Here is a 144,179-nt window from a genome sequence, read left to right on the forward strand (position 1 = left end):
CGGGGGGCGCTTTGCCTTTGAAAATTCTGCAAGATATTTCATTTACTTTACTATACTAAGTAAGATTTCGGGATAGGGTGGGGCTTAAGCTCGGAAGCCACCCTCTAAATACGCCACTGACAATTACTATAATAAGATGTCTTTATTAAAATAAAATGGCCATATCTCGAAATGTCTTAATGTTACAGACACGAAGTTTGGAATTTAAACTTTTTATTTAAATAATTCAATAATTGTTTCAGCACTTTTGGTATTTGTCCTAGCAGGGGCGGATACGAGAAGGACTTCTGAGGGGCTGTGGGTTAATACTGCTACTTAGAGCTACTTTTAAGAGCTCCAAACTCTGAGATGGGTTTTATTTATATATAAAATAAGAAATTTTCCCCTTCTGGGGGGAGATCGCCCCGATCACCCTCCTGGATCCGCCCTTGTGTCCTAGGAGTGAAGAAAAGATATGGGAAGAAAGGATGGTGATTGCATTATTATTATTATTATTATTATTATTATTATTATTATTATTATTATTATTGTAGGAAGATTGGTTTAGAAGTAAATGCAGACAAAACTAAATACATAGAATTTTCTTCGAAGTTAGCCGACAACACCTACAATTTTGTTCAAAATTCATAAATAAATAAATGCTTCACAAACAACTGCAGCATGTCTTGATTTAATTTAAGAAATTTAAAAGAGAAATTTTAGCGCATTGATCCGTATCATTTAATATTGTTGAAAATTATAGTGTCTCTACCACCAAATTCAAACTCTCGCTGTGTTTTTAATGTAATCCGAGATACATTCGAGAGAACCAGTTGTTTCTAACGTCACTCTACAACCTTTTTTACAAAAATGATTAAGTGTCTCCGTCAGATGATTTTCTACTTTGTTAGTTTTGAGATATGGCAACGTCAATATGTGGGAGAAGTGCCAGCTATGAAGTAATGATGTAGCATAAGAAAATTGAAAAAAAAAAACATCATATAGCTCCTTTTTGCACCAATGCATTCACTCCCCCCCCCCCCTTTTCACTTTCAAAGACGTGTGACTACAATAGTAACCTCCAACACATACTCAACACATATGAGAGTCGTCAGAAATTATTAAGTGTGAAGAAAAAGGGGTTGACTCGTTGCCAAAATATTTAGCGAGAAAAGCCTCCTTCTGCATGATTTCGTTTGATTGCAAATTTAATTGTGATTCGTTTCGAATAAATTCAGAAATTCAGGTTTTTTACTAAGCCCAATATTGACAGAAAAAAGATGTTTTACCTGAATATAAGCAATGTAGATGGTGTTTCTACAATCATTATACGGTTAACGTTAGTAGATTTTCTGTAGTACTATGAAGTACAACAGGAGCGTCATTTCGGAAGAGCAGGGGCAATTGCTCCCTGGGTTTGAGAAATCTATATTTTTAATTGATTGTATAGTAACATAGTACGGTAATACGTGAAATTCTTATATTGGTGCAGCACCTTGTCCGCTACCCCTGGCGAAATCTAAAATGACACTACTCAGTAGAAATTAATTGAAATGACATATTTCAGTTAAACGTTCCACGATTATGCCCGTTAGGCTAAGGGAGGCGATGATTAAGGCAAGGACGCCCATCAGGAAGGGGGGCAAGTTGGGGCGCTCGCCCCCTAGAGGAAATTGTACTTGGGAATATCGAAAACCCAATAGAATATTTACATTAGTTACAACAAAATTTGAAACTATATTTGAAACGTCGCTTATACTTGCCCCCCCTCGGAAACCACAACATGGGCGCCCATCGATTAAGGTAAGTGAATTATGATGGCACAATTGGTGGGATGAGAAAGAGGGAGTAAATGGGAGTACGCTGAGAAAACTCACTGATAAGATATTGTCTCACCATAAATTTACCTGAGCGAGAATCGAAACAGGGACCCCACGCAATAGAGATAAGCGTCCTACCACTGAGCCACCGTGCTTCCTGCTATTCAGAGAAGAAAACCAGAGAATCTTGAGGAGCAAAATGTCCCACTGGATAACATAAATTCTGGAAAAGTAAAGCTTGCTTCTCCCATATTTGGATAGTGTAATGCATGGTCGGCCGCTGGGTGGAACCAGAGGCCAATTCTCCACTCTTAGGTTTTTGAAGAGAGTTCAGTTCTTCGAAATACATGTCAAAATATATTAAATTTGCTTACTCACACATTATAGTATTTAACATAAATCCTATTTCAGATATTATAGAATAGTAAGTTTACTATAACTAGTTAAGATATGCAATGGGCATAAATCGGAGCGAAGTAGCTCAAATAATAGAGCGTTGGCTTCGCATTCGGGAGGTCATGGGTTCGATTCTCGCTGCCGATCATCCTGACTAAGCTTCTCTAGGGTTTTCCTCAGTCCTACCAGGAAAATGTCGGGATGGTACCATCTAAACAGGCCCTGGTCGATACCTTCCCAAATCTTTTTATTTATTTTAGATATCCAGTAGAAAATGGCCTCTGAGCTGTATCTGGTGATTGTTAAATAAATAAAAAATAAATAATTAATTGTTGTGTAACATTATGTAATATTTCTCCGCTTGCATAAACGGTATAAATATTAAGGGTATTCGGAACTTTGCTTTTGTGTCGGTCTTTCGATCCATTTCTGTCGAAAGAAAACGATGTAGTCCAAGGGCGGTGAGAAAATAAGAATTAACACTTGCATAACAGAAAGTGATGTTGTCCGCACCACGCACATCCCGTCATTATCATAACCAGAGGTACATTTAACAAGGACAGATAAATCCCTGAACCGCATTTGGACAGCAGTAGAACTTGATAGTCAATCCTGCTCTATCGGGATTCACACTCTGGTTCAAGCCTTTATTGACTAACCACAATGGCTCTTAATATCAAATCTAAACATAATAACACTATACAAAAGTGATGAAAATTAACTGGAAGTTTTCGAGATGTGAGTATGGAGAAGAATGGAGAGAATTAGTTGGGTCTAGTTGAATGAGATGTTAGAAATGGTGAGGAAGAAAATAACTCTTTTAGATACTATTGAGAGGGGGAGAAGAAACTGGTTGGGACATTGTCTAACAAAGAAGAAATTGTATCATGAAGAACATGCTAGAGGGTATGGTGGCAAGAAAGAGAGGGAAGGGACGAAGGAGACTACAATTAATGGACGATATAAAAGCAGAACGATCGTACGTGACAGACAAAGAGGTTAGCTGAAGACCGTGGAGCATGGAAGCTTCTCAGTTGCGGCAAGTGACCTACCAATAAAAGCAGAATACCTGTGATGATGATGATGATGATGATGAGATATTAAAACTAGCAGAATACCCGCTCTTCGCACAAAAGTATTTAGTAGATATAATTTGAACCACTTCCAATTAAAGGAAAAGATGGTTATTACCCTTAGAACAATGAATCGACTGTGAAAAAACCGCATCTCGTTATCTCTTCCCCCTTTAGTTCTATGGAAATGAGTATTAAAACCTGATGCTGTATTTTCCATCGTACATGCTTTACTTTTCATAGACTTTCGCTGAGCAACATAATACATTTATTGTAAAAGTCATTAATGTGTAACAGTTTCGCCAACTTGGCTTCAACGCCAGTTACGCCACTTTGGCTTCACCAGACACTAACTACTGATGCTGTATTTTCCATCGTACATGCTTTACTTTTCATAGACTTTCGCTGAGCAACATAATACATTTATTGTAAAAGTCATTAATGTGTAACAGTTTCGCCAACTTGGCTTCAACGCCAGTTACGCCACTTTGGCTTCACCAGACACTAACTTCATAAGATAGTGCCTGATGAAGCCAAAAGTGCATAGTTGGCGAAAATGTTACATGTGAATGACTTTTAAAACAAACATATTGTTTTGCCCAACGAGTAGTTTATATCAGACTTATGGATGTAGAAGTAAATTTGAACCACTTCCAATTTTGATACGATATGAAACTAATGAGAACTGCATATTGAAATACCGGGAAATCTACAAATGAAACAAAACCTGAATATTGAAATACAATTAAAATTGAAACCTAATGGGATACATAAGCATGGTGTAATTTCACTAGTGCAGCAATGCCCGGTTCAATCTTCGTGACACACATTATCAAAAATGAAATGAAAATGAAATGAAATATTTGAGTTTTACGTCCTACGTTTATACCGGCTAGGCTAAAGGAGACGGTGATGATGAGAAATGAATGAAATGGTGGAATGAAGAAAGTGGGAGGAAACGAGAGAACCCCGAGAAAACGCATGCACACGGTGTTTGTCCACCACAAAGTTCACTTAACGGGAGCACATTATCAAGTAATTTTGAACTGATAAACCATTTCTTGTCTTTGTTTTAATGCTTACCATGGAAGAAAAACCACTTTCACACATGCACGATGTAGCAAATGGAATTATTACTTCTAAAGCAGCAGGTATCAGACCAGGATAATTTTCTCTTCTCTTCAGCCAGAACTTATCCAAGTCTTCCTTACAGAAAACTAGTTGCAAGGATTTGTCGGTTTTAATCCATTCGCTTATAGGGAAGTAACTGTGTCCACTATATAGCCTTCAAGAAATCGATTCTACTATTATAGAAATAGATGGATATCGTGAGATCTCCGCAATAGCTATATATATTTAAAAAACTCACACAAGGTTATTACAAACAAGAAATTTTGAGGGGATCACTGGCAAAAAGATATGATAAAATTTGGGGTCGTGTCAGGAATTAGGTTGAGAATCACTACACTAACCAATAAAAAGAAAAACTAAAAAGTGTGTTAATTTTCTAAAACATTTTTTGAAGAAAAATACTTTTTAAAAATATTTATATAATAAATCCACTGCATATGAGACTGCTTTTTATACTTTTCTCTTTATATTTACGTATAAGCTAAATAAGCTTTAGCTTAGGGCTCCACTCGCTTGGAGACCAAAAGAAATTAAAGAAGAAAACTGATTGTAATATAATTTCCAAATAAGAAGAAAAAGCAAATAAGATGACACACACATACAAGAATGGTGTTTTGTATTGTTATGTACTAGGCTTCTATGAAGCAAGAAATAGGGCTTTATTTCTCAGCCCAGGTTCGAATCCAGGGAGGTCTATGGGACCGGGCCCCCCTGAATGTTTACTGGCCCCCTCTAAGATTTTCATAATAGGCTTGCAAATGAACTATAATATGGGATGAACTATAATATTTTTGGACCGGGCCCCCCTTTCATCGGATCCCCCTACATTTTCGAGCTGGCTACGGGCCTGTCTGAGCCCCAATTGTAAAGAGGCCCCTATTATCCAGCTTCGCTTATAATGGAGCCCCTGTTTCCCAGCCCTGCTTTGTTTCCACTTAGATTTCCGTTAGGTTCATAAATTAGCATATAGCATATATTCAAACCTTAAAAAAGGCGACATTTTTCGTTGAAAAAGAAAGCTTGACGCATAAATGGTCCCTAAAGCTTGACGTATAAAGAGCCCCTTTCAATCGCTCAGGGCCCCATCAAATCTAAATCCAACGCTGTCTTTTAGTTATGCATAAATTAATATTTAAAATAATTTTCTTTAAAAAATTATTGTTTTTAGTGTTCAGTACGATTTTCTGTATCATTTCTACGTTTCGGTAAGTTTATTGTATTTCTCTATGGAAGGCATGCATACATATAAAATTTTATTTTTGATTGTACACTAGAGTCCCATTTAACCGAATTTTATGGGAATCAAAATTCAGTTAAATCAATTTTAAAAAATGTTTTATATATATTTTTTCCAGCGTGAAAAGACGTCGTTGGCATCATACAATGCCTTCGAAACCGGCCATTAGAACCGAACATTGCTAAACTAAAGTTGTGGAACTAATTACTTTTTTAAAAAAAACTTTTACTTAAGATGACCTTACTAGCAACTCGTGATTTAAGTCTAAACAAAACCAATTAAACACGCAAGAGTTTGTCTTGTTGGCTTATATAAAGCATAATGTTTTTAATGTTCTAGTGGTTTATGTTAGAACTAAACAAATACTAATATTCATTCCCACGCGTGCAAGTACAAATTTTGGTTGGGAGGGTTTCAAAATTTTATCTGAGGGGGATCCAATACATCTGTGTAGTATTAAACCAGTCTTATTCTGCACCCATAAAACCGGTAAGTAATTTTATTTACTGCCACCTATATTCCTAGAAAAGCTGATAAAACAAGTTAATTTTTATAAGTAAACAAATAGTAAAGATAAGGTGTAAAAGCAAATCTTTAGTCTATATCAATCATTTTTCCGTTACCCCTTTTACGGTCCTCGCTTTTTAAGGTAAATATTAGACTTTCATTCAAACAGGTATTGATTCTTACTATTTATCATAGGATCATAGTTCATACCTCGTTTTTTTAAATAATAGAGCAATCTTTCCAACCTATCATACACCAGAAACTGGGAAATCGGATTAAACCGGGAAATTTTCCGAAAAAAAATCTCCTTCTTCAAATCTTTAAAGCCCGGGTAGACGTAGAGATCTAAAAAAAAATTGAAAAATAGTTAGAGGTGTACACAATGTGTAAACAAAATTTGAATATGATATCTTGAAAGCTAAGGACGGGGAAAAGTTTTGAAAATTTCCTCAAGAAAAAATGTGATGTCACGCCCTCCCGCCCCGACCGTCTCGACCGCCGGACACTTTTGGCGCCACCAAGTTGATCATCTGGTTCCAGAACTCATCTGTGGTGTTCTTTGGTCCATGTAAGACTTGACTAATAGAAAAAAAACATGCGTACATGTCTCTTATAGGATCTAAATAAGCGGTTAAAGAGAACACTGCATTATGGTACGAAAATGTAACATGCATCGTAAAAGGTAAAATCAATTTTTTAAGGTACATCAATCATTTCTCAAACAAGTATAGTTGTGTTAAAAAAATGTACAAATGTTAGTAGATTTATCAAGTTTTGAGTGGGGATCCGGACCCGGTGGACAAGCTCATGTGGGCCCCCTATTGTATTTATGAATATACAATATTTGGCATAATTTGAATGCAATTTGTCTTAAAATCTTCATATATATACCTTCCGCATCTGAATACCCCCCAATTTACAGAGAAATCGGCGCCCTTGTCGGTGGATCTCCCAACCCGTAGGTGCGTCTCTGCTAATTGTTAGTATTTTCGTTTAACGATTTGGATAATCCGAAAATTCGATTAATAGAGATACGGTTAAGAGATGTGTATATGAAAAAGACTAAATTCAGCACAACATCAATTTGACCTTAGGAAATTTAAATGATTGGTGTTTTCCAGTATTTTTTATTACTTGTTATAGCTGTTAAGTCTTTCAGCTGGCTGTTGACAAATCGCTGCAGCATTTAACAGCGCGGGGGAGGAGGCGAAAGAAGCAAACAGTAAACACGATCCCATTTCATAACAAGTCTTTTCGGAGCCAAAAACTACGACAAGCGTTAAAATCAAATCAGAGACACATACACACAGCGCCAGCTGTATTCACTGGGACCAAATATAAAGTGACAAGCTTAAAGACTAGAAACTAACGGATAATTTGTATTAAAAGTAATATATATAGACATGCCTGGAGGCACATTTAAATATATTTTCGTTTAGCTAAAGCAAAAGCAAAGATGGTTATCAACTAATTTTCTTTATTCGAGGTCGCTGTGAATAGCTCATATCATTTCTGACAGTAGTGGCCAGTGGCGTATTTACGATTTTGTTTCGGGAGGGGCTTCGCTAACTTTCGGGGGGGCTTTGCCTGGAAATGTGAAAATTCTGCAAGATATTTAATTTAATTTACCATACTAAGTAAGATTTCGGGGGGGGGCTTAAGCCCCGAAGCCACCCCCCTAAATACGCCACTGGTAGTGGCTGTACTTCGGACATTTATTCCAAAGTTGGTCGTCCGACTGGTTTTCTACAAAAATCATAATAAATGCTACGAAACATAAGAATCATCAATTTTTACTTTAACTTGACTGATTTTCTGTTTCGTTATGTTACATCGTCGGTCGGGGTATGGGGGAGAGGTTCCCCTCCACTTTTTCGACTTTTTCGAGTGTCCTCACCGAACCCGGCACCACTCGCACGTTAGCGTTAGGCGAGAGCTTTAACAACTACGCTACGTGGCGCCACGTCTTATAGAACGGCTATGCTCTCTGTCTGTTCGTCCATCTCTCCTGTCGACAACAATCAGAGAAAACCCGTTAAATTATATCGAGAAGCGGTTGTCTGTAATAAATTTAATATCTCAGAAATGAGTTCCATTTACACCCTTAACTCTCTATTCAAAGTGCAAGTGCTAAAAAATTTGAAGCGGTTGTCTGTAATAAATTTAATATCCCAGAAATGAGTTCCATTTACACCCTTAACTCTCTATTCAAAGTGCAAGTGCTAAAAAATTTGAAGCGGTTGTCTGTAATAAATTTAATATCCCAGAAATGAGTTCCATTTACACCCTTAACTCTCTATTCAAAGTGCAAGTGCTAAAAAAATTGAAGCGGTTGTCTGTAATAAATTTAATATCCCAGAAATGAGTTCCATTTACACCCTTAACTCTCTATTCAAAGTGCAAGTGCTAAAAAATTTGAAGCGGTTGTCTGTAATAAATTTAATATCCCAGAAATGAGTTCCATTTACACCCTTAACTCTCTATTCAAAGTGCAAGTGCTAAAAATTTGAAGCGGTTGTCTGTAATAAATTTAATATCCCAGAAATGAGTTCCATTTACACCCTTAACTCTTTATTCAAAGTGCAAGTGCTAAAAATTTGAAGCGGTTGTCTGTAATAAATTTAATATCCCAGAAATAAATTCCATTTACACCCTTAACTCTTTATTCAAAGTGCAAGTGCTAAAAATTTGAAGCGGTTGTCTGTAATAGATTTAATATCCCAGAAATGAGTTCCATTAATACCCTTAACTCTTTGTTCAAAGCGCAAGTGCTAAAAATTTATTATTACTTCGAGTTTCAATACTAATTTCCATAGAGTAAAAACAATGACAGATATCGAGTTGCCGCTTTCTGCAATCGATTCAATGCCCCAATAATATATTCAATCTCTAGCAGTTGTCCTATATTCGAACCGGAAATGACTCAAATTAACCATTCCATTATCATGGTTAATTTGAGTTTAATGAAACTGGTATTAGATAGCGACAATCGATTTCCGGTTCAGTGTTTCAAGAGAATTTCAACCCACAACAATCTACCAAAACCGGAAGTGGTTGATCTTTATTACTACATCCGGTTTCAATACTGATTTCCATAGAGCAAAGGAGTACAGTACCGTAAGGGGAGCGAACATGACCACGGACTCAGGCGCCGAAGTAAGGGGGCGCAAAATTCGGAGCAAAAGGGAAAAATAGAAGGAAAAAGCAATTAAAATTTGCTCAAAAAACAAGGAAAAGCAGGGTTTATTTTTTGAAAATTTTCTTACGTTTCACGCCAACCATGGTGGCGCTTCGCGGTTGTTTCTTGACCTCACATATGTACGAGGGGACCGCCGAGGTATAGTCTTGCCCCGGGCGATGATTTTCCACGGCACGACACTGGAGCAGACAGTAAGAGATATCGAGATGCGGATTTTTTTGCGATTGATTAAGCATCCCAAGAATAGCTTCCATCTAGTCCATTTTCGATTTATTCAAACTGAAAGTGAGGGGAAGCGGTGGCTCAGTGATAGAACGTTAACCTCTGGCGCTTGGGGTCTCTGGTTCGATCCCAGCTCTCGCCAAGGGAACTTTGTAGTGGACAAACGCCTTCCTCCCACTGTCTGTATTCCACCATTTCATTCATTTCTCATCACCACCGCCTCCTTTAGCTTAGCTGGTATAACCGTGGGTCGTAAAACTCAAAGATTTCATTTCATTTCATTTCAAGCTAAAAGTGATACAAATTTCAGTCTCAACATTTATCGGTATAGAACAAAAATGGTATTTGACACCAACAAGTTTTTTTTCTTTTCTTTTTTTTTTTTTGCAATCGATTCAGGGTGTCAAGAGAACATACAACCCGCAAAACTCCACCAAAGCCGGAAGTGGTTGGAACTTGTTACTACTTTCGGTTTCAATATTGATTTCATTAGAGCAAACACGATTAGATATATCGAGAAGCAGTCTTCTGGAATCTATCCAACGTTCCAAGAATAATTTCCTCCATTAACCCTCTATTCAAACCGGAAGTGGTAGAAATTAACAGTTTCTTTTCAACTTTGATCGCCGTAGAACAAAAATATAATGGATAAAGACAAGGCGGTTTTTTTGGAACCGATTTAGAGTCTGAAGGAAAAATACTATTTCCTCTTGCACGTCTACAAAAACTGGAAGTGGTAGAAATTGACTACTACTTCCGGTTTCAACATTGACCTACGTAGAGCTATAACACCAAGGCATTGAGGACAAAGGCCTTTACATTCGGATTTAGTACCTAAGGAAGGCTCTTCTTTGATCTTATACCTCTATTATAAATAGAAGTTAAAGATGTCCTTGTTCCAGTTTCAGTATGGTTTGGAAGTTATCGTGGTTTCATATTGTGAAAGTAAAATCACTTGGTGGTCTATGGCTATCAGTATTGAAACCAGGAATCAGATTTTTTCCTCTTTCGGTTTCAATAAGTCTAATCAGATTTTTCCTCTTCCGGTTTCAATAAGTGGAGTCAGATTTTTCCCCTTCCGGTTTCAATAAGTGGAATCAGATTTTTCTCCTTCCGGTTTCAATAAGTGGAATCAGATTTTTCTCCTTTTCGGTTTCAATAAGTGGAATCAGATTTTTTCCCCTTCCGGTTTCAATAAGTGGAATCAGATTTTTCCCCTTCCGGTTTCAATAAGTGGAATCAGATTTTTCTCCTTCCGGTTTCAATAAGTGGAATCAGATTTTTCTCCTTTTCGGTTTCAATAAGTGGAATCAGATTTTTTCCTCTTCCGGCTTCAATATGTGGATAACACTGGAGATACATCATATTCTTGGAACACAAAACCTGTGTCATGAAACATTATACGTTATCTATAGCTGTTTTCGCTCTATACTGAATCCTGAGACTGGAATTGCTAAACAATGGTCGATCATTTTCGCTTTGAACTAGAGATGAGCAAAACCGTTTTTTATAAAATCCGGAAACCGGTTTCTAGAAAACCGAAATCCGGAAAACCGACATTTCGGTTTTCTCTAAAACTGGTAGGGTTTTTCACCGAAACCGGTTTTGGTTTTCTCCAAAAACGAGTCCGTTTTTCGCCAAAACAGGTCTCGATTTTCTTCAAAAACCGGTTCGGTATTTCAACAAAACCGGTTTCGGTGAAAACTTGGAAAACACATACAACTATTTCTGTGCAAACGGAATTGGTTTCCGGAGAACAAAGAAACACGATTCTGGTCAGAAAAAGAACAAATTTTTGAAAAAAAAAACGGAACCGGCTTTGAAGAAAACCGAAATCGGATCCGGTGAAAAACCGAACCGATTTTGGAGATGAAAAATGAGTTTTTGAAAATTTTCAAAAACCAGTTTCAGTTTTCCTAAAAACCGAAAACCGAAAAACCGATTTTTGTGCCCACCACTAGTTTTGAACAGAGAATTACGGAAAGATAAGTAGATATTCGTGAAATGTTGAGTGCTTTTAAAAGAAGATCTCACTATCTCTTAATAAATTTTATTTTGATATCTGTCAACAGACGGACAGATACAAATAGATAAGACTTCCCACACCTACATCTATCACGAGGGTATAGTCAAATGGTGAAAAAAATAAGTGCTGGCCCCCCAAAACGTTTTTCTGCTCCGCCCAATAGTCATCTCAAAGTCTTCTTATTTACTTTTAGCATGTAAAAGGCTCAATCCCCTAGATAAACTCACGGTTCCGCCGAAGAACAACTTGGTGATTCAGAATATTTTGGGATTCTAGTAATTTAACCTCTTTTAAAGTTCAAATACAGGGTAGCCCAAAAGTAGGTATACAGTCCCGTACTGATCGCTGATTACATTTTATATCATCTACTTATTGTTATCCATATAGGTATTGACTTAGTTTCTTCCTGACTTAGTTTCTCTTAATTTATTTTCACTTATACCTTAAGCTCGGAACAAACCAAAGCAAATAAATTCATTATATTAATAAATGAAAATGTCATACTTGATCGACGCTGGTCTGTATTCCTACTTTTGGGCCACCCTGTATATAACCCCCGAAAACAATAGATTTGGCTGTGCATGTTGATTTTTTTTTTAAAGTACAAATTTGAGGTGAGCATCCTCTTGTACAAGCGATCAGGGATAACCCACCAGGGGGTCCACTGGGTCCGGATCTTCTCCCGAAACTTCCAAACTGAACATATGATTGTACAGCGGGGGACACTCCTAAATGGTACATCCATATGGAGATTTACGGCTAAGGTGTACCATTTAGAAGTGTCCCCCGCTGTACAAGATGCTTTCTCAACAAAACAATACTTGTTTAACAGGGAAATGATTGACGTAGCATGAAAATTTCAACTTACATTTCATCTGTACTCTTTTAAAAACAATTTTGTTCTATCATTTTTTTCTGAAAATACAAGTGGAAGTATTTTACAATTATTTATCGCATTTTTTCATGTAGAATAATACCTGTTCAATATTACGTAGACGTAGTGTCTTGTAATATTGGAAGTCCCCTTCACAAAGCTTTGACCTCTCCCAACAAAAATTTCTGGGTCTGCTCCTGTAGGAAGCTATACACGTTTGAGTAAAATGTATGTAAAAACTACCATAAAATGAGACCCAGACGATTTTTTCACTATGACATGAACAGATAACAATAATTGGTGTTTTTTTCACTTCCCATAAATGACCTCCGTTTATTGCTGTATTTCCTGCTACCATGATTACCTAACATTTAATCTGAAAAATGTTCATCGTTTTCCCCGAATATATATTCCACTCATGTACCCTGTCATTGGCGCCATTTTATAACGAATAGCATGCTATGAAAACACACCATATATGCTTATCCTACGCGAATCACTCGATATTATGGTTTCGTAAACAAGGACTCACCTCGAGTTATGGATGTTGTTCGGGATATTGAGCTCTATTTTTTTTTCTTTCCCCTAAAACTCTCTTGTTCCGGCCTGTTTTCACAGTCAATTAATAGATGGCACTGCCATACATGTCAACTTCAATGTCTATTGGAACTAAGCTTTGTTGTTAAATAAGTTATAATTATAGTACGTACTCTTATGTTTTTTCTTCTTCAAACATGTGTGACTTTGTACACACATTACTAATGTCACCCGTATTTGCATCTAATACATTTTATCCATTGCTCTGTTCTAAACTATATTGTGCTTCATTCACTTCTGGTTCTTATTTTCTCTGTCAGAGGGAGTACTATACGTTATTTGTGAATATGCAATCTTCCTGCTTGTTCTGCACTGTTACGTCTTAAAATGTTGAATGCATTATTCTTTCATGTTTTGGAGTGATGCTATAAGACATTGCTATAATAATTAATAATACGTCAGCAATCATTTTGTTCCAAGTACAAGATAATCAACAAATAATGCGCTTTTCTTTACAAGTTACTGTTCCAAATTAGTCTAGTGTAGAAATAGGGGAGGTCTTATCTAAGTTAAAGCTAAGTAACCGAAGGCAACTTAAACTCAGATGTGAGAACAGGATGGACTCCTGAGGGCAGGAGGTTGGCGGTGAAAGTCTCAGTTTTCTCTTTTACGAGCTTTTGCAGCACTGGTGCCTGTGTCGTTAGAGCGGGGAGGGGGGAGATCCTTCGCCAGCTGGATCAACTTATGCTTAAACTTTACTTACGTAAACTAGCGTAGCTAAAGCTAAAGCTAACGAAAATAAATATATATTATCATTACGGAAACCTAAACTAACATAACCAACGGAAATGTTAACTCAATATACGTAACAAAGCTAAGAGAACCTAAGATAAGCTGAACTAACCTGAGAAAACATAGTTAATACCAGTGTTTCTTTCAGGAAACATGTGCCGGAAAATCAAGCGGTCCCGGGTTCGATACCAGGTGAGAGCACTCGGTCGAAAAAGAGTAAAACGCTTTTTCAGGCCAGCTACCCTGAATGAGGTTTTCCTGGATTTTTCTTATTCACACCAGGCAAATGCTGGGGTGGTACCTAACTTATAGGTCCCAGGCCGTTTTCTTCCGTCCCAATCCTTTCTTCCTTCCCTTTTCCCGGATAGTGTGCTAGGCGAGGGATGTCATCTCTCCAACGTGACGGGCTAAACGGCCTTAGAAATCTCAATACTAAATCCTAAATGTGCCACAAGGCACTCTAAAACTACTTATTAACAAAGCCTATACAGATACTTGTCCTACATTTTCTGAAGTACGCACACAAGACGTTCAATTGTCACTTATCTGTTAATGGTTGACAGTTACAGATACAAGGTACCACCTAACCTCTAAATATGGAAAAGGAACAATAGTTTCAGCACGAGCTTTAGAACCCTTGTAAAGTAGCAATATTAAATTGTTTTTTATTTATTGTATTCTGAAACTATTTATCTCCCACTGTTGGTACTTTCTAGTATTTATTAATCTTATCACTTCCGAAGGTGTACTCTCAGACAGTGTGACCACCCAGCAAAAATATTTCGTACTAATCTATGCTGAAAAAAGTACTAGGTCTGGGAAAAAAGGTACTAAAATTTTATCTGCTCCCATTTCATCCTATTTGACATTTTGTGATATTAATATTTTATTAGAAGGTTTCTGGCAGCTCCCCTTCTCCTGTGGGCGGGGAAGGACCTCCCACATTCTTGAAATAACCCTCAACTTTAAATTTTTTTACAGTCAAAATTCGATAAAAATCGTGCAAACCATTTGCGCCCTCCCAATTTTGACTCTACACCCCCAAACTAAAAATCCTGGCGGAATCCGTGCTTAATTGTCGTATTAGAACTCAGTGTAAAACCACTTAAGTAACACAAGTATGACAAATATAGAAGATGTCGGGAGAAAACAAGATATATCATAAAATGGGCTTATTGAGAAAATCGAGTTTTAATTCCTTAATAGCCTAATGTTTAAATAAACGGATCATCAAATATGTAATATTGTTTACTGTGGTCATTTATTAGTTGAAGGAGGCAATAGGACAGCATCTATGTCCCATTTCCGCTCTTGTAAATACCACTGTTTAAAAAAAAAGCAGAAAAAAGTTACCAGGATCATTGAAATTTTCGTACATTGCCAAATTTTTATGAGATTCCCTTTTCTCTGGCAAATGTACAGAAGTATTTATGAGAAAAGAAGAGGAGGAGAAAGTACTAGATTTGTTGGTGAAGGTACTAGAATACTAAAATATTATAAATGGTACTAGATCTAGTACGAAAGTACTAGCGGTGGTCACACTGCTCTCAGAGCTCTGGAGGTATACTGGCTTCTCCAAACTATGCCTGACGGAAACACTGGCCCCAACATATGTTTAGGAAAAGCTAAATTAATTTAATTACCAGATAAAATACAATAATAACCACTAGGTGTATTGATTGAATTTATGCATTCTTTTAAAGTAAACCTGTGCGATATTACTTTAGTTAAGATACAGTTACAGTTTATCACTGAATTTGTTAGTTATTTAAAGTTTACTTACAAAATCTCGTTTTTCTTCTTTTTTACAGGTAAGTAAAACCAGTGTTATACCTACAACAACATAATGATTTCTATCTAGGCGTTTTCTCAGAGCAATATCTAGGAGACGAAATCTAGGTCAGTAGATGACCACAATTTCTTTGTAAGTTATGTGTCTAATATTTGGTAAGAAAACTGGATGCATTTTTTCATTTGTTCTATTTATTATATTAGAATAAATTACAGCCATTAGAAATAAATAAAATACGTTTATAAAGACTCACGATAATAAAATTTCAACATGTAAAACATTTCTAATCGTATTATAAGTCATTTCAGATGTTAATATTAACTAGAAACTAGAAAGGACTAGAAGTTATATTATGTCACAGCGGTTCATGAATTTTGAATTATGGGTAGGTTTTAACTTGATGGAAGCGTCTAAATTAAACGATTTAGGAGTAAAAAGTTTATATCTGGATCAAGAGGCGCATGTGTCGACTCCAGGCCATATCTATTTGTGATGGACATCAAACACGCGTCCAGCAAGAGTTCATTTTTTTTTTGTTCAGCAAGAAATCTTATTTATTTCCTTTACATATCTGTTTGGGTTCGAAACCATATGAGTCAGTAGTCAATTGAATCTTTAATTCGTCTCTTTAATTTTTACGTATATCAAACTGAAGTTTTCTCCTTTTATGTGCATTCTCTGAGAAAGAGGTTAGAATGTATCACTAGACATTCGCAATTAACAGGGATCCGAGAAATCCACGTACCCCTAGGTTGGAGTATCACAGTGAAGAATGTCACTGTAATTTTAGTCTATTCAGGATATGCTATAGTTTAAAATTTATATATACAAACAACATAGTTAATTGGTCTGTATGTACTCTATCGTAAGGCGGCAACACATGTTCCCTCACGCGTCTTCTCAAATCTACTATGCGACTTGTCTTTGATAGATACTGAAACAAACGGAGATTTCTTCGAATATAATAGGAGTGGTTTACTAGGTTTGTCCTTGCCAAACGCAGCCATTACATGTATGATGGTTTATCCTTTGTATCGCCGTTCGAGCACATACACACTCCCCAAATCTTTCTACAACTGTGTAATTGCAACCATTCTCCACAGCCATTACTTCGTACAGAAACGCTTCACGTGACCTTGAAAGCAAGATACCTAAGAGTGCTTGAAAGCAGGATTCCTAACAGTGTTTGGAAGCAGGATATCTAACAGTACTTGAAAGCAGGATAACTAACAGTATTTGAAAACAGGATATCTAACAGTGTTTGGAAGCAGGATACCTAACAATGCTTCAAAGCAGGATACCTAACAGTGCTTGAAAGCAGGATAACTAGCAGTACTTGAAAACAGGATATCTAACAGTGTTTGAAAGCAGGATACCTAGCAGTGCTTCAAAGAGGGTACGTAACAGGATACCTAGCAGTGCTTCAAAGCATGATAGGTAACAGAGCTTGAAAGCAGGATAACTAACACTATTTGAAAGCAGAATACCTAACAGTGTTTGAAAGCAGGATAACTAACAGTATTTGAAAGAAGGATATCTAACAGTACTTGCAAGCACAATACCTAACAGTGTTTGAAAGCAGGATACCTAGCAGTGCTTCAAAGAGGGTACGTAACAGGATACCTAGCAGTGCTTCAAAGCATGATAGGTAACAGAGCTTGAAAGCAGGATAACTAACACTATTTGAAAGCAGAATACCTAACAGTGTTTGAAAGCAGGATAACTAACAGTATTTGAAAGAAGGGTATCTAACAGTACTTGCAAGCACAATACCTAACAGTGTTTGAAAGCAGGATACCTAGCAGTGCTTCAAAGCAGGATACGTAACAGTGCTTGAAAGCAGGATAACTAACAGTACTTGAAAGCAGAATACCTAACAATGTTTGAAAGCAGGATACCTAACAGTGCTTGGAAGCAGGATTCCTAATAGGGTTTGAAAGCATGGCACCTAACAGTACTTGAAAGCAGGATACGTAGCAGTGCTTTAAAGCAGAATACGTAATAGTGCTTGAAAGCAGGATAACTAACAGTACTTGAAAGCACAATATCTAACAGTGTTTGGAAGCAGGATACCTAATAGTGCTCGAAAGGAGAATACCTCAGTGCTTGAAAGCAGGATAACTAACAGTACTTGATAGCAGAATACCTAAAAGTGCTTGAAAGCAAAATACCTAACAGTGCTTCAAAGCAAGGATACGAAACAGTGTTGCCTATGACTGAAAGCAGTGTTACCAATACCACAAATAAAATTGCACTGATATTATTTTCTGGGATACTCAAACCTATATGGAAGGGACTTCTCGGACATCCTGTATAAAGCTCAAAGAAAATAAAATATTTTTTGTTCTCAATATCTGAAATTTTAATAGTTAAAGTGTTACATGCTAACAAAATACTACATAAAACGGTATTTTGTTACACATCAATAGTAACAGATATAAATTGATAGGATAGAATAAATATGGAACCGATAATATTTTTTAATTCTTGAAACCATATTTTTATGCTCGATACATTGATGAATTTACTGATTAAAAATGTTAACCACTACATGGTGTTTATATGGTTACTGCGTGATTTGGTTAAAAGAGATATTTTTATTGCATCTCTAAATGATATGCATACAGTGTTCGTTCATAAAGTTCATACATTTGAGCAGACAGCGGAGATAAAAAAAAAATGAGAATTTTGAACTAGTATTAGTTCTTCCGTACAAATGAGAACTCCAAACACGCCAATTTTTCTCAATGACCCACAATTTATTAAATACAGTGAAAGAAAATAATAATGTTGAAGCAGCAATACCCAAAAATTATAAAAACAATCGAAATTAATCAATACCCAACGTTTTCAAATTTTTTAATGTATTTAATTTTCTTCTTGGGTCAGAGTTTTAGTGTTTTCGTCCTCATATAACACCCAGGGCATGAAAGATGCGAACCTATCTTTAATCTGGGTTCCGTATCACGACCTTGAATTTGGTGCAGTTTTCTTGTGCTCAAACCATCTGCAAGATCAGTCCTCATTGTATAGGTCTTTGTTACTAGACTGTTGGGGCTGCGGTGGCTCAGTGGTAGAGCGCTCACCTCTAGTGCATGGGGTCCCGGGTTCAAACCCTGCTCCCTCCAAGTAAACTTTGTGGTGGACAAACACCGTGTGAGTGGGTTTTCTCGGGGTTCTCCCACTTTCTTCATTCCACCATTTCATCCATTTCTCACCATCACCGTCTCCTTTAGCCTAACCGGCATAAGTGTGGGACGTAAAACTCAAAAATTTCATTTCATTTATATAAATCTAACTTCCAGAAGAAATGACTTACATGAACACGCTTTTGGCATTTGGTTCTCTTATTACAATTCAATGGCGTCAGAAGGGGATTCGGGGTTGTAGCCTCCCTTTGAGCAAGGTATTATTTAAAAATGAACGCAATTACCTGTAATTATATGAACTTGGGCCTTGAACCCTCCTTGACGAACTTCTGCGTTTGCAATTTCTTACACTGTAAAAAAAAATGAGGTGTTGAAACAACACAAAGTGACTACCACTTTAGCGTGTTATTTGTGTGTTAGTTCAGCACCAAGACATCGCCTTCCGAGCATATTAGAAATAACTAGTTACTTGAGAGAATTTGCATTGGTATTAATCGTTTAATATGAACAAAGTTTTGCGAAATAACTTTGGCATTTATGCCTTGTAACGAATAATGTTCTATGTTTTCTGTAATCGGTCACAATAATATTGTTGTAAACTTGTGAATCGTCCGACAACAGTTACATAGGCAACAGTTCTGCCATCTTATGTTTATACGAGGGAGGGCTGATAAGCTCTCGGCCCGACCCAGAAGGATTTGAGCTGTAGGCATGAAAGTGTGAGGCTATTCAACATAGTTCCCTCGAAGGTCAACACACTTGGCACTTCGATGCTGCAACTTCTCCAACCCCTCAAGGTCTGCAAAAAATTTTTCCGCAGCTGTTATCACCTCTTCATCACTGTGAAATTTCTGTCCTTTCAGTGCTGTTTTGAGTTTTGGAAACAGATAATAATCAGAAGGGACAAGATCTGGTGAGTAAGGTGGGTGGTCAATGCACTGAAACCCTAGGTCCCTCAGAAAATTCCTTTTTCTGCCAGCCTTGTGGACGGGAGCATTGTCCTGCAAGAACAAGACATCTCGTGTCAACTTTCCCCGGCGCTTCTCTTTAATAGCGTCCTTTACATTAGCCAGCAGACTGCAGTAACACTCTGCAGTTATGGTTTGGCTCTTTGGAAAGTAGTCTGAGAGCAAAACACCATCCTTATCCCAGAATATTGAAGCAAGCACATTCCCTGCGGACTTTTGTGCTTTGAATTTTTTGGGCCTTGGAGATCCTGAGTGGTGCCACTCGCATGACTGCTGTTTGGTTTCCGGATCAAAGTAATGCAACCACGTTTCATCCTGGGTAACAAACCGATTCAAAATATCGTTCTTGGAGTTCGCAAAATGCCGTAAGATCACCTGCGATGATCTCACACGTTCGCGTTTCTGATCCGCGTTCAAACATTTCGGAATCCATTTCGCAGAAAGCTTGCGCATGTCCAACTGATCATGGATTATTGACCCAACACATTCTTTGGATATGTACACTTTATCAGCTATCTCCTGAAGCGAAATCCGTCTGTTGTTCAAAATCAGGTCATGAATCTGGTCCATTATTTGCGAAGTTGACACTGACACTGGCCTGCCACAGCTGTCACCATCTTCTGTTGAAAATTCACCACGCTTGAAGTTCGCACACCATTTCTTCACAGTGGAGTATGAAGGGCACTGTCCACCCAATGTGTCTAGCATGCAACCATGGTTTTTCCTTGGGCGACTTCTGTTGCAGGAAGAAGAACTTCATTACACCTCGCAACTCCTCTTTGGTGAATTTGACACCTGGCTCCGCCATGTTTCATTCAATTACCTGTAAAATAAAAACCGTTCATGGTAGAATCGTGAAATTTGGTATTTAAACATATAAAAGATCAACATTTCACATGACATTAATTACATCAGAGTAGTACATTCGGAAGGGGGTCGGGCCGAGAACTTATCAGCCGACCCTCGTATATGCTAAGACACAAGAATAACATAAAGAAAACAGATGGGAGAACAGCTATCTGTGTAACTGTTATCAGATGATTCTTATTATGATTCTTATCAACTTATTACAACGAAATCGTTTCTAAAACATACCCCATGAACCCTTTTATTATAACGCTACCAAGAGAACAGAATACGCTACAGTTAATGATACATAAATATTAACATATATTTTTCATTAATTATTTAATTTTAAATATGTTTCAATTAAACCAAGTCGTCATATTTCTCTCAGTGTCCTGTGCCACTTCCGTTTTGCGTTATTTACGAGGGATGATCGGAAAGTAAGGTTACAGAGCATGGAATGAAACGTGTGTATATTATTTCATACAACCAATACAGCCAACAGATAGTACATACATTAGATGTCTCCATATCGGTTGAGACACTTGTCGCATCGTGGGATGAGTTTGAAGATTACCACCTGGTAAAAATCCTGTCCTTGAGTGTTCAGCCACGTTGTTACGAAGTGTTTCACCTCCTCGTCTGAAGTAAATAGCCGGACTCATAACTGCTCCTTCAAGTGTTGGAACAGGTGAGAGTCTCTTGGAGCGAGGTCCAAGCTGTAGGAAGGGTAGTCGATGATGTCCCAGCTGTGTTCAAATCTGTTGATGTCGTGCTGGGTCGCCTAGTGCGCTCCTAGTCAGTGACGTTTTCTCTACCAGCCGCAAACTTTCGAAATCATTCTGCGACATACTGACGAGACATTACATTCCCTCCGTAAACCTCTACCAACTGCCGGTCGATTTCGACCGCGGTTACATGTATCGTCTACAGAAATCGAATAGCAGAGCGGACTTTTTCACGAGACCAGTTTTTCAATTGAGTCGCCATTTGTATTTACCTACAACTAGCGCTGTAGGTGGCGGATGGCTGAAATTCTGCACAGTTGCCAACTACATGGATTAAAATTACCTAACACTTCTTTTTCCTCTCTAACAGACGAAACTGGAGAAAGATCGGTCTGGTAACCTTAGTTTCTGATCTTCCCTCGTACATCACATTTTACTCAGTATTTGACAATATTTTTGCAAACGGAGGAGAGAAAAATAATGTTGTATGACCCCCACATATCAACACGTTCCAGAACACACAATCACGCAATACAAACTAGCAAAAATTCGTGCGTAATCATCAAGAAAGCCAAAAGTGTTAATGTTTCTCAGAATTCCAAGTAAACCAAGCTTTGATATTCTCCATAACTGCAAGCATGTTGAGTTCTTGGGTAAAACAATATCACCACGGATGAATGTGACACGTGCATAGAAAATTACGTGAAATCATGTCTGGTACGATGTCGTGGTCATGTAATCAGTTTCCTTAGAGAGGAAAAATAGTACGGTGGGCAACGGTCGATACAGGTCCGTAGCCAACCCAAAAAATGTAATGGGACAGAAGAAGTTAGGGGGGTGATCCAACCGTATTAACTACTACCGGTATATTATAACTATATTATAGTTCATTTGCAAGTCTACTGTGAAAATTTTAGGGAGCACAATAAAAACTTAGGGGCCCCCATACCTCCCGTGGATACGGCCCTAGGCCTATAGTTTAAGGGTTGATGCAACTGCTATAGCAAACTATAAGAACTCAATCCACGTTATTAGCAAGCCATGTCTTTTATAAGAATGTAAGGCACAAAACTTCATCCAATCCAACTGAACACACACGTAATTAGATAAGAGATATATATATACATTATCCAAGTTAGTCCTGGCCAAAAGTATGAACTTTATGGACGCTCCGCCTTTAACTATAAAATTATTTTTTTTTTCTGAATGGGAGATAACCAAACAATTAATTTGAGCTTACCTGTTCAAAGAAAACACCAACTGAACTCACAGTACCACGCAAACACAGACAAACATAGACTCTCAAACTCTGGATATGTACGAAGGTATTTCCAAAAGTTCCTCTCCCGACACTAAAATAACGCGCCACTGGAAGTAAAGCTTTTATGGTATATAGTGCCATCTATGAAAGAAATAATGTTTCAGTTTTAACTGTCTAGCTACATCAGTTCGTTGGAGACAGTAATTTTATTCGTGCGTTGAGCTTGTATATTGCATAATGAGGTAGGCCGAACATGCCAAAGAAAAGAAAGAAAAAAAGAAAGAAAAGAAAAAGGAAAAATAAACAAAACAAGTTGTATTACCGCGGAAACGTTGCGAATTGGGAAGATTTAAAAGAGCTAAAAACAAATAAAACTGGTTTATATCTTCCGGTTTCACAGGTGCTCTTAAAACGTGCCGAAATTTGGAAAAATTCACATTCTTAAGATAGTTCTTATGTTTTTTTTAGTTAGCCTCTTCCCGAATGCAATAGCTCAAATTCTTATGTACTAGAATCATAGAAGGTAATGTTTAAATATTATTTAAATCCATAAATATCTTCCGGTTGTGGATTGCCTTCAAAGTTAATGAATTTTTTAAACAAAATTTAGAAGTAAAGGTAGATTGCAGTACAAGGCAAAAGAATACTAATGTCTTGCATGTTTTTTCTTTATTGAATATAAGTTTAAATGTTGAAAAAAACAATTATTTTAGATCATTAGTAATATTTATAAACATACTTTTTTTTATTGACAACACTAGGTTTTTGTGTTAACAGTCGTAAGTCCGAGAAACTCATGTTGAACAATTGAACATCTCTGCCTTAACTCATTCTTAGCTGAAAGTATTTCAAAATCTGATTTATGGGTGGGTGGAGCTTCGTGATCATTGACCAATGCAAGTTACAATGAAAGCTTGAATGTCTTAGCATTTACAGTTACTGCGCGAGCGAAATACTTTGACCGATTTGTACAATTCATTTTTCTAAGTCATTATCGGTTCCAGTAAGATTCGACTAGATCTATTTCATTCAAATATTGACAAGTTTTCCCAAATTTCGGCAAATTTTAGAAGACATGCGTGACCAGAAGATATAAACCAATTTTATTTCTATTTTATTATTTTTAGTCTCCATAATTTTCAATTTTTCCACGTATTATAACAAAAAAAATTTTCTCGGCCATCCTACTGCATAATAAAACTCCAGCTCACACCGCTGTTGTGGCCAGGATGCAGTGAAACACTGTGGCTTCGAGATTAGGCATTCATCATATAGCCCAGATTTAGCACTTGAGCCTTGGCAACAATAACTGTGTAGACTCATCATATAACCCAGATTCAGCACTTCAATCTTGGCAATAATAACTGTAGACTCATCATATAACCCAGATTTAGCACTTGAGCCTTGACAACAATAACTGTGTAGACTCATCATATAGTCCATATGCATCACTTCAGTCTTGGTAACAATAACTTTGTAGACTCATCATATAACCCACATTTAGCACTTGAGCCTTTGCAATAATAACTATGTATACTCATCATATAGTCCAGATTTAGCTCTTGTGCTTTGGAAACAATAATTGTAGACTCACCATATAGCACAGATTTAATACTCAGCCTTAGCTACAATAATTGTGTAGACTCATCATATAGTCCAGATTTAGCACAGTATCCTAGCTCAACGTACAGCACTAGGGCTTCATATGACTGCCTTCAATGAACTATCACAGCTAGACAGTATAAAGTGATATATAATTTGTTTCATAGATGGCGCTATAAGCCATGAACGACTTATTAGCCAGTGACGCATATTTCAGTGTGAAGCAAGAAAGATTTGAAAGTACTCTCGTATTTTTGGAATCTACAAATCGCAATTAACGGTCGTTTATTGTTGCAGAGGGCTCGTGAAAAGACTCGCTGAGATGAAAGTCGAGGAACAAAAGGACGACGAAAAGCGGTAATTAGACATCCCCCCCTTCGTGTGTGTGCATAGCATTGTTGTACGAGTTTGAATACTGCATTGTGGATGCAAATGCATGATGTTCAGTTTCTTGTCTTATGAGAGAAATTTGTGTGAAAGTTCTCTCAATGTATTCAAATCACGCACGGACCATATGAACACCCTGTATGATATTGTTCTTGTTAGAAATGTGATTAAAGTAGATACTTGTATTTTGGAACCATTTGTATTTTGTTTTGGTCTTGATAATAAAGAAAATGGATTGGTTTCATGAATATTGTCAGATGTTAACGTTAGAGTGGATTTTCAATATTGAATTTTAATGCGGTGTGTTTTAATACTGTTTCTATATTCATTCAACAGGATTTTTCGTTTTTTTTTTTTTTTTTTTTCATTTCATATCAATTATGTATCGCTATTCATTTGAATAAATCATCCATTTTATTTAACTAATGAAAGTATCTGTTAAATTAATGAAGCATCAGTAGATTAAAGCTGATTCCTCCGCAAGCGGGATAAACTGCAATGGGTATGAACGAAACAATTAGGGAACTATTACACAATTTGGGTAACTTTCCAGAGCTTTAAAGGAAAACATGTTAACCTCCTGAGACCGAGGAAAGTTCAACTATATGAATTATGCTTATTTTTATTATAAATGTATAATTTTAAAGCTCAGCGCCCTTTGATTCGTAAACTAAAATTGATTTGGTAAACTTTGTTGTACACATGCGCAGTAACACCCTGTAGACCCATCTTTACACTCGGAATCAACGACTAAAAGTTAGAGCAAATAAAGGCTTAAAAATATTATTTCTTGTTGTTACATTAACATGTGTTTACAAAAAAGAAATTCTAAATTGCGCTATTATTAGTTTTATCCCTTACAAATTTTCCTATACATAAATATCATGTCTGTTAATGCCATATCTGATAACTATACATATTTTTAAAACAATATTACACTACAAAATACTACGCTACAATATTACACTACAACATAGCACTCTTTATGGGAATGTTTCCTCATGTTCGTTTCTATTTTTATTCCATTGTTCCTAACCACATTTTTAGTATTTCTTTACTGTTTTTTTTTTTTTGTGAAAGGTGAGAAAGCAGTTTCGATTGGCATGTACACTCATGTCCAAAATTATTGTTGCTTGTCTATAAATATGCTGTTGTAGGAATATAATTTGATAACGAATTCGCCCGGTATTTCTTATAATGTTAGTATGTGTATAATCGACAAAGACATATATGTGGAAAAATTCATCTCAAAAGAGCAGTAAATAAGAACGATAAAACGAAAATAAAACTTTTTTGTCCATTTAGCAACAATTTGTTTTACTCACTCTAATTTTCGTATTTATAATTCTTTTCCTTTGAAATTTACCACAAATATACATTTTCCGATTATACACATAGCATCAGTATTAAGACTGCCCTGCAAAATCATTATCAAATTATATTCTTACAAGAAGACAGTTATAGATATGCGACAATCATTTTGGACATGAGTGTACATAGAAGAATACTTGACATTTTATGCATCGTACTCTCGAAAATTGTTTGCAGCCTGAATTTCTGCAACCCGCATAATTCTTGAGATCAACCACATCTGGGAGATGTGCTGCGTCTACATATCTGGATGAAGAGCATGGTATTGAAATAGGTGTTTTCTTTGACTTCTATGAAGAAGGTTCTGCTTCATCTGAATCATCATCTTGGTTTCCGTCATTGCCTGAGTAGATGAATGTTTCAGCCAGACAATCTTGTCGCACAACCTTCAATTAGTGTTCTCACTTTCCCAAATACAGCATTCTCTTTTTCTTTCTCAGGAATTTCACCATCGAACACTACTTTCAGTTTAGTTCGGAGGATCATATAGCGATCACGTCATATTACTTGCAATAAGGGGAACTTTTGCGTCATTGACCAGTACATTCTCATATTTGGATACTGAAAAGAAACTAAATACATGATTACAGTTTTGTTTTAAATTAATGCAATCACAATCTTCGCACTGAGGCTTGCTGGATCTCATATATGAAAAAGTGCGACATAATACTGACAATTGAGAAGGAAAAGTTTTGGCTATTTTTAAAAGATTTGGTAATGCTACTGATAGCAACTAGTGTATTTATTTCACAGATGGCTATTATTTTTCACACAGTTTAGAATCGAAATGCAAGCGGAGTCCAAGAAGCCACACTCTGAAGAGTGAACTAGGCTATCACAGTTATAAATATTCATGATTAGACATGATAAGACATTGAAAAAGATTTGCACTTCTGGCAAGCGGGTGCGTACGCTATGAAAATAAACCGCTGAGAATTCTCCCTTCTCAATTGTCACATGCTCACATGTAGCCACAATTCCACTTATCTAATAGTTCTTAAGCGCGTTTTAGGTAAATATTATATATTTGTTTTTGTTTTTCGGACCTTTGTGTATTTTAGTCGTCATATTATTTTGTTAAATTTAGTTTTTTATCTTTAAAAAGAATACTACCATCACATAAAATATTTAAAATTGTTTTTACAAAGTACTTAGAAAAGAGTTTCACCCCTTTTATTTAAAAAAAAAATGTTCTGAAATTAACAGGGGGCAATTATCTCCACCCTCCCCAAATGAAGCTCCTATCTAAAAACTGCCCATAATCTATTTAATTTTAATTTTGTAAAATACTGAACATAAATTGGTATCTTTTCTTATTAAAAAGCATAGTTTTTACATATATTTATTTCCATTTAATTAAAAATGCATGTATATTAGTAGGTCTGGTCCTCATAAGCACTTACGTGATTAGGCAAAACAAATGATTAGATCAAATTAAATCTTGTAGTTCTATTAGAAGCCATCTATTTCTTATCAGGTATTCATAGCCATTGAATTACTTGTAACAAAGGGCACGGTAGCCCAGTGGTAGAGCGCTTACCTCTGGTGCACGGGATCTTTGGTTCGATCCCCCGAGAAGCAAGTTTGTGGTGGTCAACACCATGTCCGTGGGGTTTCTCGGAGTACTCCCGTTTCCTCTTACACTCTCATTCCACGATTCTTCAACATCATTCACCTGGTTTAATTCTCCGTCTCTCAGTCTAAAGCATGGCGCAAAATTTCCGGTCGCCAGCTCGCCATTGGCGACTAGAAATTTAGAGCTGGCGACCACTATTTAGTAGGGATGATTTCTGCTTAAATTCGTAGGGCTGCGCAGTTTGTTTCGCACGAAAGTAATTGTCATTGAGTGAGAGAAAACACGAAATGTGAAAGCCTTCACAACATTGTAATTAGCCCCTGCTTTCCCACCCTCAATCGAAAGATATGATATATATTTTTTTAAAACATGTATATGAATTGTTCAAATCAATATTGATTGTCCTGTATCTAATTGTCTAATTTTGAAATTTTATGCCCTGATGTAATTTCTTTCTTTGTAAAGCCAGAGGCCTTGGGGGGTTCTCTCATAGTTTGTACGTTGAGAGATACTGGCGAACATCATTTTTGGATTGGCGAGTTCGTCTGACTTTAAAATTTTGCGCCTTGGTCTAAAGGGTAATTGTGGGACGCTAAACTAAAAGATTTCATTTCTTTCTTTTTTCTTGTAATCAAGAAAAAGAAACATTTTTAAGGTGATTTCCTAAACATGCAATAAATGTTAAGAATTGAGATTTCGAGGAGCTACTATGAAATATCGTGACCCTGGCAAAGAAGCGAAGCTCATACAGTACCAAGGGCGAAGGGGGAAGAAGCATTGATTATTATTTCGCGTAGCGTACAACGAAAAAAAAAATGGTACTTAAATGTACTGCGTGTATTTCGTGAGGAATATTGCTTGCACGTCATCATCTCGGCCCGCTCTGTGTATCAACCAATAAAAGAACAAGACAAGCGGTCAAGTTCCCTGGACATCGGTGTAATCCAGTACGGCTCGATTCACTGCAGAAAGTGGACCGGCCCCCTTTAACCAGCTGATCAACGCTGTGCGCGCCATGAGGCGGGGATACAGGTAAACACAGCAATATTGTGTAGCACGATGGACTACAGTTCTTCAATTGATTTTGTTTGGTTTATACATACCGTGCGCTTTTTTATATACACACAACATAAAGAAAACACGTTTTTCTCTTTTTAATATTTTATATAGAGCACTATATTTAAATTTTAATGACTCACTGGTTTTTAAATTATCTGGAAATGTTTTTTATATATCTATTTTGCACCTTCACGAATGTTTATATTTTCTTCCTAATGCACGCGTTAACGTGAATATTAATTTGCAATGATCTCGGCAGATGGTACACGTCCGTTGCCAAATACTAAACACCATGATTTCTTTCTTGGAATTGCCAAAACTAATTGTTTGAATGCAAATGTAACAATTTAAATGCTTTTCGTAGTAAAACAACATTGTTTACTTGTATCTAAGGCTCTATATTCATGAAAAACAATGAAATGGCTGACTCACGGTCGGTGCCGTTTTTACGCATAAGCTAAACAAGCTATATCGTAGGGTCCCGCTCTCTTGGGGGCACCCAAAAGTTAAAGAAAAACTGGATATACATTTCCAAAGTATAAGAAAATTAAAAAATAAAATAAAATTTATATATATGTAGCAACAGTGCTTCCTGCTGTGTAGGCTACCTTGATGCAATTAATGGGGGCTTCTTCTGCTAGTCTGTTTCCTAAATTATCTCTAGTTTCTTCATTTCTGTATGTTGGGTGCCTCTGGACACATAAAGGGCCCCTTTACCTTCAACAGCTTGGGGCCCCACTAAACCTACATCCAACTCTCCTCACGGTAATTAGGCCTATGTTGAGCATATACTTGAAATTCAATCTTGTTGTCATGCGAGCCAAATCTTAATACTACACGATTAGTGTACAGCTTCATTCGTGCTGTTATTTTCGACTTGGTGAATAACTACATTCTAGTAATTTCTACTTGGTGAATAACTTAACTCTAGTAATTTCGCAAATTCAACGTATATTGCCTTTTAAACGCCCGGTGATGCAACAGCTGTGCCCAGCCTTTAGACCTCAAATCCTAATTAAGCTCTCAGTCCCTCTCAGCCCCTAATTAAGCTAGAAAGATAATTATAGTATCAATGTGTTCCTGAAGAAAGAAGCTTTCCGTCAATATGCATTTTATGTATATGGGGGTTACCACGACGGAGGGGAGAGGGTAAAGTTCGAGTTTTTTGGATCAGGTTTTTACAGGGGCCATTGCCACTTGGGGGTACATTCATAAAAATTTGTATGTGAAGCTAAAAAATAGGCCACTATATAGGAATACCCTGTATGTGTACTTGGGAGGGAGGAGGAGGTGAGGCAAAGTTGGCCAATTTTTGTAGCTCAGTTTTTAGACGTAAATTATATTTATTTTCAGGACAATTCTTTGAGGTTTCTTCCTCTACGAATAGGGCGGGAATTGCACAAATGTTACCTCGTCGGTATTTGTGTGCCATAAGCTTTCCAACAATGTATCAGTTATGACTCTGTGATACTTACGGTTGTCATCAGGACCACCAACGTGAGAGTCTACTATTTAGTTCAAATCCCTGGTGGGCAAAGAAAGGTTACCAAAAAACATGAATATCTCCAATTGAAGATAATTCCGTGTAACTTGTTTAAAATATGCCATAACAACACTTTACATACGCACAATAGAGTTTCATGCTTTATACACTCGTTTTCTTGAAGAAAATGGAAAATAAATTAAAAATAGTACGGTACTTAAAAATATATTATAAATAAGTATAAAACAAAGAAGTTACTTACATAATTAGAAACAGTAATCTTTATTTATGCATTGCCGAGTCGATGACGTGCTCTTCAAATACTGCTCTCTTGAAGGCAGTGTTGCCAGATTGAGCGACTTTTAGCCGCTCTCACTACCAAAATTTCATATTTGGCGACACTTTAAATTATCTGAGGGTTATCACTCTTAAAAATGCACTACTTTTTTTTATTTTCATATCTATGTAAAACATTATTAATATTACATAACACACGTTTGTTCGTTAAATACTCTATTCGCTATGAAAAATAGTTTTACTAAAGCTAGTATGTTCAATATTAATTTATTAAAGAAATTAGGAATAACAGTGAAAAAGCGTACTGTAGACTTTGTAAAGAATATCCCAGAGCCTACAAAAACTGACTTAAGCACACGTGTATTTCCTTGGAAATCAGATAGATCGATCTTTTTATACTATCGCGATCTGCTCAGCTTATTGCATACTGTCGTTCTACTGTCCGTCATGTAAGACGGAGTTTGCCCTAATACAGAGCCGCCAATAGCCTGGAGTGGCTGTCACTACCAGACCATTGCCAACCCAGACATCTAACGTTTTTCAAACTTCAGGTGTTTCCATTAAATCGATAAGGATATATATATAGGGTGTCCAATATACAACGCAACCCGGAGTTTGGGATAGTAGAACTTTTGAACCTGAAGTGATACACAAATACACAAATAATGGTTATACGAAAATTAAGCCTTGTTCATGCATATATATTTAAACTAGGAAGCGACGATTGAAGTGCACTAGGAACCACATAGTGTTGCCAGATGTAACCGAAGGTGTAAATCTCTCTTTTTTTTTTTTTTTTTTTTTTTTTTTTTTTTTTTTGCAAAACATGTAAATCGCTCATAACTCACACACATGGATGTTCTGTCGTTAATTTTCAGTTTGTTCAGTTAGAGTTGCTTGGAAACTATGGAGAAGAAAAAATAATTTTTCATTTCCACCGATAACTAATCGGATGAGGCCTCTGTAAGAGAGAAGTAGGAAAATCGTAGTTTTCATAAATTAACACTCTGAATTGGCAACCCTGCTGACGTTTCAGTGCATCAAAAGTTGTGTTAAGGATCTGTCTACATTATGCAATTCCTGAAAACAATGAAAAATTACTTTGAAATTATCATGATAAAACGTTTACTTACATGCAACCAGCAACACTGCTACTATCAGAAATGAGTTACCAGCTGTACAGCGGATGCTGGGAGTGTCTTCTGTTTTGATTCAAACACTAGTTCACACGTTTCACCAGGTCTGCAGCAACTTTACGAAGATTAGACGTGTTAATGTTCTCAATGGCACTGGGAATGTTCGTTTCCAGGTCTTGGATAGTTCAAGAATTGTTCTTGTATACCTCTTGCTTTAAATAGCCCCATAGAAATGAATAACAGTGTTGCCGAGTCAGTTCTTACTGCTACTGCAGTTGCACTGTGAACATTTATGTTCTCATTGCTCAATTTCGCAGATGAATAGTAGATTGCAAGCAAGAACATATTCATGGAAAAGAAAAGAACCGGATCTTAAGGCCTTTTACTTACTTGACCTACTCCCCCATTCTACAAATTTGATTTTACTTAACAGTAACAAATTAGTTTTGGCTTTATATGTGAAATATCATTGTAAGTCCAATTGTCGCATTAAAGTGCAAAACATTTAGCCTACTCCGTTGGTACTATTTTTAGTTTATTATTGTCAAATTTACACATACATGTACATACATTAACATCTATGGTAACACACACTTACTGAACTAGACTGAAGAGGCACTCACTCCAGTGAGAACCAGCGAAACCACCTCTTTAACCAAAAGAGCAACTAAATAAATCAACCGAGATCGTGTAGCAAGAGAGCGATTCACGAGTGAAAGAACCGTGGTTCCCAGAGAACAGTGGTTCCAAAACAACTACGACTCCTGAAGAATCACGACTCTTGAAGAACTACGAATCCCAAAGAATCACGACTCTTGAATAACAACGACTCCCAAAGAGCCGGCTCCTAAAGAGTTGTTGCTCATTTCTAGTGAGCCATGACTCACTCACTCATGCAAAAGAGTCGGTCAGAAGAGCCAGCTCACTCGCGAGTGACACATCACTATGAATAAAGATATCAAATAAATGAAATAAAACCTCTTGGCCCTTCGAATTTATCCTTTATTTCCTCATATGCTTAACTTCACTCCCAAGAGAATGTATTCCCTTTTCCCGGTTATTGCATGAAAAAAGCGAAAATTCAGTTTCTAGTCTATTTCTATTAAATAGGCATTATTAACTAGCTTTATTTACTAGAGCTACTTTTTAAATAACAATGGCTCTTTAATACACTGAGCTGTATGATAGTAACACTTTCATGATATCGGGTATTCATAAATGTTCTCTACTTCTCTCGGGCAACACTCTAATGATGAGACTATTCATGAATGGGCTCTATTTCACTGAGGCTACTGTTAAATATCATGGTCATTCATAAATGTGTTCTGTTTCACTGGGGCAAGGGAGTGTTTATTAAAGTACTTGGTATGACCAGTGGATACTAGGCTCGGTGTGACAGACAGATATGTCATTAAGCATCGAAGAGATCCGAACTTGAGTCCGCTCCTAGTAATCCTCATTGAGTCCTCAGGATATGTTGCGTATTTTAAGGAACACACGTTGTGTATGTAGTGACAATTGACGTACCTTCACAAGTGCTGTGTTCAAAAATTCATTTCAAAATGGTTCAACCTTTTTACTCTAATAATGAAACTGACAACCTCAAAGTCATTTTTATGTATTGAGAAAAAACCCTTAGAAATTGCTCCTCCTCCCCCCTCTCTCACTAAAAAGGAAATTTCTGGGAACGCTGTGACGAAATTTCCGAAAATACTGTGATATATACCCACTTGTTTCGAACAAGAATCTCATATATCATGTTTTATATCCCCAACATATTTCTAACCTTAAGGGATTTCTAGATATGGTCATCTTAATATAACATTTGTAATTTTCATCTTTTTATTCCCATATTTTCTAGAGGAAATATCAAAATATTTGTAATTATTTTAACTCTAGCACATCCAATACCTCTGACTTCCGTAGTCCGCCCACAAGTTATCATTTTGACAGCGGCTACTTTTATATAAGGAAATTATTTTTTATATGTGTTTGACTATTCGGATACACTCTCTTAATACATGTACTAGAAAACAAATATTATTATTCAATATTCATTTTGTGGTATATGTTTCAAATCTCAGAATTTTAATAATACACCAGACAGAAAAAAAAATCATTGAAGCTTTTTTCTGTTTTTGACACTAATGTGTGATACTAACGTTTTTAAAAACAATTTGAACATATCTGCTAATACACTTTTTTGCACCAGGAGTTAAGTGAAAACAACACTAGACACGGAAAGTTCTGCAACTACTGCCAGTCAATTTATTTTATTTGCAGTTGATGAAAGTCTAGCGAAACTGAGTACTACATTTTCCAGACACCACCTTCAAGCAGGTAGAGCTTCTGTTGGTCGTAGTATTTCCATTGCATTTCTTGACTTGACATTTCATCCTCTTCCTTGTATCTTCTGCTGCCGGATTTGCTACGTCCACTGGTTCATTGTTAGAGACGGTTGGGTCTCCATGTTTCTCGCCTTGGCATGGACTTGTCCCACTTCTTCGGCCAATGACTGAATGAACTTCCGGATATTTTATTTCCTTGTGCCTCGTTGTAGACAATCCAGGCATTGATGGTTGCAAAGTAGAGAACGTTGTAGAAAGTTCGAACAGGCCAACGTCGAGACCTTGCCTTGGCCAAGGGCGCCCATGTTGTTGTTTCCAAGGGAGGCCGCAAGTATAAGCGACGTTTCAAAAATAGTTTCAAATTTTGCTGTAACTAATGTAAAAATTCTATTGGATTTTCGATATTCTAAAGTACAATTTCCTCTAGTGAGGGGCGACCTTGCCCCCCTTCCTGATGGGCGCCCTTGGCCTTGACTGAATACTTCCTGGCCATCTGGTCAATAATGTCAAACCCGTACTTTGTAGTGTTGTAGAAGGAAACACTTTCTGGAATTTTCTTGTCATTGGTGCTAATTTGGACGCCACTACAATGAAGCGAGGACAGAAGCAGAACGTTCTTCCTTTCCTTGCACTGATAAACAGCAAGAGTTATTTCTTTCTTTTTTTTTTCTTTTTTTTTCTTTTTTTTTTTTTTTTTTTGAAAGTTCAACTGAGGTGAAAAAGTTGTCACAGGCAGTCCCGTGCCGTGAAAAATCAGCGCCCAGGTTGAGAGTATACTACTGTAACTGGATAGGAAGTCCGCACCGGCAACTTTTACATCCAGATCAATCAGTCATCCATTAAGAGCCCAGCAGGCTTTGCTGTTGAAGTTTATCGCCTGTTAGATGTCATTTACATCAGCCATCGGCATCGTCGGCCGTCATCATATTTTCTACTAGGAAACAATTAATTAACTTCTGTTTACTATATTACAAGGAAGTCCTTGTATCTGTAATTAAAATGTAATAAACACAGGTAGCAGAATTCAGTTCTGTTTAGATCAGATGCTTTCTCAATAAGTTTGTTTTTACTGGACACTCATTGTTATACACTAACATCGTATCAATGCACGCTTCGTACCTCTACCTGGGAACCGTTCATACAACTAGGAAATAATATTGTTGACTCTGGGAAGTCATTCTTTTCCTATATTGAGTCTGTGTATACCGACGACGTTTGCAGCTTCAGTAGGAAGTATAGCTGCTTGGTGCTGTGTTATTGGCAGGAGGACATGTGTACTTCAGTTGTGTTAATTTGGGGTAACTGACTGTGCATGACTTCAAGTGAGTGACAACCTTCGCTTCCTGCATGACGTCAGAGAGACAGTCGAAACAAATAGACTTGAGAAAGCTTGATCGTGGTCATTTTGTCTTGATCTGGAACCAGACTTGTCGCCTTGTGATTACTGGCTGTGGGGACACGTGAAGGCCAAGGTGTATTCGCAGAAGCCAGCTAATCTGCACGATCTCAAGAATAAAATAACTTATGTGATTTTGAACATTCCAGATGATCACCGCCAACACGCAATTATTGGTTTCCCAAAAAGACTGCAAGAGTGTTTAGACGTGAATAGTGCACAATTGGAGGTTTGGCGATGAACCTTAACTAGCTGAAACAAAACTTTGAAACTTTCTGTAAGTTCTTCTTTGAAACTTTGAAACTTCTGTACAACAAAAAGTATTTGTTAATAGATTACGTAGTTTCCAAGTTATAGAGTTTTACTTTCCTGCAGGACTTTATGGACTCCCTGTATATGGTTTGTCTCATTCTTTAACTCCAGGCATAACAGGGAGTGAGTATCTGGAAATTATAATATAGTATACCTAAACGGAGTTTTGATTTTAAACTGTAAAATATTTTTTAAAACTATTTGATTACCAAGCCCAGTCCTCAAGTTAAAGCTGATGGTACTGAGCCCATTTTTAGAACAAGAGGAAATATAGTGACTTTCGAACGTTCGTACGTTATGCTCTAATTGACCTACATATACGTGAACCAAGTAGAAGGACACTGAGAATACAACAAAACTTTAACAATGCATGACTAACGCACTTGCAGAAAACTCTGGTCTGAGCGAAGGGGGTATGTGAGGAGTAGAAAAGTGGAAAATGACCCCCAAGTTTGATTCTTATTTTATTCTGGCCCGTGGTGCGTTAGAATATCCTCATCACTGCCTTAGAGAATGATACAAGAAGCAGGTCACAGTAAAGAAAGATTGTTTTTTTAAAAAATGTATAACTTATGCACATTCAGCGAATGTTCGCCTGAGGAGGTAGAAATAAAAATCTGATTCTGATTTTGTCCTGGCCCGCAGTGAGATGTAAATTAGCTACTACTGTGACAGACCCATCGAAAATACTGTGAACAGCGTAAGCGCCTATAAATAAAAATCCGATTCTGATTTTGTCCTGGCCCGCAGTGAGATGTAAGCTGAAGAAAAGAAAACCAAAAGTCAACGATATGAAAGAATTTCAAGACCAAATAGTCATTTTCAATGTTGACGGAATTTTAGTTCTCAGAACCTTAGAATAATCTTCACTAGTGGCGTATTTAGGGGGAAGCTTCTGGACTTAAGCCCCCCCGAAATCTTACTTACTATAGTAAAGAATATGAAATATCTTACAGAATTCTCACATTTTCAGGGAAAGCCCCCCCGAAACAAAATCGTAAATACGCTACTAATCTTAACGTACCCAGAAATCACAAATGTATAGGGTTAGTAGACATTCTCTTTTACGTGGACATACCCTCTTTTTCGGTTCCAAAATATGGACCGGTTGGTCTTTTAGGAAAATCAGAAAATGACCTCTTTTAGAACGATATAGGCAACTGTCTCAATTTTAAGGTTCGTTATATAATTTTGAAAATAATTTTAAATATTAATATTGTTACAATCCTAACACATCTAGCTGTAAGCGCGAAAGAAAGCAACTGTAGTTTCGTCTTCAATATCTAAAAGAAATTCACTTTTCTTAAAGACTGTCTTGTGTTCTCCCTGCGCGTTATCGCGAGATAAAATTTGCAGTAATGCCAATTTAGCCTAATTTTGGCTAAAGCTAGCCTATTTGAAGAGGCATTTAGCTATGCAAATCTAGGAAATGCTTATAGCTTTAAATATAGCTTATATTTTGAAACTGTTTTGCCATTTTTGGCTTATTTTATTGCCCGTTAAATTAATTCTAAAAATACTTTTTCTTTTAAATAAAGTGTAATTAAAAAAGAATATCCTATTTGTCATTATACGTTACCGCATCAATTTCTCTAGATAGAGGGTGTTTTATTACGCAACCAACAATATTGTTTTTCATTCTTCTTCTTTCTCCCCACCCACAGATTGACATCTACTTAACAGTACTTATCGACTCGGAAAAACGTTTAATGTCGTTCCCGTAACGGCCCCGTTTGCTAATTTTTAATTGTTTTAATTTTCGTATTTCATTGCAAGAATGAAAACTTTCTAATAAATAGTTAGTAAACTGTTTGGTTTTTGAAGCCACAGAGATTGTTTTTGTTTAATAAAGGAAACAAATAGGATATCTAATTAGCTTGAAAACTCTCAATACAATTATCATGATTCATGGGGTGTACGGAGAAATAAGAAGTGTTTGTAAGGACTATGACCTATCTAAAGAAGTACTACTGAAAATTGGGACAATGAGAGTCTAAACAAACACAATCAATCCACAATCCAACGATGGTGCATTCAATTCCAGTGCCTCGGCTAGCTGTGACGTCATTGATGATGACTTATTTCAATTCAACTGATAATATGTCTGTTGACTTTCACAAATCAGATGAGTTGGTGATGGATTTTATTGTAATTTAAAGTCATGTATGTTGTTTGTTAGTCTTCAGCGAATAAAATTCAACATTTCAAATTTTACTATAACTCACTTATCCTACACACAAAAAAGGGATTTAAAATCTACAATGTAGGTTATACGTTAGTAGCTCAAAATCTAGCCATTTCTTGCGTAAGAAAGCTTATTTCTGAAGGTCATCTAATCTATTTTCTTGAGAGGTTGTTGGCAACATTGATAACTTGTAAAGTCTGCCCTTTGTTTGAAATTATTTTCGTAACACATTGGCTGATCAAGATATTTTTAACATAAAAGATTCACATATGGATAATATGAATATGATGTATTCATCACGCAAGAAATATTTTCAAAATAAGCTGTCTACATAAATATAAAACATGTCTTTCAACTGCTTTATATGATTTTCCGCATAATTTTCACATTACAGTTAAGTATTTACGATTTTGTTTCGGGGGTTGGGGGTTGTTAATGTTATCCCTGGAAATGTGCAAATTCTGCAAGATATTTCATTAACTTCAATATAGAAAATAAAATTTTAAGGGGACCTTAAGCCCGGAAGCCTCCCTTAAATACGCCACGTTATAAAACAAACGTATTTTGATTCCCAGTAATTTTTCAATAAAATATTTAAAATTTCTTAGCATATCATTGTTAATTATGACATAAAAATACACAGTACGTTGATAACCTTAAAATAACGATCTACGTCCCATCTTTGAGTAATAGCAAAAGGTTTTCTTGTTATTCGAGGAGTGATCAAGAAGTTTATGATATCTCATGGAGAAAGTTGAGCTAGAAGTTTCAAAGTGATCCATGTTATTTGCCATTTTCCACATACTGATCATGCATAGCAACATTTTCCTTGATGAGGTCTAAAACATTCGACGACCACTTTTGTAGAAATTGTCACATTCGGTAGAAAATCAGTACTCTTCAGTAGAAGTTAAACTCCAACGGAAAACGCCTCCCTTTCATCCATTGTTTCATTTTTTTGAAACAAGAAATCTAAGTAAAAGAAGTCACGGTAATATGGCAGATGAAGAACTTAATTTGTAGCTGAAAAGTTGTAAAACATTTAACGTTCCCTGAGCTTTCTGGATGAGGTCTTTGTCGGCTAAGAGGCGGACATATTTGATACGAGGACTGTGGAAAAAGTATCCGACCTTTGTTTCTGTTGAAACTACATGATGTAGATTGGCCCAATTTTGCGTCATGGAAGAGGGATACATAATGTCTTTAACCTGCAGATGAGGTTACTTTCATTCCCATCTTCTGTTTTACAGAAGTGGCTATGTTGGGTGCTATTCTGTGGTTTCGGCACGGCAAAATGGTAAAGCTATAGTGTACAAATAGGACACCAAGGCCTGACAAAGCTCGCAAAGACCCAGAGAAGATCCCCAGGTGCGTAGCAAAATCAAACCGATGTTGATTGTGTTCTTCGATTACCGAGGCAATGTGCAACATAAGTACGTACAGGAAGAACGTATAGGTACAAAGGACTTCTCTTTAGCCAGTTTCGTCCTTTTTATGACACTTCGAAATGACAAGATTTCTTGACTTCAAAGCCCCGAAAACTGCAGCAGGATAATTATTTGATTCATGCAGCTCATGTGGTTGTCTTTTCACCACAGTATAAGATTTCTATGTTTCAAGTTCTCTACTCTCTGGGTATAGCATCGTGAGATTTTTTGCTTGTTCTCAAAACTCATAAAGCACCAGAAAGTAACTCGATTTTGCACCCAAGAGTACATCGAGTACAACACGACGGCTGCACTCCTAGCACATCTCCATGAGGGGTTACATGCCCTGAGGAAGTTACATGCCCTGAGGAGGTTACATGAGGGTTACATGCTTGTTTCCAGCAGGAGAGGTTACATTCCATGAGGGGTTACATGCCTGTTTCTAGCAGGAGAGGTTACATGCCATGAGGGGTTACATGCCTGTTTCTAGCAGGAGGGTTACATGCCCTGAGGAAGTTACATGCCCTGAGGAGGTTACATGAGGGGTTAGATGCCTGTTTCTAGCAGGAGAGGTTACATGCCATGACGGGTGACATGCCATGAGGGATTACATGCCTGTTTCTAGCAGGAGGGGTTACATGCCCTGAGGAGGTTACATGCCTGTTTCTAGCAGGAGATGTTACATGCCATGAGGGGTGACATGCCATGAGGGGTTACATACCATGAGGGGTTACATGCCTCTTTCTAGCAGGAGAGGTTACATGCCCTGAGGAAATTACATGAGGGGTTACATGCCTGTTTCTAGCAGGAGGGCTTACATGCCCTGAGGGGTTACATGCCATGAGGGGTAACATGCCTGTTTCTAGCAGGAGGGATAACATGCTCTAAGGAAGTTACATGCCCTGAGGAGGTTACATGAGGGGTTACATGCCTGTTTCTAGCAGGAGATGTTACATGCCATGAGGGGTTACATGCCTGTTTCTAGCAGGAGGGGTTACATGTCCTGAGGAAGTTACATGCCCTGAGGAGGTTACAAGAGAGGTTACATGCCTGTTTCTAGCAGGAGAGGTTATATGCCATAAGGAGTGGCATGCCATGTGGGGTCACATGCCTGTTTCTAGCAGGAGAGAAGGGGCCAACCTCGGTCCGTAGAAGCAGGAGGAAGTTAGTTTGAAGCGGAATAGGAGGAAGAAAACATTAGGTTAGTGTATTAGTTTTTGGAGACCATTGTCGGATACCTTTCCGACAGGCCTCTTAAATGCTGTGGCACTTTACTTTCAAAGTATCACGAAGATTTTGCAGCAAAAGATTGTAACATGTCTCGGAAGATTATGCTCTTTGAAAGTCAGAAAACTCAAAGTTTGAGTTTTCTTGACAAACGCTGCATACTGGGCTATTGAGTGATCTCAACTGATAATGCTTTCACTGTTTATTCAAAAATTTAGCCTCTGAGTTATGCCGATATACCCAATATTCGTCCACGATCACAAAAGCATTGAAAACATAATTTTCATTAGGTACATAGAGAGTAACATTTCGGATGCACAATCAACTTGTTGCTGTGTCTGAAAGAAAGTAAGTAACTTCGGAACTCAACATGCTATTATTTGGATAGGTGCAGATTGTCATGCAACATTCTGAATATATACCTGTAAGATATACGGTAATTACTTCGTTTACAATAGTATTCGTTATTGATCTCTCGCTCATCACCAGGTATTCCATTTTTCTAATAGGGGGGCGTGGTGTCTCAGTGGTAGAGCGTTCAACTGCGGTGCTTCGGGTCCCTGGTTCGATCCCAGCTCGCGCCGTGTGGACTTTGTGGTGGACAATCACCGTACTCGTGAATTTTCTTGAGGTCCTTTCGTTTCCTTCCACTTTCTTCATTCCACCATTTCACTCATTTCTAATTTATCACCGTCTCCTTTAGCCTAACCGGCATAACCGTCGGACGTTTAACTTAAAGATTTCATTTGATTTTTCCATTTTTCTAATCATGTCGTCGTTAATCGTTGAACTGGGTCCATTTTTTCTTGGTTCACCCTCCAAACTCATCTGTTTAAATTTCAGTTGCTTCTTCCGTGTTTTAATGGTGCTTATATATGGATGTTTGTACCATACACAGTTTTAATTTCATCATAAATCTCTGTGGTTTCCATATCCTTCAGTTGGTGAAACTTTATCACTGATCGATATTAAAATTCCATAGTTTTTTTTAACCAATTACAAAATAAAAATCTTAGAGTTTAACGTCCCACGATTATACCCTTTTAGGCTAAAGGAGGCGGTGATTAAAGGAAGTGAGTGATGATGGAAGAATTGGTGGAATGAGAAAGGGGAAGGAAACGGGAATACCATGAAAAAACCCATTGACACGATGTTGTCCACCTCAAGCTTACTTGGCCGGGGATCGAACCAGAGACTCAATGGACCAAAGCTAAGCGCTCTACCACTGAACCACTATACTCCCTTCACCAATCACATATGACATATGTTCAAACCTCTTACAGAGAGAAAGGCAAGGGCGGCGATTTCTCTGTAGCCTTGGGTGGGGGCATTCCAAGAATACATATAACAAGAAAAATGCATATTCATACAAATACAGGAGGCTCATGTAAGCTTTGAGGAGGCCAGGGCCCCCCAACCCCCCTTTAGGATCGGCGCCCTTGGAGAAAGGTACAAATCACACTTTAGTATCTTAATACGTGTGCACATTTGTAAATAGTTTAATAATAAAGGGATATTTCCATACAATTGCAAAATCTTTTGATAACTCAATAAATTTGAAGTGGTTTATTCAACTTTTAAAAATCTCTTTCTGCAATGAGTATCATATTTATCAGTATTCTTCAAATATGTAAACTATATACCTCTACGTTTATCAAATTTACAAATAAATTTGTTTACAAAAATGTGAAGTAGTCAATATCAAGAGAAGAACTTTTTTAATATTTCTGATCAACGAAAGATCGTAAATTTCAATTCACGACGAACAGCAGGACAAAAGAGAAAAAGAAAAAAGAGAAAGGAAATAATAAAAAAAGAAAAAAGAAACGGAGAAACTAATAAAATCGGATTGGTCCTTAAGACGAGTAGAAATCTCACATCGATCCGGTTGGCGTTTGTAGGTAAACACTTCGTTTCATTGGTGATTCTTGCCATTTCACTGGAGCAGGTAGGCTACTCAACCATGGCTTCCCGGGGATTTTTGCACGCGAACGAAAGGAAAGTAAAGGGATGGTGGGGGTGGGTGAACAATAAAAACAAAAGAAATTGAAAAGAGCGATGATCGTGACATCTAGCGATAGTGGAAACTAACTAACATTATGTATCTTTTAGTATCGAAAATACACTTTGCTTAAATGTGAGAATGTCTATCCATCCGCAAGTCATCATCATCATCATAGGTATTCTGTCATTATTGGCAGGTCACTGGCTGCAACTGAGAAGCTTCCATTCTCCACGGTCTTCCGCTAATCTCTTCGTCTTCTCTGTTTTGATATCATCCATTAATTGTAGTCTTCTTCGCCCTCTCCCTGTCTTTCCTGCCACCATATCCTCTAGGAAGTCCCTCATGATACAGTTCCTTCTTAGCCAATGTCTCAACCAGCTTCTCTTCCTCTTCTTAATAATATCTAAAATTGTTATTTTCTTCCTAACAATTTCTAACACCTTCTCATTCGTTTTCCACTCGACCTATCTAATTTTCTCCATTCTTCTCCACACCCACATTTCGAAAGCTTCCAGTAGTTTTTCATCCTTTCTGCGTAATATCCATGTTTCTGACCCATACAATACAACACTCCACACAAAGCATTTTATGAGTCTTTTTTGAAATACTATTTTCTTAATCCTAAAAAATGGGCCACGGTGGCTCAGTAGCAGAGCGTTCACCTCTGGTGCTTGAGGTCCCGGGTTCAATCCCAGCCCCCGCCAAATGAACTTTGTGGTGGATGAACACCGTGTGCGTGGGGTTCTCTCGTTTCCTCCCACTCATCATTCCACCATTTCATTCATTACTCATCATCACCGTCTCCTTTAGCCTAACCGGCATAACCGTGGGACGTAAAACTCAAAGATTTCACTTTTTTAATCCTAAAAAGCTTTTCCCGCCATTTATCCTTGCTTTTATTTCACGTTCACATTTCATACATCCGCAGGTAATGGAGATAAATCCTAGTAGATAGCGAAAAAAGAAATTTAGCGTCTCAAAATTAGTTTTCAGCTCTGTCGCTAACTTTTTAAAAATTGAAAGTGGTATTTTTTTAGCACTTCCGGTGTCAACAGTGCTTCCAACTTATATTGGAGTCATCCAATAGGTTGTAACTGAATCGTACATTCACAATATGGAACGAACATCACTTTAATTAGGATGACGCCAAGTTGGTCTAACAAGATTACAATATTATCAGTCCGTTATCCCACACGATAATTTTTGAACGAAAATAAAGTTTGAATTCAGTTTCTATGCGATAGCTAGGGCGATTATGCCGTACGAGTTACTCAATTGAATCAGTCTGTACCGTTATTTCCAGAGAAATTATTATCCAAAGGGAATAGAACAACGTCGTACGAGTTTCTTAATTGAGTCAGTCTGTACCGTTATTTCCAGAGAAATTGTTATCGAAAGAGAATAAAACAACGTCGTACGAGTTTCTTAATTGAGTCAGTATGTACCGTGATTTCCAGAGAAATTGTTATCGAAAGAGAATAGAACAACGTCGTACGAGTTTCTTAATTGAGTCAGTCTGTACCGTGATTTCCAGAGAAATTGTTATCCAAAGAGAATAGAACAACGTATGAGTGTTTTAAGTTCATTTCTGATAACTGTAACACACCATCATACATTTGACAATCCTTAATCTTCTGTTTCTGAGATGTCGTGCTGCAAAATAATATCTCAAAACTGCCTGCTTACAAAAATGTGGTAGTAGTTGAAGACATTCCTTCAGTAAACTTTTTTAGCTTATGAAATATTAACAATATATAATTTTCCAATATCTCAGCATGTAGGATTGAGTCGCACTGAATGAGACTCTTTTTATCACGTAGACAACTTGCACTGAAAAGTCATATAACACCTTGTAAATTGTTACCATATATCAAAAATTATAATTTCCTTGGCTTTCTGGTTTTCTCAAGTTTATGTTTCATTTACAGTGATGTCAATTTAGCCTGTTCTGAGAGTCATTAAGCCATACAAATCTACGAAAAGCTTAATACCTTAAAGATAGCTTATTTGATGAAACTTTTACAATTTTCGGCTCTTTTATTAGCCGTTAAAATCATTCTAAAAATTACTTTTTCTTTGAAAATAAAGTATAATTTTTAAAAATTACCCTATTTGTCATTACATATTATCGCATTAATTGATTTCTCTAGACAGAGGGTGTTTTATTGCACAACAAACCATTGTTTCTTATTTTTATTTTCTGTTCTCATACACAGATTTACAACCACTTAACAATAGTTATCGACTCAGAAAGCATTCTAATATCTTTCCCGTAACGGTCCCATTTCCTACTTTATAATTATTTTAATTTTCGCATTTCATTGCAAGAATGGAAATTTTATAATACAAATTTTGTAAACTATTCGGTTCTTCAAGCTATAGAGATTGTTTTTGTTCATTAAAGGAAGCAAATAGGATATATAATTAGTTTGAAAACTCTCAATGAAATCATGATGATTCATGTGGGTGTACGGAGAAATAAGAAGTGTTTGTAAGCACTATGACCTATCTAAAGAAGTACTACTGAAAATTGGGACAATGGCAGTCTACTCAAACATAACCAATCCACAATATAACGATGGTGCATCCAGTTCCAGCTTCTCGGCTAGCTGTGACGTCATCAATGATGACATTCCAATTCAATTGATAATACGGCTGTTGACTTTCACAAATCAGATGAGTTATTGATGGATTTTTACTGTAATTTAAGATCTTTGTTGCTTGTTAGTCTTCAGAGAATAAAATTCAACATTTCAAATTTTACTATAACTCACTTATAATCCTACACACAAAAAAGGGGTTTAAAATCTACAATGTGGGTTATAGGTTAGCAGTTCAAAATCTTGTTATTTTTTGCATAAAAGAAGCTTATTTCTGAAGGTCATCTAGTCTATTTGCTTCAGAGGTTGTTGGCAACACTGCTAACTTACCTATATTTTCGCTCAAAAACTGTGTAATTAAATGAACGCTTTATAGGCGCACTGACAAGAAAATTACGTCCCGAAAATACTCTCGAATGCCTATCGATGGAATACGTCCCGGTCACGTGTTCCTGGATCCTAGTCTATCACCAGTTTTACTCTTTAGGCTCAATATTGAAATAAGAAGGTATACTAAACCTTCCGTTCTTGGTTTTTTTTTTTTTTTAGCTTGGCTATTTTGCCTTTGGTGTAGGAGACCAGGGTTCGATTACTAGCGGGAGCTCATGTGGCTCGGATTCTACGTTAACCTGTAGGTCCACGTTTCATGTAGAATCGATGCTGAACGGGATTCTAAACTTAAAATATCAAATCAAATTAATGAAATCTAACAATGTGGAAGACTAGTGGAAAAATTACATTGTCCTATATTTAAAGACATCGTCCCACTGTCCGCATGTTGAGTTGATGATAAAATCAATTATGATGTCCGTTATAGGATTGGAAGCCAGGACACTCGTTTATGTAGAAACATATTATATAAGATGAAATAGGGAGGGGAAGATGAGCACTGCAATTTGTAAAAGCTAGTAAGACTATTCATGGCTTTGGATTGATTATTTCAATTCAGTTGATAATACGGCTGTTGACTTTCACAAATCAGATGAGTTGTTAATGGATTAACAAAAGTTAAACTCTGTCATAACAATATTTATATATATGTCTGTATTTTCATTTATTTTCGATAGTGTCTGAAGAAGGATATGCTAGATATCCGAAACAGTTACAAATTATAATTTAAAATAAAGTGGGTTTTAAGCTTTGGTCAGTGTCTCTTTTGTAAAAGTTATATATCACGAAGCTATTAACGAAGGGCCATAGAGTATAGAAGCTCTTAGCTTGCTGGAAGTGGCCTGCTGCAGGCCCGTAGCTAGCCCAAAAATGTAGGGGGGCCCGGCTGAAGTTAGGGGGGCCGATCCAACCTTATTATAGTTCTTCACCGTATTATAGTTCATTTGCCAGCCTACTGTGAAAATTTTAGGGGACCAGAAAAAATTTAGGGGGGTCCTGCCCCCTAGACCCTATACCCCCCTTGGATACGGGCCTGGCCTGCTGTTGTATGATAGTAAACGTTTAATGATGATGATAAATGAAACTACAAGCAACTTGATGTGCTGGCCACATCAGTCAATTGAAAGCTGTCTAATCACTCTGTCAGTCTTAATTTTTCTACTTACTGAAACGAGTTTGTCTACGCCTGAAATATATGCAACACACAACACTTCGTGTATGTTGGGTTAGCTAGCCTCAAAGGGTTCATACCATTGTTAGCGACATTGAAATTTAGAAGCATTCTTCCAGTTAAGTTTCTCCACCTACTCAATACTTTGAAATGTTCTCACAAGCTGTCTAATACCAACGTTGTTAAAAGATCTGCAGATTTTCCATCTCTATACAGGTAATTATTTTCTTTATTTAAAAAAGGTCTATAGAGTTTTATATAATACTCTTAAATTCATCTCTGAAATTGGTTTTAATTTAAGATTTCCTACTGAATACAAGGTAAAGTGTTAAAAACTTACCGGTACAACCAGTGGTCGAAGTGAGACGGTATGTGGTGGTATGCCATACCGCCTCTGGATTTTCAGTGATGAAGACATACCACCTCTGGTTTTTCGCTGATCAAGCAAACCATCGCTGGACAAGACCGCCATTTTTGTTATCTTTTTCGATCAAAAATTTTCTTGTAGGCCATATATCTGGAGAACTACAAATGGTGTAGCCAAACTCAAACTATCACTGAACTCAGTATGATGTACTTATTCAGAGAAAATACGAAAACTCGATTTAGGGGCCATTCAAAAATCTTGTGGCCCCCTGATCCAAAAACTAATTATTCGCCAAGATCCCAATCTTTTTATCCATTTTTAGGTTTTCTAAAATTCTTATTCTGTCTCTTGTTTTTAAAATGAGATGTCTACAAAACAAGTTCACTCCTTGCTTCTATGAAAGAACTTGTGTTGATTGCAGATAAGGGTCACATGACAGAAAGGAATGACTTATGGGCCTAATCCAAACAACAGGCAATGTATCGAAGATGCGACTCATTTAAACTGAAAGTATTGCTAAGAGTTCGCCAGGATTCCTTTTGTGTCTACAATGATAGAGAAATACATAACTGAGTCTGGTATTCACGAGAAAAATAATATAGTTTATGCAATCAAAAAATCTTTTGTTTTCCTTAAGTGTTTCATGTTAAATTTGTTGGTTTGCTTATTGTTTTATACAGCATTTTATATTTTAGAGTGCCATTTGTGTCAAATTCAATTGTTTCTTTCTTATGTATGTGTGTATCTTCTTCTCTTAATGCATATAATTGCCTTATTTTGAGCATTGATGGATTTCGGGTTGTCTGCTGTGGAGGCGGATCTTTCGGAGTCTGAGAATACCCTTCAGTCGAATGTGAGGGTCCGCGAGTTCTCCTGTGGAAAATTGTTAATATAAAAACTCGATTTTTGATCATTTTCATGTATAATTCTCTATACCACAACATAAGAAGCTATTTTTTATTTTTCTCAAAAAGTTGGCGGCGGGGAGCAAAGCCTCTGCGTGCGTTCCCGTAACTACGAAGCCACTCTTTCATGGTTTTCAGTCATTGTGTAAATGAAATACAATCTTTCGGGCAACATACTTTCATTGTCTTTCAACATTTACATAGACGGTATGTCGAGTCAAAATGGTAATAAAACATACCGCCTTTGCTTTTTTCCCACTTCGAACACTGGTTACAACCTAAAGCATAGTTCTGTATTGAAAGGGACAGTGTCTGAGTTGTAGAAAATACACCTTTTATGTGAAAGAACTAGTGTGTATGTTTTTTTTTTTTTTCGGTTGAAAACAAGTGTGTTTCAGTTAAAGATCATGTTTTGGGATTTATCTATTTTATCCCATTTCCCCTTACTATCGCATTCTTCCAGTTCTTTCTATGGAGTCAAATATATTTATATATTTAACTTTTTTTCCCGCCCATCCTGGAAATTTTAGCCGCGATCAGTGGCGTATTTAGGGGGGCTTCCGGGCTTAAGCCCCCCTCCCGAAATCTTACTTACTATAGTAAAGTATATGAAATATGTTGCAGAATTTTCACATTTTCAGGCAAAGCCCCGCCCCGAAAATTAGCAAAGCCCCTCCCGAAACAAAATCGTAAATACGCCACGAATCGGGTTCGTTGTTGGATTCAATGAATCCAGTAATTCCGATTTGAACCTTGATAACTAAAAAGCAAGAACGTTAACAGATAGCAAGAAGCAATCTCCTGAAAGAAATTAAACGTACGAAGAATACATTTCCTCTCATCCTAAACTCTCTACTAAAACCACAAGCGATATAAATGCACTTAATATCAATCTACATAAAGGAAAAATGATAAGAAAAATCTTTGAGTTTAACGTTCCAGGATTATGCCCTTTAGACTAAAGGTGAAGACGAATAAGACAATGGAAGATATGATAATGGAAGAATTGGTGGAATGAGAAAATAGAAGAAAATGAAAGTACCAGAAAAGAACCCACGGACACCATGTTGTCCACCACAAGCTTACTTGACCGGGAATCAAACAAGGGACTCCACGCACTAAAGATAGCGCTCTACTACTGAGTTACCGTGCCCCCCCCCCCCCAAAAAAAAAGATATGGAATAGCAAAGGGATCGCGTTTCTTTGAAATCGAATTAGCATTTTAAAAATAGCTACCAGCTCTTCTTAACCCTCTATTTAAACCGAGAGTGACAGAAATAATCTACTTTGGGTTTCAACATTGATCACTATAGATAACAAACGGTAATAGTGGCGTAGTGGCGAGAAGTTATTGTCTGTAAAAATTGTATATCTTCCAATTTCTTAAGGGAAGAGATATGACATTTGGTATATGGACTTCCCATTTAACGTGTTTTACCCTTCGGGGGCACTGCTGATACTATTCTATTTGTTATTATATTATAAACGTACTATTTATGGTCTGCTCCGCGGAGCGGCAATCTCAGAGCTCCGGGGGGCACTGCCTCCCCCCCCCCAAAAAAAAACAGGTCTGGAAGAAACACTGATAACCAATGGAAGCCACATTGAACCTTTTGAGGTATAAGGTAAAACAAATGTATTTTGCTGCAAAATGACACCAAAACCATGTCTGTAAGCTAAATAAATAAATAAATATGAGTTTTCAAAGTTGTAAAGTACTTTTGATACACCCTGTATTATAATACACTATCCATATTGCACTATATTATATTAAACTAAAATATAGCATAGAATACCAAACCGCTATTCAGTTTCGCATGCATCCCAGTAAACTACCCATTGGTGACGAAAGAATGAAATGAAATCTTTGAGTTTTACGTCCCACGGTTATGCCGGTTAGGCTAAAGGAGACGGTGATGATGAGTAATGAATGAAATGGTGGAATGAAGAAAGCGGAAGGAAACAGGAGAACCCCGAGGAAACCCACGCACACGTTGTTTGTCCACCACAAAGTTCACTTGGCGGAGGCTGGGATCGAACCCGGGACCCCAAGCACCAGAGGTGAGCGCTCTGCCACTGTGCCACCGCGTCATTGGTGATCGAACCTGTCACTACATGAACAGAAAGCATGTGCTTGAACCACTCGACCATGACGAACCATGTAAGGTAAAATAAAATATGGCATCGTAACGTTAAAAATACTACCTAATGAAAGTACCTGTTTTATAACAATGCCGCAGTCTCATCTATCACATACGTATTACTATTACGTCATCCGGAATAATTCCTTTCCTCTCTTTTCGTGTGAGCGTAAATGTTAAAAAAGATTTTGTGTTACGTGACTTTCATGTAAGGCCATAAGTACAAAAGTTCTAAAAGCAAGTCTCATTAAGGGAATGTTAACTACATACCTCGGGTGACATGCCTTTAAGTCACTCATAAGAGATCATTATCTGCATCTAAGCAGGAAGGAACGATGACTTTTGCCTTGAGAGTAACAAACTTTCAACTATACCCTACAATAAACATTATAACACTGTATTCTACTTTGAACGCCCTTCATTTTAGTTTTTTTTTCGGTTTTTTTTTTAAAGTATTTCCATGAGGTAAAGTTGTACCAGTTACCCATGTTTGACAAATATATTACGAATATGACCTGATTTCTTTCCCGACAAGATTTTTTTCAACCTAGTTTACTTGAAGTACTACTGCAACAGCAAAACTTCACAGCAGTCATACACTCTTAGGGGAGGGTAGGAGATGGATATTAAATTCATAGAATGGGAAAAAATGGAAATAAAATGAAATCTTTAAGTTATACATCCCAGTCTTATGCCGGCTAGGCTAAAGGAGACGGTAATGATCAGAAATGAATAAAATGGTGAATGAAGAAAGCGGGAGGAAACGGGAGAACCATGAGAAAACTTATGCATAAGCTGGTGTTTGCCCATCACAATGCTCACTTGGCGCGAGCTGGGATCGAACCAAGGACCTCATGTACCTCTACCGTTGAGACACCGAGGTCAAAGAATGGGAAAAAGAAGGGTGTGGTTATTGGCAATGTTACTCTTCGGCAACATCGCATTCTATTGCGTTATCCGCACGAATTATAACTTCAGTGATCTTTTAATTGGCATTATTGCTTTCATACAATATTCATATTCATGATGTGTGGGTCGCTTTTTTAGATACTTCTAATTTCATCAACAGAGGACAGTCAAATTTAGTATTGTAGAAATTTTATCTCCTAAGTTCTGCGAAAGTTCTTTTTTCATTTTTTTTTATTTGTGGTTTCTTGCTCTGTAGGAAAATATTCGTACGAAATTATTGAGAGTATTCTTATGATATTTTAACATAATAGGGCAATGCTGCTCAGTAGCTACACATAAGACCTATTTTATGACAATGCTGCTTTGAAATAAACTCTCTGTATTTTGCAACCAAAGTACAAAAATACTTTAAAAATTACGAAATTATGATCAGGAAGAAATGGTTCAACCATAAAAGCAAACTAAATATTTTAATGGTAATGCTATCAATGCTTGCCAATTAAAGGGTTAGTGTTCTTTCTTAGCAATTGGGTTCTAATGATGTGATCAGCTATCCTGATCAAAGTTTCATTGAGTTCCGTTCATATATTACAAATGCTAGAAAGAAAGCACGGTGAGTGCAAGTCAGTTGATTGACGGCAAGTGTGAGTGAGGATAAGAGCTTCAACAATATTTGAGTGTGAGAGTGGGTAAATATGAGTGTGAGTGAGGGTGAGGGTATCAAGAACATTTGAGTATAAGAACGAGAGAGTGTGTGTGAGCCAATTGATTGAGTGTGAGTGTGAGTAGGGGTGAGGGCATCAGTAATATTTGAGCGTGAGAGCGTGTGAATTTGAGTGAATTGATTGAGAGTAAGGGTGAGTGTGAATGAACGTTAGCTGGCCTACACTATACGGGATAATCTTCTATGGTGGTCTATGTTCGTGCAAGTGCCTCGGACGTTGTTTGGAGTCCCCTTTTATAGGAGACGTTGTCCTTCATAACATCAGTGTTAAATCAGAATACAAAATACAAAAGCTCAGACTCATATTCTATGGAGGTTCAATATTCAAACCGAAACGGTTAAAACTGGAACTTCCGGTTTAATAGAACGATATATGTAAAGATGGTATCAATTACTTCTGTACTGAATCTACATAGAAAGAACTATGTCGTGAATAATACTTATCAATTGTGGTCCTCTTTTATTTATTTATTTTAACCAGAACAGATTAGATCTTCGACTTCAGGTTTTAATAGACAGATGGCGTGAAAGTGTAAGCTATCCTCGAGGTGAATAATTCATTTTAGAACATCATTTCTCATTAATTATTCATTGCAGCTTTAGAAAAATTCAAGATTGCTCATAAACTCCAACTGACTAAAGCAGTATATATATTTTGAGATTATATATTTCTGTTACATAACCGAAAACTGTAAAACAAATATATAATATTAAAATATATATACTGCTATATATACTGGTTTGGTCAGTTTGACTTTTATTAGCATTTTTCGGTCTTTTTCCCCGTTTTTTGTCTATCTATCAGCGTTGGCAATGTGTGTGTAATTACACAAAATGTGTGCAATTTTGTCCTGTGTGTGTATTTTGTGTGTAGTCTGGCACAATTCAAAATTTTGATCATTAATGGTTTTTGCAAACTTTTCATTCAAATATTCATTATTTAATTTTTTCTGAAAATTACCTTCTATAAACTACGAGCGTCAACGCCATACTCCAGGGCGGCGCAATAAAACCTATCTTGCTTCCTTGGTACTTCACTTCTTGCTTTTCAGAAGAGGGTGTCATGACCATTAGCACCCCCAAGCAAAGCAATATGAATGAATATTGACCCTCGATGCTGGCCAAATCATGATGCGGAGGGGGTATGAAGTTTTTTTTTTGTCTTTTCACCACTTGTCAAGAAAATACCATTTTGCAAACAGATGAGCGACAGAGTGAATAGAGGGATATGAGGTCTTTTATTGAACGAGAACAAGATGACGATTTTACTATAATAATAATAATAATAATAATAATAATAATAATAATAATAATAATAATAATAATAATAATAATAATAATAATAATAATAATAATAATAAAATCAAACTATGAATCTTTGAGCAATGGGTGGTCGATGTACGTATAGGTGTGTACATAATCAGGCATAGTTATGATATGGATAGATAGTTACATATGGATAGTTACATAGTTCTACATATGGATAGATAGTTATGTATTGTGCAATTTTGCGTGCACTGTCTTCCAGTTTGTGTGTAAAATTGTGCAATTTGGACGGAAGGTGTGTGTAATTTCGCTTGCCGTGTCTAGCAACACTGCTGTTAGACAGACGGACTGGAGTAGGCTCGCACCCAGGAATTTTTCTTGGAAGAGATCCAAAGTTTTGGAAGGGGGTCCACTACGTCTATGTAGTATTGAACCAGTGTTATTCTACACTAGGGTGGAGTGAAAAATGTCATTTTTCCTTTTTCGGAAACGGGTACCCTTCAATGACTGTGTATGAGACCTAGTAACAATTCTGTAAAATATTTAATTTTTACGACGTCATCTTGAGTCTGCGCATTTGGCTTAAAGTTTGAATTTTTTTGATTTTTTTACATTTTTACAAAAAAAAATTTAAGAAATTGAAACAAAAAAACTGACGGGCAGTCACTAAATAGTAGAACAAGGCCTTAAATATAGACAGGATTTTTTAAAAACATTTTAAGGTGGTGGTTTCAGTCTGCACATTAGGCCTATAAATCGCCAAATTGTCCGAAATTTCCGATATTTTTAACGTTTTATAATTTCTGATATCCTCTTATAATGTTATCAAAACTTGTTTACATAGCTTTCGTTAATCAACTTTGCATTGTGCAACTCTTCGCTAGTTCACATTAAACTACCCAGGACTCACCACGGGGTGGTGGTTGCACTTCGAGTCCCATCCATGCCCTCCCAACCTCCCAACCATGAGAGCACGTCTTTACATATGTGAGAAAAGTCTTCAACATGTAAATTGCTTCTTTGTGTCATATATTGGACGGATATTTCTATCAAACATTCTAGTTTTGATTAAGCTTTCTCTTTTCTTTTTATCACAGATCAATTTTGAGGAAGCAGTGACTTCTTTGACCGCTCTTTCTACCGCTTGCGTGTGTGATGGGAGTTCAAAAAGAGTGCACTCAGAGGCTATGTTTACACTCTCGGTTTCCAGTAACCTTTGCAAATCCTGATTTTTCAAATGCATTGTGAGAGGTGTTTCTGCCACTTCCACATCATTCCAATCAATCATATCGACATACTCTGATGCTTCAAAATTTATTTTCGGGATTTCAAACCGTCTTAGTGGTTTACTGGCTTGCTCTCTAGCTCGAGTCTTGATGATACGTCTTAAAGCAGTTTCTTTATATTATCTCTCTTATCAACCAATATAGCTATGAGCATGTTTTCATGGTGAGCAAAGTATTCATTGTCTTGGACACATTTGTGAACAATTTTCCGATTTTCCTCAGATAGGTAAGTGCAACTCATTAGAGTTTCCCACAAGTTTTTAGCTCCATTATAAACTTTTGGATTACACTTGATCCTGAACCAGCTTGGTGCATAAACTTTCACGATTAAGGTTGCCAACTCATTTAGTGTTTGCGATGGGGTTTTTGTAGCCACGTATAATCTTAAAATTCTATTAGCTGTAGTCAACGATCTCGCATGGGAAAGCTTTCCTGGACTTCTGTTTTCTAATTCTTGAGATATTTTCCCACTCGAAACAGATTTATAAATGTCATAAAGATCAGTACTAAAACCTTTTTCATCACCACGATCGATAATATCAGTAATAAACTCTATGGGCCCAAACTGAACTATTTTCAATGCATGACACGTTGCCAAACTTTGACCGACAGGTCCAAGAAATCCTTTTGGTCCGCTAGTAGGTCCATCCAGCTTTTTCACTAAATGCCGTAATGGAAGTTCATTTTTATGCAATTGGCAAATAACCCACTGCAGAAGTCTACCAAGTTTCTCTTCTAGCGAGCGAATTACATTATTATATTTTCCTGTGTTTGTAGGGCATCCATCACAACCAATGCAAACTATTTCCGACATTGTAAGATTGTGCTCAGAAAAGTAATCGACGATAGAATTAGCAATGTCAATGGCTTTCCCAGACAATGGAACTGTGTAACCGATGAATTTCGATTTAGGCTCCTCTATGAGTGAAATGTGATCATCTTTAACAGTTGTTCTGTGCATTTCCCCATCGTCTGTCTTGTGAATACGAAGGGTGTCGTCAATTCTACCGTCAAAATATAAGGCCTGTATTTCTATCTTTGTTTCTTTATTTAGAACTTCATGCCGAGATTTGATTTGCTCGCGTCTTACTTTACTCCTATCTACCACAACGTCATTTAAACCATTATCGAAAGAATAAGTGGACTGTACATCGTGTAAAAGAGCAGAGGCTAGAGCTGCTGCTGCGCGAGTAGGTACGCCATACCTATCACATACTCGGGAAAACGATGGTGTTTTTAGCCTAGTTTGAGTATTTATGGTAGTAGCTGAGGAATGGCCGGGAACTGGTTCCTGTAAAACAACCTCCACATCTTCTGGAACACAGCCTATTTTTTGAAGTGGGACAGTTAAATCCATAGCGTCCTCATTGTTGCTATACAAGCCAATTTCATATCCTTCACAACGTTTCTTACACAATCTTTCTTCTTCTATCACTTTCCTTGCTATTTTCTTTTTATTTGCTGATGTCACTTTAATATCAACATGTCCAATCACCATTTTCCGAACAGTTCTTTGGTCGGTCAAGAATTTACGTTCAAGTATTGGAACCTTCTTAGTAGGATCACATTTACAAAGTTGAAAATCTTTACATTTACATGCACTAACATCGAACAATGCCTCAACTCTGTTGTTAAAGTCGGCTAGTTTTTTTTCTGAAACTGTCCTTATCTTTGTCCCGTTTGTATGATTTGTTGAGTGCTTGAACTAAATCAACTTCTTTTTTTAATAAATCCCTAATAGCTTTAGAAGTTATGCATGAGATCGAAGCTTTTTCCCACAAGAAGTTTAACTTGTCAACAACAATCTTGGGCACTTCTAAAAAACTAGCTTTTTGCTTAATTTTTCATTATTCCAAACATAAATGTAGTATTTTAACACATATGTACGGGTAGGAAGCAAAGACTCGCCCATATCTTGACCATTACCTATGATAGGATGAGGTAAATCCTCGCCACGAGTCCTAGGTAACGCCATAACGCAGTGATAAACACACAAAGCACAGTAACACACAGTACTAGAATACTGAACTAGAACAGGAACGTATATAATTTGATGACTAGATATAATACACACCTATCACTCTCGCTGTCAAAACACAACTAATGCAGTCAGAGAGGAGGGAGAGAGGGAGTCTTAAGTCGCCACTTGTCTGTCTTGCCTAGGTCAACGCTCCTGGATGAAGCGCTGGAAGCTGATTCACACCAGGTTAATGTTACTACACCTACACAACACAGTTAACATGTCTTTCTAGTTCTGTGAAAAAGCTTATTAAAAGCTTGGATACTGATTATAAGAACGTGACCTGATGATACATATATGTTATTTTAAAATATTACTGATTATATAAATAATAGTAAATATCGGAAATTTCGGACAATTTGGCGATTTTTAGGCCTAATGTGCAGACTGAAACCACCACCTTAAAATGTTTTTAAAAATCCTGTCTATATTTAAGGTCTTGTTCTACTATTTAGTGACTACCCGTCAGTTATTTTTTGTTTCAAGTTCTTAATTTTTTTTTTTTTTTGTAAAAATGTAAAAAATCAAAAAAATTCAAACTTTAAGCCAAATGCGCAGACTCAAGATGACGTCGTAAAAATTAAATATTTTACAGAATTGTTACTAGGTCTCATACACAGTCATTGAAGGGTACCCGTTTCCGAAAAAAGAAAAATGACTTTTTTCACTTCACCCTATTGTACACCCGAAAAGAGTATAAGCAATTGATAAGTATTGTCACTTACACTCTCAAAACAACAATAGAACTAGATTGTTTTAATAAGGAAAGGAAGAGTGAGCCAATCAAATCTTAGGCTACATCAGTAGTTTCTCTGGTAAACTGTATATTTTTTTCAAGAAAATATACACATTTATACCAAATTACAGTCTTGGGGGAGTCCGAACGCGGTGTACCCTCCGCGTGGGTACCCCCCAACAACGAAGGTTATAGATATAAGACTCGTGCGTAACATAGTTTGGAAATATAAAAACAATATATCTTTGCTTGACTGCTCGAAACGTGAGCTAACTTAAAAATTGTCATATAATAAGCTTGAATATAATTATAATAAATTATAATAATCAATTTTATTCCATTGGAGTTTAACTTAAAGTTTTTTTAATCAAAAAACAAGATTATTACAAATAATTGCAGAAAGGAATGAAAGATTTTTATTGTATATTCGTCACCTCATCTATTATATGATTTTAAAATATCAGATATTTTTTGTAATTTTCGAGGCGTCTTTTTTAATCAAGAGGAAAATATAAATTTACTTTCTCATTATTCCCTGATTTCAATCCCATACAATAAGGATTATGGTAAAGTTTTGTACAACATATATGCCATATTGTATGACAGGCCCGCAACCAGAGGGGGGCCAGGGGTGTGTGCCCCCCTAAACTTTTCCTGGCCCCTCCAGACCTTAACACAAAATGCTATTATTAATACAAAAAACACAATTTAGCTAGTGGTAAGAGAACGTTTAATGACTTGGCCCCCCGAACATATTCATGCCCTCCCCCCCAAACCTCTGTGGCAGATTGCGGGCCTATTGTATGAAAATCTATCCATTTTTATGAAGTATATGATGAAAAGTATTTTAAAAAGTGAGGGCCCACTCTCTCGTTTCCAGCTGATTTCAAAGTCAATTAGTGCACATGTTTGGGAAGTCAAAAATAAAATCTGCTATATTCCACTAAAGGTGTGGCTATGTGGTAAGCGTAGCGTACGTGTCTTTATGTGGGAGACCAGGCTTTGATTCTCTGTGAGAGCTTATGTGGTCCGAATTTAACGCTCAACTGCACTGAGGAAAAACATTGTAGGTCGCGTACTTAAAAAGATAGGTTACATGCGTAATTCCTGTAGCATTTGGACTTAACGTACAGTAGACGTATAACTCAAAATGCATGTTTTATAATAAGTGTTCCGTCTATACGTACTTTCCGTATGAAACAATGTAGGCGGTCAGGATCTCACATACAAATGGACGTATATAACATATAGATGACGAAGGTAACATAAGTATATGCATGTTATGTACGGAAAACTGTTAGATGTCAGACATCCTACAACGGCATGATGTAACATCTAAGGACAGTGCCTATGTAGCACATGGATAACGTATTCTCCGTACTGATTTCTATAGTAAGCAAGAGGAATCCGTATATTTGTACAATATACCGCTGTCCGGAGAAAGAATTTTTCTCTGTGTGTAAATCAACGTCTCGTATGACTTTGTTGCTGAAAGGGAAGCTAAAATCGAATCGAATAGAATCCATTTAAAAATGTGAATATTATTAGGGTTGTCGTTTAATCCACAGATATAGTTTACCTTCGGGGAGTAAACCAACCGCTGATTCTTGAACGATTTGAAAATCATGTAGAGGAGATTGTGGAAAAATAACTCAAATAACACACACCTATTGTGACAAAATCAAATAATTTTTACAAACGTTATCACTAAACTTCTTTGTAAAATATCGAGAGAGGCTAATGATATCCCCATTCTCATCTGATTTCAACTCCATGTTGTAGAGATGTAGGGAAAGCCTTAAAGAAAATATATGGCACAGGCCTGTAACCAAATGTTAAGGCAGGAGGGTTGATATCATTTTCGGTGGACACTTACTTCAGTTCACCTTACATTCATATACTGTATATATACAGGGTGTTTCAAAACAACACCGACAACGTTCGGGAGGTGATTCCTGACACCAAGATAAGACGAAAATTATAGACAAAATAAGTACAGCACAAATGCTTTCTTTCGGAGTTATAGGCTGCCGTAAACATGAGAAAATGAACTTCAAACAAAGGTCCATAGCTCCAAAACTATGCGACCTACTGTAGTAGGGTCAAGACTCCACTTAGGAAGTACTATGTGTCCTACCCAAAAATACATGTTTCAGATTTCTAAGGTACTCACGCAACAATTTTTATAAAGGCAGTTTGGCTACTGGCATATAATTTGAAGTATTCAGCAACTACATCTATAAAAATTGTTGCGGAAGTACAGCAGACAGTGAAATTTGAATATTTGGGTAGGGCACATAGTAGTTCCTAACTGAAGTCTTGACCCGACTACGGTAGGTCCCATAGTTTTGTACTAGCTATGGCCTTTTAAAATTCATTTTTCATGTTTTCGGCAACCTATAACTCCGAAAGGAAGCATTTGTGCAACCAAGTTGGTCTTTTCCTTTTCGTGTTATCTTGGTGTCAGGAATTACCTCCGAAACGTTGTCGGTGTTGTTTTGAAACACCCTGTATAACAACAAACAACTGAATGTTCTAGGGAGATTGAGACGCCCTGCGACCATCTTCAGCCCTTAGATACTGATCTGATACGGCATGTTGTACCAAACTCGAATCGCTTTGATGAAAGTTACCGAGTAAAGATATTTCTTTCTAAATAACGCAAATTTCGAAATTTGAAAGGAGTGTTCGACCTCTACCGATCCACTCTTTACCGATTGCAACCTCAATAAGTAGAAATGACCTAAAAACTCTATACATTATGTTTTATCAAAGGCATATAATTTTCTGTTTTGTTGGTACTGGGAAATATTTGGATTGGAATGCATACAGGTATGTCTCTACTTGCAATATGGAGTGTATTTTATTTCCGTTTACTCTCTCTTATTTTTAGTTGATTGCAACTTCAAACAACATGCTAATTTTGGAATATTTAGAGCAAGACACGAGTATATTTCATATTAAAACTGGACAGATTTTACAAGAGTTATCGTGAAACAGATAAACGGACAGATACACAAATTCCGAATGAGTTGAACGGTACAAGCTCGTTACGATTGCTTTAATTGTTCTATACTTAGTCATAATCTAAAACAACACGTTATGGAACATAAAAGCGCAGACAATGGATGTGAAAATGTAATACACTATAATGAAAACGGAATCCTGTTAAGTTTAGTTTGGTTCTTTTATGTTCAATAACTTGAACTGTTTCTCTGTCTTAAAATAGTACTACTTGAGTCTATAAAGTTTAAAAATAATCCGTCGTATTATCGGTTTAAGAAGTGAACCCGTGGCTGGAGATACCCAATAGCCAGTCAGACGGACCAGAAAAAGAAATCCAAACGCATCATGGTGAATGATTTAAAACCACATAAATCTCGACTCCCTCTCAAAAGAACACGTTCTGCTCTTTCTGTGTTAAGTGCTCTCGTTTGTTTTTTTTATTTGTTTTATTCAACGCGGTTGTTGTGTCTTATTTTTAGGGGAAAACCCATCACAGCTGAACATTATCCAACAAGAATGTGAATAGGTTTTGGTAATGTTTGGTAGATGGTAATTCAAGTTTGCAAAAGTTGCCGGTTTATTCAGGTGTATGGAGCATCTGAGCGGTAGAACGATTCTGAAATTTTCAATCAAGAATCGAAATCCAATATAATAGAAAAAAAATATGTGAGTTAGACAAGATGAAAGAGTCTTCCGTGATACGTAAAATACATATCTTGTTCCAAGGATATTATAAAATAGAGGATCTGCCCGTACGTATGTTCATCATATGAACTCAATGAAGCCAAAAAAACAAAAAACAACCGAGCATCGTCTGATCCGGTACGTCTGATTGGCTACTCTCATTTCCGCCATGATTGTTGGCTCGAAACATTGCGATCTTAGTGGCGCGGAGTGGTCAGAGTAAGTGTAACAAAGCTGTGACGTATGGCTTCACGATTTTGTTGTATGGACAGATCCTCTATTTTGTAACATCCTTGTCTTGTTCTACAGGGCGGTCCAGAAATGTGTTTAAACCCTGACGAATTGGAACCAGGCACGCACCCAGAAACTTTTCTTGGGAGGGGTTCAACGTTTTGGGTCCAATGCTACAAGGTACTACGTCTTCCCCCCCCCCCAAAGCTCATGTGGGACCCCATATTGTATTTATGAATATACAATATTTGGCATACTTTGAGTGCAATTTGTCTTAAAATCTTCATATATATGTCTTCTGCATCTGAATGTCCCCCCAAATTTACAGAGAAATCGGCGCCCTTGGGTGCACCCCTGGTCAGTATTAATTATTTGATTTCTTTCCCCGAAACGGTGTTTAGTTACAGTAATAATTTCATGTTCTTCTTCCCGAAACAGTATTAATATCATCATTACAATTATTAGTTGTTCCCCTCAAATTCTCGGAATTTCAGGAAATTACCTCCAAGCTAGCGACATCTTCTGGCGTCAGAAAGAATCAAGAGCGCACAGTGACAACTATTAGACTGACTGTGAACTATTTCTAGCGTTACTGCCAAACTAAGAGGTTACGCTATCTACACCCTCTTCTTCCTATGATATCCTCTGCTCTCTTATCATTGACATGGCAAATGCATCAGTGACCACAGGCAGGCCCGCAACTAGGGTTTCTGTCACCCGGGGCAAACACACAATTCGGCGCCTCCCCCCCCAGGTTTAGTCGAAAAGTATCACTTACTTATGGATTGCAACTGTAAATAACATTCTTAATGAAACCAGTTATATCGATTTTTAAGTACTTTAATCAAACTTACTTTAACCACAAGAATATATTACATTCGTTATGTGCTCACAAGTTTTAAGAATAATTTTGTACATACATTTTGTTTTAATGTTGTATGAAGAAATCAAAACAAAATGAACTAGAAAATATCTGCCACATTATACAGTTATTAATTGAAATAACACATTTAGTTTTAATAACCCGAAGAATAATTATGAACATACGCTTTCATATTAAAATAAGAAACTAATACAAAATAAACTAGAAAATTTCTAGTAAATCATAAAGTTATAATTGAAATAACATTTAGTTCTAATAAACCCAAAAATAATTTTGTACATAAGCTTTCATTTAAAAATATAAAAACAATACAAAATAAACTTGAAAATATCTGGTATATTATAAATAGAGCAACCCAAAAGCATAAAAAGCATAATAGCAATTTAGACATATGGTTGGTACCTTGAACATGGGTGTGGTTGTCTAAGGGTCCAGAAGAAACTAATTTTAAAGAATAATAAAGCATAATTTTAGAAAATAAATCATAATTTAAAATATATAGCATAATTCTTGGAAATTCCATTTAACTGCAAGTTTAACATATACTATATTAATATTTTTAAAAAAATATTTATAATGCAAAATCATTGAGAACATAACAATGCAACAATAAAAAGCTTATTTTTATTTCTGTAAATTTTTCGGTGTAATCCTTTGATGTGGAGAAAAGAAGAAAACTTTCCATCAACAATGAAGCACAAAAGAACTCCAAACTATATTGTTATGTGTGCCTCTCGAACTTGAGCACTTTCTGTACTTTTTGTGCACCTTTCTGTATACTTTCTCTTTCTGTATATATGCACCTCTAAGGTGCACACAAGTGATAGAAAAAACTGATTCGAGCAAAGCATATCTCTTTACAGTGCATTAACTAGAAAGTTCATTAAATATGAAAGAAATTGCTTCATAAAATATTAATAAATAGATCAAGATATTTAGATTATTTAATGTATGGTAAATATTATACATTATACACGATTAATGTAAAACAATGATTGAAATTAACAATATAGCGTAAGTTGGACTGATAGATAACAATTCAAAATGCCTCGAAAAGCTCTCAAGCAAAACTAATAGATAAAACTTCATACAGCCTTCACTCGCAAAATCCCTTGGTAGGCGTACAAGAAACAATTAAATACACCGAGGCGTGTAATTTATCTTTTCCGCCACAAAACTGCCCTCTAACTTAAAAACATTACAGCAATTGCGTAACATTACAGGGGCGCGTCTGAGCTAAACTCTTCAACCACCAGCAAGCAACAAAAATCGGTAACTTTTCGCCCCTGCCCCTGTTGATAACAGCGTTTTAAACTTAGAGCTTCTTCGTGGCTAAGCGGTTAGCGTACGCGCCTTTGGCGTGGGAGACCCGGGTTCGATTCCTGGCGGGAGCTCATGTGGTTCGGATTCCACGTTAATCAGTAGGTCCACGTCTCATATAGCCTTGCTGCTGAAAGGGACGTTAAACTTAAAATCAACTCAACTCAATGGAATTATACACACAAACAGCTCCTTGTGGTAGGAAAAGGAAGGGGGCGGATTCTCTGTGGTCGCCCAAGGGAACAAATGCATGCAATATTAGGTTTTTAATGTATGACATTACACCTATTTAGATGAGACTCTCTCTCTCTCTCTCTCTCTCTCTCTAAAAGAGGTCCCATGGAAAAGGCCAAGTAAACTTTTGATTTCTTTTAACCTCTAGAATAAGTTTCTCAAGGGAAAGGGTGCGATTTTTAAAACAATTGATATACTATCTTCTTTCTGGCGCCCCCTCCAACCACGCGCCCGGGGCACGTGCCCCCTCTGCCCCCCCTTAGTTGCGGCCCTGACCACAGGGGCTCAGTCGTAAAGTGTTCTCCTGTGGTGCAGAAGCTACAAGCTAGATCAAAATCCATGTGTGCGAGGTGGACAACAACGTGTCTGTGGATTGTCGCGAAATTCTCCCATTTCCTCTCACATTACCATTCCACGAAGTATTATATAATCACTAATTTCATGTATCAATAGGCTCTTCTACCTTGAAAAGCATTTTCGTGGTTCGTAAAATTAGAAATTTAATTTGAAATCGTTTTATGAATAGCATTCTTTGGAAGTTTAACTCTTTTAATGGATAGGAAAAGCATGTTTAAACCAGCTCCAAGAGGACTCTAAATCGGGCAGACTGTCTACATACGAACTTAATAAAAAGACGTTCGTTCTTGGCAAGTGCGACTCCATACTCAATCTTCTCGATCTATGCTCGGCATGGCTCTCCCATCATCCCCCCCCCGATAAGAAAAAAACACTAGGAGAGTAGCTATTGAAAACAAAATCACATTAAAGGACTTAATAACATCAGTTGTATTCAAGGGTGTTATAAAATAGAGGATTTGCCCATATGTATCTTCAAACTATTAAATCAACGAAGCCAAAAAACAACCGAAAATCAGCACGTCTGATTGGCTACTTTCGTTTCCGCCATGATTGTTGACTCAAAATATTGCGATCCTATTGGGCGGAGTGGGCAGAGTAGGGGTGGCGAAACTGTGACGTATGGCTTCAAGATTTTGTTGTATAGCCAGATCCTCGGTTTTATAAGATCCTTGGTTGTATTAAAGTTACTACACTGTAATTTCTGGGTACAGATATGTAACAATTAGTATGCCAGTTCTCATTGTTTCTGAAGGAAGAAATTTGAATGTATATATGAACATGACCGAATCTCCTTCTTGAATAAGTGGTTAACGTACGGGCCTTTGGTACGGGAGACCCGGGTTCGATTCCCGGCGGGAGCTCATGTGGTTGGGATTCTCCATTAATCAGCAGGTCCCGTCTCATATAGCCTCGCTGCTGAAAGGGACATTAAACTTAAAATTAACTCAACTCAACTGAATGAGCATGGACGCCCAAAGAGGGGCAGAGGGCTCCGTCCCCCTGGCTCACGAAACTGTATTAAATTTCTTAAGATTTTCTTAATACAAATTCAAAAATATCAAACGTAATATAGCAAAGAAGGAAATGGGCCCCACTAGACAATTTTCTTCTGGCAACCATGTATACGAGTATATATAAATGGCCCATGTTTGTTTTCTTCCGTCGAAGGTTATGTCGTGTATTGTTTGGAAAGTTTGTCTGTACTGACTGTGAGCACATGAACATCAAAGAAGGATAAACGCGATCGGAAGAAACTTTTTTTTTACATGCAATTGGTAAAGAAATTGCATTTCGTACCTTATGCAGTAAAGGAATAGTTTCCTATACCTGACATGGGACCATTCAACGAGTAACATGAAATATATATTGTTTAAACCCAAACTTAAAATTAAAATTTTCAGAAGCGAAGCAAGTTTTTAGAATTTTTGCATTTGTGATGTTCTTGGAAGAAATCACAATTCAAAGAACATTGTTATCATGCTAACGATTTGGTATTATTATTATTATTATTATTATTATTATTATTATTATTATTATTATTATTATTATTATTATTATTATTATTATTATTATTAAGTATTCTGCCTCTTGGCAGGTCGTTTTGTTAATGAGTTTTTCTTTTCTGTTTTCTTTTTTTCTTTTTAGGTTATGGCCTGGAAATATTTCTTCCACGTTTCTCGATTTTCAGCTTCCTCTTTCAACTCCCAATATTTTCTTCTATTCTTCAAATCATCGATCACTTATGTTCTTCTTCTTCCTATTCCTCGCTTTCCTTCCATCTCTCCTTCTATGGCGGTATGAAAAAGACAATTCTTCGTAAGATGTGTGCAATCCAATTGGCCATTCTACGAAGGATGGTGGCTAGAAGCGTCCTCTTCTCCCCTATTCGTTTCAAAACATCTTTGTTTGTTACTCTTTCTATCAATTTTATCTTCTCCATCTTTCTTCGAATTTACATTTCGAAGCTCTCTAAATATTTCTTCTCTAACTTCCGTAATGCCCAAGTCTCTGAACCAAGTCCAATGCTCCAAATATAGCACTTGACCAATTTCTTCGTTAATCCAATATTAAGGCTGCTAGTTGAGAGACCTTTTCTTGTTGAATGCTTCTTTGGCTATGGCAATTCTCGACCTGATCTCTGGTGCAGTATGTGTCTTTCGTCAAAATACTTCACAGATATTTGAAACGATCGACCTCTTTAAGTACTCTTTGTTCTACTTTGACCTGTAAGGGCGCATTCCCACGGAATATTCTCCTGACTGTCGATTTTTCGATGCTGATTTCCATTCTATATAATTTCCCAGTGTCAACTATTTTGTCAGTCATCTAATGTAGTCTTTCTTCCGTTTTAGCTATATAATAACCTATAATGCGCATACCTGATCTTGTTTAATGATCTGCCTTCCAATGTTGAAATCTCCAATTCCCACTAATGCTTCCTTCCATAAACATTCACTGTAAATGTTAAATAATTGTGGCAACATATAAAATCTTTGTTTGACTCCGCCTCCCAATTTCCACACTATTGGTTTCTCTTTCATTCAAGCGCAACTCGACTCGTTGTCTTACGTACAGGTTGCGACCACATTAAAATTTTATATGATACACTAGCAGCGTTCACCCCGCTTCGCTGCGGTCACCCCGGAACGCAATAAACCTTGTTAATTAGATAATTTTTACTTTTTCGCTTTCAAGTGATATGATAAAAACCATAGTAGATTCCCGTAAATGTTAACATTATATCGCCTGTCATTTATGTTAACCCGCCGAGTCACATGGTCATGCGGGTTGCATATAAATACGTTTATTTTTACCTATGATGAACTAATAACAAAGGATTTGTACGTATGGACACTTGAATGGTCAATTATCTCAAGACACTGGTAATTAAAAATTAAAGTGATATGATAAAAACCATCTAGGGTCCAAATCCTAATAACCCCCCAAAAATGAAAGAAATTGGTTCAGCCGTATTAGCGTGATGAGTTCACAAAGGATTTGTGCGTTCTCTTTTATATATATAGATTCAAACACTTTAGACAGAATAATTAGGAATTGTTAGGACCATTAGAAGATAATTGAAATAAAGAGGTGCCTATCAAGCCACACAATAGGTCGGAGAAAATTAAGCAACTTACTAATTCTAGCAGATATTATTGGTGAAGACGTAAAGTGCAAACATAAAATAATGCCAGTGATAAGATCCCGAAAGAAAAATTTAGAAAAATAAAAAGACTAAATTTTGAGTCTTTGAACAAAAAGTTCTACAAAAGACTTGCCAATATTTCCTTTTGAATACTGTGGGCGGCAGAAATACAGATAGTACGCAGAATTGCTAAAATACGATTGGAGACTCTAGGAATGTGGGTGTGGAGAAGAATGCAGAACATTTATTGGACCAAATAAAAATTTAATGAACAAATGGAAGTAATATTAAGTAAGAGTAGAACTATAACAATACTTGATACATATAATTAAAACAAAAATTTCAGAAATGATACACAAAAATGGATCAAAAGATCGCAAGCCAATAATTAGTTTTGGATCAGTGTCCACAAAATTTTTGAACGGCCCTCAAATCAAGTTTTCGTATTTTTTAAGGAATAAACATACCATACTGAATTAAGTGATACCTTGGGTTTGGCTACAGTGTATGTAGTTCTTCAGATATAAGGAGTACAAGAAAATTTTTGATTGATATATATGGGGTCTTTTGCTCCAAAAATGGACACAGTTTGGTTGGGGGCAAAACAATTTTTAGATTATAACATTATTGTTTGTGTTACCGCATGTTTAGGCACCTACTAATCTAATCTCATGTATCTGGTGGCTTGCGTAGCGTAGACCGCTAACACTCTTTGGTGCTAACGATACCGGGTTCGACCCCTGGTCGGGACATTCGGTCAAAAAAGTGTAAAAGCTTCTTCAGACCAGACATTCTGAGTGAGGTTTTGCTGGGTTTTCCACATTCATACCATGCAAACGGCGGGATGATACCTAACATATAGGTTCCAGGCCAGTTTCTTCCTTCCTTTTCCTCAATTTCTGTGATCGTCGAAGGACGTCATCTCTCATACGTGACGGGCTAACATGGCCATAGATGCCGAAAGCCCAAAAATCTAATTCCTAATTCTAATCTTAGGGATGGGCTAACATGGCCGTAGATGCCGAAATCCCAGAAATCTAATTCCTAATTCTAATCTTAGTGATGTGCTAACATGGCCATAGATGCCGAAAGCCCAGAAATCTAATTCCTAATTCTAATCCTAGTGATGGGCTTACATGGCTATAGATGCCGAAAGCCCAAAAATCTAATTCCTAATTCTAATCCTAGTGATGGGCTAGCAATGCCATAGATGCCGAAATCCCAGAAATCTAATTCCTAATTCTAATCTTAGTGATGTGCTAACATGGCCATAGATGCCGAAAGTCCAGAAATCTAATTCCTAATTCTAATCCTAGTGATGGGCTAACATGGCCATAGATGCCGAAAGCTCAGAAATCTAATTCCTAATTCTAATCCTAGCGTTGGGCTAACACGGCCATAGATGCCGAAAGCCCAGAAATCTAATTCCTAATTCTAATCCTAGTGACGGGCTAACATGGCCATAGATGCCGAAAGCCCAGAAATCTAATTCCTAATCCTAATCCTAGTGACGGGCTAACATGGCCATAGATGCCGAAAGCCCAGAAATCTAATTCTTAATCCTAATCCTAGTGACGGGTTAACATGGCCATAAATGCCGAAAGTCCAGAAATCTAATTCCTAATCCTAATCGCATGTATCTAGAGAAATTTCGCTTAGTTACTACAACCACTCGAGTCTTGATCGCTATTGCAGATCATATATCCTTTCTGCTTGCATCTATTTTGATATGTCGCTCTTTGATGATTCAGCAGTCGGGTAGCTTATTGCGGAACAAGTAGTAATTTAAAAAAAGCAGTTGAAAATGCTCCAAGAGCATTGCCAATACGAACTTAAAAAGAATGGAGAGATGAAGCGGGAAGGATAACTGTGATTGTTCTACATGTAAAAGTAAATCTTCTTATCCGTATCTTCCTGTGTTTCTCGAAAAAAAAAAATCACAAAATATTACCTGTGTATGATTTGCAGTTCCCGAGATATGGCTCCTTAAATCTTCCAAAATCGGAACTACTTTTTGGCCAATATCCCGGGAACGGTAAGTCATAGAGATATGATATTGTTGTTAATCAATACCTAAGAGGATGCTAAACATTTTGTATTGTTATTAACTGATGGCCACTGGCCAAACCATTGATCAGTTGGACAGTGACCACCGGGTTTTATTTGGTACCAAGATGTTTATCATCCTCTTAAGTATTGATCAACACCAATACGATCTCTCTATGACTTATGGTTCCTGAAATCTCCGGAAATTGGCTTGGGGCAATATCTCGGGAACGGTAAGAGTGACGCGAAAACTTCCATCACTTTCTCAGATACTTTTTGATACTCTATTGAATGGATGCCACAAAATTTTAAAAAATCTCAAAAAAAAAAAAAACTCAGTAGCGAACATTTCAAGTTCGTTTAAATGTTCATTAGTAGCGTAACTGTTTGTAATGATTGATTGCAAAGTCTAAAATCTTTATTTTGTATCTTGAAAATAAGTGACACGTGGTGAATATTTACGGAAATTGAAGTATATACGTGATAGAAGTATTGATTTGCGATAAGGCATTGGTAAAATTCATAGGAAATAAATATTGTGACTGTAGAATGTGGAAATACGCATAGAGGAAAGAGTGTTGCAATGTTACCACGTGGAAACATTCCCTCTCTCTCTCTCTCTTTCGGGACCCGAGAGAGTAAGAGAGAAAATGTATCAGCAGTGCCGTATGCAGTGTTGCAAGTATGTTATGTCTGTAGTGGAGAAATGGGCGGTCTGTTCGGTCGTTCCCCCCACTATGGGAGTGGCTTAGCAGACGGAAAGGGGTGGTGCTTAGGAAACAGTACGGGTGGGAATCGATAAAACCTAACCTAGATCTCAAGAGAAGTTGACCTTTTTTTTTAAAAAAAAATATAGCAATTCCCTGTCTTTTCCAGACAATCTTTTCTTTCGCAAATGAATACTAAAAATGCTCCTCTTCTCTCCATTCAGGAAAGAGAAAACATGTCTATAGCGTGACATTCAAAGTAATAGGAACAAAAGAAGCGGAAAAGAAGTACAAGAAAAGTGACCGCCGAAGTTAAATAAAAACATTTTTTTCTTACATGATAATTATCTCATTAATGATAAACGCTTTGAAATTATTTTCTTTGCATTCTTGGCAGCAAATTCTGAATTATATGTGCTCATTCAATACACATTTAGTATACTAGTATATCTATCCATCTATTTCTGGGCGACACGCACCCAAACGTATATGTAAAAAAATGAAATGAAATCTAATTCTTAATCCTAGTCCTAGTGACGGGCTAATTCGGCCATAGATCTCGAAAACCCATAAATCTAATTCCTAATTCTAATCCTACAGTGATGGGCTAACATGGCCATAGATGCCGAAAGCCCAGAAATCTCATTCCTAATCCTAATCCTAGTGATGGGCTAACATGGCCATAGATGCCGAAAGCCCAGAAATATAATTCCTAATCCTATTCCTAGTGACGGGCTAATATGGCCATAAAGGTTAAGTTCTACGTCCCACGATTATGCCGGGTAGGCTAAAGGAGAAGATGCTGATGAGTAATGAATGAAATGGTGGAATGAAGAAAGTGGAAGAATCCCGAGAAAACCCACGAGCACGATGTTTGTCCACCACAGAGTCCACACGGCACAAGCTGGGATCGAACCAGGAACCCAAAGCACCGGAGGTGAATGCTCTACCACTGAGCCACCGCGCCCCCTCCAAAGGTATATGTAATATGGAACCGGTGTTATTCTACGTCCGACAAGACGATAAGTAATTCTAAAATATTGGTACCTGTATTCTCAGAAAAATGAAAGAAATAAATTGTTTTTTAATAACAAAAAAAAAAAGAACAAAGAACAAACATAAAGTCAAATCTTTAGGTTACATAAATCATTTCTCTGCTAAAGAAATATATATCCTTGAAATGAAATATTTGAGTTTAACGTCCCATGATTTGGACCCCCTAAAAATTAAAAATATTAACTTTTGAAATTTTTTCTGTGGGTTAGTCCCGAGAAGCTACAATCATACCAAATTTCATAATTCTAATCCTGCCGGAAGTGCCAAAACATTTTGGGGTGTAGAAGAAGATGTCCCATATTAAATAACTTTGGAAAGAATTTTCAATTTCCCATAAAACCAATCTACAGTTTGAAATTTTTATTTTTATCGATTTAATTGGGTAATGCTAACGAAAACGTCTAAGCATACCGAATTTCAATATTTTATTCCAATTCCAAGTTTTTAAAACATGATATTATTGGTCTAAAAAATACCCATTTAAATAACAATTTCTTCATGCCTCCTTTAGACCCCCTATAAATTAGAATATTCATTTTTGGCAATTTTTCTGTGGGTTAGTCGAGGAACGCTACAATCATACAAAATTTCATCATTTTAATCTTGCTGAAAGTGCCTAAACATTTTTTGGTGTACATGTCTCATATAAATAACTTGAGAAAGATTTTTCAGTTTCCCATAAGACCACTCTAAATGTAAAAAAATTTTATTATTGGTACTGAGGTAATGATAACGAAAACGTACAAACATACCGAATATCAAGTTTTTATTACATTGTCAAGTACCTAAAATAAGAGATTGTAGGTCCAAAAAAGGTTCATTTAAATAACATGGAGAATTTATTCATCCCTCTTTATACCCTCTAAAAATTAAAATATTTACTTTGGCAATTTTTCTATGGTTTAGTCCCGAAAAGCTACAATCGTGCCAAATTTAATCATTGTAGTCCTACAGAAAGTGCCCAATAATTTTGGGGTGTAGATGATGTCCCATACTATAAATAACATGAGAAAGATTTTTCAATTGCCCATAAAACCACTCTAAAGTTTAAAATTTTTGTTATTGGTGACTTGCTTACGTAATGATAACAACAAACGTACAAACATACCGAATTTCAAGTTTTTATTCGAATTACAAATATCTAAAATATGAGATAATAAGTCAAAAGAAAGGTCCATTTAAATAACGTGGGGAGTTTTTTTCATTCCTCCTTCAGACCTCCTAAAACTTAAAATATTCACGTTTGGCAATTTTTCTGTTGGTTATATCCAAAAAAGCTATAATCATGCCAAATTCCAACTTTCCACGTCAACCGGAAGTAATCCTTTATTTCATGTCAGTTCAAGTAGTTTTCTATATAGTTTGGACTAGGATTCGTATTTTCTTCATTTTCTTGAAAATTCACATATGAGCACACACATATCATCTTGTGTATTTCAATAACATCCATCGATTGGTATATAGTATGTGTCACTTATGCACAATTTGTTTTTCAGATGTACAGTGAGCGACAAAAGTTCTTTCCATTTGGCAAAATTTATTTGAAAATAGCGGTGGAACGTACACCGCTTCACCAAATTTCAAGGTTTGGACGTACAGAAAATTACATTCTTCTTGATTTACCGAAAACTGTACTCAAATTGTCCTTCCATTCGGAAGTTATTTGCATAACTAATTTCATCAAATTGAAGGAACACTTGCCCTTAACTGTACATAGGCCTATACAAACTTGCAAGCTGAAATGTTTTTTTTTTACCCCATTTTACCCCGGTAATTCTTGGTAGGTTTCAGTTATAAACAACAGGCTTATTTCCAAACTTTAAGGTTCCAAACCAAACTTTGGGCTTATTTCCAAACTTTTGGTTTCCAAACCAAACTTTGGACTTATTTCCAAACCAAACTTTGAGTTTATTTCCAAACTTTTGGTTTCCAAACCAAACTTTGAGGTTCCAAACCAAACTTTGGACTTATTTCCAAAGTTTGGGTTTCCAAACCATACTTTGGACTTATTTCCAAACTTTGGGTTTCCAAGCCAAACTTTGGGCTTATTTCCAAACTTTGGGTTTCCATACCAAACTTTCGGTTTCCAAACTAAACTTCGGGCTTATTTCCAAACTTTGGGTTTTCAAACCAAAATTTGGGGTTATTTCCAAACTTTGGGGTATGTGTATCAGCAGTGGCGTATTTAGGGGGGCTTCCGGGCTTAAGCCCCCCCCCGAAATCTTACTTACTATAGTAAAGTATATGAAATATCTTGCAGAATTTTCACATTTTCAGGCAAAGCCATCCCCGAAAGTTAGCAAAGCCCCCCCCGAAAGAAAATCGTAAATACGCCACCGTGTATCAGATTTCATTAGAATTAAAAGAATTTTATAAAAATTAGCATGGAACAGACAGAGACGCACAAGATAAGACGACGAAATCAGTAAATATATAACGCCAATTTGTAACGTAAGGTCCGCAGTTCGTATATTTATATAACTAAGGCTACTGATATATCAAAAACCATTTTATACACTGCATCATGATATTAACTTTTATTGTAGTACGAAGCCAGGTTAACCATTTACACTCTTTAAAAATTGTACATATAGATTTCATGAGATGGATCTTCAGTTATGCATTATTTATATTTTCGTTGCTATGACAACTAACTCACATCATCGAATCACTATTATAACAAATATAATCGTATAACAACAGAAATTACATCTATATCTCTTTTCATATTCTTCTTCTTCCTTTATTGAACAGCTTGTGCATAATTTAAAAGTACATTTTGCCAGGCCCGTATCCACGGGGGGGCTAGGGGGGCCTGGCCCCCCCTAAACTTTGGCTGGCCCCAATAAAAGTTTCACGGTAGGCCTGCAAATGAACTATAATATAGTGATGAAGTATAATATGATTGGGTCGGGCCCCCCCTAACTTCGACCGGGCCCCCCTAAATTTTTGGATTGGCTACGGGCCTGCATTTTGCCCATAAATACAAATAAAGATATAATAAAGATGTTGAAATACAAGTATTGTTGTAAAGACAGTAGAATAAAATAGTCGAAGCAAATTTATTCTGAATTCGATGAATTTATCTGTTGACTCTGACATATTAATGGAAAAGCATGTTCAAGAGAGAACTTGAATTAGTAGAGCCAGGACATAGTGTCTGAAATCTAGATGGAAGAAAAGACGCTGAATTGTGTAAATGCAATACACGCATAGATTACTCAAAAAAAAAAAAAAAAAAAAAAAACCTAAATTCCGCCATGTTCGCTAACAATCTAGTATACGAGTAAAGACACTTTTCGTTCCAGCTCTGTTTACGTAAGTAGGATTGTTACCATAATGTAAGACACAGAAAAAAATTTTAAAAAGCGACAAATACTACTTAATAATACTGCAAGGCGATATCTCAGTTGCATAATGTGTGCTTTAAATAGGGTCTAAAATCTTATATTCTTACTACACTGACGGCAAAGAAATTAATTAATTAATAACAGTTAAATAATACTAAATTTCGTAATTATCATGTCCTACAACGACAACTCTTCAAATGCAGCATCGACAACTCACTCATTAGGTGGCTCTCAAAATAGAATTTACAACAGTACATGTTATTCCATACATAAGCTCTATTTGTAGAATTTCCTTACGTATGAATTTACGTTAGATTTAAGTTACTTAACTCGGGGAATATCTATACAGGTATATTCTCATCTCAAGAAATTTTCTTTATTTTATACTGATTTTGCGAGAATATTGTTCTAGTATTTTAATATAAAATAACACTAAAACTTAATTTAATCATATATAACAATTATTTCATTCGTGTCTGTGAAAAAATGTTCACTCAGCATTTGTTAATAAATGATTGTTACCGGTACTCAAACATATTTATTTCGTACAAAAAATTAGGTTATTTTCGCTAATGCGTTTGACAAACAAACATTCTTTATTTTAAGCCAATTTTCTGTGCACTATGATGTGAATTATTTCAGAATGCGTAGATGAGAATAGTGAGCTGCGGTAGCTAAATGGTAGAGCATTCATCTCTGGTGCGTGAAATCCCTGGTTCGATCCCAACTCGCGCCACGTACGGTAGGTTTTGTGCACGATAAACATCATGTGTGTTGATTTTCTCGCAATTCTCTTCCCACTTCCTTTATTTCATCAATTTATTCATTCTCATCACCACCGTCTCCTTTAGTTTACACGGTATAAGTGTCGGACTACTTCGTATATATATATATATATACGAAGTAGTGTTTTCAAAAAGTAAGGAACCTTATTTTATTCCCACATAAACTAATGAGGGGAGGATGACTTTCTTCAGAGTAGATGTAGAGGCTACGCGCATGCGCAGTCGTGATTTTTTCCCGCTCGCAAAATGCGTCAGTCGCTAGCAGTCGGCCAATGAGTGAAGACGTGTAATGAGCTGTCGTCGGATTTCAGTCTTTTGTAAAATGACAGAAAAACTTGAGCAGCGATATTGCATCAAATTTTGCCGAAATCTTGGCGATACCCAAGCGGAAACCAGCGGAATATCCGCAAAATTTGATTCAGACTTTCATCACCAAACACAACATTTTTGTGTGTCGTCTGGCTCCTTACTCACCCGACATGGCTCCATATGACTTTTGGTTATTTCCCAAGTTAAAAGTACCACTAAAAGGGACCCGATTTGAGTCAAGAGAAGACATCATGCGGAATGCGACGACATGGTTGCTCACCATTCCAAAAACTGCGTTTCACAAGTGTTCCCAACTATAAAGGGAACCTGGGAGAAGTGTGCACATTACCAAGGAGACTACTTTGAAGGGGATTAGTGTTTCAGATTTCCAAATCAATATTTTTTTGCTAACCAAACGTTCAATACTTTTTGAACACACCTCGTATATATATATATATATATATATATATATATATATATATATATATATATATATATATGAGTGTGTGTGTGTGTGTGTGTGTGTGAAATATAAGAATGAATACGTTCTCCGACCTTGTCTTCTATTGACACTGATAGTGGTATATCTGGCACTTCCAGTATTGGATTCTCTAGATCATAATTTAAGAGAGAGCGAGATATTTTGTATAAATTCAGCGTTCCAACAATACGAGTTATATCCGCTTTAAATCTTCTATTGAAACCGGATATAACAAATATGACACAACCTGTTTGTCAACTGTACCCCAAGATTAAAAACTAAGAGATTGCGAGAGTTTTTTCTATTAATTCACCGTCCTAATAGAAAAATTTGCTTCCTAATAGAGAAATAGGCTTCTCTATATTAGAAAAAATTGCTTCCTAATAGAGAAATAAGCTTCCTATTAGTCTTCCATAGTCTTTCTATTAGAAAAATTCTATAGAGAGACTTCTCTCTATTAGAAAAATTTGCTTCCTATTAGAGAAATAGGCTTCCTAATAGTCTTCCATAGTCTTCCTATTAGAAAAATTCTATAGAGAGACTTCTTTCTATTTAAAAAAATTGCTTCCTGATAGAGGAATAGGCTTCCTAATAGTCTACCTATTTAAAAAAATTCTATAGAAAAACTTCTCTCTATTAGAGAAATTTGCTTCCTAAATAGAGAAATAGGCTTCCTAATAGCCTTCCATAGTCTTCCTATTAGAAAAATTCTATAAAGAGATTTCTCTCTATTAGAAAAATTTGCTTCCTAATAGAGAAATAGGCTTCCTATTAGTCTTCCATAGTCTTCCTATTAGAAAATTCTATAGAAAGACTTCTCTCTATTAGAAAAATTTGCTTCCTAATAGAGAAATATGCTTCCTAATAGAGAAATAGTCTTCCTAATAGTCTTCCATAGTCTTCCTATTAGAAAAATCATATGAAAGACTTCTCTCTATTGGGAAAATTTGCTTCCTAATAGAGAAATAAGCTTCCTATTAGACTTCCATAGTCTTCCTATTAGAAAAATTCTATAGAAAGACTTCTCTCTATTGGGAAAATTTGCTTCCTAATAGAGAAATAGGCTTCCTAATAGTCTTCCATACTCTTCCTATTAGAAAAATTCTATAGAAAGACTTCTCTCTATTAGAAAAATTTGCTTCCTAATAGAGAAATATGCTTCCTAATACAGAAATAGGCTTCCTAATAGTCTTCCATAGTCTTCCTATTAGAAAAATCCTATGAAAGACTTCTCTCTATTGGGAAAATTTGCTTCCTAATAGAGAAATAGGCTTCCTATTAGACTTCCATAGTCTTTCTATTAGAAAAATTTGCTTCCTAATAGAGAAATAGGCTTCCTAATAGTCTTCCATAGTCTTCCTATTAGAAAAATTCTATAGAGAGAATTCTTTCTATTAGAAAAATTTGCTTCCTAATAGAGAAATAGGCTCCTAATAGTCTTCCATAGTCTTCCCATTAGAAAAATTTTATAGAGAGATTTCTCTCTATTGGAAAAATTTGCTTCCTAATAGAGAAATAGGCTTCCTATTAGTCTTCCATAGTCTTCATATTAGAAAATTCTATAGAAAGACTTCTCTCTATTAGAAAAATTTGCTTCCTAATAGAGAAATAGGCTTCCTAATAGTCTTCCATATACTTCCTATTAGAACAATTCTATAGAAAGACTTCTCTCTATTGGGAAAATTTGCTTCCTAATAGAGAAATAGGCCTCCTATTAGACTTCCATAGTCTTCCTATTAGAAAAATTTGCTTCCTAATAGAGAAATAGGCTTCCTAATAGTCTTCTATAGTCTTCCTATTAGAAAAATTCTATAGAGAGACTTCTTTCTATTAGAAAAAATTGCTTCCTAATAGAGAAATAGGCTTCCTAATAGCCTTCCATAGTCTTCCTATTAGAAAAAGTTTATAGAGAGACTTCTCTCTATTAGAAAAGTTTGTTTTCTAATAGAGAAATAGGCTTCCTAATAGTCTTCCATAGTCTTCCTATTAGAAAAATTCTATAGAAAGACTTCTCTCTATATTAGAAAAAATTGCTTCCTAATAGAGAAATAGGCTTCCTAATAGTCTTCCATAGTCTTCCTATTAGAAAAATTCTATAGAGAGACTTCTCTCTATTAGAAAAATTTGCTTTCTAATAGAGAAATAGGTTTCCTATTAGACTTCCATAGTCTTCCTATTAGAAAAATTTTATAGAGAGACTTCTCTCTATTAGAAAAATTCACCGTCCTAATAGAGAAATACGTTTGTCTCTGCCGTTGATCCTCTCTGAAACTGTAAATAAAGATTTGTATCACTTCCCGTTTCAACATTGGATCCTACACTTCGGCCAGGGGCTCACTCAAGGGGGAAAGAGGTCCACCGGGCCCAGATTCCCCAAACTTACTAACTTAACACACGTACGTTTGTATACTTTTTCAATAAAACTCTACCTGTTTAACAAGGAAGTGATTAATATAACATAAAAATTTGATCTTACGCTTCATCTGTACTCTTTCTCTTATAAAAACAATGTAGCTCTATCATTTTCCCCTGAAAATATAGTTGGAAGTATTTTACAATTAGTTATCGTCTTTTCGAGTGGAGAATAATACCCATTCAATAGATGTAGTCTTGGAACCCTTTTCCCAAAACTTGGATTCCCTATACAAAAATTTCTGGGTGTGAAACTTCAGCAGTCTCACATTATTTGAGGACGTAAGAAAACCTATTTATTTTTTTTCTTAAATTTTAATTGCACTTTTTAGAAAGTCATGTCGCTTAATTTTCTAATATATTTTATAATGCAAGAGGACAACCATTTCTTTAATATCACAGTTTACAATTCGAGTAACCAGCCGATACATGGATTAATTAGAGTACACTGCATTTATTTTATCTTCGATCCCAGAATATTTTGCGCCCATTGTCTTAGTCTGTTTGTTTTATTCAACGTGTTGCAACTTAAAACAGTTCTTACCTGCCATAACATTAAATTTATATAAGCATTACCCTGACGCACTATGTCAGTTTGCATACATTTCATCAGAACGATACCATATGGTACGTAACGTACTGCCCCAGTTTATGTATGAATAGTTACCGCAGAACTTTCCGTGTATACCCCGCATTGCGGGGGCATGTGTCAAAGAATGCTCTCGTTTCCAGGAATAAAAGGGGAAGAAGAAAGCTGTTTCTGTATGCAAAAAATTAGAATTGCTAAAAGTTTCTCTGTGTTGACGTTTTCTTTAGTACACAAGCTATTTTTCTCCCGACAGAAGCAAACACACAATAAAAAAACTTAAAATAAAGTTTTTGTGTTATTTATTTAACGAATATAGGAATCAGTAATAAACCACAAGAAAAGCAGTAGGAAAAGAATGAAGAAAGGAGGCCAGAACCTTATTATAAACAAACCATTCCCGTAATTTTCTAGTGAGATTGAAACAAAAAGAACTACAGGGGAACTTCAACTAAGATGAGGCAAGGTGTGTGAAAATACATTTTTTGATGGAATGGAAAGTGTTGTAGAACATATTTAAAGGAAAGTCTCTCGGGTCTTTGAAAGACTGGCGCAAATCCCGGGGGATGAGGGGGACCCAGTCTTGCAGCTAGTTGGACTGTTCCCCCAATAATCCGAGTTGAAATGTGATTTTCGTCTTCATTGTAGATTAGGTTCATTGTGGATGCTTACTAGACACAGGGCCGTAACTTGTGGGGGGCAGGGGGCAACTGCCCTCCCAGGGAAGCTTCTCGCCGTTCGACGGGGGCCCACTTAAAAACAAAATTTTCTTACTCCATATACGATACGAACATGAAATTATAAATAAAGCATTAAACAGGTTCACTACATTACATAAAAAGAAAAAAACAGAACACCAAAGATAAATAAAACAAAAATGAGTCGTGTGCTCATTTCAGTAAAAGAAAATATCTACTATTAAGGGCCCTAGAAATAACATTTATTCGTATGGCTTTGAGATTTTTCAGAATTATCCCCTTAATTAGTTTGTCATTTATGGAATAGGCCCAGAGGTGTGCGGGAGGGCTCACAGGCTCCGGAGGCCCACAAAAAGTAAGAGAAAGATTGAAAGAAGGGGCCAATTTTTGAATTTTGCTGGAGGGCTCAAAACAACTTTTTCTAGGGGGCCCCAAATATTAATGCTTGCCCCCGCAGAAAAAAATCTTAAGTTACGGCCCTGCATATCAACTACAAATATGCATGTATTCAGATTTCAGAATAAGTTCATGGTACTTAAGGGCTAAGTTACAGTTGTGACGCGGAGGTAGAAGCATCAGTTCGGCATTGGTTTCGCCATCAACCAGCACAATTCTTCGCCAACGATATGAAAAATCTTGCTTCGCGTTGGCGCAAGTGTGCTGCCCGTAATAGGAACTATGTTTAAAAATGATGCCACCATTTATAGTTGTCATTGCAGGCTTTCCACTGATACCTGTATCGGTGCCATCTGTCAAAAACAAATAAAGGTATCACTTTCTAAATCGCCCTCGTACTTTGAAAATTTGGTAACGTTTGTGACAGTTCCAAAATAACTGAAATATTAGTACGATATATTCATCATAGATGGAAATGACCGCTTTAATTTATGATTTTCCAACTAAATTGGGATTCCTGATTTGAAATACTTTATTATTGATTTTGCTGAAATTGCAAAATATTATGGTTATTGTGACAGTTTATATTGTTTTAATGGTGAAAATGATTTCTAAGCAAGAGAACCGAATACGGTTGTGAACTCATAAATTAAAGATATTCTTTACCTAAGAAGAATAACAATCATTGTTTTTTGCTATAGTTTTACACTATGGCTTTTGTTATTCATTTTATAAAGTGTTTAACGTCCCTGACTTGTCGAATTGCCTCCTTAAAAATTGAAATTTATCCTCAGTGGGTTACGTATGCTACGTTATCAAGAAATCATATAAAACTATTCGTTGCAGCAAAACTCAGTACAGTGAATTATTGGTTGAATGGTTTTAGAAAGAACATAAATCTTTATATGGTATTATAGGAAGTTACAGTGGTGAATCTGGCCCGGGGGCGGGGGGCCTAGTCCCCCAAGTTTTAAGCGTGACGAAAATAATTTAAGCTATTATAGTCTGGATTCTGGAAGGCACCCCCCAGTTTTTACCTTCTAGATCCGCCACTGGGAAGTTAATCGACAAGTTACTAGAGATTGGACAATTTAATGCTTTTATTTGTCATTATGGTCTTGCTCAGCTCAGCCGGAACAGGTGGTAAATCAGCATTGATAGAGGCGGAATAGTGTGGTGAGATGAGTCCTTGACTGTGAGAGTTAATCTTGCGAGATGATCTGTTCACTATTCAGCTTCACTACATTCAAGCCCGGTCATAGTACATGACCCATGCTATTAGTAGGTTCCATCCTTTGTAACCTCGGTGCTGTATAAGGACGGAAAGCACAAACTCAACTCCCTCAGGAGACCTCCTAAACGGACTAGTGTTTAGGGTGGGTGTTTTTTCGTGTATGAGGTTCCGGATTCGAAAATGGAAAAAAATACAAATTTTTCAATTTAACGTTCCACAATTATGCCCCTTTTGGCTAAAGGAGACGAATATTTAAGGCGAGTGCATGTTGATGGAAGAATGTTGAAGGATGGTGAGGATTGGAAGTACTCACGGACACGATGTTATCCTACATAAACTTCCTTGGCCGGGGTCGAACCAATTAACAAACGCATCAAAGGTAAGCACTCTACCACTGAGCCACCATGATTCTCCAAGTTTCGTATTCGATTCTGCAGAAGAGCAGCAAACACACTATAGCAGTGTTCTATATGGTCTCGTAGGCATGCCACCAGCAGCGTTGCCTTTGTGTACAGTCCGCAGCAAAAGACCTTCAATATGAGCATGTAAGTTTATTGTGAAACTACGCCTAACAGCCAAGGGAATCAACATAACATCTAAGTGGCACGAATCACGCCAGGAGAAACCTCGGCCTTCTCCCCTGCACACTTATTTTGGAGCAAAAGACTTCGTCGTTTCAGAATAAACTTACATGCTCATGTTGCAGGATTTTTACTGCGGACTGTACAATAATTATTGAATCATATGATGGCCGCAGCGGCTCAGTGGTAGAGCATTCACTTCTGATGCTTGGGGTTCTTGGTTCGGTTCCAGCTGCCCCAAATAAGCTTCATGGTGGACAAACACCGTTTGCATGGGTTTTCTTGTGATTCTCCCGTTTCCTCCCATTTTATTCATTCCACTATTTCCTTCATTTCTCATCATCACCGTCTTCTTTAGCCTACCCGGCATAATCGTGGGACGTAAAACTTAAGGATTGCATTTTCATTTTTCGAATCATACGATAATCTTAGCTTCCATACGACGTATAAGATGCAAAATTAATAATTCTGCAGATATTTAATAATCTAAAAAGTGCTATTTATTGCATGAAGAAAAGAATTTGAATTGTGGAACCTATGTACTAAGTTTCTTCCAAATATAAAGGCCAACGCTTATAAAGATACAGGTAAAAAAAAAAGAAGTAAGTTAAAATAGAAATTAAGTCAAATAAAAGCACAAAACAAGATTACTATAAGAAACATGATACAAAAAAAAATCCAGAACTTCTGTTTTCAATTATAGGGTTACCAAATGTATGTAACACTATAGATATTGACGAAATTCAACTTCCACAGTACTTCATGTGATTTAGTTGTATATGTTACTTTTATCATGGAAACTAGTGGTAACCCTTTGGACATTATTGTTATTATTATAGTAAGAGAATACTACTTGAAAATACCACTGGAAACTAGACGTTTGATAATTTTATGAGAAGAAAACCGCTGCCCCGAGTAGTTAGTTTTCCTTTGGGTGTCCAAAATCGAAAGATTGGAGGATGTGTGGACCTGGCGGTCCTCTTGTGAGTGAGGACAAAACTAAAGTATATTCTTTAAAAAGAAGAAGTTGAAGTTTTTTTGGGTGTCTGGACAAGATGAACCTCCCCGCAGGTATACCCCTGTAATCTTCCTGCTACAAGGAAACACAAACACAAATCAACGAATCGGTTGCTCAGTTTAATTATTATGGATTTGATCGAAGGCAAATCCGATTTGGTGCACTTTCTGGAATAAGAGAGACATTTTATACCACAGTGTCTTACATGGTGTTAAAGTTTTGCCACAGACTTGAAACTGGTTAAAGAGAGGGACTGTTCTATAATAGTCTTTTGCCGAAGAAGTAGAAAAGCCACTCACTCGATTGCATAAGGAAACATCCGTGACAGAGATTGGTATTCACCCTGTACCTTTAATGTCCTTAGAAACAAAAGTTGTGTTTTTCATTTAGATAGCTTTTACGTAATTAACCAGCGAACACAAAGTTGTTTTATCCCTGCCAAATGACGGGGACTCTCATTGATATTACGTCTCATGAAATCCGCTAAACTGCTTGCTTCCTGGGACAGTGCTTTGGAATACCGCTCGTTTGCTTATTGCGACGTTATAAAGCGAAATACAGGCAGGCTATAACCCGAACAGGTGACAGAGCATTAAAAAAAATAAAAAAAAACAAAAAACAAAAAACAAAGAAAACAATATGAAAGTTGCAGGTGACTCGGTGTGTCTGTGCCATTCAAGTTACGACTGTATTGATCCAGTGCTACTACCGTTTTAGTAAAGGACCAGACAACAGAGTCCTCTAGGGACGATTTCTGGTACTACGTCCTACTGTCTTTTTCGAAGAGAAATCGAACTTTTTTTGTTTTCTTCGGATTAGGTGCAAGACCTTCAAAATTTCTTCCCTTTATATCTTTGCTTTTCTTTATCCCTTGTGTAATCTTTTTACGTTTCCGTTGTCTTTTTCTCTATATTTTATTCTTCTTTGCTTGAGTAAAGAAGAACATAACATTAAAAGAAAGATAAGTAATAACATTTTTTTAGAAGTTCAAGAGAAATGCTTTTCTGAGAAGAAAAATGGGTTAATTTATGTCAGTTCTGATATTTTATGCTTTATGCTAAGGGACAGGGATAATATTTGACAGTTTTAAATAAATTATATATATACAGTGGCGGATCCAGGATATGATCAAGGGAGGTGCTAAACCATAGTTTGCCGTTTTATCCAGTGTAAACCTGAGCGTCAAGGGAAGGCTATAGCCTCAATAGCTCCCCCTTGGATCCGCCACTGTATATATATGTATGTAGGGTAAAAGTGTACGCAGGACATTACGCTGTCCTCCGTCCTATCTTTGCCCATTGTAATTTTTTTTAGAAAGTGGGGGCTCCTTAGATATTTTTTGGAAGTGAGTTAACGGTGTCCCCCTGCGTTCCTACTAGAGCGCTTGCCTTTGGTGAGTGGGAACCTTGGTTCTATCGCCGGCCAAGTAAGCTTGTGGTGGACAGTATGGTGGTGAGTTATCTCGGTTTACTTCTGTTTTCTCCTACATTATCATTCTACGAATTTTTCCATTATCATTGACTTGCCTTAGTAATCCGTCTCCCTTAGCCTAAAGAGCAAATTTCATTTGAAAGATTTTGTAAGTCGTAACTGATTAGGGAAGTCCAGGAGAGTACGCTTAGCTGTAATACAGCTATAACTTCACGTGCTTCAAAGTCAAAACATGTAAACAAGTGGGTGGGACCAGGTCGGGAGCAACAGCAGAGGAAATATATTTTTAGTGAAATTTAATTAGCATTTAGTAAGAAAATTAATTCCTTATGCTTCACATTTAGGAAGAAGTTTAATTTCTTGTGTCTTGATTGCTTTACTATTTTTTCTATTTTCATTTGTGATTCCAGAAGGATCAGTTTTTAATTAGTGCCGGCTTATGATTGAATACGGTAATCAGGGTGGAGGAATAACTTTATTATGTTCAGAAGAGTGACAGGGAGATACAAAGAATTGTTTAATGCCAGATGATGTCTAAATTCAACGATGATTTAACTTTTTTTCTTGTACTCACCAATCATACATCGAATAATTTCCTTACTTCGATTTCAATGTCTCCCCCCACATGCTTTCTTCGCGTCGGTCCTTAGAGCTGTCATTATCAAAAGTACACGGTGGCCTGTAGTTATGTATATTATGTATATGACTGATTATAGTATTTGCAATTCTGGACAAAAAAGTTCGATATGGCAACCCTCTGTAGCCTAATAGTGGGGATAACAGTCACTGGACTTAGAACCGTTAGTGTATGCAAGACCGGATGATGCGGTTGAACGAAACATTCTCGATCGGTCGACGTGAGTCTGTGGAGTGGCCAACTCGATCTCCCTATTTTAAACCACCTGAGTTATTCTTATGGCAATTTGGTTGAACTGCGAGAAGCTATCACAGAAGATTTCCACAGGATACCAGTACGGGTCTATCAAGCTGCTTGTGACAATGTTGTTCTTAGTGTCCAGGCATGTATCGATTTGGATGGTTGCTCTTCGTCTCCAGGCATGTATCGATTTGGATGATTGCTCTTCGCCTCCTGGCATGTATCGATTTGGATGATTGCTCTTCGCCTCCTGGCATGTATCGATTTGGATGGTTGCTCTTCGTCTCCTGGCATGTATCGATTTGGATGGTTGCTCTTCGTCTCCAGGCATGTATCGATTTGGATGGTTGCTCTTCGTCTCCAGGCATGTATCGATTTGGATGATTGCTCTTCGTGTCCAGACATGTATCGATTTGGATGGTTGCTCTTCGTCTCCAGGCATGTATCGATTTGGATGGTTGCTCTTCGCCTCCAGGCATGTATCGATTTGGATGGTGCATTGGTGAACCATGCCATGGAGAAAGATATTAAAATTCTTGTAAGGAAAGATATGAGCGTAATCCGTTTATGTTCAGTTCTATGTTCAAATTATGTTATTAGTTTCTTTACCGCAGTCTTTGCAACTTCATATACGTATACATAATTATGGGGCACCTTGTTGTATTAAAAACAGTTTGCTTGTATATACAGAACTATTTATGGGAGTTCGATCCCAGCTCGCGCCGTGTGGACTTTGAGGTGGACAAACACCGTGGTCGTAGGTTTTATCGGGGTTGTCCCACTATCTTCATTCCATCATTTCATTCATGTCTCATAATCACCCGTCGCATTTAGTCTAACCGGCATAAACGTGGGACGTAAAACTTAAAGATTTCATTTTTTTTATTTTTTTCATTTTTTTCATTTATGGGATATGGTGTACTGAGTGATTCTTCAGTAATAAGCGTATTTAATTTGTTGTACTATTACTTGAAATATTTCGATTGCTTAAGTTTATATCTACAGTAACAATTCATTCACATCACTTTGAAAATTCTAAATTTGAATAGAATGATTTTTTTTTATGGAAAAGCGTAAATAAACACTATCGTATGTATATAAAGTTATGTCGGGCACTCGGTTCCGGAAGCTACCTCCATTTGTAACATTAGCTTCTATTGAGAGAGAGAGAAAAAAAGTTTGTTTTGGCATTGGACCACAACAAGGCGCCGCTTCGGCGTTCATTCACAAACGGGCTTTCTCCTGTCCTCTTCTCCAGGAAACAAAAAAATAAAATCAAAAAAAGAAATTGCTTTTGACAAGGACAGTAATTTGGCAACGTCAATTCATTACTCATTTCTTCTTGCTATATCCTACTTTGTAAATAAATGCGTAATATGCTTCTCGTTTAGTGAATTGGTTTTAGCATGTTTTAGCTACAGTTCCCATTGTTTTCTACGGGAAGAAAAACGTTAATGAAAAATATTTCAAAGGTATGTTTGAATCTCCTTTTCCGCTTTAGAATATATATTCAATCAAAGTGAAATCATAAAAGCATACCTTGATCAAAGTGGTAACTATGTTTCTTAAATGAGTCCACCCGATACCGTACCTAAAAGACGGGTGATTTAAGTTTTAACCCCCTTGATCTTTTTAGGATTTTTGCTAACTTTTGTTACCAAAGAGTAGTACCATCTTTGATCGCTTATTTAGGTTCTATAACAGGTATTTAGGCCGGGTTTTTATCATTGGTCAAGTCAAGGATAGACGAAAGAACACCTCAGAAGCGTTTTGAAACCAGATGACCAACTTGGCAGCGCCAAGTGGTTGCGGAGGGGCGTGACATTTTATTTTTTCCTTAAGGCAAATTTTAAAATATTTTCACACCTTTAGTTTTCAAGATATCAGATTGAAATTTTGCATACGAATTGTGTGTGCCTTTGGTGATTTCTCAATTTGTTTCGAGATCCCTACTCGAAACCGTGACCGTGGCATGAGGGGTGTAAGTGTTCCGAAGAGGTGGTTTCTTTTTTAGAATACTTTTCCAATTTTTCCGGTTTAAGTGTGTGATACCGACGTGTGCCTGATACCGTTGGAAAGGCCTTCTTATACTGAAGAAAATAACGTTTGAGCCTCGACTCTAGTCCAAATAGTAATGACGCAGTAAATTTTTACTATATATATATATATATATATATATTTAGTAAAATTTTATTTATACATATATGACCTAAATTCAGATTTTCAACAATTTTTTCCACCCTTTGGTTTCAGATACAAGATTAAAATTTTGCACACGTATTAGGTACACAATAATGTATTATTTTTAAAACGTTCAGATCCCTCCAGAAACGTATTTTGGTGGATTTTCAAAAAACATTCCGGGTTTTTCCCGAATTTTCCGGTTCAGGTGTATGATACGGACACGTGAGCGGTACAGTTGGAAATTGCTCGTTATACTGAAGAAAATGGCGTCTGAGCCATGACTCAAGGTCAAATAATAATGACTCAGTACATTTTTGAAGTATTTCTCTCTCTCTCTCTCTCTCTCTCTCTCTCTCTCTCTCTCTCAAAAATATATATATATATATATATATATATATATATATATATATATATATATATATATATATATATATAATAGTTCACCTTCAGACTTTCAAAAATTTCTTCGATCTAAGTTTCCAAGATACAAGACTGAAATTTTGCACAGGTATTATACACATAACATCGTATTCTTTTAAGAAAAAATCAGATCCCTACGTGAACCCAGACCCGGGCCACAGGGACACAAAAATTTCGAAAAAAAAAATATTTTTCAAAACATCTCCCGGTTTTACCTGATTTTCACGTTTCTGGTGTATAATACGGACAAGCAAGTGGTACCGGTGGAAAGTATACTCTATCCTGAAAGAAACGAGGTATACACCATGATCCTACTATAAATAGTAAGGATGCAGTAGCTGTTTATGTGAAAGTCTAAAATTTACCTAAAAAATGTAACTCCTAAAATGGTTAAATATTAACCTATTATTGAAAAATAAACATTTAGTTTATTAAACTAAGCATAGAAAAATCGCAAGTCATCCTAAAGTGATATAGGATTGGTTACTTGAACACCCTCTTGATAAACGCCTGTGTAATCCATTGTTTTTATCAATTTCTGGGTATCGTCAGTGAAATTTTTTTATGAAAACACAGGCCCGTATCTAGGGGTCTAGAGGGCCGGCACCCCCTAAAATTTTCACGGTAGGCTGGCAAATGAACTATAATATGGTTGGGTCGGGCCCCTCTAACTTCAGTCGGACCCCCCTACATTTTTGGGCAAGCTACAAGCCTGTGAATACACAACGTCAATTATCCGCTACGCTGGATTAAAATAAGAAAAATATGCATCTAATCACTATCGTAAAATTTTGTTTGGACATTATCGAATAACCGAAGATCACATTTAAAAGTGTTTATTTACACGTAATATGTACGAAGAAGGTAGAGAACTAAACAGAAAGAACTTGAGGTACAAATTTTAACCGTGTAACTGTGTCAATGGGCTAAAGAATGAAGGTGTGCCAAAAATGAGTAAGAGCAAGCAAGCGGGCAAAGTGCCTACAGCTTCATCTGCCATGAAAGCTTTTGTTCACAAGAGTTGCAGCCGAATCTCTTAGGGGAAAAAATGAATTATGTTTTGAGCTCTGTCACCATTTGCTGTCAAGTAGCAACTCTTATGAATAAGATATATTAAATCAACCAAAAAATAACAGATTCTGTTGGCTAAGTTTGTTCTGCCTTACTGTGTTGTATCTCAAGATTTTCAGAGGGTTCGTGTAATTTATGGCCCTAACACTAGAGAAGATGGCTTGTATAGGGAAGGTAGATTTTTGATTCATAAATAAAGAGTTTATGTTTAGAACATATCGTATCGTACTAATATATGATAATAATAGTTATTACGAGAGGTAATCAGAACGTAAGATTGCAAAGCCTGCAGTGAAACATGTATATATTATTTCATACAGCTAACACAGCCAACACATTAGGTTATTTTTCAACGTATTTCTCATAATAACATACATTAGGTTATTTTTCAACGTATTTCCCATAATAACATACATTAGGTTATTTTTCAACGTATTTCCCATAATAACATACATTAGGTTATTTTTCGACGTATTTCCCATAATAACATACATTAGGTTATTTTTCGACGTATTTCCCATAATAACATACATTAGGTTATTTTTCGACGTATTTCCCATAATAACATACATTAGGTTATTTTTCGACATATTTCCCATAATAACATACATTAGGTTATTTTTCGACATATTTTCCATAATAACATACATTAGGTTATTTTTCGACATATTTCCCATAATAACATACATTAGGTTATTTTTCGACATATTTCCCATAATAACATACATTAGGTTATTTTTCGACGTATTTCCCATAATAACATACATTAGGTTATTTTTCGACATATTTCCCATAATAACATACATTAGGTTATTTTTCAACATATTTCCCATAATAACATACATTAGGTTATTTTTCGACATATTTCCCATAATAACATACATTAGGTTATTTTTCGACATATTTCCCATAATAACATACATTAGGTTATTTTTCGACGTATTTCCCATAATAACATACATTAGGTTATTTTTCGACGTATTTCCCATAATAACATACATTAGGTTATTTTTCGACGTATTTCCCATAATAACATACATTAGGTTATTTTTCGACGTATTTCCCATAATAACATACATTAGGTTATTTTTCGACGTATTTCCCATAATAACATACATTAGGTTATTTTTCAACGTATTTCCCATAATAACATACATTAGGTTATTTTTCGACGTATTTCCCATAATAACATACATTAGGTTATTTTTCGACGTATTTCCCATAATAACATACATTAGGTTATTTTTCGACGTATTTCCCATAATAACATACATTAGGTTATTTTTCGACATATTTCTCATATCAGTTGAGGCACTTCTCGCATCGTGGGACGAGTTTGAAGATTCCCTCTTTTAAAAATCCTGTCCTTTGCATGTTGTCACGAAGTGTTTCACCTCCTCGTCTGAAGCAAAGTGACGACTCCTTCAAGTGCAGGAACAGGTGGAAGTCGCTTGGAGCGAGGTCTGGGATGTAGAGAGGGTGGTCGATGATGTCCCAGAGAAACTTGCTTCAACAGTGTGGTGATCTTCTGACTGTAGGCGGGCGCGCGTTGAAATGAAGGAAGATGACGTCCTCGGTGAGAAGCCCTGGTCATAAACCTCAACTAGCTGCCGGTGAATTTCAGCTGCGTTTCCTGATTCGCCCACAAAAATCGAATGACTGAGCACACTTCTTCGCAATACCAGCTTTCGAAACGAGTCGCCACTTGTGTTTACCTAGGTGACGAGTGGCTGAAATTCAGTGTTGGCAACTCCATATATTTAAATTACCCCACACTCCTCTTTCTTCCATAACGGGCGATACTCCAGAAATATTAGCCTTGTAATCTTAGTTTTTGACCCTTTCTCGTATTATTATTAGTCATCCCAGCTCTCGTAATGTCTTGCGCGCGACTTTGTTGCACGGGGTCTCTGCTTCAATTCTCCGTTGGAGAAATTGTTATTTGAACGGATTCCGGTGGTTCGGATTATACATTAAACAGCTTCACAATCTGATATCAGTTATTAGCGCTACGACTCTTCAAAAGAGACAAACGTACTCGTGTGTTAAATAAAATCTCGACATAATAATATTATAAGCCTACATTATACCTACATATCACTTAAGGTAAAAAAAAAGCAAATAATCTGTTTTTATCAATAGATGTCAGCACGTTTTCTCTATCTTTGGAATGTGTTTTGTATGGAGTGAAAACAATTTAAAATTATTACGATCAAATCAGAAGTAAATGTGATGCATGACGTCACACCGTCCCCCTTGCCTATATTTGCCCATTGTATTTTTTTTTTTTTAGAAAATGGAGAGGACATCATAAATATTTTTGAAAGTGGGGGAAAGACATCCCCGCGTTCCCCCTGCTTCCCTGGATCAAGTTTAAAAAATAAATATTCAAGCTTTTATACTAAAATCAAATTGAATCATTAATCAAAGCATAATTCGTGCACTTTTTTTATTGTTTTGTTTTATTGATTATAGAGTGCACTTAATTGTACTCCATCAAAAATAAGCTCATAACAACGAAACTTCATCAACAGAAAATGCCAAAATATCAGAAAACTGTAAGAGTTATTTTGTAATTAGGATTAAATTTCCTTTTTAATGTAGCGATTAGATAGAGGCAGCCGATTAGTGCTCCAGTGTCTTGATCCGTAATAACTCTGTGATATCCAGTTGTATTTCTATTCTGGCCATAGAGACGGCATAACCGCCTGCGGCCCGCCCATCGTCTGATGGGAATGAAAGACTTGTGAAAAAAAAAAACATGAAAAACAATCTGTATATATCCTCTGTTGCGGTTCTCTCCGAATTAAACGGAAAGTTAAATCATTGAGAATCTGCAGATACATGGTGCCATCCAAATCTGTGAGCAACTACCATATCGCTCAGTTGGTATCCTGACCGCTCTAAGTTTAAATGTCAATCTAATTCCGACTATAAAAAGTTGATAAATTACTGTAAGTCTTTTAAATTGTAATGTGCATTCGAAATGATCAAAAGTGAACCTCTGATTAATGTGGTTATCCGCAAATTACCAATTCGCATTGAAGTGGATAATATTTAGACAGAGGATACCCTGTTGTATCAGTGCACCAACTTAAAAAAGGACGTGGTGGGAAACCCTTCCTCCTCTTTTTTAGTTACTTTTCGTAAAACTACAGATGCTTTATCAATTTATAAGCTAAGATACATTGAATTTTACCGCATTACTGTGGAACCATATAAAGCGAAGACGTTTCTACAATGTTACCAATGCCAAAGCTTTGGACACACCTAATTATATTGTTGGGATAATCCTAGGTGTTTGAAGTGTGCCGAAGCTCATACAAACACCTAGAGCCACCTAGAGTCGTATGAATGTACAAACAAATCTGAAGTTCCAGCTATTTTTTTCTAAATGTACACATTGGGGAGGAGGTCACCCAGCAAACTACCAAGGGTGCCCAGTTCTCCATAAACTATTGTCAAGACGTACCAATCAACAGAAATTACCATCTGACGATGAATTTCCAGTTTTAACAGCTGACCCACTTGCTGTGCTCTCCCGGGCCTGCACTGGCTCCTACTGATACTTATGCCAAGAGGACGACGTTTATGCCCAAGAAATCGACTACTCTCACTTCTACAGAAGAAACTCTGCCTGATACAGAACCTAGTTTAACAGAACTTCTGACAATCCTTCGGGATCCACAGCTCTAAGAGTTCCGAAGCAGACTTCCACGTTTCCAAAAAGCAACAGATGTTTTAACCAAATTGTGGATACTTTGTGAAATTATAGAAGACATAACAAAAACTACACCTTAAAGACGACATCTTATAATTACATTCAGGACCACCACCCTTATGAGAGCCACTTCAGACAACCACCATTGGCTACCTCAGGAACCCATCATTACCAGTGCCACTAGTTCTTCGTATAAATACTCAACATCAGGACCTCTTACTCAATTCCAGCAGCTATCAGCTTAACAGACGTACGTCACATGAAGGTGCGACAGTTGCCCTTCGACACATCATCTCATATGCGTCTACTACACATGCTTCATCCAGCTTACAAGGGATCCAGAAAGGAACCCGGTACTCCCTACCTGTAAACTCGTCAGATACAAGAGAGAGAGAGAGAGAGAAATAATTCTTGTAAACTCGTCAGATACAAGAGAGAGAGAGAATTCTTGTAAACTCGTCAGATACAAGAGAGAGAGAGAGAGAGAGAGAGAGAAAGAGAGAGAGATAATTCTTGTAAACTCGACAGATACAAGAGAGAGAGAGAGAGAGATAATTCTTGTAAACTCGACAGATACAAGAGAGAGAGAGAGAGATAATTCTTGTAAACTCGTCAGACACAAGAGAGAGAGAATTCTTGTAAACTCGTCAGATACAAGAGAGAGAGAGAGAGAGAGAGAGAGGGAGAAAGATAATTCTAACAAATTCTAGATGTTTATACTTTGAATCAATTACCATGGATATTGAAGTTTTCTCTATTTCTATGTCAGAAAATATAAGTGTTACTCAATCAAGTAGGCTTAAATATAAACTCGTTTTTCAGAATTAGAAATATCTTGTTTTTTTCTCAAACTACTATTTCATCTGTTCTCTCCTCTTTTTATTATCTCTTCCTCCTGTTTACTTTCTTCTGTATTTTTTCTTCTAGCTCTCAGACAAAGAGGGCCAGTCAAAGGTACACCAAAGGGCCGCAAAGAGAGAAAGTCCTCACAGATCCAATCGTGGTACCATTTATATATAAATCTATTTAAAGAGAGCTATTTCTATGGTTCATAGCTTCAACTGTTGAATCTTTAAAGTAACTCGCTGATGCGAAAACCAAACAGGGCAGCGGTGGCTCACTGGTACAGCGTTCATCTCTGGTGCATGGGGTCCCTGGTTCGATTCCAGCTTGCGCCAAGTGAACTTTGTGGTAGACAAACACAGTGTGAGTGGGTTTCCTCGGGGTTCTCTCGTTTCCACTAACTTTCTTCATTCCACCATTTCATTCTTTTCTCATCATCATCGTCTTCTTTAGCCTAACAGGCATAACCCTGGGAAGTAAAACTCAAAAGATTTCATTTCGAAAACCCAATAATTACTCTTCTGCACCGGAATCAATTCACTGATTTTACATTCCAATTGGAGATTCCAAATTATTCTCCTTTCAGTAGCGGAACTAGAAAGCAAAATTTGCGAAGGAGGAAACCATAACCCAGACTTTTCATAATCCTGCAGAAGCTTCCAACTTAACTTTCTCCTTATGGATATTATGGCTAAATTGGGCGTTGACATTGTGCACTTCAAGTATTGTTTCACATATTACATAAAAAAGTATAGCTAAAACTGTCTACTGTTTCAAATATTTTCCAATGAAGAACAAAAGGCAACGCTTACGGTAAACGTTCGAAAATATAGGTGGGCCTATTCCCCCTGCCCCGGGCTGAATCCCGCTCTGCATCCTGTATTGGTTCCAATTATTGACGAGGGAGAAGTAAAGAGATTTGTTATGGCACTGTTCTTTCTTGAGCAAAAGTTCGAATATTGATCTCTTGAATTTGATAGACTTATTTTGAATATTCTCCTTTCATGCAAAACCTATTGCAAAGATAAAGAAAACGTGCAGCTATTTATGGAATATTATCGCATTTGAGAAGGGTGACATAGATCGTGTGCAAGGACGTACCCACGGGGATGGTCTACCGAGTCCATACTTCTCACATGAATAGTGTCTATGCCATTTTCAGAAAAATCCAAGATCCAAAATTCCAGACTTTTGTTAATTTTCGCTGTCAAACGAATGATACCTATTTTGTCCCAGTCGGTCACAAGTCTAAATTGCCCAAAATCCCGGATTTTCCCTACTTGTGTCCAATTCGTATGACCAAAGTCATGTGATAATAACTATTTACCTGTTCAACGCAAGTGCAAACTAATTTACCTTATTCATTTACGTTCTGCCTCTACCTTTTTACTTCATTTTCTTCTCACAAAAGATACAAATACACCCAGCCAATAACCTGATACTGTGAACAAATACATACTTTCATCCTCAGGTTTACTTTATGAAAAGACAGCTACTTTTCATGTAAAAAGTATCTTATTTGTAAAGCTTTTGTACATTAACTCTATGTAGAAGTGGATTCTGTCTATGTAAAAACAAAAATATTTTCCCTCGAAAAGGCGTAAAACAAATTATTCCAATTGCTTTAAAAAATTGACACTTTCGTACCAAGAAATTCTAAACTACCAGAATCTCTTAATTTTAAAATGAGATTCTTTTAGTTTGGCTTATCTGACTGACATCTTTCCTCATTGTATTGATTTTAATATGACTATAAGCAAGTAGCATTATATCGTATACACAACATGAAGAAGTTCTGATTTGTGTTGAGTGATATTTTCTCGGTTAGTTTTGAAAAAGGTACTAAATTTCTACCACTTCAGATTTTAGTAGAGAGACTAGACTGGTGAAGGAACATACTCTTAGAAAGCTTAAATGATTGAAGAGAACTGCTTGTGGATATCTATTATTGTGTTTCTCTATAACAACAATACTAAACCCGGAAGTAGCTGATTTCTTCCACCTCCTGTTGAAATAGAGGATTAATAGAGACAATGCTACGTATTGTTAGAAGATTAACCCGGGAACACATAGGCAAAACCACACACGTAAAAATATAATGGGGTGCTGGGGCACCCCAGACGGGTGTTTTCATTGCATTATAGTTTTCTGAAATAAATGTAATATATAAATATAGCAAATGGATGTAATGACCTTTGAGAGCAAGGGAGCCCATCAGGGGGGAAGGTGGGGTGCTCGCCCTCCCCTAAGAGGAAATGTTACTTGGGAATATCGAAAACCCAATAGAATTTTTACATTAGTTACAGCAAAATTTGAAACTATATTTGAAAAGTTGCTTATACTTGGCCCCCCTTGGAAACCACAACATTGGCACCCTTGTTTGAGAGGAAAAATTTAATGAATAAAACTAGGAAATCTCTTCGATCCGCATTACATATTGTGATTGCAAACGATTACTTTATGTTTAGCACAAACCGGCTTACTACATTTCGCGCAGAATGATTCGGCCTTTCTGTCTTTAGTTCTGGAGGATATGTAGCATCTACCTTGCTCCGGTGTAAGCACGTGCTGATTGGTCTTTCTGTCTTTAACTCTGGAGGATATGTAGCATCTACCTTGCTCCGGTGTAAGCACGTGCTGATTGGTCTTTCTGTCTTTAGCTCTAGAGGATATGTAGCATCTACCTTGCTCCGGTGTAAGCACGTGCTGATTGGTCTTTCTGTCTTTAGCTCTGGAGGATATGTAGCATCTACCTTGCTCCGGTGTAAGCACGTGCTGATTGGTCTTTCTGTCTTTAGCTCTGGAGGATATGTAGCATCTACCTTGCTCCGGTATAAACACGTGCTGATTGGTCTTTCTGTCTTTAGCTCTGGAGGATATGTAGCATCTACCTTGCTCCGGTGTAAGCACGTGCTGATTGGTCTTTCTGTCTTTAGCTCTGGAGGATATGTAGCATTTACCTTGCTCCTGTGTAGCACGTGCTGATTGGTCTTTCTGTCTTTAGCTCTGGAGGATATGTAGCATTTACCTTGCTCCGGTGTAAGCACGTGCTGATTGGTCTTTCTGTCTTTAGCTCTGAAGGATATATAGCATCTACCTTGCTCCTGTGTAAGCACGTGCTGATTGGTCTTTCTGTCTTTAGCTCTGAAGGATATGTAGCATCTACCTTGCTCCGGTGTAAGCACGTGCTGATTGGTCTTTCTGTCTTTAGCTCTGAAGGATATGTAGCATCTACCTTGCTCCGGTGTAAGCACGTGCTGATTGGTCTTTCTGTCTTTAGCTCTGGAGGGTATGTAGCATGTACCTTGCTCCGGTGTAAGCACGTGCTGATTGGTCTTTCTGTCTTTAGCTCTGGAAGATATGTAGCATCTACCTTGCTCCGGTGTAAGCACGTGCTGATTGGTCTTTCTGTCTTTAGCTCTGAAGGATATGTAGCATCTACATTGCTCCGGTGTAAGCACGTGCTGATTGGTCTTTCTGTCTTTAGCTCTAAAGGGTATGTAGCATCTACCTTGCTCCGGTGTAAGCACGTGCTGATTGGTCTTTCTGTCTTTAGCTCTGGAGGATATGTAGCATCTACCTTGCTCCTGTGTAAGCACGTGCTGATTGGTCTTTCTGTCTTTAGCTCTGAAGGATATGTAGCATCTACATTGCTCCGGTGTAAGCACGTGCTGATTGGTCTTTCTGTCTTTAGCTCTAAAGGGTATGTAGCATCTACCTTGCTCCGGTGTAAGCACGTGCTGATTGGTCTTTCTGTCTTTAGCTCTGGAAGATATGTAGCATCTACCTTGCTCCTGTGTAAGCACGTGCTGATTGGTCTTTCTGTCTTTAGTTCTGGAGGATATGTAGCATCTACCTTGCTCCGGTGTAAGCACGTGCTGATTGGTCTTTCTGTCTTTAGCTCTGGAGGGTATGTAGCATCTACCTTGCTCCGGTGTAAGCACGTGCTGATTGGTCTTTCTGTCTTTAGCTCTGGAGGGTATGTAGCATCTACCTTGCTCCTGTGTAAGCACGTGCTGATTGGTCTTTCTGTCTTTAGCTCTGGAAGATATGTAGCATCTACCTTGCTCCTGTGTAAGCACGTGCTGATTGGTCTTTCTGTCTTTAGCTCTGGAGGATATGTAGCATTTACCTTGCTCCTGTGTAAGCACGTGCTGATTGGTCTTTCTGTCTTTAGCTCTAGAGGATATGTAGCATCTACCTTGCTCCTGTGTAAGCACGTGCTGATTGGTCTTTCTGTCTTTAGCTCTGAAGGATATATAGCATCTACCTTGCTCCGGTGTAAGCACGTGCTGATTGGTCTTTCTGTCTTTAGCTCTGGAGGGTATGTAGCATCTACCTTGCTCCGGTGTAAGCACGTGCTGATTGGTCTTTCTGTCTTTAGCTCTGGAGGATATGTAGCATCTACCTTGCTCCGGTGTAAACACGTGCTGATTGGTCTTTCTGTCTTTAGCTCTGGAGGATATGTAGCATGTACCTTGCTCCTGTGTAAGCACGTGCTCTTATTATATCTTCTATTATACCAAGAATGTCTTTGGTCACCTTAGATAGATCCAAAGGAAGGGGCATCAAAAGTCTTTCATGTAAGGCGTTACAAGTTGCAGTCCCAGTTCTCTCAAATGAGTTGTCGTGTAACGGGAATTCCTGTGTTTGATGATGAGTTTTTGTAGAGTATCATACTTTTTACACCTGCCTGATGAAATATTCCGTAGAAGAAAGTTTTCTTCGAAATCACTGATTTCACTTACACCAATTTCATCGTTTACATCAGAATCAACAACTATGCATCAATCACATATTCATCTTTATTATCATTAACATAATAGGCTGATACATTAACATAAGCAGGATGTGATAGCATCCCAAACGCGTATCGTCCGGTTCAAGCCAGAATCAGGGGCGGATCCAGGACCAACTTCTGGAGGGGGCCGTTAGGTTGTCATATTGCTACTTAGAGCTACTTTTAAGAGCTTCAAACTCTGGGATGGGTTTTATTATATATATAAAATAAGAAAGTTCCCTCTTCCCCCGATCTCCCCCTCCTATATCCGCGACTGGCCAGAATCGTATCTGCTCATCGTCTACCCCCTTCGATGTAAAGGGCCTCGAATCAGCCATATTTTAACATAAAAATATCTAAAATAATAAACACAAAGTCTAAAAAAAAAACTGGCACATTAACATATAGGCGGGATGTGGTAGCACCCAGAACGCACAACACAACAATACTTTAGTTGTTTGCTAACACATACTTGCACTGGACGATAGTAAATACACTTCTACAGAACAAGCAGGAAGTATACTTAGAATACTGAAAAGGGCAGCACCACTGCTTCCATACCAACGCGCCGTTCGCGTGGAAGACCCGGGTTCGATTCCCGGCGGGAGCTCATGTGGTTCGGATTCCACGTTAATCAGTTGGTCCACGTCTCGTATAGCCTCGCTGCTGAACGGGACGTTAAACCCAAAATCAACTCAACTCAACTCGAATACATACTGCGGTGTGGTAGCACCCCGCTATGTGTTCCCGGGTTAAATCGAGTTAACAAAAACTGCTTCTCAATACCTCTTATCGCTTACCCTTATGGAGAGCCATATTGAAACCTGAAGTTGTAGCAAATATCTACCACTTCCGGTTTTCATACAGAGTTAAGGATGGGAATTGCACGTATTCTTGTGACGCTTCATAGATTACAGAAAACCGCTTCTCGTTATATTTGAAACTTTTTCGATATTTGAAAAATATCGATAGTTCGATCGATATATCGAAATACCGCACAGCTTTACTTGTAATAGGAGATAGATAAAATACCGAAAATCGAAAAATATCGATATATCGATCAGTATTTTTTGATATTCAAAACAAACCGATATATCGTTTGATATATCGAAATATCGCACAGCTCTACATGTGATAGGATATAGGATATCGAAAATAGAAAAAATATTGATATATCGATCAGTAAAATTTTTCGAAATTCCAAAACTATCGATGGATCGATTGATATATTGAAATATCGTACAGATCTTCATGTAATAGGATATATTGATATATCGATCAGTAATATATAATATATATATATATATATATATATATATATATATATATATATATATATATATATATATATATATATATATATATATATATATATATATATATATATATATATATATATTAGTCTGTAGTGATCAATGTTATGCCCAGAAATGGTTGATTTCTACTACTTCCGGTGGTTGAATCACCTCTTCATTAAATTTTGTTAGTAACTTTTGCTCTCTTGATTGTAGCCATGATTGTTGACAATGTATTAAGTAATTCTTGTGCTTTTATCTCCGAGATGGGTGGTAATATGGACAGTATAAAGACGTGATACCTCGTATATAAATAAGTTTTTGGGAAGTCCTTAAAAAGAGACAGAAAAGCACATTTGCTAAAGACAATAAATACTTTTCAGAATAAAATGGAAATTAGACTGTCCAAGTGTTAAAATGCATAATTTATATTTTTTCCTCTTTCTCAAGACTTTTCAGATTATACAGGGTAGCCCAAAAGTAGGTATACAGTCCCGTACTGATCAGCTTACTGCATTTTATATAATTTCTTATTGTTATCCATAGTTTCTTTATTATTTGTTCTTAATGGTTTTTTTTTACTTATATCTTAAGCTCGGAACAGCCGAAGCAAATAAACCTATAAGCTGGAATACTATACTTGATCAATACAGGGGAGTATACCTATTTTAGGGACACCCTGTATTTTGTCTTCAGATAGAGCTGTTCAATTTGATCTCGCAAAACATAAATGGAAGTCCAAATATAGAATATTAAAAATACATATCATCCAGAATACGAACAGGTTTTGTACAGAATCTAAATATACTTTCGTGTATCAAATATAATTTCCTAAACAAAACACATTTTTTTAATGTTATTATTATTTGGATCAATTTCTTAGCAGAAAGCCTCGCGTTATGTAGGTCGATGCCTTATATCTAGCTGCGATCATGAACAAACACACAGCTGAAGGTCATGCACTCATGGTATGCGGAACATTGCATAGTGTCGCCATCTAGAGGCAAAATGCAGAACTACAATATAATTTCTTTATCTTCACAAGAAAATCAATAACGTTGGGAAGTTTTTTTATTACTATTTTTTTTTCGGTGAACTCTTTTATGGATTGAGAATCATTTTATTTAAGAGTGTACTTGTAGTTTCGCTATACAAGATTAATTAGAATTATTATAAATCTAGATAAGGATTATTAATAACCTATTGCAATGCTTTTTATATTTTAGTGATTGTATGATAGCAAACACATACACGCTATAACGGCTTGAAAAGGAATGGATTGGAGGATTTTTGATTTATCCAAAGAATTCAATACACAAGTATATTGCTCCAATTTAAAAATAGAAATTTAAGAAAATACTGGAATATATTTTGAACATTATATTAAGATTTTAAAAATCTGCAAAATACGAGGAAGAGTCAAAAAATATAACTTCTGCTTTAATTTCACTTGTTCACATCTATATTAAAATCTTACTTTTAGTTACTTTTGAGCTCACCCGTATGAAAAGTTCTGGCTACTCCTACGGAGCCAAGTTAGAACACCTTCTGCGTCAGCTGATAGAAAGATTTACCGATTTGTTCCACTCTTCTTGCAAAAAAAGGGCACAACCATACATGTTTCGTAATTTTATAAGACGCACACAATTTTAAGGGTAAAATATGTGTCTTAGAAACCTTAAATATATGTGTGTCTTATTCTTATATGTGTCTTATTCTTATATGTGTCTTATTCTAGAGACTTCACCAAATCAGGATGTGTATTAAAGACATACGCATAAAGGAATCAGAAGCTTTCTTCACAAGAATCAAAATGTATAATGACATTTGCAGTAATTTTCATGTGTTTGCGTCATAAGTTCTCGTGTGATTGTATTTTTAAGAGTTCGGCCTTGCAAACTACCAACCATAACTTTGATTACCCGCCTGTGGACTCCTCCACCCAATCAGGATGTACATCAAACCGTAAAGGGGCCGCGAATATTCAGTTGAATAGCGTTCATCTCAGGTGTATGAGGTCACTAGTTCGAACCCAGCTCGCGGCAAGCAGTTTGGTGGTAGACAAACACCATGTGTGTGGGTTTCCTTATAATTATCCCGTTTCCTGCCACTTTCTTCAGTCCTTTATTTCATTCATTCTCATTATCACTGTCTCCTTTAGCATACGCGGTAAAAGCATGGCTTTAAACTTGTTTTTTTATTATTATTTTTTGAATGAAATAATGTGATTTAAACTAGTAAAAATGAATTGCAAAGTCGTATTATCATTTTACAGTTAAAACTCTAATGCGTCATCCTATTATCATTGTTGTCAGTTTCTGCCATAGTTGGCAAACCATTTGTCATAACGTTTAATCATTTTATTCCCCTCCTTCATTTTCCTTTCACCATACCTTCTATTATGTCATATTGAATACAATTTACCCTCCAACCATATTCAAATCAGCTCTTTTGGAAAAGAAGACCCGGGTTTTTATTCCGGGATGGAGTTCATATGGTTCAGATCTTACGTTTAGTTGTAGATTCACGTCTCATATTGGTGAAAATCATATAGCAATGTGGAAGTTCCATTTTAAATCTCGTCTCTATTTTGTAATAATAACGGATAATTAACCAACTATCTTAATTAAAAATCATATTTGAAGTTGACCTTGTACACCATATTTGTTATGACCTAAAAATACATGAAGATCACCAAATTTTCTATCATACTACAATAAACTTCAAAACGTGTTTTGTAACATGAACATTCTAGAACCATGTTTTGTAAACGAATATTACCAAATGAATTATATTTGATTTTTATTTCTTTTTTTTTTTTAACAATATTATGCTAATTCATATATTGTGCTTTTGAGTATTAGAGGCATATGTTGTAGGTTTTACATCGTCGAATATAGAAAGGTTTGTGGTATAAAATTCATTTATGCATGTGAATTCTTTTAAAATCTCCTCATCGCTACATGTAATATGGATGATCAGATAATAGGATTGCATTAAAAGAGTGGAGAGAGACAATGGGAAACTATTGCTTTGTCATGTAATCCTATTCCCTGATTGAGGAACAAAGTGGTTTTTATATGTGGAATTTTTTGTCAAAGGCTCTAGAACATTATTGTAAAAAAAAATAGTTGTTTGGTTTGCATATGAATATATCTACGTATATTATATTATCATTCCGCATATGAAATTCATGCATATATGCTAAGGACTATACATATATCAAAATATATGTTTAAATATTAGAAAGACAAAAGTCGTGGTGATTGGAACGAAGGGGTCGTTGTCAAATATAAAAGTAGGAAAGGAGAAAATAAAACAGGTGACTAGTTTCGATACCTGGGTAGTATTATTAATGGTGATATGAAATGTGAACCTGAAATAAAAGCAAGGATAGGGATGGCGAAAGAGGCCTTTAGGGGGAAGAAAATACTATTTTGTTGGACCTTGAATAAACAGTTGAGAAAATGCTTTGTGTGGAGTATTGTATTGTATGAGATAGAAACATGGACATTATGCAAAAATTATGAAAAATGACTGGAAAGCTTTCGAAATGTGGATATGGAGTAGAATGAAGAAAATTAGCTGGGAAGAATGAGAGGGAAACGAATGAGAGGGTGTTAGAAATGATGAGGGAAAAGAACCATTTTAGACGTTATTAAGAAGGGAAAGAGAAAATGGTTGGGATATTGGCTAAGAAGGAACCGTATATTGAGGAATGTGCTAAAGGATATTGTGGCAGGAAAGAGAGAGAGAGGCGAAAGAGACTACAATTAATGCATGATATTAAAACAGATAAATCGCACGTGAAGACAAGGAGATTAGCGGAAGACCGTGGAATATGAAAGTTTCTCAGCTGCAGCAAGTGACCTGCCAATAATGGCAGAATACCTATGATGATAATGATCTTATGTGGTGAGTCAACTTGAAATTTGAGAACCGTCCAAGCATAGAATATTTTCTTGATACTTCAACCGAGTCCTTCTATAACATTGAAATGAGAGTGAGAGTTTCGGAATTTTTACTAAATGATATTAATTTATAAGAGATAGCTAATCTATCAGATCTGCGGGACTTAGCCAATAAGGCGTCCACCTGTTAACGGACAGAATACGTAGGATAAATTCTCAATGTGAGGGATTTATTTAGGAGTTTGGTTTGACAAAATTTCTTTATATTTTCATCCTGTATTTTCGAGTGGCTCACCGTCCGTCCGGAAAACAATCAAATGGTGTCCGTCCGTTCGGAGAAAAAATTGTGTCCCGTCTGTCCGAAAAATAGAAAATTGTGCCCGTCCTTCCAGGATACCCTATAGTTGTTTTTGTACGCTTTTTATGTCTTCTATGTTTCAATATCTGCTTTGCTAAAGAAAACATTGGCACTAATCACACGTTTTGTTTTTTCTGTTCATTTTTACATTTTCATTATCTAATGGTCAAGTTGATGATCATGACGTTCAGTCCTTGTGTAATCAAATGTTTTTACACAGTACTTGAATACAGATTGTTTTGGGCCTATTCAGGACATTCCCTGTTTATATTTTAAAAAATGATCATTGAATTCCGACACATTCCAAACACCTTTTCAGTAACAAAAGAAACATGACTAATTTTCCAATTTTTAGTAGTCAATGAACAGTCAGTTACCGTTTTGGTAGAATTATGGTGATTACTTACTAAATGCCTAGAGTAAGATTTTTGCTTTCATTTTAATTTTCTAAGGTGAGAAGTAGGAGCCTGCCATGTAAAATAACCGTACATTATCACAAAATTCAGTGAACCACGACTGGCTTAACTCTACCCTGCAGGCAAGATTTTTTCATTATCTCTTAGGGTTGACGCGGCAATCGTACTCAGTCATTGGGGTGCACCAAATGATACATCAACTCGTCTGTCCAGGAGACGTTTTTCCATGCATCGAGCGTCCAATAGCTGCGTTCCTTTGATCATGTCCATTGTTGTGTTTTGGGTTGAACAGAGGTACCCTCATTTCACTTTTGGTTCTGTACCCATTTCAAGGAGATGATTCGAAATGGTATAGTTGCTCACACGTCGGTCTTGTCTAGCATTGATCTTACGAGTGAACTGCTACACTGTAACCAATCTATCAGCTCTTATCATCCGAGTTAGCCGACGTCAACCTCTGTTCAGCGCATCCAACTCAGGCCCGCAACAGTCACAGAGGTTTGGGGGGCCATGAATAAGTTAGGGGAGCCAAGTCATTAAAAATTCCCTTGCAAATATCTAAATTGTGTTTTTTGTATTAATGATGGCATTTTGTATTGAAGTCTGGAGGGGTCTCGAAAACTTTAGGGGGCAGACCCCGTTAGCTCCTCTCTAGTTGCGGACCTGGTCCAATTACGCGACAGTTGATCCTGGCGGCAGTTGTTTTGCCCGAATCCACATGCTTATGGTACACTCTTGATACAGTGACTGTAAGAAAGTATTATGCCTGCCTGACTTTAGAGAGAGAATGGTCGATATATATCTGGCCCCGCCGATTTAACTGAAAGCAAGTAGTTGAGGTCATGTCGTGTCTTACACGTCTTTTAGTCGACTGTTAATTACAGCCCGTACGAGATATGACGCAACATTAGTAGGTTTCCGTAAGAAACTTTCCGTCTGAAAAAAACATAATATTTTTCAGTTTTCTTATCAAATTTTCTCTATTTTGCTGTGTGTTCAATTTCTAAGACAGAAGTTATGTTATGTTATTTTAGCTATATTAAAGGAAGTGCCAATCACATTTGTTTTAATTTGACTTTTCTTCTTCTTTTTTTAAACTTTTCCCTTCACTTCTTTTAGAACAAAATACACACAAATACACCCAAGCAACAATGAGTGTAAATTATGTTACTTTGAACACACACATGTATATACAAAATATTGTTATTATATTGGTTTATTTCTGAAGAAAAAAGAAAACTTTAAGCATTTATATTGGTTAATTAATCAGCAGGAGAATTTCTCTCATTTTCAGTTTCATCAAAAAAAATCCCTTTTTGCTAAATTTGTCTACGAAATTTTCCTGGATTAGAGAAATTTCCCTCAAACTACGAACAGTGGTTTGATGTCATCGCTGTTACATGCCATGCCCTTCTATTACATTCTTCGGGCCGAACAAACGCCATTTTCCCAGAACTGCAGCTAGGTCTACTTCAATTGTTCATGACTGTACATAGCGTGAAGTGGTTTCCTCCAGCCAATTAAGTGTCCAAAGAAAATGTATTATATCTCCAGTCTAATCTCTTTACTAAAATCCGAAATAATAAAAAAAAACCATTACAACTTCCGGTTACAAAATTAGTGCACATAGAATAAAAACAATTAAAGATAATGCGAAGCAGTTTTTTAAAATTGATTTAGTATCCTAATAATGGACACCATCTTCTTTTTTAACCCTCTGTTCAAACCAGAAGTGTCATGGTTCGATTTCCACGTTAATCAGTAGGTCCCGTCTCATATAGCCTCGCTGCTGAAAGGGACGTTAAACTCAAAATCAACAACAACAACAACAACAACAACAACAACATTCAAACCACAAGTGGCAGAAATTAAGGACTTCTGATTTTAACGTTCATTCTATAAATTAAAGACGGTAATAAATAGCGAGAATCAGTTTTGTGCAATGAATTAACAGAGAATTTCTCCTACATTAAAGTTACTCATTAACTAATGAAATAAATTACTGTTCTTTAATGCTTAATTTCCTTTCTTTCCCAGTTCTTCTACTCTTATGCGAATATTCATATAGTTCTTGAATAATTTTGATGTATAGCGTGTCTATTTTGGTATTTTGGCTATTTTATATGCTTGTTTCTAGTTGCTGTTTTATTGATTTTTGTGTCTATGTTTCCTGTTTGAAATGCCTAAATATTCACAGCTTACTAACAACAAACCTAGGGGGAGTCACGATGGGCAATTGGTAATGTCAGTACCAAGAGTCTGGTACCGACTGGTAATCTGGTCGGTACTCTGGTACCAAGAGTCGGAGCTTTGATTCGAAGCCATTTAAGTTCGTGAAGGCAGTACCGTGCCGTGGAAAATCAGCTTCCGGCACGAGACGGCTGACGTCCCCGTACACATGAATGAGATCGACAGTCCAGCCTCGAAGCGCCACTATCATTGGCACGAATGGTAAGAAATTTTTCAAAAATAAACCCTGCTTTTCCTTGATTTTGAGCACTTTCTGTTACTTTTTTCCTCCCGAATTTACCTCCCACCCCCACCGCTCCACTCGCCCCCCACAGCAAAGCACTGCGTGTAGGATAATATTGAGAGAGAGAGAAGGAAGATTTATTCAAATAAATGGACGGAGAAAGATGCATTCATATATGCAATGTTAGAATCGTAGAAACAAATGATCTGACAATATACATATTCTGAGGAAAATTGTGGTTTTGTGAAGCACATGAGCTGAACTTTCTCAGTCGAACATCTAGTAGAAGCTCGAGAAATGAATCTTTTTAGTTTTACTTAATACGATTATTCCTTATATTCTAAAGGAGACGGACGGAGTGATTGTGAAATTAATAGTTTGTACTTTTTTCTCCGGAAATGGATCCTTGCTCTAACGGTAGACCAACAAGGACAACGTGTAGAAGAACGAGACTCAAGTGAAAATAAAAATTTTCCATAGATTACAATGTTAGCTTTAGACCTTTTTAATTCCTATACGCTTTGATAAGATTTTGTATTTTTTACTAATCTCGACTAGTTGTTTACAATTATATATACCTGATCTAGATTCCACGATTGTTAAGTGAGAACGTCTACTTGTGAATCAAAATGAAATCTTCGAGTTTTCAACCCAACGGTTATGCCGGCTACAGTAAAGGACACGATGATGATGAAATAATGAGTGAAATGGTGGAATGAATAAAATGGGAGGAAACGGGAGAACCTACGTACACGGTGTTCGTCCACCACAAAGTTCACTTGGCGCGAGCACCACAGGTGAACGCTCTACCACTGAGCCACTGCGGTCCTTAGAACATTTACTTGTAAGATCTTGCAGTACATCAGACACTGGAGTTCCTCGCTTACCATACACCTTAAACATGTGGGTTTTCGACTCATTGCAACACTTATTTGAATATTTTTAACAAATACTTATTCCTAACAGAAGTAAGAGTATATATCCAATTTATATGCTTCAAAAGTGTTGGCATTCTTGGGATATGTGAAAACATAGTTTTTCATGTAGCATTGTCCATAAGTGAGTGGTTAACGTCTTGGCTTCATAACCGAGAAGTTGTTTATTTGAAATCCGTCTTTCGAAAGTTTGATCTTTTTCTTGATTTTCCCAATGTTAAGATCTTTCTCTCCTTGTGCAATCATCTGATACTTCAAAAATAGTTCTCTACATTAATTAACAACTGCGGTTCTGATGCTCGCAAATTCGACTGTGAAGCTTTGATTCTTATGCTTGACGAAAAATCAGAATTTTTCTCAGAATATGGATGCTATCCAATCATTCGTTTCCCCGATTCTAACCTTGCATAAGTGAATGTATCACACTCTGTCCCATATTTGAATCTCCCTTCCTTCTCTCTACCTCAATATCGCCCGCCACACTGATATAATTTTATCATTTAAAAAAAAATACAGGTAGCTGTGATTAACAATTATACTTGTCGTCTTTTTGGGTACACAATAAGACAGGTTTAATATGATATAGACATATTGGACCCTTTCAAATGCTTTGGACTCTTTCCAACAAACATTTTTGGGTGCTCGGCTGGCTTGGACTACCCATTGTCTGTGATAGTTTGGGCACAATGACGAAGTTATAAAGAATCAGTTTGTCATGCAAAGGGTTCGTAGTTCTATGTGGGCCTATATATGAGTTTTCAGTGAACATAATCGTGTCTGTGGATTTCCTCGGAATTCATTAGTTTTCTTCTGCAATAGTACAGCGTTCACATCTGGTGAGTGGGATCCTGGTTCAATCTCAGCGCGGGCCAAGTGGACTTTATTGTGGACATATACCGTGTGTCCGTGTTTTCTCGGGGTTCTCCCGTTTCCTCCTATTTTATTCATTCCTTTATCCTAACCAGCATAACCGTGAGACATAAAACTGAAAGATTTTATTTCATTTATTTTCTCTTCCTCCCGCATTATGATCCCACTAATCATTTGATTATCATTTATTTTCATTAATAATCCGTTTCCTTTAACCTACAATGAACAATCGTAGGACTTAAGATTATATTTATTTATTTATTTACAGGAGTTGAGCTCGATTTAAGAAAACCCGGGGGGGGAGAATACGAACTTATTTCCTCTGCATCACTGCTTTCACATGCAAATTCAATGATAAATTAAAAATAAATAAATAAATAAATAAATAAACGTTGAAATAAACTGCAAATCGAATCGGCTACTTTCAAACATAAAGTAATAATGACACCAAGATGGAGTCCATTTTTTTTAATGACACCCGATAGCAACAGTATTTATTGAAAACATTAGATATCTGTATTCTAATAAGTCTCTAATTGAGTAGCTTTACTCTAAAAGATGGACATTCGAACATAGTGATAACTGTCCATTTCTAAGAGAAAATTTGTGATCCATGCATAAATGTGTATCTGTACCTTTCTTCAACTATTAGGATTTTTTTAATAACTCACACTAAAAGAAAATGGTTTCTCGGCTTTTGAAAATCTTCTCAATATATCACATACTAAATCCGCACAAAGAGTTCTATTCTTTTTTTTAAAAAAAATAATATTTTCTCCTATGCCAGTGGTTCTCAACCTAATTTCTATCACGGTCGCCACTTTATTACATCATCTTACCAGCGACCCTTTTATAATTTCTGGTTTGTAATAAGCTTGTGTAGAATTTTTAATATACCTATTGCAGAGATCTCACGATATCCATCTATTTCTATAATAGTAAAATACATTTCTTGTATTTAGTGGATACAGTAACTTCCCTGAAAGCAAATGGATTGAAACCAAATTTGGTCAGTTCATTTATATTATAAATATCGAATCCGATCCGTCATACTGTTTCAAAATGGAGGCCGTTTGGAATACCTTTTAAAACTTCATACCTCTCTTAATTTTGGGTCGTATGATAAAAAAATAAAGTAATTTCTAACTTTGGTTAAAAAGAACTTGGACAGTTGTTTAAAAAGTTATTGAGTATTTTAATTTTCGAGAGGCCTACACTTTGAGTTACCTCATATTGTTTTAAATTTGGTACATTCTTGTGCATGTGTTCAGTATCAGCATAAAACTGTTAAAAGCAAGTTGTTTACGTTTAAAATTTAGGAAACGTAAAATCCCATACCAAAAATGTACCTTTATGGTGTCCAGATTGTTGAGAAGAAAGACTATTCGCTTACACACACGTATCTCACTAGACTTCAATTTTAATTGTATTTCAATATGCGGGTTTTGTTGCATTTTTATTTTTCTGGTATTTCAATATGCAGTTCTCATTGGTTTCGTATCGTACCTCTTTCATTTAAATTGATTTTCAAACAACTCTGCACCTGTTGAAAAGACTTATGTTTTGTTGCTCTTAACAGTATATATAAAAATAAAAATATACATACCAGAAAAAAATTCAAAATAATATTTCAAAATATTTTCCTGTATTAGATTCTATTTATCTCTTCAGCTCATCTTCGTGACCCCCAGATTGAGAAACCCTGCTCTAAGCTCTTTGAGGTTGAAATCTTCCTCAATTAAATGTTGTTCTTATGTTATTTAAGCTACTTTTTGTCCATTAACAAACTTGCAGTTACAAAACTATCGAGTCTAGGCATCGGGGCTTAAAAATTGAGTTCTAAGGGCAAATCATGTGACAATTTAGCATCCGGTATTTTTGAATATATACCAATCACTGATCACAAAAATGCCGAATGCCAAAAAAATCACCTCACGGGGGGAGGGGAAGAAAGCCAAAATTTTAGTCGTTTCTATTATTCACTATATCTCCGTAATCATTAGAGCAAGAACATCCAAACTTCTTTAATTTTGTTTCTCTAATTGTCTTTTATAATTTAAGTTTAGTACATTTTTGAGTTAAATATGATAGTTTTCTTCTTATTTTCATTTTTACTCAATATTGGTTACGCATGACGTCAGTTTTTAGCCACAGATTCTTTACAGCATCGAATTCGGAAAAATGTTTCCTCTAAACGTTTTTTGCCATTCTATGCTCTTTCAAAAAATGTATACCTATATTAGTGTAAGACTAATAGTGCCTGAGTTACAGGCGATTTTACTCTGTCACGGCGCGGTCCAAGAGTTACCTTTCCACAAACGGTAGATATTAGAAGCTGATGACAATATATATATATATATATATATATATATATATATATATATATATATATATATATATATATATATATATATAATCTTGTCTGCCTGCAAGTATATGATCCTGTTGATTACTTCTGTCTATAATCTAATTAGAAATATCCATTTTTACTATCAATTGAGGTGCTTTTCGGAAATAACCCTTCTCAAAACACCAAATTTCTTTGAAGAATAAAAAGAGAGCTTTCTCTAGTATACAGTATGAGAAACTCTGCAATCTCTTTCTTTATGCGGTCTGTGATATCTTCTAAAACATGCGCAACATCCATTCATTTTTCTGAAAGAAAAAATCTTGTTTGGACAAGGGTTGGTTTTGCTAGAAGCCCTTGGCTTTATCTACTACAATGGTACTGAGCGAAATAGAGCAGAAACCAGACTAAAAAAATTACCTTCAAGAGAGAATCATGAGCAATTTGCCATCCACGTTTTCTATATATTACCACCTTGCTCTCTTAATATTTATCATAATCGCAAGAAAAAACAAGCATAAAATAAGATATGCCTAACACATTTTATAAATGATCAGTTTTTAAACTGTTGAATCTTATTTACAGAAGAAGCGCTTGCTTATTTTAAAGATTGTGTACAATTGCTGTAATACAATAAATCTCAATCTAGAATTAGCTCTCAATAATATTAGCCACTCATATAAAGTTAACCAAGAAAGATCTGGAAAGTTCTGTCGGTTTGTTTACTTTCGAACATCGATATGTCACCTAAGAGGTAGCTTGAAGATCACAAATAGTCCCCATCAACATTTACGACCTTCTGCCAACGTTCTGGAAGGCCATAGATTTCATCGCGGAAGAACTTGGTGAGTCGTGAAGCGAAGAAGGTGTCAAGTGTATTTTGCACCTCTACTAGTTATTTGAACTGGCGTCCTCTACGGTGATTGTCCAAGGAATTTAACAGGTGATTATCGGACAGTACAATGCCCGGAAAGTATGGTGGATGCAATAGTGTTCCCATCCAAAGCCTGAAATGGTATGTCGGGTCATCCTAGCCACGTGGGGCTTAGCGTTGTCCTGTAACAGGAGGAATCCTTTACGATTCAGAAGTGCTTTCTCCAGAGTTGTGAGTTTTTTTAAACACGGTTCAACTGCTGACAGTCAGGCACGTAGCCAGGATTTCGTGAAGGGGGGGGGGTCCGTGACATGAAATACTGTGGTCATCACAAAAGGGGCTCGATCATTCTAAACTATTTTACTGGAACATATATGGGTTCGTTTGGAACATATATTGGCTCGCCACCAAATTGCAAGTAATACAAATCTCCTCATAAGAAACAGTAAGCAAAAGCTTCCTGTAGTTTTCTTTTTAATTATTAACGCTGATCCTTCTTTTCGTCATTTCATTTTGTTTTATCCTTCCTTATTTTTTTTTCATTTCTGGTCTCGAAGGGGGGTCCGGACCCCCCGGACCCCCCCCCCTTGGCTACGTGCCTGTGACAGTACACATTGACATTGATGGTTTGACCAGCTGGTAGCCGATGCACGATGCCGCGAGCAGTCCACCAAACATACAGGACGACCTACTTCTGGTGCAGTACTGGTTTCGGCTGTTTTGGAACCGGTTCACGGGATGCTAACCAATGATGACGGCGTCGTGGAGCTTGGTGTAGGTCCCACTTCTCATCACATGTCAACACCCTGTCCAGAAATGACTCTTCTTCAGACGAGACAGCGAAGAAACACAGATGTCTGCTCACGTTGCCTTCTGACCCGAAGTCAAATCATGTGGGACCCATCGACCCAAGTTGTAGTGCTTTCCAACTTGATGGAGATGCTGTCAAACGGTTTTTCCACTCACATTGAATTGTAGTCCCTGAAGATCTTCATTTTGTACAAATGTTGGTCTTCCGGAAAGTAGTGCGTCTTCCAGTGTTTCGTCACATTCCTTAAACTTGTTAAACCAAAACTGTACTATCCGTATAGTCACAACACCCTCACCAAAGGCCTGGCATATCATCCGCCTCGCTGCAGCGGCGTGTGATCCCAGTTTGAACTCGTACAGCATGCACATCCTTATGACGCTCTGTGGAGGTCCCATGTCCACTCTGTCCTTAGGCAAATTCACGGTGTAACTGAACTGCCACAACCAGGTTGATACACCAGGTGGGCTAAGACCCTCACCAACAACTGGTCTTCGCCTTATCTCTATTCGCATTCAACTCACGGTGTAAGGGCAATTGAGCACTGACCTCCACAAAAAACGACATAACTTTCTTGATTATCTTTATATCTAGGGAAAGATAAAGAAATTTGTTATGTCTTTAATGCATTATTCAGTCTTCTTCATCACTCTTTTGTTAACTGATATTGAATCTTTATACTTGCTGGGACAGCTACATATTGGAGTGCACAAGAAACTGCGATACTTACATTTACCTTTCAAACTTAGACAATCAAGTTTCTGAGAGCTACACATGGTAAGCTTTAAATAAGCCTTGGGAATATCTTCGAGAGTTTTCAAAACTGGCTTAAGAATTTGGTCCTCCAAGGACCATTTGGAGTCTTCTGGCCTTGGTAGATAGATCTCACACTTATCAGCTTTTCCCAAATTGTTGTTTGGTAATGGGATCTCTTTACATGTTGTTTCAGAGCATCATTATTTGTAGGTAATTCCTCCAGACTGCATTTTCCTAAAAGTAGGAGCCTAGCTTCATCACAGATCTTAGCATTAATCTTGAGAAGCTTTGTGAAAACCAGTTCTGCAGATTCAATAGCGCTTGCTGATAAAGGAATCTGTCCTAAGGAAAATACAAGGCCACAGTTTTCTGATATGAGTAAGTAGACAGTTCTTGAACATTGATGTTCCAACTGGATATGACGTTATGCACCATCCAAGTGGAGCATGATAAGCCATTACCCCTCTTCTCATTCTCAGATAACTGGTAGCAAAGGTGGAGAACTGGAATAAACCTTCTTGTCTTTGAAATCCCGCCATCATGTACAAGTCTTTACAAGAAATTCTGTCATAATGGTGTATCAACAGCAGGAATACATCAGTGTCTCTACTCTTTACAACAATTCTTTCTGAATTGAGATTCACATTATGATGTATCATTCTAGAATCTACTTCTTCATGCTTTCCTTTAAGATTTTGAACATCGATCACAGAGTTTGACTTTATCAGTCTTCTGATTTTTAAACAGTGTTCGAAGTGGGAAAAAAGCAGAGGAGGTATGTTTTATTACGATTCTGAGGGTATGTTATTTAATAGATTGTATTAAATAACATACTATTTACATATAATGACTGATACATTACATAATGACTGAATTTACATATAATGATAATTTCTATTTACATAATGACTGAAAACTATTGGAGAGCTTCTCTGTAGTAACACAGGGGGTTGGGGCGCATGGAGAGACTTTGACCCCCTCCAACTTTCTGGAAAAAAACTTACGTTGTATTACAGGAAATTATACATGAAAATGCTCAAATGAGAATATTAATAATTTCCTGCGGGAAAACTTCCGGTCCCGCCTCGACTGTGGGATATTCCAAACACCCGGAAGGTCTGCTGTCACAACAGACAACCCCTAAACCTGCTTATGCTCAAAACACGTAATTTATATTCATTTAGACAAGAAGACACACATATACACAACAAAGAAACAATTCAATATGGCACATCAAAAAATAAACCAGGTGAACTTCTTTGCAGACATCTCATTTTAAAAACAAAAGGTAGGAAAAAAGGTAAGAAAAATGTCGGTGTTGTCAACTTAGAAATTATTTCTACATAAGAAATAAAATATTTCAACGTGCTAAGCTATTCGTCAATTACAGTGTATAAAAATGGATTTATTATAGGTATTTACCATCTACTTTCCAGTGACGTTATGTTTTAATCATTGAAAAACCAGAGACGGTATGCCTTCATCATGGAAAAACCAGGGGTGGTATGGCATACCACCGCATGCATACCTTCTCACTTCGACCACTGTCTTTAAAACTAACGGAAACAACAAGAAAGAGTTCTGAAGGTGACAATTCCAGCAATGGATTATCTACTTACGGTCTACTTACTCAGAAAACTGTTAGAGGAAACATTTTTCCGAATTCGATCCTGTAAAGAATCTGTGGCTAAAAAACTGACGTCACGCTCAACCAATATTGAGTAAAAATGAAAATAACAAGAAAACTATCATATTTAGCTCAAAAATGTACTAAAATTAAATTATAGAAGACAATTAGAGAAACAAAATGAAAGAAGCTTGGATGTTCTAGCTCTAATGGTTACGGAGATATAGTGAATAATAGAAACGAGTAAAATTTCGGCTTTCTCCCCTCTCCCTCCCGTGAGGTATTTTCCTGGCATCCGGCAATTTATGATCAGTGATGGGTATATGTTCAAAAAATGTCGGATACCAAATTGGTACATGATTTAGCCTTAAACTCGAAATGGACAACACTTCTGTTAAGTTAATGCCTAGACCAATATAAAAATCATACGATTATAGCCTTATTCTTGACAGTGAACAAGATAACAGATTAATTACACTAGTTAACAAAGGTTTTGTTACATAAAAGGAAATACCTGTTCTTAAAGGAACTTTTTGCGCTGAATTCGAATATGCACTCGGTTTTTCTCCATCACGTACGATTTTCCCGTAACAGAGGGATTTTCGGGAAAATCCCTCAAAAATTTCCCTTTACGTTTATTTTACACCCCAAGATCTTGTCCCCTTGCATATACTAACATAGAAATTATACCTAAGTATACTTTGATTCATATTTAACAAACCCTCCAAGTTTCGTAATAATCGCTTTATTCTTTCTAGAGAAATAAATATGTTTGTATGTATACTGTGTGTACTGTTTATTGCACCTTATAGTAATGCTTTCAGATCTCTTAAGTTGAGGTAAAACGTTTTGCTTTATTACCACAAACACATATATAAAATATATAATAATACAATATAAATTACAAGTGTGACAATTTACAATAAACAATAATACAAATATACCAAAAGGTCATGAAAAGACAATCAAAACTATCACAATATATGAAACTTCCATTGGGTTACAAAAACGTACACTACTTCCTTCTTTTGTAAGAAATGTTGCATTCTCTAACAAGACCCCAACAATAGTCCCCATCATTGAAGGATCCCATCGTCCCTGGTACCTTTTCTCCATTGCCATTATATCTTGGTGGAATCTTTCCCCCTGTTCGTCGCTGAGAGCACCTAGGTTAGCAGGAAAGAAGCTGAGGTGGGAGTGCAAAAAGTGGATTTTTAAAGACATCCTACAACCCAACTCTTTGTATTTCTGTATCATGTCCTGTACGATTTCTGTGTAACTCTCAGCTTTGTTATTGCCCAGAAAGTTGCGCACAACAACACTTAAATGCTGTCCAGGCAGCTAGCTCAGCACTGTTTAACTTGCTGTCAAAGCTATCATCAAGCATTAATTTCCTAATTTGGGGACCAATAAACACTCCCGCTGAAATCTTAGCATCACTCAGGTTAGGGAACTTATCTCGCAAATACTTAAAACCGTCACCAGATGTGTCCACGACTTTGACAAAGTTTTTCATAAGTCCTAACTTGATATGAAGTGGCGGTAGTAATATCTTATTAGGATCTACCAAAGGAGCGTATTTGACGTTGCATTCTCCAGGTACGTAATTCACTCTAGGCTCCCATTCCTTCACTTCATAATGTTTGTCATCAGCTCGGCTATCCCATAAACATAAAAAACATTGGTACTTCGTGTAACCGCACTGCAGTCCTAATAAAATACCAACTACCTTGAGATCACAACATATTTGCCAACAATGGTCCTTGTAATTTATAAGATTTAGCAAAGTTGACATGGTGTCATAGGATTCCTTAATCTTCACTGAGTGCGCAAGTGGTATAGAAGGTTTTTTATTTCCATTATGTAAAAGGACAGCTTTAAGGCTGACCTTTAACGCGTCGATAAATAACCTCTACTCTTCTGGAACGTAAGGAATTCCTAGCTCCGCCATCAACCCATTTATATCCGTACATACGCACACATTATCTTGCATTGAGAAATAGCTTGAAAATTGAACATGCCTTTTCCTGTACACTGATATGTTCGTTTCTGCATCCAATAAGTTCCACTGCTGGAGCCTTGATCCCAGAAGTTCCGCCTCTTGTTTTGTCAGGTGCAAATCACGGACTAGGTCATTAAGTTCACATTGCCGGATGAAATGTGGCTCGCGAATACAGTCAGGGATGAACGTTGGATCCTTGGATGTACATGTTGATGTCGATGGTTCATCAAGGTCATGATCATCATCAGAGTCTTTTGGCCATATCTCTTCCCAGTTGGTAGGGGGCTCGGGAAGTCAGGGCCGCCCACAGGGGGGATGTATGGCGCAAGGTGCGCCATTGAGAAAAATTTTGGGGGGGGATTTTACTCTACTTTCGAACTAGCAATTTTACTGTCGGAATAGCATTAAAACACGATTTTGAGAAGCTAATTTTCAAAAATTTTCCGGGGTGAACCTCCGTATCCCCTGCTTCGATACTCGATGAATGAAGTACCGTGCAAGTAGCCGTATGAAAGGAAAGGTTGGTTCGTTTTAAGAGAGAAGGGCCGCCATTCAGGAGGGATGAATGGCGCAAGTTGTGCCATCGAGAAAAAAATTGGGGGGAATAAAAAAATTGGGGAAGAATTTTACTCTAATGTCGAATAAGTAATTTTGCTGTCGTCAGAATAACATTGGAACACGATGCGATTTAAAAAAAATCTCGAGAATGAATCATCCTACCCCCTGCTTAGAAACTCTATGAATGAAGTACCGCGCAAGTTGCTATATGAAAGGATGGGCTGGTTGGTTTATCGCTTTGTGTAGGTAATTTACCCATTTTCTGCTGGGAGCATTTATTTATTTCTTATTTATACCATGTACGACAGTTAATAAGTAATGTTGTTCAATTGCTACATGATGTATAATAAATGAATTAATGATAATATTTTGTATAGTTTTCTGTTTTTGCGATTACATTTTCCACTTAATTAAAAAGAAGTGAAATCACAAAAATGAGCGCCAAGTTCTGGTGAACAACAGTTACAAACACTCAAGGAATCACTTTCAAATTTAGATTTGAAACTTGCCTATGTTGTCTGTTGAAAATTATAAAGTAGTTTGACATAATTGTGAGCTATTGGTAACCATACAGACAACAGCCAAGTTTCAAATTTAAATTTGAAGTGAGCCAGTGAGTGTTTGTAACTGTTGTCCACCAGAACTTGGCTCCTATTTTTGTGATTTCAATTCTTTTTAAGGTCACTCGTACTTGGCTCTTTTACAGGAATGCTTTTTGTTGGATATCACTTCTTTTTGTAGGCTAATTTCGAGGATAACATTTTCTTTTGGTATAAAACTCAATAACTTGTAACTTGCGTCTTACTTTTCATGTACAAGGGAATTATATCAATATTTTGTAAAGAAAAAAAATAATACAACTAATTGTAAAAAAAAGAATACCTGTGCCATACACAGTGTGTAGAAGTTTTTATACCCTTCAATATCCTTATAGAACATATTTAGTATTGTACACTACCAAGACTACTAATAAAAGTAATGCCATTTTTATAATTACTACTTCCCCTACTACTACTACAAACATTCTATAATACTACTACAGGAAATAAAAACAACAACAAAAATAATAATTACTAGTACTATAAAAACTACTGCTACACTGGGCAATTGTTTTTAGAGGACTTGAGTTTTGAGGAGGGAAGAGATTATTAGTTTTGGGGGGGAGTGCGCCATCAGCTTTGGGGGGGATGGGCACCCCTGCGGGAAGTGGAAGTTCATCCCCGTGCGGAATAGGTCTAATTGCGGATTTAACGTTGGGATAACTTATTGTGTATTTACTTTTTTTAGAATGTCCCTTAACTACTGTGAGACAAAAATAATCATCCAGATTGATTGGTGGGTTCTCTCCACACCATTGGTACAGCAAATTTCATGAACCTCCGTTTCCCTTTGGCCCATGCAAGTAAAGTGACGTAGCACGACTCACAAATTATGTTGGGTGCCCAAGTTTTGTCCTGATCTCCCACACGACATCCGAAATATTTATAATATGCTAGTTTCACCGATGGCGTAATGGATCTACACTGTCCTTTAACTACAAACTGGCCACACACATAACAAAAACTATTTGGTGAGTTAACACACGAACGCCGTCCTCTTGATGCCATTGTACTGTTCACAAACTAAACTTCTGGTCTTAGTTGGGTATAATGCCGTTAAGATCAAACATGAAAGCACTCTTAGCAGCAAACACAACTTTGAAAGTGAAGTAGTGTTAAACCACACGTCAATATAAAAATGTACAAAACTCCCTCACCAGGTGTCAAGAACACAAGAAAGAAAGAAATGCGCGGGGGGAGGGGGGAAACGATACCGTAGTGGAAAATTCAGACTGCATTAGTTCATTGTTGTCAACAATGAGTCTGTATTCCATTCTTTCTTTCTTTTGCATTCTGTTACATTTGATAACAAATTCGATAACCATTTCATGAACAAAACGAAAAAACTTGGAGAATTGTATATATATATGTATTAAGATATACATATACTGTACGTTTAAAAAAAATATACGTTGGAAGTACATTCTATTTTTATACACGTTTCTTAGAGCAATACAAGTGTGTTGTTGACTATTGTAAATATTCATTCTTATGTCTGTGTTTGTAGTAATAAAGCAAATCGTTTTTACCCCAACTCAGGAGATCTGAAAGCATTACTATCAGGTGCAATAAACAGTGCACACAGTATACATACAAATATATTTATTTCTCTAGAAAGAACAAAGCGATTTTTACAAAACTTTTAGGGTTTATTAAATATAAATCAAGGTATACTTAGGTATAATTTCTATGTTACTATATGTAAGGGGACAGGAGCTAGGGGAATAAAATATCTGAAAAAGGGAAATTTTTGAGGGAATTTCCCGAAAATCCCTCTGTTACGGGAAAACTGTACGTGATGGAGAGAAACCGATTGCATATTCGAATTCAGCGTTAAAAGTTCCTTTAAGATCAGGTGATTTTTCTCATGTAACAAACAAAAAGTTTAAATTTGTTAACTAGTGTTATAGATCACCTTGACTATATAACTGATAAAATAAACTGAACCTATATAATTGTAAGTTGAAATTTCATCCTCACAATTTACTACGTATTACTGTTGAAACACAAAAATATTAATGAATCATATCTAAATCTGTTTACGACCTTCCCTATTGTCAAATAACTAAACTGAAACAATGCCGCGTTTATGTTGCAATTAAATCTTGATAATAGTTTTAATTTTTTAAATTGCATGCACGCTAGCGCCATCTATTGATGGCAGGCAGATAGCGGAGTGGCGAATGCTAATGATGAGGAATTAATGTTACTCACAGACTAACGTTATATTTTTCCTTTTAAAATAAGAATAATTTCTGACTTTTGTGTTTCCAAACACAGGCAAAAGTAATATATTTTACACTTCGTTCATTCGAATTTCTTGAATTGTACACTCATGTCCAAAATTATTGTCGCATATCTATAAATATGTTGTTGTAATAATATAATTTGATAACGAATTCGCCCGGTATTTCTTATAATGTTAGTATGTGTATAATCGGCAAAGACATGTACGTGGCAAATTTTATCTCAAAAGAGCAGTAAAAAAGAACAATAAAACGAAAATAAAACTTTCTTTGCAACATTTAGCAGCATTTTGTTTTACTCATTCTAATTTTCGTATTTGTAATTCTCTTCCTATGAAATTTAAGATAAATATACATTTCTCGATTATACACATAGTCCTGCAAAATCATTATCAAATTATATTCTTACAAGAGGACTGTTATAGGTATGTGACAATCATTTTGGACATGGGTGTACATATAATAATTATCGTGGAGAGGAGATTTTATAAGATACTCCAGAAAATTCTTTCTTTCCTTCTGTATGACTACCAAATTTGTTTCTGTATCCATCAAGAGTGCAAGTACATATATTTTTTCTTCTGGAAGGTAAAGAATCACATTCTATTTTTATGGCCACGTTTGCTCATGAATAAAAAAAATAAATAACTTTCTTTAATTTCTAGCAATATGCTGTCACTACTAGTGTGGTAAGCGCTGTTATAAAATATGGTACTTTCAATTTTCAATACAAAATGTAATTTTGAATTCATACACCTACATATGAAGTTACTAATTAGGGAGTTTGATTACCTAAAACACATTTCTATAATTATTCTGTCTGTCCGTGTGTCTGTTCGGAAAATATAAAATCAGAAAAAAACTACTTGAAGAATCACCATCAATTTTAGCCAGTGGTGTATCTAGAAGTTAAAACTGGGGGGCAGCCTAAACCGGACCTTGATAGATATATCATGAGTTTAATATAACTTTCGAAAAATATAGGGTCTATAAATAATAGCTTCAATTATTTTTGTCACTCTAAACAATGGGGGGCCTAGCCCACCTAGGGCCCAGGCTAGATACGTCATTGATTTTAACCAGGATAAAGAAGGTCAAAAATTAAAAATTTCCTTCAATAAAGGAAGCGATTCATCCACTCGATTCTAAGATATGATCAACAAAATTAGTTTGCAATGTATTACTATGGAAGTAATTAATAACATATCATATTTGGTTCATAGACTACCTGCCATGATGCTGAGATTGGTGGGTTAGTATAATGCTCAGGATGCACAAATACATTTTCTGTGGAATCCAATATTAGAATGAGACTAAATGTCTTTTTAGTTGATAAATATTAAGACTTAAATATACAATTATATTAAAGCATAGTTTATTTAACTGGAGGTAAAATGCTACATTTAAAGACCAGTCAAATTTTTAAAGAGTTTAGTAGACCAAAAACTAAAACCAAACTTCTTCAAGTGGTATACACTGCCACAGCCCTACTTTTTTCAATTACACTTCATGTTTAAAAATCGTGATAAATGTATTATGCGTGCATTTATATTTTTTATTAACAAAACTTATTAAATTCATTTTCTTTTCTCTTTTCAGGTAAGTTCAACTTGACTTTTCACCTGTACGTCTTTCTTCCTATACCAATAAAAGGTAACACAAGCTATATCGTACGATTGGTGAGTTTCTGATTTTTTTTTTAAGTTTAAAATTCAAGATTATTATGACGAAATAAAAGAATTTGAGCGTATACAGTGTTGGACTGACAGATTCTTACATCCTAAGCTATACTTCCAGAACCGTTACAATAACCCCATCCTTAAAGGAAAAAAATTGAATTTTAAATATATTTCTTCTTATAGAAAGTACATATTGCTGTTTCTGTTCTTGTATAATATATTAAGAAAATTTTACGTTTTGATCGAGATATTTTTCGTTTTCGTTGAAAATAAGCTATCTGGTATTTAATTTTATCTGTTGAAGGTATTGGGGCCCTTTATGTACCCAGATGAAGGTAGGCATCCTATCATATACAGAAATGAAGAAACTAGTGACTTTTATGAAGCAAAGAGGCTACACAACACAAAGAATTACTATATTTAGATTTTGTTTTATTTATTGTTTTCCTTGTACTTTGGCAAATATACATCCATGTTTTTCCTTTAATTTTGGGGGCCCCAAACAGAGTGAGGCCGTATCCTGGAGCTTGTTTAGCTTATACGAATATCCAGCATTGTTGTCGATTATGAATCGAGCACTACACATCGCGGTAATACAACACCTCATTGTTTCACATACATTTGTGCGGTAGGCCACTCGAGGGGGCAGGGTAGCTCAGTGATAGAGCGCTTACTCTTGGCGCATGGGATGACTGGTTCGATCCCAAGCTAAGTAAATTTGTGGTGGACAACATCGTGTCCGTGGGTTTTCTCGGGGTACTCCCGTTTCCTTCCACTTTCTTATTCCACTAATTCTTCCAACATCATTCACATGACGTAATCACCTGTCTTCCTCAGCCAAACGGGCATAATCATGGGACGTTAAACTACAAGATTTCATTTCTTTTCACTAGACAAGGGAAAAGATATATTGTAATCTGAACAGAAACAGCGACATCAGAAATTTGCAGTACAAAACAATTATTATTCTTTTTCTGTAAAAGAAGAAGAAGTTAGAATGAAATATGCTGCTCTAGACGTTAATCTACGTCTAAACATATAGTATTGTTAGAAAGAACGTGCAATTAATACATTTCTATATATATATATATATATATACGTGTGTTTTCCCAATAGGTTTTCCGAGTTTGGTTACACCGTCTCTTCGGCAGTCAAATCTTATGGATTTTATACCATAATTTAATTGATGAAAGGGACTTTCTATTAATTTCTCAGGAGTGCGAGCGGGGCGCCTGCGTAAGAGGGCGCAAAATTATTCGGGAGGAAAAAAATAACATTGAAGGAAAAAGTAATAAAAGGTGCTCCTAATCAAGGAAAATCAAGGTTTATTTTTGAAAATTTTCTTACGCTTCGCAGCTGGTCTGTTGACCTCACTCATATGTACGGTGGGGGGCGCCGTCGTATACTTCGCCTCGGGCGCTGATTTTCCACGGTACGGCACGGCTTTTCAGAAATATTGAATGCATTTGCTTCATTTAGATTGCACTGTATTTAGAACGATAAAGAGAAGGAAAAGTAATGAGTAAAAGGAAAAGTAATGAGTAAAAGGAAAAGTAATGCAGGAAAGTAATGCAAAAAAAGTAATGCAGGAAAAGGAAAAGTAATGCACTGTATTTAGAACGATAAGGAGAAGGAAAAATAATGCGTTTTATTGATCAAGGTGTAGGATGAATACAATATACATATAAATGAAAATACAGTAAAATCATATTAATCTTACAACACGTAATAGTGTATACTATGTCAATGTTTCTCAATCGTTATGAGTCTATCTCCCTTTGGATTTGAACGATTGTCCTCAGAGCCCCAACCCTGCATCATCCCCCACCCGTATTTACTTGAGGGGCGCGGTGGCTCAGTGGTAGAGCGTTCACCTCCGGTGCTTGGTGTCCTTGGTTCGATCCCAGCTCGCGCCGTGTGAACTTTGTGGTGGACAAATACCGTGTGCGTGGGTTTTCTCGGGGTTCTCCCGTATCCTCCCACTTTCTTCATTCCACAATTTCATTCATTTCTCATAATCACTGTCTACTTTAGCCTAACCGGCATAACGTGGGACGTAAAACTAAAGATTTCATTTCATTTCAGTATTTACTTGAATGTAATGTGCATCATTTTCGACTACATTTTGCCACCAAGCTTAGATAATTATTTCGAGTACAATCATATTAAACGAGGAACTTGTGATGCAAGCCCGGTGTCACCTTCAAATGCTTACGTACTGTTAAGCAATAATTGTCTCGGAAGACGACATAACGGATTGTTGTTTCATAGTAAACTAGCAGCGTTCACCCCGCTTCGCTGCGGTCACCCCGGAACGCAATAAACGTTGTTACTTAGATAATTTTTACTTTTTCGCTTTCAAGTGATATGATAAAAACCATAGAAGATTGCATTAAATGTTAACATTATATCGCCTGTCATTTATGTTAACCCGCCCCGCTTCGCTGCGGTCACCCCGGAACGCAATAAACTTTGTTACTTAGATAATTTTTACTTTTTCGCTTTCAAGTGATTGCAGTAAATGTTAACATTATAGCGCCTGTCATTTATGTTAACCCGCCGAGTGACACGGTCATGCGGGTTGCATATAAATACGTTTATTTTTACCTATGATGATCTAACAAAGGATTTGTACGTTATGGACACTTGAATGGTCAATTATCTCAAGACACTGGTAATTAAAAATTAAAGTGATATGATAAAAACCATCTAGGGTCCAAATCCTAATAACCCCCCAAAAATAAAAGAAATTGGTTCAGCCGTATTAGCGTGATGAGGGAACAAAGGATTTGTACGTTCTCTTTTATATATATAGATTGTTTTCTGTTATAACTTAGGACAAGTTTACCGTTTCCCATTTACAAGATGAATCTAGTATAATTAAAATAAAGAGTTTGTTTATATGTCTGTTTGTCTGTCTGTGTGTCTGTGTGCCTCTGGGGACTAGACGAGTGGACCGAGAGTTACCAAATTTTTGTCACAGGTACCTTGGTCCAGGCCCTAGTCCAAGAAGAAGCGTTTTATCAAAATTCGAACCAGAAGGTCTCAGGGAGGCGTTTACCGCGACATGCTAGAAAATGACCGATATTAGTATCAAATTCATAGTTTTCGCGGTGGCTGTGATCAATGGTGAAACTCCCATCGCATTAACTTCCAAATTCACCCCATTCGGCTGCAGGCCATGGGTTACCGGGGAGATACCGACACATATAAAAATAATCCCAAATGACCGATATTAGTGTCAAATCCATAGTTTTCGTAGTCGCTGAGATGAATGGTGATACTACCACAGGCGTTGGCTTTCAAATACAGCCCCCATCGGCGATTTTTTTTTCAAGGGAGCCTCTGGAGGGCGTTTACCGGGAAGTAGTAGAAAATGACCAATATTTTTTTTTTCCTTTCATTGTTTAGTTTGTTTACATAGATATTTTATCTGACCCATGCAAAAAATGGATATTTAAGCTAGTTTGTTACATAAAATCAATATTTTGTGTACGCATTTCAAACTTACAGTAATGTATAACATAAATTTGTCGCATGAAATAAAATGTTCCATATACGCGTTACAAAACCATTATAAAAGATAACATTGCTGTATAAAATAAATGTTCGATGCGTACATTATACTTACTACAAAGTACTTTTTCTGGCTCTAAGGTTCTAGCACTCGGGAAGTCTTTTATTCGAATAAATGTGGTATATAATCAACTTTTCGAAAATGTAATTTGTATTCTGATATCAATGCCCAACTTTATAATTTTAAGATACTGTCAAGGCAAGTTCAGCTATCTCGATTTTGAGATTAATTTTTTTAGCTTTCTGCTATTTTCTTCAGTGTCTTTTCCTGTTCTCTTGCTTGTATATATACGAAAATGTTAAATGAAGCCTAAACCTGGGTAATGAGTGTAGCATAGATACTGTATCTGTTTTCTTTGAAGGATTCACTAGTGCTCTCAACACTGTTGCCAGCCTCGGAAAACAAAAGTATCGATTTTCATTTTTAGAATTAACGTATATTACAAAAAATTCTCTTAGGGGGCCGCGGTGGCTCAGTGGCAAGCCGGTGGGTGTAGCCGAGCGGTCTGAGGCGTTAGGCTCATGATTGCGAGGTGAAGCCCATTGAGGGTTCGAGTCCCTCTGTAGTAGCAAGGGTGGAATTTTAACTGTCCTCGATGTTTCTGTGTTCGTGTCCCTGTCGTCTCTAGTAGTCCTGAAAAGTGGTTGAAGTAGGAAATAAGTCTGGAAGTTTTAAAAAAATGTGGTAGAGCGTTCACCTCTGGTGCTAGGGGTCCCGGGTTCGATCCCAGCCCCCGCCAAGTAAACTTTGTGGTGGACAAACACCGTGTGCGTGGGTTTTCTCGGGGTTTTCCCTTTTACTCCCACTTTCTTCATTCCACCATTTCATTCATTACTCATCATCACCGTCTCCTTTAGCCTAACCGGCGTAACCTTGGGACGTAAAACTCGAAGATTTCATTTCATTTTTTACAAAAAATTCTCGTATAGCCTATTCGTTATGAAGTGATCATTTTAGAAACAAGTATAATACTACTGATAATAACAATAAAATATAATAAACTTACCTACTAATCTTCAGTTTCGAACTCCAAAACTGTGTTTAGTAGCCTCGATTGCACACAGATGCAACGAATGACATTTACATTTTCGTACAAAATGTCAAGAAAGTGCATATCTTTTCCCATCATTGCGTTGCACCCATCGGATGCGAAGCCGATTACGTCTTCAAGTGGTATATTACTATATAATAAAGTATTATATAGGAGCTCATCTAGCAGTAGCACCTTAATGTGAAACTTCCCTACTTTCATCACAATAAATTTGTAATACTGCAAAAAAAAAAAAAAAAAAAAAAAGTTTGTATTTTCGTACTATTTTAATCAAAATATCTCAAACAGACACATATTTTTTGTAGTCGAAATATCTGTAGATTCATCGATTATTATGCTGAATGTTTGTTTTTGTAACGTATCATTCAATTTCTTCAAATGGCGCTTACTAATGACATTTTTTATCACACGTATTATCTTAGTTCTACCTAATTGAATCTTGTCAGAAATTTTAGAATAAGGGAACGTACTTTTAATTGGATCTGTTACGTGATCTGACATGTTCATAGAAATATTATGTTCGGCTACAATTTATTTCCACATTCAAAAACTACAAAAAAAGTGTGCGTTCTAAAATTATCGCATATCACCAATTATAACACGGCCCTTATCTTAAGGTGAGCAACAATTATACTTAACATTGTTCTTTGTAGTTTAGAGAGCTAGACAAATATTTATCATAATATAAAGCCCAGTAATCAGGGAGAGTTTTTGTTTAGGAATAAAGTGTGAACAAAATAAAACAACTTTATACAGATAAATGTACAATATATTGAACAAGAATATATTTAGTACATTACTCAAAGTAACAGAATTGTTCTAAATGAGCATTGTAACAAGTATTATCAAATTTTGATACAACATGTTAAGAGAGTGATCTTTTGACATTCTGGGTGTGAAATTAAAAGCGGCCGATATGTTTGAGTCGAAAAAGGGTTTTTTACTTATGATCTTGCATTCAGGGTAGTAACTAATCACATAAAGATGAGGTGCCTAATGACAAGAGAAATTAGAAAAGACGACGGAAAAAGACACGCAATGAGATAAAGTCTAAACTGCCGCAGATAGCAGCCCTGGAAAAAACCCACATGAATCTGTTTTCAACGTTTATCAATCTGTATTATAATTTACCTGTTCTTACTTTCATATATACCTTATGATATCTACTATTACCCCAGTTTCATTTCTGGCCTTCGTTGTTCACTATTAATCATAAATATTTCTTATTTTCATGCTGCGTTTGCTCTTTCCTACATCCGTAGATACCAATATAGTATTACTGTGCAAAATTAGTACTTTCGAACTGTTAAGTGTTGCAAACTACACACTACTCATTAATGACTAAAACAATGCTACCGATTAAATATTATGTCTTCCCAAAGAGTGAGGTTAAATTTACATTCAAGTTGCACAACCCGAGCGTGACGTAATGTCACGTGGTATTTAGTCTACTTTCAACACACAACTTTATTGATAAAAAAGAGATTTACTTACATTACGAAACATAGCTAAGCAAGCGGAGAGGGTTAGAAGCCCCTCAGGGCTCGTTTTGTTCCATCTTGACCCCCATGATAATACATACATACATATCCTAAGTTAGTTAATAACACAGTGGGTTTGAAACACTGTTAGATTATGATCTACTGCCACTTTACCTCATATCACATCAATCCGGGAACACATAGAGTCCACAATTTAACTTACGTTTTCTTCCTTATTGATCATTCTACAGTAATAAGCTTCCTGACGTTTGTTATTCTCATTATCACATTTACTCTGATTCTTATCATTTCTCCGTAAATTTTATATTTCGACGCCGCCATCTGCGGCAGTTAACCCGAGAAAAAATATTGATCATTGTCAAAAATTTAAATCATTGGAAGTAGGACACAGTTTGTTTCTTGGTGCGATTACTCCTAGTAAATTGACTACTCTAGGGTGACATTTACTCCGCCAAATTTGGGCGAGTAAATTCAAAATCAAAGAGTAAAGTGCATAGGCGCCGACTTGAAGAAAATATTGGGGGGGGGGGGCAAACAATGAACATAATCATATTCAGCCGTTTTCTATCAACTTTTTGATGAAGCCCTTCTTCTTCCCCCCTCCAAGTTCTCGGTCCGCTACTCCGCTTCATCCTCTCCTTCCTCGACTGGATTATATTGGAGGGGCGAGGACCCCACCTTTAAATATTGGGGGGGCCAAAAGTGTCCTGCCCCCCCAAAGTCGGCGCCTATGGTAAAGTGTAAATTCCTGCAAGACACGTAATGGTAGAGAGGTTGAGATAAGATAGTGTTTGGTAATAATTCGAATGAAGATGAAGTTTATGATGGAATTTGGAAATTAAGTTTGGTTGAGGATTACGATGATCTCTGAGTTTCTAATATTTTCGATTGAATAAAGGTAGCAACTTATACGTACTCAGCACCATTCAGCGTAAGTTAGATTTTTCCCCTGACACGTAATTTATTTCTTGTTTTCTTCGGTGCTATTTCGGTGTAATAACAGGAAATCTATAGTTCGATAATCTTTTACTAGAACTATATATTTAAGTTTCAGTTGAGTTGATTTTCAATTTAACATGCCCTTCAGCAGCAAGGCTATATTAGACGGGACCTACTGATTAACGTGGAATCCGAACCACATGAGCTCCCGCCGGGAATCGAACCCGCGTCTCCCACGCCAAAATATTTAAGTTTGAATATACAATGTAATATCATATGTGAGCGCATGATCTTATTAGTTAATGAGTTATTCACTTCCAAATATCAAGTATGATAATAAGTCTTAAGAGGACTGCTTAGAAAAGTACATCACATTAAGACCATGCTTGTACTTAATTTTCAAAAGCTGTATCAGACAAAGTTGTACTTAATCTTGAATGCTTTGAACGATAAGTACATGTATGCATATTTGATTTGGTTTGATTTTAGAGTTCCTTTCAGCAGCGGGGCTATATGAAAAGTGGATTTACTGATTAACGTGGAATCCGAACCACATGAGCTCCCGCCGGGAATTGAACCTGGATTTCCCATGTCCAACACATGTACGCTAACCACCCAGCAATATATGCATGTTTGAGAGTATTAAATACCAAGTACAAGGGCAATCTATGTGTGAGGTGTTTTGCTAAACAGCTTATCTTCTTCGGTATTACCAAATTTAATATTTGGAAGTAAATAGCACAATAAGTAATAAAATTCAACATATCTACAACTTCGGGTTAGAACAGATGAATTAGTGCCGAGATATAATCTATTCTACAAACATTAAAACTTCACTTCAGAAATTGTTTCTCGCTATCTATAACATTTCTGCTCCATGGAAATCAACATCGAAATCCGAAGTTGCAATGAATTTTAAGTGCCGTACTTCCAATTTTAGTAGAGAAATTAGGGTACAAGTCTACCCTTGAGACTGTAAACCCATATTAAAGTAGCCGTTTCTCCGTTAGAGTTGTTTGATGGCAAAGTAGCGTAAGTCGCTTTTGAGATATTTTGAGATATTGAAACTTTTATTAGAATTGATATAGAAAAATCGGACAAAATCGTTTTTTTGTGCTGCCATCTTTTGGTCTATGGCCTGGTTCTTTTACCCTGAGATACTCAACTTTGCCATCCAACAGGTTATGGTTTCAAGTTCGCGGAAATGGCTTAATCTTATTGTTTAAAAAAATGAGTTAAGCTACTTTACCATCCAACGCTTCATATCTCGACTTTTCGCTCAATAGCAATTCACATTGAGACTGGAAATGGTAAAATGTATATCAATTTTAGTTGGAGTCGATGGGTAATAAAGGATTTATAACTCATTTTGGGGGGAGCTAAATCCGTTACTCGCTATTTGTTTCCGTTTTCGCTTTACTTCTTGTCGACATACAAGCAGACTATGGACATAATCGCTCTGCAAGATTTCCCATAATTATACAAAAGCTAGTTTGGAAGTAAAAATTATCAAGAATCAATATTTCTTTTATATGCTCATCATATGTGTTCTGTCGTCGTTGAGAGTTTACTTTCCAATGTTAAGATATTCTTGTAGACCATGGGCTCAGCTAACTTTCTATTAATACACCAATTAACCTTTTCAATATTATAGGTCCAGGACATTGTCTTAGTCACAACAGACGAATTTAAATATTGATCCTGAATTCCAAGATTTGCTCCCAAAATTCCCACCATCTGTTATAACACTCGTATTTCTTTCTATATACAACGAGCTTTTCGTAATATTCTTTCGGGTTGCATAACGTCTTGCTTTATTTGTAAATATTCAAGTTTTTACTTAATAAAGAAATTGACATAGAAATGGATAAATGAATATACGCCTGAAGCTATATGCAACCAGCTTTTCCTAGTATTCTTTCGGGTTGCATAAAGTCTTGATAGCAGTTTAAAAAAGTGGGAAATCATGCTTTCAATGTATGAATGTTTCATCTCTAGCTATACGTTAAATTGGGTCACTAACAAAAGTGTTACTATTATTTTATAATGTTAAATGCTTTTTTGTATTAAGTTTATATTTAGAAATGTTGAGAATCTATACTGTTTAGCACAATAAAAATAGCAACTTGCGTGGCTGGATAAAGTATAGTTTTGCGTGCAGAGTTAATGTTAGGGGAGTAAATAAGGGTGGAAAAGTGGTGAAATTTATGACAGTTGTGATTCATCATAAAAAGAGTGAATCATAGTCTGTGAGAAAAGACCGATAAGAAAAGAGTCGCGCCTTCATGACCTGTGCCCATACACACATCGCATATTATATTTATTTATTCGTCTCCACACCTCTCCCTTTGTGTTGTTCGTGTATGGAGAAAATTACAGGGGCCACACATACTAAGGCAAACACATAAAAAGCATCACAAACTGCTCATTCGCTCCCTCTGGTGCCGTTTCTTAACTCTCAACGTCTTTGTGTGACGTCTGCTTTTACGTTTCTCTTCGTTCTTTGTTATTGATGAGAACAAAAAAGAATCTGCATTGTACCGTGCGTTGACAGGAAAACACGCAACTTTATTGCCGCTACCGGTGTTGTTCTCGCTACAGAGTTGCTAACCCTATAGATTTTGTCGTTGTCAGCCAATGCCCGTATTTGTACTCGAAGTAAATGGTAAGTGTAACGCATAAGTACAAATGCTTTCTTTCTTTCTTTTAGTTTAACTTCCCATGTATAGTGTCCTTTAGGCTAAAGGAGATGGATAATTAACAAAAGGGAATGGTGGTGGAAGAATTGGTGGAATGAGAATGTGGAAGGAAACGGGAGTACCCTGAAAACCCCACGGATATGATGTTCTCCGCCACAAATTTACTTGGTCGAGGATCGAACCTCTAGGGATCCCACATCTCTAAAGGTAAAGGCTCTACCTCTGAGGCACCGCGCCTCCCAGATACAAATTATGATCCACTATAGCAGCAAAAGTTCGTTTCTGGTTCAAACTTTCTTTGTACCGGGTACTTTTGCATCTATTTTCTTCGGCATTTAATTGTAGATGTGAACATTTTGCTTCTGAAATTCTTGAGGAAATCCTAGCAAGGTAATAAATATTAGATATTCTGGCCTAATGCACTGATTACCTGCCTGTATGCTCTCCGCTGGTCTTGTAGCAAAGCGTGGGCCTTTAATACACGTGGCCCTGGGTTTGATTCCCGATGGGAGGACCATTGAAAACATCATGATGAGACAGATTCTAACTTAAACTATAGCTCAACGTCTTGTATAGCTTGAGTCCTGGAAAGAAAATCTGGAAATAAACAAGAACAAACTGGTTACTTGCTACAAATTCATCCTTCCATGTACTATGATCCTAAGTTTAACCTCTTAGTCTTCATATAGCAATTACTCTTTTTGCTACCGCATATGTACATTGACATCTCCCTTGTACCTCTTTTATCTTTCACAGTACATTGTACAAACACTAATGTCCCAACCAGACTAAGATAAGACCCCCTATTTACTGAACTTTGTCGCGTACGATGATGGTCAAAACTATACTTACTGGACTTTGTCACATATGATGATGATCAGGATCATATGTACTGGACTTTGTCACCTACAATGATGGTCAATACCATATTTACTAGACTTTGTCACGTACGATGATGCCGAACACCATTCTTGTTTAGCTCGACTTTACTTCGAAGTATTCCTGGTACCCATTTTACAAAAGCAGGGTAAACTACTGAATCGAATTGGAGCTATAACAGAAAAGTATTACAAACCCAATCTGTCTGGTTGTAAATAAACGCTGTGCTGACTGTGCTGCAGTGTCTATGCTACTCAAATACATTCTAAATAAGACATCGCATTCTATTCAGCAATAGAAATGTTATCAAGACATAATAATATTAATTTCATGAAATCAAGCAGTACGGAACACAAAAAAAACTTTATTATATTTTGTTTTCATGAAATACTGTAATATTATATGAAACGATTCGCTCGGAAAGCTCAACATCGAGATTCGATTCCTTCCTTACATTCGTACCGCTCCCTCCGTCAGCAATTTTGTTTTAAATATTGATTTAGCAATTAATACAGTTCTACCAGTTATCAAATAGTAGACATTAGGCGTAATTGCTGTTAAAAGAAGTATTGGTTTCCTTCTCAGGATTTCTAAGTGTAGGTATCGAGAAGAACAATTAAAACTGAGTTGTACGTCAAAATTAACGAAAAAGTGTTGGAAACTAAATCATATTTAACACAACTGTAAAGAAAACGAAAATGGTGAGGGAACGATTTGCGGAGAACTATGTTGTCGGGAATTTATGGAAGGAAAACAAGGAAGAGAAAGAAAGGGAATATACTTGATGGACTTTTTAAAAATACGCCAGCGGAGCAACGCAGCTTACAGTCGCATGAAAAGTTGCAGAACGTAACTTGATAGTAATGCTGCCGTGTCGCGACAAAACGCTGTAACTTGAGTTACATTGTTTTGTCGCTATAAGCATTTTTGAATTTCTCCCACCGATACTTATGTTCACCAGGCCCAGCATTGAGCTGAGTCAAATACTTTTGAAAATATACCAAAGAGAATTGCGGTGTAAGTAGGAAATTAGCCGGTCTGTGGCGACTTTACGGCTCTTTTTCTCAAAACTGCTCAGCCAAAGTTACAGCGTTTTGTCGCGACAGGGCAGAATGGTAGAATGACATGCGTTCGACCCCCGGCTCGAGCTCATGTGATTCGGTTTCCTCGTTAATCTGTAAATCTAAGACTCATAAACAGAGTGTACCAAAAGTGAATATAGCAGTAATTTCTAACTGGAGAAGAGGGTCGGCCGAGAAACGTATTTTTTTCTTTCGATTTTCTATTATGGATAGTGGGAAAAAGTTGAGTCATTTGTTTCTTTTATCGTAGAGGACATACTGTGGGATGCATTTCAAATGGAAAATAAAGCATATCAGATAAGTAAACCCTTAATTTGATATCGACTTCTTCAGCAAAAGAGTTGCCCTATCACTTATCTTAATAACTTTCTGTCTTTATATTCCTATGCGATTGCAGCAAATAGAGACTCATAACCTTTCCACGTTTTATTAAAAATGTATGTGTAATATGCTTTTTAAAAACTCAAGTAAAAGTATATATATTACATACAGTCAGTGTCAGAATAGCAATTCGACTGCTACAGTAGAACAATATGAAGTTGACAAAGTGATTTACATCTTGCGATCACTGGTTCAGGATATGAAGATACACAGTTCAGAGTAGAATGGCAACTAGTACAGAGGATACGAAGATCGGTAAGAACATTATTGTTGGAAATAAAATCATACTTATTCAGCATGGATATAGCTACAAAGCTTAACAACATTAAATCAACTGTGACCTTTATTTTGAACAAGCGCCACATGAAGTGATGTTATATTAAGAGCACATGCTCTGTGGACCTACTTTGTCGATAATTTGTATGTTAAATCATCTTTATAATCATAAATATTTTACTGTCACTCGATAGACCACTTCCTGTAAACTAAGAAGTTACCTTGTACTGTGATCTTCAAATAATCTCTGAAAGAAGTAGTAATCTGATTTAATACTTAAATACTACAACACGTTCATGGAACATTCAGTGGGCATCTCAGATGTCCCTTTCCTGTCCCAAGTCAAGCAAGTAGAAATTTGGGGGGATGTTGGAAATATTCATGCGATCTCTGTTGGATTTCAATTACATGTACTTGTTATGAGATAATATTTGGGAGTTCAAATGTCCGCAAAGAGTCCATAAATGTCACAAAGAAACTCTGCTGGTACTTCTATTTCCGATCCATAAGCGGACATTTGCATTTCCGCATGAGTTCATGGAATATACGCTGCGATAATGTAAGTTCCCATGGACATCCAAATGTCTTGGGATTGCAAGTTCACTGAACGTTCAAGGGACAACTCTGTGCTATATAAGATATGACAAGTGAACCAACAACCGAACAGGGAATCAAATCTTAGCCCACTGAACAAAAGGTGCGTTTTGCATCGGAAATAGTTTCTAATATATTTCTTTATGTCTTGGTGGTTACTGTGGCTCACTGATAGAACTCTTACCTCTGATGCTAGCGGTCCATATTTCGATCCTGAGAAATGTGAGTTTTTGAGGTTGACATTTTCCCTTTTTCTCCAACACTCTCATTCCACCATATTTTCATAATATTATACTTCAATTATCAATCGTCCCCTTTGGCCTACAGTGCATAATCATTGCAAATGAATTCAGTTATGTATCTAGTCTGGATCCAAGGGGTCTAGTCCCCAGTTTTTGAGCAATAATAAAAATTGAAACTATATATATATATATATATATATATATATATATATATATATATATATATATATATATATGTGTGTGTGTGTGTGTGTGTGTGTGAGAGAGAGAGAGAGAGAGAGAGAGAGAGTTTATAGTAAGCATTACCTTTTATTCTTTATTGGAAAATTTTGAAACATTAAATAAAATTTCACTTGCAGTTTTTCTGTTATGCAATCCAACAATGTTAACGTCCAACCTAACCATAATATTCATCGGGAGAGAGTTAAGTTGCAAACTTCTGCAGGACCCATGAAACATTCTAAACTCATCTGTACCTACCATAGTCCGGGTTCAGGCTGCCCCCCCCCCGTGTTTACCTTCTAGATCCGCCACTGGATGAATTAAAGATTTTGTTTTATTTTCTCTGTTTTTATTATTTGTAGTATTATTATTTTTCCATACTCTTCCCAAGAGTTAACGGTAGCCATCTGGTAAAATATGCTGGAAACTAAAACTGGAAGAAGAAGCGAAAACCACTTACTAATGATAAGAAAATCGTGTATATAGTAGTGCCAGGTATGAATAATATGATGGCTTTCTCCCTTTCCTTTGACATTGAGCGATGAATCATTAGGAAGATTCCGGATTTTCCATCTTCTTCGCAAGAGACCCTTGAAGCCCTTACTGCAAATAATTAACTCGAGTACTTCACATAGTCCTTGCGTTTGTTGCTAGAGTAAAACTTAAATGCTGCGTTATTGCCATAAAAATTTGCGTGTGTTTAAACGGTGCGTGTAGTTCTTTTTTTTTCTTAATTTTATTATTATTTTTTTTTTCATACATGACATCCCTCAGCTTTTGCTACTTCTAAGCCTCCTTGTCGTCCGCTTCTCTCCCCCTCTTCTTACTTCTCTGTGTCCAACATATTCTCTCTAACCCTCTCCTTTCCCTCTGCATCCCGCTGTTTGTGTTTGTTATCTGCGCGTGAAGCACGAAACTTCGTTTGCATGTTTGATGCAAACTCTTGATTACAAACCAACCGAAGAAAACTAACAAAAAGCAAAGGAAAAGAAAAATAGGAAAGAAGGAAACTAAGAATATTTTCAAAAGAACACAAAGGTTTTTCTGTAAGTAAATTAAATTTAGCGATTTGTTTTAACATTTTTTAATAAATGTATTGTTTCCGGTATGACTTTTGAGCTCCTCCGTGGATAAGCGGTTAGCGTACGCGCCTTTAGAGCGAGAGACCCGGCTTCAATTCCCGGGGGGAGCTCATGTGGTTCGGATTCCACGTTAATCAGTAGATCCACGTCTCATATAGCCTCGCTGCTGAACGCGACGTTAAACTCAAACTCAACTCAACCCGGTATGACTTTTAGTTAGTGCCTTCTTTTTGGATAAATTTTTCTTTTACGATGTTAAATTTAACATGGTGTCTCTTTTTAATAAATGCTTTATATATGATATTAAATTTAGCGGTGTATGTCTTTTTAATAAATGTTTTACTTACGATATTGAATTTAATTATTGCCTCAGCATATTAAATTAAATTCAGCGATTCTTTTCGTATTTAACATTTTTTTTTTAAAAAAATACGACTAGCCTTAATTACTCGTTTCGCTGGATTACAATGAAAAATCAGAAAATAATAAGTAATCTATATTACTATTGTGGGCTGAATTTGGTTTTAAACGGCATCGGAAATGTCACTCTTCATCTCAGCGACCCCGAAAACTATGGATTCGACATTAATATAACTCATTTTCAATAAGTTTTATATATCTCCTTTTTCTCCAAGTTGTAGGGCTGAATTTGGATTTAAATGGCATCGGAAGTGTCACTGTTCATCTCAGCTACCCCGAAAACTACGAATTCGAAATTAATGTATCTCATTTTTGATCATTTTTAATTCTCTTTCCCTCCTCCCCTAAGTTCTGCCGCCAAAGTGAAATTATAAAAAATTATTTCAGACCCAACCCTCATCTATGTTGAAGGTTTGATCGAGATCGGTCGGTAGGGTATTTAAAGAGTTATTGAGTCACAAGCACAGTCACTGTCATTTTTATGTATTTAGGTATGAAATATAACAATTATCTGTTCATTTGTGGAATATTTTGGTATTGAATTTATCTTTTTTCTCGCCATTTGCTAAATGTTTCATTTACGAAATAAATTTTTAGTAATTCTCTCACTAATTAATTAATGATTAATTACAGTTTTAAATTTAGTCAAATGAGTCATGATTGTTATTGCGTTAACGTTACCTACTATTCAATTAAATGGGAAGAACACACCTGCACTTCCGTGGTATATGTGTACTTGAAGCACGAGTAATCGTTGTTGTTGGTTTGACTCTATTACCATTCAGTTGAGTGGAAAGATCTCAATTGGACTTACTTGGTACATATAAACTTGAAGCATGGGTCATCATTTATATTGGGTTAAGCTTGTCTGATGTTGTAAGCGTATCTAGTTAGAACAGTTGTTATAGAAACTATCGTGCTAAACTAACGTTCGGTACAAGTGCAGAAGTAGTGTTTTTATATTCAGCTGTTTTCACGCAGTTAAGACTTAAAAATAATTTAGGCTAATGTCGGGCTATTTATGCAACATGCGACTTACGATTATTGCCCTCTTTTAGCCCAAAATTTTTTTAACATTATGCTTAATTGTGAACTTAAATTTAAGATTTAAAATCCATTCTTTTCAACATCTTTTGTCCGTATATTTGAAGTGAGCAAATCCGTTTGAATACATAATTTTCAGTGGGATATAAATAATATATATTTTATACATAGCACATATAATTTTCAAATTACATGGTTTTCATCCAGTTACATTGAATTGTAATCAAATCTGTTCTCACATTCCAGCATGTAGAACGAAAGAAAATAAAATGAAATGATAGCTCTAGTTTAACTTCCCACGATCCCACGAATACTCTGATGATAGTAAATGCAATGGTGGAATGCAGAAACTCGGACGAAAAGAAAGATCCTCCAGAAAATCCACACTTATAGTGTTTGTCCACCACAAAACCCAGTTGACACTAGCTGGGCTTAAACCAGAGACCCCTCTAGGAAGACAGAGGTTACGTTTGTGGATACTTACTGTTTTTCTGATGACCATACAATATTTGTTGTAATATTAAAGTTATTTCACAGTATATATCTTTTATATGCGATTAATTACTAATTAGTGTTCCGTGAAAGATTAATATGTCTTAGAGGTAGAGCGCTCTTTCTGTGCTATAACTTTTTGGCATGAAAGATTAATATGTCTTAGAGGTAGAGCGCTCTTTCTGTGCTATAACCTTTTGGCATGAAAGATTAATGTCTTAAGAGGTAGAGCGCTCTTTCTGTGCTATAACTTTTTGGCATGAAAGATTAATATGTCTTAAGAGGTAGAGCGCTCTTTTTGCGCTATAACTTTTTGGCATGAAGGATTAATATGTCTTAGAGGTAGAGCGCTCTTTCTGTGCTATAACTTTTTGGCTTGAAAGATTAATATGTCTTAGAGGTAGAGCGCTCTTTTTGCGCTATAACTTTTTGGCTTGAAAGAGTAATACGTCTTAGAGGTAGAGCGCTCTTTTTGCGCTATAACTTTTTGGCTTGAAAGAGTAATACGTCTTAGAGGTAGAGCGCTCTTTTTGCGCTATAACTTTTTGGCTTGAAAGATTAATATGTCTTAGAGGTAGAGCGCTCTTTTTGCGCTATAACTTTTTGGCTTGAAAGATTAATATGTCTTAGAGGTAGAGCGCTCTTTCTGTGCTATAACCTTTTGGCATGAAAGATTAATGTCTTAAGAGGTAGAGCGCTCTTTCTGTGCTATAACTTTTTGGCATGAAAGATTAATATGTCTTAAGAGGTAGAGCGCTCTTTTTGCGCTATAACTTTTTGGCATGAAGGATTAATATGTCTTAGAGGTAGAGCGCTGTTTCTGTGCTATAACTTTTTGGCTTGAAAGATTAATATGTCTTAGAGGTAGAGCGCTCTTTTTGCGCTATAACTTTTTGGCTTGAAAGAGTAATACGTCTTAGAGGTGGAGCGCTCTTTTTGCGCTATAACTTTTTGGCTTGAAAGAGTAATACGTCTTAGAGGTAGAGCGCTCTTTTTGCGCTATAACTTTTTGGCATGAAAGATTAATATGTCTTAGAGGTAGAGCGCTCTTTTTGCGCTATAACTTTTTGGCTTGAAAGATTAATATGTCTTAGAGGTAGAGCGCTCTTTCTGTGCTATAACTTTTTGGCGTGAAAGATTAATATGTCTTAGAGGTAGAGCGCTCTTTCTGTGCTATAACTTTTTGGCATGAAAGATTAATATGTCTTAGAGGTACAGCGCTCTTTTTGTGCTATAACTTTTTGGCTTGAAAGATTAATATGTCTTAGAGGTAGAGCGCTCTTTCTGTGCTATAACTTTTTGCCATGAAAGATTAATATGTCTTAGAGGTAGAGCGCTCTTTCTGTGCTATAACTTTTTGGCTTGAAAGATTAATATGTCTTAGAGGTAGAGCGCTCTTTTTGCGCTATAACTTTTTGGCTTGAAAGATTAATATGTCTTAGAGGTAGAGCGCTCTTTTTGCGCTATAACTTTTTGGCATGAAAGATTAATATGTCTTAGAGGTAGAGCGCTCTTTTTGCGCTATAACTTTTTGGCTTGAAAGATTAATATGTCTTAGAGGTAGAGCGCTCTTTCTGTGCTATAACTTTTTGGCGTGAAAGATTAATATGTCTTAGAGGTAGAGCGCTCTTTCTGTGCTATAACTTTTTGGCATGAAAGATTAATATGTCTTAGAGGTAGAGCGCTCTTTTTGTGCTATAACTTTTTGGCTTGAAAGATTAATATGTCTTAGAGGTAGAGCGCACTTTCTGTGCTATAACTTTTTGGCTTGAAAGATTAATATGTCTTAGGGGTAGAGCGCTCTTTCTGTGTATAACTTTTTGGCGTGAAAGATTAATATGTCTTAGAGGTAGAGCGCACTTTCTGTGCTATAACTTTTTGGCTTGAAAGATTAATATGTCTTAGAGGTAGAGCGCACTTTCTGTGCTATAACTTTTTGGCTTGAAAGATTAATATGTCTTAGAGGTAGAGCGCACTTTCTGTGCTATAACTTTTTGGCTTGAAAGATTAATATGTCTTAGAGGTAGAGCGCACTTTCTGTGCTATAACTTTTTGGCTTGAAAGATTAATATGTCTTAGAGGTAGAGCGCACTTTCTGTGCTATAACTTTTTGGCTTGAAAGATTAATATGTCTTAGAGGTAGAGCGCACTTTCTGTGCTATAACTTTTTGGCTTGAAAGGTTAATATGTCTTAGAGGTAGAGCGCACTTTCTGTGCTATAACTTTTTGGCTTGAAAGATTAATATGTCTTAGAGGTAGAGCGCTCTTTCTGTGATATAACTTTTTGGCATGAAAGATTAATATGTCTTAGAGGTAGAGCGCTCTTTCTGTGCTATAACTTTTTGGCGTGAAAAATTAATATGTATTAGAGGTAGAGCGCTCTTTCTGTGCTATAAATTTTTGGCGTGAAAAATTAATATATATTAAAGGTAGAGCGCTCTTTCTGTGCTATAACTTTTTGGCGTGAAAGAAATATGTCTTAGGGGTAGAGCGCTCTTTCTGTGCTATAACTTTTTGGCATGAAAGATTAATATGTCTTAGAGAAGAGCACTCTTTCTGTGCTATAACCTTTTGGCACGAAGCTACTTTGTGCTGGACAATTTTGTAAATTGGATTTTCTCAACGTATACTTGCGTTGTAATTTCATTTTAAATAAGACCTCACCTGCCCCAAAATCCCCAAAATTTTGAATGTACAGAGGAAAAATATATATTTTGTTTAAACTGCTACTACGTCGTTTTACACCAAACTGCCAGAAAATATATTTCGTTATCAGAGGTATCTTGCCATCTTTGAATGGAAACAGTGACGATTTTTGGAAGTGACCAGAGTAAAATTCTCCCCCGGAACTAAGAAATACCCTGGGATATACAGAGTCTGCCAAAAAATGTATACATTCTTTGTCATTTTTGCGGGATTCTTATGAGAACATTTTCGGCTTTTAGTGGGATAGAGGTCCGTATCCAGGGCGGTTAGGGAGTCTACTCCCCCTACATTTTTGGGATGGTTACGAACCTAGTGGGATAACAGAAGATAACTAGAATCCACGGTACTATTTACTGTTAAGAAACCTTTATATTTTTTACTATAAAATCGTTAAATAGCAGAAATCAATGTAACTGTAATATCAAGCTTATATAATATTTCTTTTAGCATTTCGCTCATTGTAAAATTGCTGTAACTTAACAAATAATTTGTCATTTATAAATAAGTTCGGAAGTCGACACGTCACTGTCATTCAGTAAAATCTAGAAAAAAAATATATGATAATTTTAAATGCATTACCTATTCGTTCTTACATTTTCAGACCAGACGCTAGTAGTCACGCCATTTGATAATAAAACAGGTCAATGGAGCTTATAGTTCTGCATGCCTTTGATTTCAAAATACTAGAGGAATTTATTGATGTACTTGAATAGCTCTTTTTTCTGAACACTTTAGTATTCTTTTGTTTTATGCCTTGTTAAACATAGTGTTTGATTTCATATACAGATTCGTGGATGTCACGCTAGAATTCTGTGCCTGAAATCCTTTGATTTGGTTCCTAATTTCCGAAGTACTGGTTACAGAATGCAATAAACTTTCCATTTAACACACTAATTTTTCGAGGCAAAACGTTGTCTGTAAAATCGGAAGTCTCTTAAGTCAGCAGTATCAATTCAGATTTTTGCTTGAGAGGGGAAACAAGGTTCTTCATCAAGAAAAAGAGCACCTTCTTTTTACGTTCGAGTCGAAAGAACAAAATCAAGTATGGTGGTCGAGAAAAAAATCGAATTCGGGATTCAACGGATTTACACGCTTTCATGGTCCATAGATACTACAAAAGTTATTTTTCCGACGTCTGTTCTTCTGTTCGTCACAGAAGCCATACGTATCCCAACCAAATTGGATCCATATTTTTTTTATTTTCTTCCTACCCGTAAAACTAAGGATAATTTACTTAAGGTTAAAAATAGTTATGCTTATCGGTGCTAGGGAGCAGAAAACGTAGACCATAGACCTAAATCAAATTCGAGGTGTGGTTCGCTTCTTGGTTTTGAAAGTAAATGCGAAAGAAATCCACCCGATGAACATATGTACGGAGGAATGATTCATAATTTAATCATATGATACAGAAACAAGGTGACGTACAGGTTTCTATATGATGCACATGTCTGCAAGATGAAGAACTCAGTGGAAAATCTTCTCTCTTTGGAAATTGCAACATTGCGAAGAAAGCTGAGTCTCCGTACTCGGAGGCCATTGTATTACCATTGCAGCCATCTCTTGATTTCACGCTTGTCGATGTCATTCGATATGTGACACAAAAATAAAGTAGCAGCTTAAACGGATAAGGTCACCAGCTCCAATCGGAAGGAATTCCTTTAGAACTGATAGTTATGAATGAGAACTGGGTATACCAGCTCACCAGCTCCAATCGGAAGGAATTTCTTCTAGAACTGATCGTTATGAATGAGAACTGGGTATACCAGCTCACCAAATTCAGTCGGAAGGAATTTCTTCTAAAACTGATCGTTATGAATGAGAACTGGATGTACTATTACGACTCAGAGAGGAAGACTTATAGTAAGTAGTGGAAGCATAAAGCCACCAACTTACAAATCGGTTAATATTGTGATATTGCAAGGGAAGATAACGATAAGCGTCTTCCCGAACTATCGTGGTATGATTCTGCGGAATTTAGGCCCGTAAGGGGAAAACCATCACTAGTCCACCAACCAAATTACAAATTACAATCAACAAGAAACACTGCGGAATGCTGACAAAGTGTGGTTTCTTCGTGACAATGTCCCAATGCGTTCCGCTTAAGAGACGATGACTCATGTAGCCACAATGTGTTTCGGATTTCTTCTTTTCCCTGAATATTCCCCGATCTCCACCTGGTGACTTCTTCCTCTGTCGACAATTAAAAAGTCCTTGTGATAAAAGTGTTTCGATGACGATCATTATGTAACTTATGGTAAATGACTTGATGGACGACCAATACAGGACTTTCTCAACAGAGGTATCCGCCAATTTTAGATCAATGGCAGAAGTATATCATATGTGCAGATTATGTACAAAAGTACTGATACATTCACCAAAATTTGTGTACGTTACCAACTTTGCCCTAGAAAAAAACTTCCTATCCTTCATGTTGAAAATCAATCGGTCAGGTAAGAAAAGTAAGAGTACATATTTACCTCCAGAAAATAATGAAAGATCAACTGCCTCTTGTCTGTCAGTTCTAACCCAACTAAATTAAGACCGAGTCAGCCAGTATGTAATTTCTTGAAACCTAATGTAGATTCTGCGCTGTACTTTAGGCCAAAGTTCAGTCATTAATTGCTTCAATTGTTGATTAAATACAGCGCCACAAATTGCACTTTATTATTATTATTAATTATGTGTTAAACACACGCTTAATATATTGTCAATTTTTCTTTAAACTTGTGAAACATGTAATTCATTCAGATGCAGAAGGCATATATATGAGGATTTTAAGACAAGTTGCATTCAAATTATGCCAAATATTGTGTATTCAGAAATACAATTCGGGGGTTCACATGAGCTTTGGAGACCCGGGCCCCCTCGGTCCCCCCAAGATCGGCGCCCTTGCCGTGGTTATTACTCTTGCATTGGAATGCTGAGATGTCATTTCGAGTATGGTAGCCAGCTACATTAACAAATTTTTTCATTTTTTTTGCAAATGATCAAACTGGTATCTTTAAATATACTTTAGCATCTGATAGACAGTGCGTACGAAGATTTTGTCAAAGAGAGTCCAAGCTCCAAAGTTCATGTAATTTCGCGAGGTTGTATAGATATCTTAACATGATAAATGCTATATTTTGCATATTTTGTTCAATGGTGGGGGGAATTAAAACTCTGATGTCCCCTTGCGTACACCACTATTCAGATATATTAATATGTTATTGATTTCTGCGTAAATTGGTCTCCCAGTTTATATTCGCAAGTTTTAAAATATATATATATATATATAAACATACAGTCAACCTCTAGTTATTTGGGCTGGAGAAATCATTAGGAAAAGGTTATGACAATATAAAATTTGTAAAATTATTTTTGTTTAGTACAAAAATATACTAAATTTGAAAATGAGGTTACTTTTACTGTAAACGATTGAAAAAATACAGGAATTACAGTTAAATATAAATTTTAACAAATAGTTTAAATAGGAATTTCAAGAAAATTACATTATTGGAAACGAATATATGTGTATAGGCCCTA

This window comes from Thermobia domestica, chromosome 10, assembly GCF_964235325.1.
Source record: "Thermobia domestica chromosome 10, izTheDome1.hap1.1, whole genome shotgun sequence".
Classification (NCBI taxonomy): Eukaryota; Metazoa; Arthropoda; class Insecta; order Zygentoma; family Lepismatidae; genus Thermobia; species Thermobia domestica.